The 121896-nt window shown below is 41.4% G+C and overlaps 9 protein-coding genes across 9 annotated transcripts; 5 read left to right on the forward strand and 4 right to left on the reverse strand.

Moving 5' to 3' along the window:
* Positions 1-5229: 5229 nt before the first annotated feature.
* LOC132709325 (olfactory receptor 6X1-like) lies at positions 5230-6348 on the reverse strand. The gene has a single exon (XM_087894428.1). It carries the CDS (start codon positions 6172-6174, stop codon positions 5230-5232), a length of 945 nt encoding a protein of 314 aa, XP_087750554.1. The 5' UTR covers positions 6175-6348.
* Positions 6349-20702: 14354 nt separating this feature from the next.
* LOC117657003 (olfactory receptor 6X1-like) lies at positions 20703-22017 on the forward strand. Its single transcript, XM_034405175.3, has one exon. The coding sequence runs from the start codon at positions 20711-20713 to the stop codon at positions 21653-21655; it is 945 nt and encodes a 314-aa protein (XP_034261066.3). The 5' UTR covers positions 20703-20710; the 3' UTR covers positions 21656-22017.
* Positions 22018-58708: 36691 nt separating this feature from the next.
* LOC117657764 (olfactory receptor 6C65-like) lies at positions 58709-60788 on the forward strand. Its single transcript, XM_034405882.2, has 2 exons — positions 58709-58820; positions 59599-60788. The coding sequence occupies exon 2, from the start codon at positions 59620-59622 to the stop codon at positions 60556-60558; it is 939 nt and encodes a 312-aa protein (XP_034261773.2). The 5' UTR covers positions 58709-58820; positions 59599-59619; the 3' UTR covers positions 60559-60788.
* Positions 60789-69202: 8414 nt separating this feature from the next.
* On the reverse strand, positions 69203-70156 carry LOC117657766 (olfactory receptor 6C4-like). The gene has a single exon (XM_034405884.3). The coding sequence runs from the start codon at positions 70154-70156 to the stop codon at positions 69203-69205; it is 954 nt and encodes a 317-aa protein (XP_034261775.3).
* Positions 70157-78159: 8003 nt separating this feature from the next.
* Positions 78160-79113, forward strand: LOC148113733 (olfactory receptor 6C1-like). The gene has a single exon (XM_087893334.1). It carries the CDS (start codon positions 78160-78162, stop codon positions 79111-79113), a length of 954 nt encoding a protein of 317 aa, XP_087749460.1.
* A 7498-nt stretch (positions 79114-86611) lies between these two features.
* LOC148113734 (olfactory receptor 6C1-like) lies at positions 86612-87565 on the forward strand. Its single transcript, XM_087893335.1, has one exon. The coding sequence runs from the start codon at positions 86612-86614 to the stop codon at positions 87563-87565; it is 954 nt and encodes a 317-aa protein (XP_087749461.1).
* Positions 87566-95072: 7507 nt separating this feature from the next.
* Positions 95073-96026, forward strand: LOC117660231 (olfactory receptor 6C1-like). The gene has a single exon (XM_034408294.3). It carries the CDS (start codon positions 95073-95075, stop codon positions 96024-96026), a length of 954 nt encoding a protein of 317 aa, XP_034264185.3.
* Positions 96027-102627: 6601 nt separating this feature from the next.
* On the reverse strand, positions 102628-103578 carry LOC148113735 (olfactory receptor 6C1-like). The gene has a single exon (XM_087893336.1). The coding sequence runs from the start codon at positions 103576-103578 to the stop codon at positions 102628-102630; it is 951 nt and encodes a 316-aa protein (XP_087749462.1).
* Positions 103579-120498: 16920 nt separating this feature from the next.
* On the reverse strand, positions 120499-121449 carry LOC148113736 (olfactory receptor 6C1-like). Its single transcript, XM_087891553.1, has one exon. It carries the CDS (start codon positions 121447-121449, stop codon positions 120499-120501), a length of 951 nt encoding a protein of 316 aa, XP_087747679.1.
* Positions 121450-121896: the final 447 nt, after the last annotated feature.

Here is a 121896-nt window from a genome sequence, read left to right on the forward strand (position 1 = left end):
AATTCACACATGCATAAAAATGATACCTAAGGAGAGATTTGAAAACAAAATGGCTCTTAGGTGAGTTTGCAACCCAAAATGCATTTGTTTAAAAAAGCTAATTTAAAAGGTTATTTTAAAAATTATGCTTTCTCCAAGTGTCAAAAACTAAACTTAAGCACTAGCAAACAAACAAACAAACAAACCAGGAAACCAAAAAATAGACAGCACAAGCTCTTTTCTAATATTATCTAATGAATATAATACACAGTAGTGGCTGAAATAGTGGAAACCTTTTAGGAAAAGTATATTTTTGAGGCTTGATGGCTAATAACACCACTTTTTGGGGGGAAATTTCAAGTTAATCCTATTCCATTGCTGGAATGGCCTGGGAATAATTGCCCAGACCTTAACCCAATGGAAAATCTATGGAGCCGACTCAACAAACTTGTTAGTCAGAAGGGACCCAACAATAAAACCCAGTTAATAGAAGCCATCATTCAATCTTGGTTTCACATAATAACAGCTGCAGAACTAAAAGACTTGGTTCACTCCATGGGAAGATGTTGTAAGGCCATCATTCATTCTGAAGGTTACCCAAGTAAGGATTAACTGGCATGGTGATCATTTCTGTATCTTTTCTTTTCACTTTTGATCACTTTTCTGATCATTTTATTTCTGGAGTTTTGGGATACGGCTCTGTTTTTCATCCTGCTCGCTGGCTGTACGGAAAACAAGGCAGTTACGGGAGGACTGATGGAGACGCTTCTATACTACGTTCGCCACTGATGGGATGTCTCATCTTCTCAGGACTAATATGGCCAAACCACCGTGAGAGGGTGGTTTTGGACTTTCCAACTTGCCTGACCAGTATGGCTGACCACTGTGAGAGGGTGGTCTGGATATTCCCCCAGATGGACAGAACGTGAGGACTCCTACCCACTACCGTGAGAGGGTAGTGGTGATTCTTCCAGTTTAACCTAGCCTTGTTTCCTGGACATTTAAGACTATCATTATGGACCCCTAGGCCATGTCTAGGCCATATCTGTACTACCACTCCAGTGTTTTCGGATGTATTCTAGGTCTAAGCTTCTTGCGATGCAAGATTTCCCCGTCTCACAGGCTTGGCCCTCTCTGTTATCGAGGGCCCACCTTAATGACGGGTTTTGGGACCCCGAGAGGTGGCATGTTGCAAAAAGGGGATTGAGGAGTTTTTAAATAGACTTTTAAGGGGTTCTGGGGGGTGGGAAGGCTATGTGGGTTTGGGGGATAACCCACGGGGGCAATGAACTGGCCCGGTAGTAAATGATGCCACAGGGGGGAATGGACTCTGGAGGTAAGAGGGCTATTATAATGCCCTCTGTTGAGGGTGTCAGGTTTCGATGTCATCTCAAATAAATTGCACTCCCAAACAATTAAACTTTGCTGAAATATTCCATTTATTGAGTATGACAGATCTGGCCCCGACTTCGTCATAGCCGATACTAACCCTCTGACCCCCAAACCCTTCCCTTTCCGTTCTCCAATTCTCATCTTCTCATTGGCCATCTTCCAAGTCAGTCTCCCCAGCTTCTGACCTCACCCAACAGGAATGTCCCCACTCCCATCCCATCTTCTAGGGGATATTATCTACAGAGAAAATAAGTAGGTGAAAAGTCAAGCCTCGTCTCCTCCTTTTTATGGCAGCATCAGAATGCTGACAGAGGGCTTTTCTATTAATACGCTGAGTGGGAGGGGCAGATATGGTGGGAGCAGGAGGCCGCATCATGTGGTGGGGGCACACACTTGCTATCTTCGAGCGATTGCATGCCCCGGTCCCCTTAGCTCTTCCTGTTCCCCAGGTGGCTTAGAATCTCAGGGCCCAAGTCTCTGGCTGCTGTTATACAATGCCAGGTCCATAGTAAATAAGGCCCCCCTCATTTGTGACCTTCTTCAGGAGGGGGGAGCAGACCTGGCAGGCATTACGGAGACCTGGTTGGGCTTTGCTGGCTGAGGAATTCTGGGAGTTGAAGTCCACAACTCCCTGCCTGCTTGATTGCAGACAGGGAGATTCAGTTGCTTGCTGATGCAATGGATTGCAGGGATTACAGCAAGGCGTTGTGACCAGCAGCTAAGGTAAGCAAACTGAGGGGGGGAGGGGGAGGGATTTTTGCTACTGGTTAGCAGGCAACTCAGCTGGGGTCGTCAGAGCCATTTCAAGTTTTTTTCTTTTAAATGGTTCTGTTGATCCAAGCTGAGTTTCCTGATTAGCAGGCAACTCAGCTGGGATCGTCAGAGCTTGGATTGTCAGAGCCATTTGAAAGGAAAAAAAGGCTCTGATGATCATGGCTCAGCTGGGCATGGGGGGCGGGGCCAGGGATTTTTCCTACCGGTTCTCCGACCTGCCCGCCGCCATCGCTACCTACTCGCCCGAGCCGGTCCGAACCGGGAGCATTTCACCCCTGCTATAGCCATTGCAGCATCCTCATGGTCGCATGATCAAAATTTACAGAATACAGAATAACAAATGTTATGGAATGTTATGTTATGGAAATGTGCACTTCTACCAATTTTGTATGGAACTTTATTACTTTTTAAAATAATCATAACCATAATCATAAGTTTATTTGTCAAGCATATATAAGATAACAGGTAAAAGTATAAACATAATCCCACAACATTGTCTACGCCCAAGGATGTTAAACCACCTAGTAGGTCTGTATTACCAACTAACCTTCTCATAGTTTCATCTTTCCTATTATATATTTCCTTAGCTTCTTATGACTATAACTTTGTTGTTTGTACCTCATGATTTATAATGATTGGCTTTATTGAATATTCTATCATGTTTATGTTGTTTGCTTATTTATTTATTTATTATTAATTAATTTATTTATTTATTTTATTAGATTTTTATACCGCCCTTCTCCCACAGGACTCAGGGTGGTGAACAGCCAAGACTAAAAACATCGCATACAAAATTTAATTTTTTTAAAAAAAGAATTACATTTTGTCCCAATAAATTTAAAACACCCCAACTAAAATCAATTAACAATTAAAACTATCTAAGGGGGGGGGGGTTAAGCCAGCCCGGCTTGATGAAATAAAAAAGTTTTAAGGGCATGGCGAAAAGCACAGAGATCTGGGATCCTTCATATCTCTGGGGGTAGGTCGTTCCAGAGGACAGGTGCTGCCACAGAGAAGGCCCTGCCCCCGGGGGTCGCCAGCCAACATTGCCTGGCCGACAGCACCCTGAGGAGTCCCTCTCTGTGGGAGCATACTGGCCGGTGGGAGGCTATTTGTGGCAGAAGGCAGTCCCGTAAATACCCAGGCCCTAAGCCCTGGAGCGCTTTAAAGGTGGTAACCAACACCTTGAAGCGCACCCAGACGATCACCAGGACCCAATGCAGCTCGAACAGGAGATGTGTCACATGGGAGCACCCTGTCGCTCCCATAATCCACTGCGCGGCCGCATTCTGCACCAGTTGGAACCTCCGGGTGCTCCTCAAGGGGAACCTCATGTAGAGAGCATTACAATAGTCCAGGCGGGAGTGACGAGTGCCTGAGTGACTGTGCGTAAGGAGTCCCAATCCAGAAAGGGACACAACTGGTGAATCAGGCGATCCTGATAAAAAGCCCCCCTGGCCACGGCCGTCATATGCTCTTCTAAAGACAGCCGTGCATCCAGGAGGATGCCCAAGTTGCGAGCCCTCTCCGTGGGGGCCAATAACTCACCCCCAATAGCCAGCGATGGCACCAGCTGGCTATATCGGGACGCCGGAAGCCACAGCCACTCGGTCTTGGAAGGGTTGAGTCGGAGCCTGTTTCTCTCCATCCAGACCCGCACGGCCTCTAGGCACCGGGACATCACTTCAAGGGCATCGTTGGGGTGGCCTGGGGTGGAGATGTACAGCTGAGTATCATCAGCGTATTGATGGAACTCCACCCCAAAACCACGGATGATCTCACCCAGTGGCTTCACATAAATGTTGAAAAGGAGGGCTGAGAGGACCAACCCCTGTGGCACCCCACAAACAAGGCACCTCGGGGTCGACCTATGCCCCCCCCACCAACACCGACTGTGACCGATCAGAGAGATAGGAGGAGAACCACTGTAAAGCGGTGCTCCCCACCCCCAACCCTTCCAACCGGTGCAGCATGATACTATGGTCGATGGTATGAAAAGCCGCTGAGAGGACAACCCCTATCCCGAGCCCTCCAGAGATCATCCACCAATGCGACCAATGCATTTCCGTGCTGTGCCCAGGCCTGAAGCCGGACTGGAGCGGATCTAGATAGACAGCTTCATCCAGGTACTGTGGAAGCTGTCGCACCACCACACTCTCAACAACCTTTAGTATCCTATGACCATTACTGAGTTTGCATCTTATGACTTATGATAATTGTACTTTATGATTATGAGCATGATTTATTACTTGTTGCTTGTATGTATGCAAGGGAGACAAATTCCTTGTGTGTCCAATAAAGAATTCTACTGTTAATTCCAATAGTCTTTTTTCAATTAACTGCACCAGGAAATCCAAAGGATGCAAACTGATCCCCAAGTCAAAGTTAAAAGCAAAGAAACCCAGAGAGCAGATCACTACTGCCGCTGGTACAGATCCATAAGAAAATTGTCATCTTTTTTGTCATGATTGAAGAACATTCAAAAGCTATCCTTCCATGATATTCTGACCTATTCATAGTACACAAAATTATCTGCTACTACTTCAGCTTCAACCACAATAATACACGAGCCCACAATAGATACAAACTCAAGGTAAACTGATCCAAACTCGATTGCAGAAAATACGACTTCAGTAACAGAGTGGTCAATGCCTGGAATGGACTACCTGACTCTGTGGTTACCCCCATCACTTTAACCTTAGAATGTCTACTGTTGACCTCACCCCGTTCCTAAGAGGTCTGTAAGGGGCATGCATAAGCGCACCAGCATGTCTACTGTCCCTGTCCTACTGTCCCCATTTACTCATACCCATTTACTGTGTTCATATTTATATTTATACCTGTTTGACAAACTAAATAAATAAATGATAAATTCTTCCTGGGATTCAGCCTAGATTGAAGTTATGGATGCTCCGATCACCAGAGTTTCCAAATACTGGATGATGGATGTTGTCCTTCTGCTACTTCCATCTTACCTTGAATTAGGCAATGTACAGTTATGGTAAAATATTGCTGATGGATAGTTGACCCACTCGTCATCTTCAAGAATAGGATTGCTCTTTGAAACAGGTCTAGGTTTAGATTTTAGGGAAAACTGGAGGCTTTTTTTCTTAATGCTTTCCAAATCACTTCTTTCACTTCATTGTTCCTAATAGTATAAACAAAAGGATTGAGCACTGGAGCGACCATAGTATGGACCACAGAAACAGACCGGATTACACCAAAGGAAGAGTTCTTGATAGTAGGTCTTAAATAGACAAAAAAGACTGACCCATACAAAATGCAGACCACCACCAAATGGGAAGCACACGTCGAAAAGGCCCTCTGCTGTCTGGTTGATGAAGACATTCGGAGAATGGTGAAGATGATGAAGAGGTAAGAAATGAGGGTGAACAGCAGAGAGGACATCACTACAACTATAGTACTAAGGAAGCTCAGGGCTTCAATGAGATGTGAATCTCCTCCTGCAATCTTTAAAACAGGCCCACCGTCGCAAAAGAAATGATTGATAATGTTGGAGCTGCAGTAGGGTAGGTTAGCGATCAGGATGATCTGACAAATCATGTAGAAAAAACCCACCAGCCAGGCTGCCACGGATACCTTCAAGCAAACCACAGAAGTCATGATTGTGGCATATCTCAAAGGATAGCAAATGGCTAAGAATCTGTCCAAGGATATCAACGTGATGATGAAAAATTCTGTAATGCCAAAGAAGAAGTAAAAGAACAGTTGTATTATGCAGCAATAGAAACAGATGGAATTGTTTGCAGAGAGATAGTTGACTAGCAGTTTAGGAATAAAAGCAGTGGTGTGTCCAATGTCAATGCAAGAAAGGTTGCTAAGGAAGAAATACATGGGCTTCTGGAGATGGCGGTCCAAAATTACCATCACAATGATGAGTCCATTGCCCATCAGACACAGGAGGTAGAGCAGAAAGATGCCTGCATGCATCACACCTTCCATTCGTCCTACTCTTGGCAATCCGACCAGGATAAACTCTACCGCTCTCGTACAGTTGGTCAAATTCATGTTCTCCTATAAGATCGGAAAATACGGCATCTTCAATGAGTCACTTTTTAAACACATTTCTAAATGCGGTTTTCATGAATTACTGTTGTGTTTGGAACACATAAAACATACTAGTGCATTTACAGAAATGCTATCAGATCAGGTACTATCCTATGTGGTGGACATGCCTAAAAGCAAAAAAAGAAAAAAAAACTTGTCAAAAATACATACATGGTTGGGAAAAAATGATAAAGCAACATATTGATTTGAAGCCAGAAATATTTTTGTTGGGTATTCTACCGGATAAATATAATAAGGGGAATACATATTTGATCTTACATGTATTAAGCACATACAGAATTGTATTTGCACAACAATGTAAAAGTGAAGAGATTCCTACAGATGAAAATGTGATTAAAAATATTAGAATGTGCAGAAATTAATTCGATTAACACTTACAATTAAGGGAGAAACAGAATACTTTTTGACATGGGGTTTATTTTATCAATGGTTAGCTCACAAAAGCAGAAGTTAGAAACATGGAAATATAAGAAAAAATATACCAAAAAAAAAAAAAATCACCCCATATTAGTACATTTAGTATGATAAGTGCCCCAGGACTTTATTTGTTTTTCCTTAAAGACGTTTCACTTCTCATCCAAGAATCTTCTTCAGCTCTGACAGGAGCTTCCATTCCCCACTATCCTGTCAGAGCTGAAGAAAGTCCAGTAGCTTCCTGAAAAAGCACCTTTGGGATATTATTACTATAATACATATATCAGTATTCAACTAGTGAGGGACGATACATGTATATATATATATTTTAATTTGATTTATATGCCGCCCTTCTCCGGAGACTCAGGGCGGCTTACAATTTGTTAAGCAATAGCCTTCATACTTTTGTATATTTATACAACGTCAGCTTATTGCCCCCACAAACTGGCTCCTCATTTTACCTACTTTAGAAATTATGGAAGGCTGATTCAACCTTGAGCCTGGTGAGATTCGAACTTACAGTAATTGCAGACAGCTGGTGTTAATCACAATGCTATCAGTCTGCTGAGCCACCAGGCCCATATGTGTTCTTGTCTTTCGTTTTTCAGTTTTAATGCACTTTTTTTAAAAAAAAAAATAATAATGCCTAGTTTTATTTTGTCTTTGTAAATTTTTCTTCTTTTTTGAAAGTGTGCATTTTAATTTTCTGAATAGAATAAAAAACTTGTATATAAAGTATTCTCATCCCCAGCTGAGCACGACCGAATAAACCTGTTGATACTATGAAAGTTCATCATAATATTTGGTGCATATTTATTAAAATTATTTGCCATCTATCTAGCCATGGGGTCACTCTAGGCATCTCAGAAGCATAAAAAGAGAGAAATGAAAAGTATGTGGGGAAAAAAAGAAAAAAAATCAGAAGCAAGAATACAGAGCAATAGGAAGCTTGGGTGCTCTCTGAGCTTGCTTGTTATACATAAGTACACAATCTCTGAAGAAATTTCTTGGATGAGAAGCAAAACATCTTCAAGGAAAAACAAAGTCCAGTTGCTTCTTCAAAAAGCAGCTTGGGATAGTTTATAGACATCAACACATAAGCTTCTACTGTATATGAATATTTGCTAAATTTCTCTCTCTCTCTCTCTGGATAATCTTGGATGACCATGACAGAAAGAACGCAAATAACGTATTTCTACATGCACATACCCAACATTCTTACGAATAAGAAGTGAAGATCTTCAACAGTGAGGGAGACTGAGATTGTTCTCCATTTCAATCTGAGACAAGAAAAAAAGCTATGCTCCCCAAATCATACCAGTAATAACAGAATAATAATAACACTTTTTACAACTTCTCAGTGGAGATTTTACATCCTCAAACAGGATCCTCAGGTTTCAATGGCTTGCCAAGAAATGTTTTATCTACTCTGGTAAAACCCAAAAAACAAATGTTTTACCTAGTTTTTTAAAGCTTTTTCTGGAAATTAGTTCATAGAAATGAGAAGTTATGGGGTGATGTTTCATAGACACCCGAGATAACCTCTCCAGAGGAAGTCTGTTTCTAATTTCCTATGGGAATCCAGACATGATGCTAAGAAAATAATATTTTGAATCACTATGGCATGAACCTCATATAATATTTGGATTAAATCAGTAGTGGCTTCCATTGCTACCGGTTCCCTCGTGGGTGAGCTCGCAGGTGCGTGTAATACTTCTGCGCATGTGTACGACGCTTCTGCTTATGCGTGTGATGCTTCTGTGATGCGCAGAAGCATCTGCACATGCGCAGAGACATCCGGGCTGGTGGACGGAGTCTTCCGCTGCGGCCGCTACCAGTTCACCAAACCAGGGTGAACTGGTAGCAACCCACCACTGGATCAAATAATAACTTTTGCTCCAAGATTGTTCATCTTCTGTGCATGATTACTTTAGCAGAGTCTTGCAATAATAATTGGGGGGGGGTACTTTTCTTCCTATACTATTTTCGTCCTGTATGGAATTTTCTCTGTTTCCATGGAAGCGAAAAGGAGGAAAATTAACCCAATGGAAAATCTACGGAGCCGACTCAAGAAACTTGTTAGTCAGAAGTGACCCAACAATAAAACCCAGTTAATAGAAGCCATCATTCAATCTTGGTTTCACATAATAACAGCTGCAGAACTAAAAGATTTGGTTTATTCCATGGGAAGATGTTGTAAGGCCATCATTCATTCTAAAGGTTACCCAACTATGGATTAACTGGCATGGTGATCATTTTTGTATCTTTTCTTTTCACTTTTGATCACTTTTCTGATCATTTTTTCACTTTTCTTCTTTATACTGTAACTGCTATTCTAATAGCAAATCCTTCCTAAAAGTTCTTGGGTTACATTCCTGATTAAATTATCTTGCTATTGAGATGTAATTTTATGGTACTACTCCCCAAAAATAGTGGTGTTAGTAGCTAGTTTTAGAAAATGCACTTTTCCCCGAAAGGTTTCCACAATTTTGGCCACTACCGTATGATATAATATGCATCATGTAAAATGCATAATAACACATACGTCGATGTAAAAAGCCTTTAGCTTTTTCCAAAAATAACACGATGGCAGGATAGAATTAAAGAAATAAAACAATTCACTTTAGCCAATGGGCTAAACTGAAAAGCGTTATGGTTCCTGTATATCCACACCTGTCTCTGTGTGAAAAGTTTCAGGAATTGATCCTTGGTCCATATTCTCACTTTCAAATCTCGGCACTTGAACTGAAACTCCTCATTTCAACTGAACCTGAAAATACCATCTGGATCTTTTCAAATCCCATAGTTTCAATGGCTGTGTGGCTTTCTGATTAACTCTACTTAGTTTTATCAACTCTCTACACCCAATGAAAGTGCAGTTAATCCTCGATTTACAACCATGGGTTTAGTGACTGTTCCAAGTTACAATGGCAGTGAAAAAAAACCTGATTTATGACGAGTCCTCACACCTATGGCCGTTGCAGCATCCTCGTGATCGCATGATCAAAATTTACAGAATACAGAATAACAATTTTTATTTATTTATTTATTTATTTATATTTATTTATTTTTATTTATTTTTATTTATTTATTTATTTATTTATTTATTTATTTATTTATTTTTATTTATTTATTTATTGGTTCGATTTATATGCCGCCCTTCTCCGGAGACCCAGGGCAGCCTACAATTTTTTTTTATTTATTTATTTATTTTAATTTGATTTATATGCCACCCTTCTCCGGAGACTCAGGGCGGCTTACAATGCATTAAGCAATAGCCTTCATACTTTTGTATATTTATACAAAGTCAGTTTATTGCCCCCACAAACTGGGTCCTCGTTTAACCTACCTTAGAAAGGATGGAAGGCTGAGTCAACCTTGAGCCTGGTGAGAGCCTACAATGCGTTAAGCAATAGCCTTCATACTTTTGTATATACCTGCTTAGTAGGGCTTTTGGCCCCCCCTAAGCGGTGTTCTTTTTTATACAAAGTCAGCTTATTGCCCCCCACAATCCGGGTCCTCATTTTACCTACCTCAGAAAGATGGATGGCTGAGTCAACCTTGAGCCTGGTGAGATTTGAACTTGCAGTAATTGCAGGCAACTGGTGCTACTTAACAGCACTTTAGTCTGCTGCACCACCAAGCCTCTTCATGGAATGTTATATTACGGAAATGTGCACTTCTACCAATTTTGTATGGAACTTAATTACTTTTTAAAATAATCATAATCATAAGTTTATTTGTCAAGCATTTATAAGATAACAGGTAAAAGTACAAACATAATTTGAATACCTGAAAAGAGTAAGTAAAAAGGAATATTAGGACAGGGACGGTAGGCACGCTGGTGTACTTATGCACCTCCCTTAGGAATGGGGTGAGGTCAACAGTAGACAGTTTAAGGTTAAAGTTTTGGGGGTTTGGGGAAGAAACTACAGAGCCAGGTAGTGCATTCCAGGCATTGACCACTCTGTTACTGAAGTCGTATTTTCTGCAATCGAGTTGGAACAGTTTACCTTGAGTTTGTATCTATCATTTGCTCGTGTATTGTTGTGGTTGAAGCTGAAGAAGTCATTGACAGGAAGGACATTGTGGCAGATAATTTTATGTACTAGGCTTAGACTGAAGTCGGGGTAGTTCTAAATTGTCTAAGCCCAAAACTTTGAGTCTGGTGGCATAAGGTATTTTTATTGCGGTTAGAGGAATGGAGGACTCTTCTCGTAAAATATCTCTGGACTCCGATATACAGTGTGAGTTCCAGACAGATGAGCTGTATTCAAGAATTGGTCTAGCAAATGTTTCGTATGCTCTCCTTAATAGTACAACATTACCAGAGAAGAAGCTACGCAAGATTAAGTTAACAACTCTTAATGCCTTTTTTGGCAATGTTGTTATAGTCAGCTTACAATCTGCTTACATTTACAATCTGCGAAATAATACATGTATGAATTAAAATAACACAGAGAGATGCTTTATATTAGAGAAAATTGCAAGACTGCTATTCAGGAAAAATTGCTAGACAAATGCGTAAGGTTGGATGGGTTGCATAAAAATACATACGTATCTCAAATTCAATGGTTCACAATATTCCTGGTGAACCTCTATTTTGAAGATAAGCTAGAAATTTTTCAACAGAATAAAATAAACAAGTAAATGGGAAGGAGAAAAATTGATAAGGAGGAAAATAAGTAAAGGAGAAGGAGAAGGAGAAAAATTGATAGACTAGCTTATGTCTTGCAACCCTCTCTCAGCCCTCTCTTTTATATAATAAGGTGTATATTTTCTATAAGATTATCTCAGTTTAACTGCTAAGACTGAGTGGCTGTGGGTACCGGCATCTTGTCTCGAACAAGATATTCCATCTTTGGTTTTAGGGGGTGAGGTGTTGCCCCCTGTAGATAGGGTACGCAACCTGGGCGTCCTCCTGGATTCACGGTTAAATCTGGAAGATCATGTAATGACCGTGACCAGGGGGGCATTTGCCCAGGTTCACCTGGTGCGCCAGTTGCGCCCCTACTTGGACCGAGATGCCCTACGCACAGTCACTCATGTGCTTGTCATCTCCTGTATTGACTACTGCAATGCTCTCTACATGGGGCTGCCCTTGAAGACCACTCGGAGGCTTCAGCTGCTGCAGAATGCAGCCGCGCGGGTAGTGATGGGAGAGTCCTGACACTCCCACATTACACCTCTCCTGATTTCCTTCTCTCCTCATTTTCTCTATTGTTTGTTTGTATCCAATTGGTAATGCTACTTCCCAAATCTGTTGAGTTGTTTGCATCTTATCAGAGACTAAATTATCGTATTGATAACATGATAAACTACATGACTTCTTGATGTGACTAATTTTATTATGAATTTTAGTATAATCTTGGGAACCATGAATATTGCTGACAGGCATGTGTTATTAATCAATCAGGATAGCACTGGAAGGGACCTTGGAGGTCTTCTAGTCTAACTCCCTGCTCAAGCAGGAGACCCTATACCAGTGATCGTTTTGCCATCACGTGCCAAAAGTGGGAGGAGCATGGGGGGGTCGCGCGCTTGTGCCCACACCCATAATTCAATGCAGCCTGCCCCCACGCATGTGCACATGACTCCCCACCCCGCTCCCCCTGCTGGTGGGCCCAGTAGGACCATTTTTTTTGCCCTCCCCAGGCTCCAGAGGCTTTCTAGGAGCCTGGGAAGGACGAAAATGGCCTTCCTCACCAACCTGGAGACCCTCCAGAGCCTGGAAACAGCCCATTTGCTGACTTCCGGTGGGCCCGAAAGGCCTGAAAATTAGCTGGCTGGTGTGCGCATGGGCACTGCAGCTGAGCTAGGGCAATGCTCGTATGCCCACCGATATGGCTCCAATAGGTTCGCCATCACGGCCCTATACCATTTCAGATAGGTGGCTGTCCAGACTCTTCTTAAAAACCTCCGGTTTTGGAGAACCCACAACTCCTGGAGGCAAGTTGTTGCACGGATTAATTTTTCTCACAGTCAGGAAATTCCTTCTTCGTTCCAGGTTGCTTTTCTCCTTAATTTAGTCTCCATCTATGGCTTCTTGTCCTGCCTTCAGGTACTTTGGAAAATAGATTGATCCCCTTTTCTTTGTGGCAGCCCCTCAAAGAGAGGGGAGGGGCCAGCCAGCAATTTAACTATCGGTTCGCCTGAACCAACCCGAACCGGCTGAATCCACCCCGATGACCATGTGACTCATTTAACAACCAAGTTAAAAATAGTCATAAAATTGGGTCTGGTCACATGATGATTTATTTATTTATTTATTTATTTATTTATTTATTTATTTATTTATTTAAATTTTTATACCGCCCTTTTCCCGAAGGACTCAGGGTGGTGTACAGCCATACTAAAACAACATATACCCATAAAATTTAAAAACAGTTTAAAATATATTAAAAGTTTGGCCCTTATATTAAAAAATTTACAAACACCCAAATTAAAATTCATTTTCTAAGTCAGCCCAGCCTGTTGAAAACAATAAAGTCTTAAGGGCATGGCGAAAGGTACGTAGGTCGGGGATCATGACCATAGAACTTAACGAACAAAATTCCCGTTTCAGTTGTGGTCAAATGCTTGTATAATGGAATAATTATCTATATACCTTTCTGATGATGAAGGGCATCTACTTTTTCTATGATCTAGTACACTTCACATGTCAGGGATATCCAGATTTTTGGACCTGATGTACATTTAAAGTTTTAAATACAATTAATTTATCAATAGATATATAAATATATGGAATTACAGAGAATGGGAGAGGATGTACTTTAAACCTTGATGCAGTCCCGCTGAGAAATAAGTATCTTCCGATTTCTCAAAAATTATAACTTCTTCCATTACAAAATAATATGTTCTACTATATGACTACATTTCATTTTTCATTTTTTCATTTTATTAAATTTGTATACCGCCCTACTCCCAAAGGACTCAGGGCGGTGAACAGGCACAAAATAAAACACATAAATACAAAAGTTAAAAAATATAATTAAAACCAAATTAAATAATTTTGCCCGAGACAATTAAAATTCCCAATAATTTAAAACAAATTAAAATTTCACTTTAAAATTTAAAAGAAGGGGAGAAAATTAGGCCAGGCCGACCTGCTGGAATAGGAGTGTCTTCAAAGCACAGCGGAAGGTGCGCAGATCCGGGGGGAGCTCATTCCAGACAGTAGGTGCCCCCACAGAGAAGGTCCTCCCCCTAGGGGCCGCCAGTCGACATTGTTTGACTGATGGCACCTGGAGGAGCCCCTCTCTATGAGAGCGTACCGGCCGGTGGGAGGCTGTTTGTGGTAGTAGGCGGTCCCGTAAGTAGCCAGGTCCTAAGCCATGGAGCACTCTAAAGGTGGTAACCAAAACCTTGAAGCACACCCGGAAGACCACCGGGAGCCAGTGCAGCTCGTGCAGGAGAGGTGTCACATGGGAGCGCCATGTTACATGAATTTGTCCTAGAATCCAATATTTAGGATAAGTAAATAGAATACCCACCCCTCTCTCTGTGTCTCTCTTTCTCTCTCTGTCCGTCTCTCTGTCTCCCTCTCTCTGTGTCTCTCTTTCTCTCTCTTTCTCTCTCTCTCTCTCTGTGTAAATTTATTGTATATGGATCGCTTTGAAAAAGGAAGCAGTAATCAGAAAATATAGATAACTTGTCTTTGAATCTTCTCCATAAACTCATTCTCCTTGCATCAAATTTGCAGATGACACTAAGCTGGCAGGAATAGTCAACACCCCAGAAGACAAGCTCAGCATCAAAAAATAAACTTGACAGACTTGAACAATGGGCCTTATCCGACAACATGAAATTTAATGTGAAGAAAAGCAAGGTTTTACACTTAGGCAGGAGAAACCAAAGTTACAAGTACAGATTAGGTGAAAACCCAGCTCAAAAACAGTAACTGTGAGATGGACCTTGGAGTGGATGAACACTTAAATATGAGCCAGCAGTGTGCAGTTGCAGCCAAAACAGCTAATACAATCCTTGGTTGTATAAACAGAAGCATAGAATCAAAATAATGTGAAGCATTAGTACCTCTTTATAAAACTTTTAGTAAGACCACATCTGGAATACTGCATCCAGTTTTGGTCACCACATTACAAAAAAATATATATGTTGAGACTTTGGAAAAAGTACAGAGAAGAACAACTAAAATGATTAAAAACCTGGAGACTAAAACATATGAAGAATGGTTGCAGGATTTGGGTCTTACTTTGACCACCTAATGAGAAGGAAGGACTCACTGGAGAAGAACCTAATTCTGGGAACGACTGAGGGCAAAAGAAAAAGGGGATGATAGAGAATGAGGTGGCTGGATGGAGTCACTGAAGCAGTCAGCATGAGCCTAAATGGACTCTAGAGGATGGTAGCGGTCAGGAACAGAGGTGGGTTTCAGCAGGTTTTGACCATTTCTGAAGAACTGGTAGCGAAAATTTTGAGTAGTTCGGAGAACTGGTAGTAAAAATTCTGACTGGCCCCGCTCCCATCTATTCTCTGCCTCCCAAGTCCCAGCTGATCAGGAGGAAATGGGGATTTTGCAGTATCCTTCCCCTGGAGTGGGGAGGAAATGGAGATTTTACAGCATCCTTCCCCTGCCACGCCCACCAAGCCATGCTCACCAAGCCACGTCCACCAAGCCATGCCACACCCACCAAGCCACACCCACAGAACCGGTAGTAAAAAATTTTGAAACCCACCACTGGACAGGAAGGCCTGGAGGAATGTTGTCCATGGGGTCGCGAAGGATCGGACACGACTTTGCAACTAACAAGAACAAAAATTATATAGACTGAAAAAAGCAAGGCAACCTATTGAAAAAAAAATTCAACATTATTATGCTTTCATCTCTCAGATTCTTTTGCTTCTTTTTTAAAATATGTAGTGTTGTGTATGTGTGCTTATGTTGTATGTGTGTCTATTCCCAATTGTGTATATGAATATATTCACATATACATTCACAAACATATAAAACACACAGGTAGGATCCTTTAGTTTGTTGTAAATTATGCCATAACATATTAGAGATCACAGCTTAAAAATTATGAACAAAGAGTTAAAGATCTGGAGTAATGAACAAAATATCACATATTCCTGAAGGTCTGAACTCAAAACATTACTGTTCCTGTAAAACACATCTGGCCCCACGGGAACAGTTTCAACAAGAATTCTCATTTTTAGATATCTGTACTTCAACTGAAACTTGAAATCTAAAATTTTACTTCTTTCCCTGAAACTGAGAAGACCATCTGGTTCTTCCTTGTGATGGGACTTAACGGACAGATGTTTCTTTCACTTTACTTTTAGAGAACAAATATCTTTCCCTATTAAAAACTTTTATCCAGAGAAATAAGTTCTTCGAATTCCCACAAAGTGGAAAACTATTGTATTAACTGCTGAGTTCTTATCTTACTTTCCGCCCCCCCCCCCAAACATAAAAAAGCTAAAAATTATCTAAGGTCATCTTCTGGAACTTGGTGGCCCCCACAAAATATTAATTTTGAATGCCCAACAACTCTAGATGGAATGGGTTGGAATGAATGATGCTGTATGATATCCCTGTATGATAGATAGATAGATAGATAGATAGATAGATAGATAGATAGATAGATAGATAATTGATAGACAGAAGTCAGACAGACAGACAGATAGATAGATAGATAGATAGATAGATAGATAGATAATTGATAGACAGAAGACAGACAGATAGATAGATAGATAGATAGATAGATAGATAGATAGATATTGATAGACAGATTATAGATAGATAGATAGATAGATAGATAGATAGATAGATAGATAGATAGATAGATAGATAATTGATAGACAGAAGACAGACAGATAGATAGATAGATAGATAGATAGATAGATAGATAGATAGATAGATAATAGATGGATGGATGATAGATGATTGATAGATGATTGATAGACAGATGATAGATAGATAGATAGATAGATAGATAGATAGATAGATAATTGATAGACAGAAGACAGACAGATAGATAGATAGATAGATAGATAGATAGATAAATAGATAGATAGATAATTGATAGACAGAAGTCAGACAGACAGACAGATAGATAGATAGATAGATAGATAGATAGATAGATAGATAATTGATAGACAGAAGACAGACAGATAGATAGATAGATGATTGATAGATGATTGATAGACAGATGATAGATAGATAGATAGATAGATAGATAGATAGATAGATAGATAGATAGATAGATAGATAGATAGAGTGGATGGATAGATGAATAACAGAAAAACAGATTTGGAAGAGACTTGGAGGTATTCTTGTTCAATTCCCTGGTCAAGCAGGAAACCCTACACTATATTCCTCAAATAGATGGATAGATGGATAGTTTATTTTGGTCACCGACCAGCTTGAAACATGATATAAGAAGATCCAGCCATAGAGAAGCCACAAACTTAAGTGTTTGGGGACCTGGTTTATTGTACCAAACATTTCTTCAGGATCTGGTGGCATACATGGACCATTACCTTTATCTGCTTTCCCCAAGACAAAAAAAGGAAGCTAACTTCTAAGATCTGTACATCCCAGCATCCCAATGCCAATATATTATCAAATGTTCTCAGCAATGTAGCTAACATTGAATATCATCTAATTCACATTCCCCTCCTCTCCCCTCCCCTCCCCTTCCCTTCCCTTCCCTTCCCTTCCCTTTCCTTTCCTTTCCTCCCCTTCCCTTCCCTTCCCTCCTCTACCTTCTTCTCATTCCCATCTTTTCCTTTCCTTCCTTCCTTCCTTCCTTCCTTCCTTCCTTCCTTCCTTCCTTCCTTCCTTCCTTCTTTCTTCCCTCCCTCCCTCCCCTCTCCTTCCCTTCTCTTCCCTACCCTCTTCTTATTCCCATCTTTTCCTTTCCTTTCCTTTCCTTTCCTTTCCTTTCCTTTCCCTTCCCTTCCCTTCCCTTCCTTTCCTTTCCTTTCCTTTCCTTTCCTTTCCCTTCCCTTCCCTTCCCTTCCTTTCCCTTCCTTTCCTTCCCTTCCCTTTTCTTCTCTTCTCTTCGCTTCCCTACCCTACCCTCTTCTCATTCCCATCTTTTCCCTTCCTTCCTTCCTTCCTTCCTTCCTTCCTTCCTTCCTTCCTTCCTTCCTTCCTTCCTTCCTTCCTTCCTCCCTCCCTCCCTCCCTCCCCTCCCCTCCCCTTCCCTTCTCTTCTCTTCTCTTCCCTTCCCTTCCCTTCCCTTGAATTCTTAACTGAACGAAAACACATCTAGTTCTCTAAAATCCCATCCTCCACACAAAACATTGCCTCAGTGATGTGAGCTCTTGAGTTAATTTTCCTCCCTTTCACTTCCATGGAAAGAGAAAAAATTCCATTGCAGGAGGAAAATAGTGTGGGAAGGAAAGTGCCCGCAATTATTACATTTAGTGAGCTTGTCAGACTCTGCTAAAGTAATCATACACAGAAGATGAACAATCTTGGAGCAAAAGTTAATATTTGATCCAAATATTACATCAGGTTCATTGTGATTCAAGATATTATTATTTTTTTTTACATCATGTCTGGATTCCCATGGGAAATTAGAAACAGACTTCCTCTGGAGAGGTTATCTCAGGTGTCTACGAAACATCACTCCATAACTTCTCATTTCTATGAACTAATTTCCAGAAAAGGCTTTAAAAAACTAGGTAAAACGGGGTTTTTTTTGGCTTTACCAGAGTAGATAAAATATTTCTTTGCAAGCTATTGAAACCTGAGGATCCTGTTTGAGGATGTAAAATCTCCACGGAGAAGTTGTAAAAAGTGTTATTATTATTTTGTTATTACTGCTATGATTTGGGGATCTATTTAGCAGGTGTCCATAGCTGCTTTTCTTGTCTCAGATTGAAATGGAGAACAATCTCAGTCTCCCTCACTGTTGAGGATCTTCACTTCTTATTCGTAAGAATGTTGGGTATGTGCATGTAGAAATATGTTATTTGCGTTCTTTCTGTCGTGGTCATCCAAGATTATCCAGAGAGAGAGAAATTTAGCAAGTATTCATATACAGTAGAAGCATATGGGTTGATGTCTATAAACTATCCCAAGTTTTTCAAGAAGCAACTGGACTTTGTTTTTCCTTGAAGATGTTTTGCTTCTCATCCAAGAAGTTTCTTCAGAGATTGTGTACTTATGTATAACAAGCAAGCTCAGAGAGCACCCAAGCTTCCTATTGCTCTGTATTCTTCCTTCTGGTTTTTTTTTCTTTTTTTTCCCCCACATACTTTTCATTTCTCTCTTTTTATGCTTCTAAGTTGCCTAGAGTGGCCCCATGGCTAGATAGATGGCAAATAATTTTAATTAATATGCACCAAATGTTATGATGAACTTTCATAGTATCAACAGGTTTACTCGGTCGTGCTCAGCTGGGGATGAGAATACTTTATATACAAGTTTTTTATTCTATTCAGAAAATTAAAATGCGCACTTTCAAAAAAGAAGAAAAAATTACAAAGACAAAACAACACTAGGCATTATTTTTTTTAAAAAAAAAGTGCCTTAAAACTGAAAAATGAAAGACAAGAACACATATGGGCCTGGTGGCTCAGCAGACTGATAGCATTGTGATTAACACCAGCTGTCTGCAATTACTGTAAGTTCGAATCTCACCAGGCTCAAGGTTGAATCAGCCTTCCATCCTTTCTAAAGTAGGTTAAATGAGGTCCCAGTTTGTGGGGGCAATAAGCTGACTTTGTATAAATATACAAAAGTATGAAGGCTATTGCTTAACACATTGTAAGCCGCCCTGAGTCTCCGGAGAAGGGCGGCATATAAATCAAATTAAAATATATATATACATGTATCGTCCCTCACTAGTTGAATACTGATATATGTATTATAGTAATAATATCCCAAAGGTGCTTTTTCAGGAAGCTACTGGACTTCCTTTGTTTTTCCTTGAAGACATTTCACTTCTCATCCAAGAAGCTTCTTCAGCTCTGACAGGATAGTGGGGAATGGAAGCTCCTGTCAGAGCTGAAGGAGCTTCTTGGATGAGAAGTGAAACGTCTTCAAGGAAAAACAAATAAAGTCCAGTAGCTTCTTGAAAAAAGCCGCTTTGGGACAGCCGTGACATGCGTCCGTGTTGCATATCCAGATGAGTTTCCACCTCCGAATGTTGTCCTACTGCTCTCAACATCCCTCCATCAAATTCTGAATTTGGTTCTGCAATATTTTCTATCCACAGAAGATACAAAAGCTGGAAGGATGAAGAAGGCTTTAAATGAAAGGCCTGGAAATCCAATAAATGAAGTCTTGGCGATAGTCCTGGGGCACTTATACTAAATGTACTAATATGGGGTGATTTTTTTTTTTGGTATATTTTTTTTTATTTTTTAGCAAATAAAAATTCCACTTTCAATTAAAGAGTGTATTGTCTGGGTACAAACAGTTTTGAAAAATAATAATCATGGTGTTTACAATGATGTTCATTACATTAATATTAATTCTATAATAATAGAAATAATAATCATAATATTTACTTTTCTATCTTAACAAACCTCCCTTCTTTCATTGATCCTTTTCTTATATTTCCATGTTTCTAACTCCTGTTTTTGTTAGCTAACCATTGATAAAATAAACCCCATGTCAAAAAGTATTCCGTTTCTCCCTTAATTGTAAGTGTTAATCTATTCATTTCTGCACATTTTAATATTTTTAATCACATTTTCATCTGTAGGAATCTCTTCACTTTTACATCGTTGTGCAAATACAATTCTGGATGCAGTTAATACATGTAAGATCAAATATGTATTCCCCTTATTATATTTATCTGGTAGAATACCCAACAAAAATATTTCTGGCTTCAAATCAATATGTTGCTTTATCATTTTTCCCCAACCATGTATGTATTTTTGACAAGTTATTATTATTATTTTTTTGCATTGGGGCATGTCCACCACATAGGATAGTACCTGATCTGATAGCATTTCTGTAAATGCACTAGTATGTTTTATGTGTTCCAAACACAACAGTAATTCATGAAAACCGCATTTAGAAATGTGTTTAAAAAATGACTCATTGAAGATGCTGTATTTTCCGATCTTATAGGAGAACATGAATTTGACCAACTGTACGAGAGCGATAGAGTTTATCCTGGTCGGATTGCCACCGGTAGGACGAATGGAAGGTGTGATGCATGCAGGCATCTTTCTGCTCTACCTCCTGTGTCTGATGGGCAACGGGCTCATCATTGTGATGGTAATTTTGGACCGCCATCTCCAGAAGCCCATGTATTTCTTCCTTAGCAACCTTTCTTGCATTGACATTGGACACACCACCGCTTTTATTCCTAAACTGCTAGTCAACTATCTCTCTGCAAACAATTCCATCTGTTTCTACTGCTGCATAACACAACTGTTCTTTTACTTCTTCTTTGGCATTACAGAATTTTTCATCATCACGTTGATATCCTTGGACAGATTCTTAGCCATTTGCTATCCTTTGAGATATGCCACAATCATGACTTCTGCGGTTTGCTTGAAGCTATCTGTGGCAGCCTGGGTTGTGGTTTTTTCCTACGTGATTGGTCAGGTCATCCTGGTCGCTAACCTACCCTACTGCAGCTCCAACGTTATCAATCATTTCTTTTGCGACGCTGGGCCTGTTTTAAAGATTGCAGGAGGAGATTCACATCTCATTGAAGCCCTGAGCTTCCTTAGTACTATAGTCGTAGTGATGTCCTCTCTGCTTTTCACCCTCATTTCTTACCTCTTCATCATCTTCACCATTCTCCGAATGTCTTCATCAACCAGACAGCAGAGGGCCTTTTCGACGTGTGCTTCCCATTTGGTGGTGGTCTGCATTTTGTATGGGTCAGTCTTTTTTGTCTATTTAAGACCTACTATGAAGAATTCTTCCTTCGGTGTAATCCGGTCCGTTTCTGTGGTCCATACTACGGTCGCTCCAGTGCTCAATCCTTTTGTTTATACTATTAGGAACAATGAAGTGAAAGAAGCGATTTGGAAAGCATTAAGAAAAAAACCCTCCAGTTTTCCCTAAAATCTTGTTTGAAAGAGCAAGATGACGAGTGGGCAAACTATCCATCAGCAATATTTACCATCATTTTAACAGATTAACAGAGTTGAAAGGGACGTTGTAGATCATCTAGTCCAATGCAGGAGACCGTATGTCATTTCTGACAAATGGAAGTCCAATCTCTTCTTGAAAGCCTCCAGTGATGAAGCTCTCAGAACTTCCAAAGGCAAATCCCTAGTGCGGCATAACAGGGTGAGCTCCCGTTACTTGTCCCAGCTTCTGCCAACCTAGCAGTTTGAAAGCACGTAAAAAATGCAAGTAGAAAAATAGGGACCACCTTTGGTGGGAAGATAACAGCGTTCTGGGCGCCTTTGGCATTTAGTCATGCCGGCCTCATGACCACGGAGACATCTTCGGACAGCGCTGGCTCTTCGGCTTTGAAACGGAGATGAGCACCGCCCCCTAGAGTCAGGATGGACTAGCACATATATGCAAGGGGAACCTTTACCTTTAATCTTTTTGTTTCTGACTTCCTTAAAGGAATGTATCCATACATATGATACTTATAAGTACAGGTAGTCCTCAACTTACGACCAAAATTGATCCCAAAATTCTTGTTGCTAAGTTGAAACATTTTACAACCTTTCTTGCCACACTTGTTAAGTGAATCACTGCAATTGTTAAGTTAGTAACACGGTTGTTAAGTGAATCTGGCTTCCCCATTGGCTTCCCAAAAGCTGATCACATGATCCCAGGACACTGCAACTGTCATAAATATGAATCAGTTGCCAAACATCTTAATTTTGATGCTGGGATGTTGCGATGGTTGTAACTGTGACAAATGGTCATAAGTCATTTTTTCAGTGCTGTTGTAACTTTGAACAGTCACTAAATGAACTGTTGTAAGTCAAGGACCCTCTGCATCCTTAATGGAGCCCGCCTATCATAGTCACAACTCTTGACAGTCATTACGTGAGGCAGTCATGTGATCACCTTGCTTAACCACCTCCATTCTTGTTCTTCCCAATGTGGTTGTTAAACAGAGCGTGGGTTGCCTAACGATTGGGGGGGAATGCCTTGAGAGGCTGAGAAGAAGCCCCAGGCCCACCATACCTCTCAAGGCTCTTCCCACCCCCTGAAGCACCCCTTGTTCCACTTGTCTTCCCTCAGGAACCCCACAGGCCTTGTGGAAATAAATATGTTGAAACTTTTAGAAATGGTTGACATGATTTTAATATATGGCTTAATATTCCTTTCAGTCTATGGGCTAAAATTAGTATTGCAGGATCCAATCTGGATCAGTTACCAGGACCAGAGGTTTTGTCTTTCAAGCATTGGGACTCATGTTGGACCCCATCTTCAGGGAATTTCTCTCTGGATAACTCTTTCTCTCTCTCCCTTCAATTAGCTTTAAATATTCAATTTAAACAACCTTTTGGTCACTAACATTCCAAAATCATGGTTAATATTGACATGAATGGACAAATACATTCAAACCAATCGATTGTACAAATTGTACAAATAAAATCAAACTGATATCTTCAAGGCAAATATATATGTCAGGGTTCCAACGGATGCCTTAATTAAATCATGAGCCTCAAGCCAAGCTTCAAAACAAATTCATTTATTTATTAGGAGCTTCATGGCGGCAGGTTCCAAGTGAAACCATATCTGACCCCATGTAATTTACAGCCCAGGCTTGACTCTACCCCCCCCCCCAGGATGTGTCATCAGTCACATTCGCCAACAAAGCAATTTCACAGGTTGCAGAGATCACTCCCCTCTAGCCACTGTGGGTAACCCCGGGAGACAGTCTTGATAGAGATCTGTCTGGAATGTGCTTTTGTTTTTAGCTGCCATGCTGCTTCACTCTAGTTGCAAGTTTGTTTTCCATCCCCCTTGCCTATGGCAACTCGAGAGCAGGCCAGGGATGCTTTCCAAGTTGACAATATAATTACAGATCTCTCTCTCTCTCTCTCTCTCTCCCTCTCCCTCCCTCTCTCTCTCCCTCCCTCTCTCTCTCTCTCTCTCTCTCTCCCTCCCTCCCTCCCTCCCTCTCTCTCTCTCTCTCTCTCTCTCTCTCTCTCACCTTTGGTCCACCACATAACTGTCCCATCCACTCTCACCACCACCAAAATGAAGATGTATGTCCATCACTACACAAAATGGTGTGCACATCTATCATGAGTTGTTTCCATTAAGAGATACACACATAGTGTGGATCACCTCAGAAATCCCTAATAATAATAATTATAGCAACAACAAGAGCAAGAATGATGGGAACAGTGAATCCATGACTTCCTTCATGTATTCAATAACTGTACCAAAGAGAAATTATTGCTATGCCCTGTGCAGTTCTGTGGTATATCTGAAACCATCTGAAATCTGTCATCTGCACCTCCATAACTGTCTGCTTTGGCTCTGCAACCCAACAAGACAGACACAGATTTCAGAGGATAATTAGAACTGCAGAAAAAACAATGGCTACCAACCTGCCTTCCATTGAGGACCTGTGTACTGCATGAGTCAAAAAGAGGACTGTGAAAATATTTACAGACTCCTCGCATCCAGGACATATATTGTTTCAACTTCTACCTTCAAAATGATGCTACAGGGCACTGCACACCAGCACAACTAGATACAAGGACAGGTTTTTTTTTTCCCCAAATGCCATCACACCGCTTAACAAATAATTTCCACAACACTGTCAAATAATTTACTAAGACTGTATTACTATTATTCTTCTCTTCCTTACTAGTATCTATCTCTTCCCACTTATTATTATAACCATGTTGCGTGTATCTTTCAATTATATTGTTTTTATTTGTTATCCTAGTATGATTTCATAGTTTATTAGTAACCTTGACTATCACTAAGTGTTGTATCTTTTTATTCTTGATGAATGTATTTTACTTTCCTTATGTACACCGAGAGCATAAGAACCAAAGACAAATTCCTTGTGTGTCCAATCACACTTGGCCAATAAAGAATTCAATTCTATTCTATTCTATTCTATTCTATTCTATTCTATTCTATTCTATTCTATTCTATTCTATTCTATTCTATTCTATTCTATTCTATTCTATATGCCTTACCCAACTCCACAATATCTTCCACAAAACATACCTCATTTCTTCCCTTTCGTTTAATTTTTAACATTTGTGTTGCTATCAAGAGGATTAATTGGTTTTCTGATCCAATCCCCTGCTTAAGCAGGAAACCCTATTCTATTCCAGACAAATATTTGTCCAATCTCTTCTTAAAAACCACCAGTATTGGAGCATTCACAACTACTGAATGCAAGTTGTTCCACTGATTAATTGTTGTCACTGTTTGGAAATTTCTCCTGAGTTCTAGATTGCTTCTCTGATTGATTAGTTTCCATCCATTGCTTCTTGTCTTGCCTTCAGGTGCTTTGGAGATCCCTTCAAGCTGTGTTCTGATTGATTGATTTGTTTCATGTGTACTGCTCAAGCCACATCTGTTAAAAATGTGCAAAGTTTCTACCACATGGTTGTAGCTTCCATCTTGACTGTTTTTAACCACCACAAATTTCGTCCCTCTGCACCCCCATCCCATTCTCCCTGAGTTATAATCAAGGGAACGTAAATCATTAAGGTTTTTTTTTTAATCCTCAAGAAAAAGCATTTGTGCCTTAAAAGAACATTCGTCCCAAGAGTTTTGCTCTTTCTTTCTTTCTTTTCTTAGTTTAACATTTTTATTGAGTTATAAAATAAAAGAAGATACAAAATACAAAATTACAGTAGTGGCCAAAATTGTGGAAACCTTTTGGGAAAAGTGTATTTTCTAAAACGAGCTAATAACCCCACTTCTTTTTGGACTAATACCATAGAATTATATAACAATGGAAAGATAATTTAATCAAGAATGTGATTGCATTACATTCTTGATTAAATTATCTTTCCGTTGTTATATGAAGGATTTGCTATTAGAATACAGTTACAGTACACAGAAGAAAAGTGAAATATGTAGAAAAAACGAGATATACAAAAATGATCACCATAGAAAAAACGAGATAGACAAAAATTATCACTATGTCAGTTAATACTTAGTTGGGTGACCTTTAGCATGAATTACGGGCCTTACAACATCTTCCCATGGAGTGAACCAAATCTTTGAGTTCTGCAGCTTTTATAATGTAAAACCAAGATTGAATGATGGCTTCCATTAACTGGGTTTTATTGCTGGGTTGCTTCTGACTAACAAATTTCTTGAGTCGGCTACATAGATTTTCCATTGGGTTAAGGTCTGGGCTGTTCCCAGGCCATTCCAGCAGTGGAATAGGATTATCTTGGAAGTCCAAAAAAAGTGATGTTAGTAGCCATCAAACCTCAAAAATACACTTTTCCGAAATATACTTTTCCACAATTTTGGCCACTAGTGTAAAAGAAGATACAAAATTAAAAAGTAAATAGGAAAACAGTGTGGAGGAAGAGGGGGAAGAGAAGTGAGGAAGGATAAAAAAAGAAAAGAAAATATAAACATTGACTTCTGACTCTCTCTGTTGTAATAAAATGAGGCAAAATGAGGCATTAACATCAAATAAATAGAGCCTTGGTAGTACAGTGGTCTAAGGCACCCTGTTATTAAGCTGGTTATTAAGACCAGCTGCCTGCAATTACTGCAGGTTCGAATCTCGCCAAGGCTCAAGGTTGACTCAGCCTTCCATCCTTTCTAAGGTAGGTAAATTGAGGACCCAGTTTGTGGGGGCAATAAGCTGACTTTGTATAAATATATAAAAAGGATGAAGGCTATTGCTGAGCACATTGTAAGCTGCCCTGAGTCTCCGGAGAAGGGCAGCATATAAATCAAATAAAAAAAAAAAAATCACAACTTTTTTCATTTTTTCATAATAATACGAATAAGCCATTTCTATAAAGATCTATCATTCTAATCAGTAAAACCCAAAATCAAAAGTTTCATTTTTTTTCCACTTCAAGCACAAAACTCAAAAGTGGAAACAAACGTACTTATGTTCTTTACTTTAATCAAACTAGTCAATTTTTGCCATTTCAGCCAACTCCATCAATTTTGGCAACCAATCATCCGTAGTAGGAATTGAAATGTCCTTTTTGTGCATACAATAGTTTTGTTCTTTCGGAGTTACACTCGAGGTTCAAAGCTTTCGGTTTCAATGTTCTCCTCATTTCCTCATCTCCGCAATTCCTCGTGCTTCTGCTTTCTCGCAACTTCAAAAAAGCATCTCTTTGGAGTGCGTATAGCATCTCGAAAGTCCCAGATGTTGACTTCTGAGATCTATCCAGACTCATCAAGTATAAAGATGGTGGTTTAGCCCAACCGCAACCTACTATAATTGTGGATTTTTTTTTAGTGTTGCTTTCTATTGTTACAAAGTGGTGACTCAACTTCTACAGAACTTCAACAGTTCAAGTTTCATTCCTTACCCTACGGGGATTTATTTGGTTTCGTTTTGTTTTCTTGTTTTAAATCTAGGCTACACATAGTGAAACTATTGAATAATAATGTGGCTTTTCCCCATTAGACCTTCCAGACTTTGTTTAAAAAAAAAATAATATTCCTCTCCAGCATGGTCAATAGCTGGGAACTGGGATCTCTACCCACCTAGAAGTCAAGAGGTTGTGAAATATTAACTTGTGATTTCTTTTGTCTCCATCTGAGTCCATAATTTGGACTTTTCCCTCTTTCTGAATGAAGAAATCCTGAAACAATCACATGCATAAAGAATAATGTATTTAGGCCTCAAATATTAATGATATCTGTATAATATCTGAGGGAGATGAAATAAGAAGTATTATATATATTATTATACAACTATACTATATATAGGTATACTATACTATACTATACTATACTATACTATACTATACTATACTATACTATACTATACTATACTATACTATACTATACATACCATACCATACCATACCATACCATACCACTCTACAATATAGTATTACTCCACTGATTTTTCAGCATTAAATGTACCGCATGATGCTGAAATGATAATAGCAGTAAAATAGTAGGCAGATAGTACCACATATGTTTGTGCTGTTGGAATTCAATTGTTGGTTTTGTTTCTTTTAGTTTTGCTTGTTGTCCTAGAAAAAAAGGATATGCTAGGGTAGGATACGGTATGGTAGGATTGGGTAGGGTAGGGTAGGGTAGGGTAGGGTAGGGTAGAATAGAATAGAATAGAATAGAATAGAATAGAATAGAATAGAATAGAATAGAATAGAATAGAATAGAATAGAATAGAATAGAATAGACCAGGGAAAGGGAAAGGGAAAGGGAAAGGGAAAGGGAAAGGGAAAGAATAGGATAGGATAGGATAGGATAGGATAGGATAGGATAGGATAGGATAGGATACGAGAATAGAATAGAGTAGAGTAGAGTAGAAGTACAGTGCAGTGCAGTGCAGTACAATAGAATACAATAGAATGCAATGCAATACAATGCAATACAATACAATACAATACAATACAATACAATACAATACAATACAATACAATACAATACAGTACAGTACAGTACAGTACAATACAATACAATAAAATAAAATACAATAAAATACAATACAATCATTGATCATGACTGTGGGATCCTTGGTTCTTTCTGAACTTGGTTGTTTTCTTGCAGACTTTTTGTTACCAAACTAGGTAACATCATCAGTGCACCAAATTATGATCATGATTGGAGCATAGTCCTCTGGTGCTGTTTTTTTGGGTTTTTTATGAAAAGGAGAAGGGTTCTTTAAGCTGCCTTCAGGTCTGGTTGATTTCATGGATACATCCGAGCAATGTTAGGGTGCTGGTTTGTTCTTGCCTTTTTCCAGAACTGCCACTTTATGTGTGTGTAGGAGGATTCTTCTCAGTGTAGCATATAGATTTCTTAATGCTCATCCCTGCATTGTTTAGGTCCAATGATTCCTTCTAATGGTACTAAAAAGATACAGGTAGTCTTTGGCTTATGACCACAGTGGAGCCCACAATTTCTGTTGCTAAATGAGACCTTTGTTAAGTGAGCTTTGCCCCATTTTATGACCTTCCGGCCATAACTGTTAAGTGAATCACTGCAGTTGTTGTATCCTTAGTAAGACCACACCTGAAATACTGCATCCAGTTTTGGTCACCACATTACAACTAAGATGATTAAGGGCCTGGTGACAAAAAGATATGAACAACAGTTGCAAGAATTGTGTTTGGCCAGTCTAGAGAAAAGAAGGCCTAGGGGGGACATGATAGCAGTATTCAAGTATTTGAGGAGCTGCCACAAAGAAGAGGGGATCAAATTATTCTCCAAAGCACCTGAAGGCAGGACATGAAACAATGGATGGAAAATAATCAAAGAGAGAAGCAACCTGGTATTAAGGAGAAACTTCCTAACAGTGAGGACAATTAACCAGTTGAACAGCTTGCCTTCAGAAGTTGTAGGTGCTCCATCACTGGAGCTTTTTAGGAAGAGATTGGACAAATATTTGTCTGGAATAGAATAGGGTTTCCTGCTTAAGCAGGGGATTGGATCAGAAAACCAATTAATCCTCTTGATATCAACACAAATGTTAAAAATTAAATGAAAGGGAAGAAATGAGGTATGTTTTGTGGAAGATATTGTGGAGTTGGGTAAGGCATATAGGATAGGATAGAATAGAATAGAATAGAATAGAATAGAATAGAATAGAATAGAGTAGAGTAGAGTAGAGTAGAGTAGAGTAGAGTAGAGTAGAGTAGAGTAGAATAGAATAGAATAGAATAGAATAGAATAGAATAGAATAGAATAGAATAGAATTCTTTATTGGCCAAGTGTGATTGGACACACAAGGAATTTGTCTTTGGTTCATATGCTCTCAGTGTACATAAGGAAAATAAAATACATTCATCAAGAATAAAAAGATACAACACTTAGTGATAGTCAAGGTTACTAATAAACTATAAAATCATACTAGGATAAAAAGAAGCAACCTAGAATTAAGGAGAAACTTCCTAACAGTGAGGACAATTAACCAGTTGAACAGCTTGCCTTCAGAAGCTGTGGGTGCTCCATCACTGGAGCTTTTTAGGAAGAGACTAGACAGACACTTATCTGAAATGGTATACGGTCTCCTGCTTGAGGGGACGAGAAGACCTCCAAGATCCCTTCCAGCTCTGTTCTGTTCTATTCCCATGATGACGAACCTATGGCACGCATGCCGGAAGTGGCACGCAGACTTACCTGAAGCTGCGCATGTGCGCGCCCCCCAGCTGGTTTTCAGTCCTCTCATGTGCATGCGCACAATTCAGGGGAAGACCCAGCTGGTCTTCGGAGCTCTCCTGCGCACGCGTGCGTGTTTGCTCATGCGTGCAAGACGACTGGTGCGCAGAGCGCATGCACAGCCAGCGTTCTTGGGTGTGCATTGCGTGTGCAAAAATCACGTGCATGTGCAGATGGTGAGACTGCGTGTGGCGCGCGCTCGGGCACATGCGTGAAAGCTGTGCACATGTGCAGATGGTATGGTTGTGCGTGCAGCGCACAGGGGGGCCGCGCGAGAAAGCTGTGTGCATGTGCAAATGGTGCAGTTGCGCACGCAGCACATGGGGAGTAGCCGTGCGTTAGTGCAGATGGTATGCAAGTGCGCGCAACGTGCGCAGCGCATTCCTCTTCAGCATTCGGTAAGTAAAAGGTTCGCCACCACTCTTCTCTTCTCTTCTCTTCTCTTCTCTTCTCTTCTCTTCTCTTCTCTTCTCTTCTCTTCTCTTCTCTTCTATTCTATTCTATTCTATTCTATTCTATTCTATTCTATTCTATACTGAATTCTGAAGAATGGAAGGCTGAGTCAACCTTGAGCCATTCGGGATAGAACTGCAAAACTGCTGGCAACCGGCAATCAGCAGAAGTAGCCTGCAGTATTGCATTCTAACCACTGCGCCACCACTGTTTTTATGGTGGGTCACACAGTCAGACAAATGTTTAGACTGGATTTGGCAATTTTATCCATCTTCTGAGTCCATCCCAAGGATCTGGGATAGACAGATGTTGTTGTTTAATAATATTAAATGTCTTGTTGCAGGATCTCAGCTCTTCAGGGTAAAACTGCCTTTTGTAATTGACCAATGGGGATTTTGTCAATGTCCACAGTGTTCAAAGGCATCTATCCTTAATGGCCTTATTTTTGCTTTCTTTTGCCACTGTTGTTCTACTTCTACTTGCAGGTCTTTGGATTTTGTGATTTGCTCAGCTCTTTCTCTTCTCTTCTGCTCCAAGTAGTACAACGCCCCTTTTGTCTTATTAAAAATTAATTATTATCATTCCTTTGATTAAACACAACAGAAAAGGCAAAAATAGAGAAATGGCAGGGGAAAATATAAAGAGAATACGTTAAAGGAACAACAATCCCAACAATATATAGGTTTTTCATGTATATCTATCTTTATGTAACATTTATATGAATATAAATGATATATAAAGATAGATATACATGAAAAACCTATATATTGTTGGGATAGATAGATAGATAGATAGATAGATAGATAGATAGATAGATAGATAGATAGATGATAGATAGATAGATGATAGATAGATGATAGATAGATAGATAGATAGATAGATAGATAGATAGATAGATAGACAGAGATAGATAGATAGATAGATAGATAGATAGATAGATAGATAGACAGACAGACAGACAGACAGACAGATAGATGATAGACAAACAGACAGACAGATGATAGATAGATAGATAGATAGATAGATAGATTAGATAGATAGATAGATGATAGATAGATGATAGACAGACAGACAGACAGACAGACAGACGATGATAGATAGATAGATAAATGACAGACAGACAAACAGATAGATAGATAGATGATAGATAGATAGATTGATACAGACAGACAGACAGATTAGATAGATAGATAGATAGATAGATAGATAGATAGATGATAGATAGATAGATAGATAGATAGATAGATAGATAGATAGATGATAGATAGACAGATAGACAGATGATAGATAGATAGAGATAATTAAATAGGTAGATAGATAGATGAGAGAGAGAGAGAGAGAGAGAGAGAGAGAGAGAGAGAGAGAGAGAGAGAGAGAGAGAGAGAGAGAGAGAGAGAGAGAGAGAGATGGATGATAGAGTTAGGGTTAGGGTTTTTAAGAAGATGTTGGATAGCCATTTGTCTGAATTGGTGTAGGGTTTCCTGCCTAAGCAGGGGATTGGACTAGAGGACCTCCAAGGTCCCTTCCAACTTTGTTATTCTATTCTATTCTATTCTATTCTATTCTATTCTATTCTATTCTATTCTATTCTATTCTATTCTATTCTATTCTATTGTTAGGATTGTTGTTCCATATAAATGTTCAATAATTCACGCATAAGGTTTAAACCATCAGTTTCAAGAATGTGAAGGATGAGCATATATTATTGCAATTTTCTCTAACCTAGTCTATTTTTCCAAAGTATTCAGTAACATCAATTTTTTTTTTGTTTAAATTTGGCTATTATTGTGTATGCATATGGCATTGTTTAAACTTTGCTCTTTCCTTTTATCACAATTTCTGTGGAATTTTTATGCGGAAAAGGGAAATGATAGGATGAGAATGACACATTTATTCGGGAGAACTTTCTAGAAAATTCTCTCTATCCCAAATTCTGCATACTTTTTTGGACTTATGTTTTTTTTTCCTTATCTTAATTCTCTTTTCTTAATTCACTACTTAACTTTAACTAGTAATGTCTTTTGTGTACTTGGGATTGCTCGGTTACAGTTGAAACAGGAAATGAATACCTAGAGAGTTGATTCATTTTTGCCTTCCTTTAAACTGAAGGCACCTGCCATTTGGGGAAATGTTTGAGAGCAATAATTGAGTCACAAAAGGCTGTTTTTAGAAGGTGCTTTCAAATGAACAAAATGAGTGGGGGAATATGGAGAACTGATAGAGCATAGAATAACAGAGTTGGAGGGGACCTTGGAGGTCTTCTAGTCCAACCCCCTGCTCGAACAGAAGACCCTATACCATTTCAGACAAATGACTTTCTAGTCTCTTCTTTAAAGCCTCCAGTGATGGAGCACCCATAACTTCTGAAGATAAACCATTGATTAATTGTTCTCACTGTTATGAAAATATCTCCTTAATTCTTGGTTGCTTCTCTCCTTGATTAATTTCCATCCATTGTTTCTTGTCTTGGTGCTTGGGGAATAGGTTGACCCCCTCTTCTTTGTGGTAGCCCCTCAAATATTGGAACACTGCTATCATGTCACCCCAGTCCCTCTTTTCATTAAACTAGACATACCCAATTCCTGCAACAGTTTTTCATAGGTTTTAACCTCCAGTCCCCTAATCATCTTTGTTGCTCTTCTCTGCACTCTTTCTAGAGTCTCAACATCTCTTTTTTACATCGTGGAGACCAAAACTGGATGCAGTATTCCATGTGTGGCCTTACCCACAGAGAGGGACTCCTCAGGGTGCCGTCGGCCAGACAATGTCAGCTGGTGACCCCCAGGGGGAGGGCCTTCTCTGTGGCAGCACCTGTCCTCTGGAACGACCTACCCCCGGAGATATGTAGGATCCCAGATCTCCATGCTTTTCGCCGTGCCCTTAAAACTTTTTTATTTCATCAAGCCGGGCTGGCTTAACCACCCCCCACCCCTTAGATATTTTTAATTGTTAATTGATTTTAGTTGGGATGTTTTAAATTTATTGGGCCAAAATTTGTTTAATTCTTTTTTTTTTAAAATAAATTTTGTATGTGATGTTTTTATTCTTGGCTGTTCACCACCCTGAGTCCTGTGGGAGAAGGGAGGTATAAAAATATAAATAAATAAATAAAAAAATAAAAAAATAAATGAATAAATAAATAAATAAATAAATAAATAAATAAATAAATAAATAAATAATAAAGTGGCATTAACACTTATTTATTTATTTATTTATTTATTTATTTATTTATTTATTTATTTATTTATTTATTTATTTATTTATTTATTGCGATTTATATGCCGCCTTTCTCCCTAGGGACTCAAGGCGGCTTACAAAATGACAACTTCAATACAAATCACAATACAATACCAAATTAAAATCAGTAACCCAATTAAAAAATGATTTAAAATTATACCAGTGTACCCCCAAACGGAGGTCCACTTCACGTGGTCTTGATTCTATCCCTCTGTTAATGCAGCCTAGAACTGTGCTGGCTTTTTTGGCAGCTGCAGCACACTGCTGGCTCGTATTTAAGTGATTGCACACTAGGACTCCAAGATCCCTCTCACAGTTACTACTATTGAACAAGGTACCACATATACTGTACCTGTGCATTTTGTTTGTCTTGCCTACATGTAGAATCTCACTTTTTTCCATCACTGAATTGTATTTTGTTAGATAGCGCCCAATGTTCAAGTCTGTCAAGATCCTTCTGTATCTTAAGCCTATCTTACGGAGTGTTGACTATTCTTGTTAGCTTGGTGTTGTCTGCAAATTTGATGAGTTTCCCCCTCTATCCCCCCATCCAAGTCATTGATGAATATGGTAGGCCTATTGATCTAATGCCATCTAATTATACAAATACATCAGCATATCTTCTTCCATGAGTTTCTAGGCCACCATTCCAATTGAGTTGTTGGATTCCAAGGAAAAGGTTATTTGGGTGTAGATGGCCTACATTGAATCTTGTTTATAGACCTACAACATACTTTACCTGTGGCAAAACAATAACAGGTCTGAAAAGCATTTTCATGTACATCCGTACAGTGTTATGGTTCAAAAAAACCTCAAGATGGAAATTTTGGTTTGGCTCTTGACTGACCACATTTGAGCCCAAAATTTCTTTTGTGAAGTGAAACATTGGTGAAGTGGGTTTGCCTTATTTTGCAAACTTTTCTTGCTATGTTATTATTTATTTATTTATTTATTTATTTATTTATTTATTTATTCGATTTATATGCCACCCTTCTCCGGAGACTCAGGGCGGCTTACAATGCATTAAGCAATAGCCTTCATACTTTTGTATATACCTGCTTAGTAGGGCTTTTTTGCCCCCCCCCAAGTGGTGTTCTATTTTATACAAAGTCAGCTTATTGCCCCCACAAACCGGGTCCTCATTTTACCTACCTCGGAAGGATGGAAGGCTGAGTCAACCTTGAGCCTGGTGAGAATTGAACTCGCAGTAATTGCAGGCAGCTGGCAGCTAAGTGCTACTTTAACAGCAGTTTAGTCCGCTATGCCACCAAGGCTCTCTTATGTTAAGTGAATCACTGTACTTGTTAAATTAGTCCAAATGTTGTTAAGTAAAGTTGGCCTCCTCATTGACTTTGCTTGTCGGAAGGTCGCAAAAGGGAAATGCGTGACCTCAGGACTCTGCAAGGGTCATAAATAGGAGTCAGTTGCCCAATATGAGTCTTGTTGTCCTAGAAGACAGACTAGACTAGACTAGACTACACTAGACTAGACTAGACTAGACTAGGACTAGAGTAGAATAGAATAGAATAGAATAGAATAGAATAGAATAGAATAGAATAGAATAGAATAGAATAGAATAGAATAGAATAGAATAGAATAGAATAGGACAACAGAAGATAGGATAGGATAGGATAGGATAGGATAGGATAGGATAGGATAGGATAGGATAGGATTAAACCAGATAGTTGGTTCATTTTCTAAACCCTTCTAAGAATGTGATTTCACGCTTGGACTACTGCAACGCTCTCTACATGGGGCTCCCCTTGAGGAGCATCCGGAGGCTCCAACTGGTCCAGAATGCGGCCGCGCGGGTAATTACAGGAGCTGCCTGGCGCTCCCACATAACACTGCTCCTGTGTGAGCTGCACTGGCTCCCAGTGGTCTTCCGGGTGCGCTTCAAGGTGTTGGTCACCACCTTTAAAGTGCTCCATGGCATAGGACCTAGTTATCTTCGAGACCGCCTGCTGCTACCGATGACCTCCCACCGACCTGTGCGCTCCCACAGAGAGGGCCTCCTCGGGATGCCATCAGCCAAACAATGTAGGCTGGTGACCCCAGGGGGAGGGCCTTCTCTGTGGGGGCACCTACCCTCTGGAATCAGCTGCCCCCAGAGATAAGGAGAATCCAAGACCTCGGTGCCTTCCGCCGTGCCCTTAAAACTTTCTTTTTCCAGCTTTATGTTAAGCTGGGCTGGCTTAACATAACATTTTTAAAAAAACATTTTTAACTGGTTTGTCATTTTAAATTGGGGCCAAATTAATATATATCCTTTTAATTGTTTTTAATGTTTGTATTGTATGTTTTTAGCTGGCTGTACACTGCCCTGAGTCCCTCGGGTGAAGGTGCGGTATATAAATTCGAAATAAAATAAATAAAATAAATTTGGTGGACTTAGCCTCATCTATAGAGCAGGTCTCTGAAGTTCTGGCAGTGCAGGCACACAAAATCAATGGATTGGGGTATTTAAACTGTCCCCTAAATTGTGGTGGTGATAGTGGAGATATTTAACGTTCCTTAGTGGTCATGGTTTCCCTTGGGATTTGGGATTGTTATATTATTTCAGTATTTTAATATTTTTATGAAAGAAGATGAATCTAGGTTGCCCAGAGTGCTCCTGGTTTGAAATAATTTGTCCATCACAACGATCAAGACAATAAATTGATAAAGAAAGCAATTCTACATGTAAAGGAGACTTTACAACATGCTTCTTTGTTATTATTTGTAAGTTCTTATTTTAAACAACTTTTCCAAAAAGCTGGATGAGATAGAAAGTGGTGGCCAAGGAAGAATGACTTCCATTGACATTCAGTTATGGCTTCATTGGCTTAATTTTTGCGCAGATGGATTCTCCACCAGGAATGGTTAAACCTCACTGCTAAATTAAGACACCACCAGCTCAAAAATCCCCAAACCCTTAACTATTTTTTTTATTAGAAACATGCTTGACATTCATGGGTGACCACACATCAGAGAGTTGTCATTTCTGGTGTTCCAGAATAGCAAATGAGACACAGCAACTATGCTGAAGAATCCCAGGTGGCAGTTTCAAAGCTGTAATCAACCGTCCCCTTTGGAAGGAAGCCCAAAGGCCTCCAAAACTCTATCTTCTAAAGTATCTTGCCAATAATCCGTTGTTACTCAGGTTAGATTTTGAACCAAATGAACCCCGAAGGCTCATGGAAGTCATGCAAAAAGGAAGAACAGCTAGACTGATCGATGAAGGAACTGATTGGCATTGGATTACTCTGCTGATTTTCAGCATTCAATGCATGGCATGATGCTGAAATGACAATGAATAGTAGACATGTAATAAACATATGTATGGCTGGTGAAAGTTGGACCATAAGAAAGGCTGAGTGCCAAAGAATTGAGACCTTTGAACTATGGTGCTGGAGAAGACTCCTGCGAGTCCCTTGGACTGCAAGGCAATCAAACCGGTCAGTCCTAGAGGAGATCAACCCTGACTGCTCTTTAGAAAGCCAGGTCCTGAAGATGAAACGCAAATACTTTGGCCACCTAATGAGAAGGAAGGACTCACTGGAGAAGAGCCTAATGCTGGGAAAGGTTGAGGGCAAAAGAAGAAGGGGATGGCAGAGAACGAGGTGACTGGATGGAGTCACTGAAGCAGTCGGTGTGAGTTTAAATGGACTCCGGGGGATGGTAGAGGACAGGAAGGCCTGGAGAAATGTTGTCCATGGGATCAAGATGGGTTGGACATGACTTCACAACTAACAACAACAACAATAACAAAACAATGTTTGTGCTGTTGAATTCAATTGTTGGTTTTGTTCTTTTAGCTTTGCTTGTCATTTTTGCTTGTTATTCTAGATAATAGAATAGAATAGAATAGAATAGAATAGAATAGAATAGAATAGAATAGAATAGAATAGAATGGAATGGAATGGAATGGAATGGAATGGAATGGAGTGGAGTGGAGTGGAGTGGAGTGGAGTGGAGTGGAGTGGAGTGGAGTGGAGTGGAGTGGAGTGGAGTGGAGTGGAGTGGCGTGGAGTGGAACGGAATGGAACGGAACGGAACGGAACGGAATGGAATGGAAGCAGAGTGGAATGGAATGGAGCAGAGCGGAACAGAACGGAACGGAACAGAACGGAACGGAACAGAACAGAACAGAACAGAACAGAACAGAACAGAACAGAATAGAATAGAAGGAGAGCAGAGCAGAGCAGAGCAGAACAGAACAGAACAGAATAGAATAGAATGGGAATAGAACATTCTTTATTGGCCAAGTGTAATTGGACACACAAGGAATTTGTCTCTGGTGCATAAGCTCTTAGTATAGATATAAGCAACAAAGTAATAAATCATAAAATACAATCATAAATCATAAGATACAACCAATGAAGTGATAGTCATAAGAGGAGTAGGTAATAGGAAAGGTGAGAAGGATAATAGTAATGGCAAACCAGTTCTACTTGCAACTAGAAATTCTCACTCAAATTTTGTTACAGAAATATATCATGAATATATCCAAATCAGTTCTATGCTCATAAATCATTCATCTGACTATGCCCAACAATGAATAAGCTCTTCTTCAACTTAAGGAGTATTAATATGTCTACGAAAGTTCTCCCACTTGGCTCTGGGTTGGACAAGATAATTCCCTTGCGTTAGAATGGGAAAGAAATTACATTTAGTCCAGCCAAAGGATTTGTGGTCTTATAGCCTTAAGAACAGTGGTGGGATTCAGCCAGTTCGCACCTATTCGGGAGAACCGGTTATTAACTTTCTAAGCAGTTTGGAGAACCGCTTGTTGGAAGAAATCTTATTTTGTTTTTTTCCACTTTACAAGGCTAATCCTGTAAGGAAGGCAAAAAGGAAACATTCTGGTGTTGTTTCTAGCCTAATCTTTATTGCCCTGCTTACAGAAACTGCCTCTCTGGTTAAGCCTTATTACATTGTAACAGCTAAGGTGAAGCACCCATCAACCTGAGTGACATTGAGTTGGTCACGCCCACATGGTCACATGACCACCAAGCCACATGGTCACATGACCACTGAGCCATGCCTATCCAGATGTTCATTAGGGCAGAGAACCGGTTGTTAAGTTATTTGAATCCCACCACTGCTTAAGAAGTATATCTAGATCTCATGAACATTCACTTAGAGGTCATTTTGTTGGCCCTGGGACCAAGTAATATCTTCACAAACATCAATGGTTTGGTTTAGACCAAGTCTTGCTTCTGGAGGACATTCTTACAAGTTCATTGCTTATAAAAAAATAAGAGCTTCTGTCTTACAATAGTTTCATGGTCTTTGGCCTTCCTGGAGAGACCATACCAGTGGTGGGATTCAGCCAGTTCGGGCTGGTTTGGGCAAACCAGTTGTTAAATTGTTGGCTGGCCCCTCCCCTCCCCACCCCACCCCTTCTAGGAGTCCCCACGTGGCCCGTTTTTGCTCCCAGGAGGCTGCAGGGAGACCTACTAGGCCCAAAACAGGGCACGAGGTGCGGGGTGGCCTCCCTGCGGCCTGTGTTTGCTCCCAGGGGGGTTCAGGAGGCTGACTGCTGCCTGTCACACCCCATGGCCATGCCCACCATGGCCACGCCCACCCAGCCGGTCATTAGGTTAGAGAACCAGTTGTTAAATTATTTGAATCCGACCACTGGACTATACCATAATATCCAGCAACATCTACAACAAAGTGAAGACAGTGGTTGCAATTTACAGGAATAAAACACCCATCCCTTTGCATGGACATGTAATGGACTACCTGTTGGGTTGATTTTTTTCATTGTTGTTTTTAATGTTTGGATGGGGCACAAAGTTAGGGTTATAAAACGAGCAGCCGTATAAGTTCACGTGGACTTTGGCAGCAATATTTTGGTAAACCATGGCTGCAATCTTCCTCTTATCAGATGGGGATTAAGCAGTGGTGGGTTGCTACAGGTTCGCCCCAGTTCGGGCAAACTGGTAGCGGCGGCGGTGGGAGGCTCTGCCCACCCGCCCAGATGTCATCAAATACGCTCTGTGCATGCGAAGAACCTGTAGCAAAGGTAAGTGAAACCCACCACTGGTAATGTAAATGAAGTGGGCTCTGATAGATGACCACTGGATAACTTTCTATTCACTCTATTCTAAAAAGCAATGCATCCGGTTGGAAAAAGTACAAACTCAGCCAAAATCCTTTTGGTATCTCTAGGAGGCCTCTAAGTTGTCAGAAGAAAGGAACATTCTAATGACATACAGCTTAAGGGTTGGTTAGGTCAAGGGGATCCACATGAATTAAAAGTTGTCTATCATCAGAAGATGATTTGAGTCTATGCTTCAGTAATCTACAAAAAGAATTATGAATGTTGGCAGAGAATAAAATGAAACAGTAATTAGGAAATGTCAATTAAAAATGACAAATGTATATGACCATATGAATTGCTGAGTTAACAGAATCCTTTGTTTGAAAATGTATAAAGACTGAGGTCTCCATTTTATACTTTGCTCAGATCTTGTGGTCACAATACCAATCTGATCCTTATTGCAATAATAAATAACTGATTCTTGTCTGCTCTGAAGGGATGTCTCTTTAATTCCTTCTTCCATAACACTGGGATTAAGATTCCTTCAAAAGAAATGAGGGACAGTTTTTCATGGCGGTTATTCCAGCATGTCAACTCCCGAATAAACCAAAATAATTTTGTGACTGTTTTGAATTTGTCCCAAAGGTGCTTTTCAAACGGCATTTGGACTTCGTTTTCCCTTGAAGACATTTCGTTTCTCATCCAAGAAGCTTCTTCAGTTCTGAAGCTTCAATGTCAACCGTGAACTGAAGAAGCTTCTTAGATGAGAAGTGAAACATCTTCAAGGAAAGCCAAGGTCCAGTTGCTGTTTAAAAAAGCACCTTTGGGGCAACCATGACCTGGATGAGTGAGAATCTCCACAGATGTTATGAATTTGGGTTTTAAGTGTCATTTGAGGGAGTTGCTGTTTTATGGCTGCCTGTGTCCAGAATAATCCACCATCTTTCTCTCTTATTCCATCCTGTGACCAAAAAACCTGCATGAATAGGTTCAAAAAAAAAAAAAAATTCAATATAGTAGCCACAACCATGTCCATTGTATTTTTAACCTGCCTTTTTTATATCATTTCATAAACTCAAGGTATCAATCACACTTAATGCTATTTTTTCCTCCTAGTTTCCTCCTAACAATCCTATGAAAAGGATTCAGCTGAGAGAAAATGACTGATCCATGGATTTCATATCTAAGGCAGGACTAGAATTCACCATCTCCCGGGGATTGGCCCAAAGTTCTCCAACCAGCTTTCATCTTACATCTAGCTTTTGATCTCTCTCTCTCTCTCTCTCTCTCTCTCTCTCTCTCTCTCTCTCTCTCTCTCTCTCTCTCTCTCTCTCTCTCCCTCTTTGCCTCTCTCCCTCTCCCTCCCTCCCTCCCTCCATTTCTCCCCCTCTCTCTTCCCCTCTCCCTCTGTCTCTCCGTCTCTCCCCCTCTCTCTTTCTCCCTCCCTCCCTCCCTCCCTCTCTCTCTCTCTCTCTCTCTCTCTCTCTCTCACACACACACACACACACACAGAGAGAGAGAGAGAGAGAGAGAGAGAGAGAGAGAGAGAGAGAGAGAGAGAGAGAGAGAGAGGCCCCTGGATTGGTCTATTTTGTCAATTGATATGGAACTCAGTTTAAGACAGTTCTAGCTTTAATAATCATAAAACGCTCCAGGAGATTTTTTTGTTGCTGAGATTTATTGTTTTTATTGTCAACAAATATTAAGAAAACCAGTGCAGGAAAGCCAAGCATTTCCTCTTCTGTATTTGACATGTTTAAATTCCCTACCATTTGGAGAGAAGGGGGGGGGTTACAAATACTTCATTATTATGGGTATTTGCGGGACCGCCTTCTGCCGCCGATAGTCTCCCACCGACCAGTGCGCTCCCACAGAGAGGGACTCCTCAGGGTGCCGTCAGCCAGGCAATGTCGGCTGGCGACCCCCAGGGGGAGGGCCTTCTCTGTGGCAGCTCCTGCCCTCTGGAACGATTTGCCCCCGGAGGATATCGGATCTCCGGGTTTTTCGCCGTGCCCTAAAAACTTTTCTTTTCCATCAAGCAGGGCTGGCGTGAAACCCCCTCCCCTTTTTAGTTTTTAGCTTTTTAAATTGTCAAAGGGGTTTTAGTTTCAATGTTTTAAATTTTTGGGCCACAGTTATTTAATTCTTTTAGTAATTTTAAATTTTGTATTGATATGTGTTTTAGTTCTGGCTGTGCACCGCCCTGAGTCCACTTGGAGAAGGGTGGGATATAAATTGAATAAAATAAATAAAAAATAAATATCAAGAGAGTATATCAAATCGATTAAATGAAAAGATGTGGAGACTCTAGAAAGAGAGCAGAGAACAGAAACAAAGATGATTGGGGGCTGGAGGCTAAAACATATGAAGAATGGTTGCAGGAACTGGGTATGTCTAGTTTGATGAAGAGAAGGACTAGGGGAGACATGACAGCAGTGTTCCAATATCTCAGGGGTTGCCACAAAGATGGAGAACAAGCTATTCTCCAAAACACCTGAGGATAGGACAAGAAGAGCCTTGGTAGTACAGGGGTTTAAGGCACCCTGTTATTAAACTGGTTATTAAGACCAGCTGCCTGCAATTACTGCAGGGTTCGAATCTCGCCAAGGCTCAAGGTTGACTCAGCCTTCCATCCTTTCTAAGGTAGGTGAAATGAGGACCCAGTTGTGGGGGCAATAAGCTGACTTTGTATAAATATACAAAAGGATGAAGGCTATTGCTGAGCACATTGTAAGCCGCCCTGAGTCTTCGGAGAAGGGCGGCATATAAATCAAATTAAAAAAAAAAGAAGAAGAAGAAGCAATGGGTGGAAACTAATCAAGGAGAGAAGCAACTTAGAACTAAGGAGAAATTTCCTGACAGTTAGAACAATTAAATCAGTAGAATGGCTTGTGTTCAGAAGTTGTGGGTGCTCCATCACTGGAAGTTTTTAAGAAGAGATTGGACAACCATTTGTCTGAAATGGCATAGGCTCTCCTGCTTCAGAAGGGGGCTGAACTAGAAGACCTCCAAGGTCCCTTCCAAACTCTATTATCCTGTTGTTATTATTAATATTAATGTGATGCCTTCTTTGCTAGTTTCATCCCTAACCATTTGCCCTCTGGTGGTCAAAATGGGACGTGTCTGCTTTACTTCCGAACAAACTGGCTCTTGTTCAAATCCAAATTGATTTAACCAAACAAAAACACTCATTATCTTTGTTCCCCATTCACTGAAGTCTCATTATCGGCTTCTACCAATACATCAAGAGAGGGGGGGAGAAAAAAGTTTGTTTCCTTCTCTTAAAACTTTACAGCTAACTCCCAGGGTTATCAATTAACTTTGGTTCTTCTGGATTCTTTTGAGCTTCACGTCTCCAAAGGCAGCAAAAGTTCTCGGGGTTAATTAAAGTGTAGTTTCTCAGTCGGTGTCCAGGGAGATGATTAAGGAGAAATGAACATGGCCAATTTGTATTCTGCTATAAGGAACTGGAAGTTTTATCATTTCCTTAGTGAATAACTGGACATCAGTAGGGTACAAATGTTTATGTTAGTAGTGGGGCAGGCTAGTGGTCGGATTCAAATAATTTAACAACCGGTTCGCCCAGGGTCAGGTTGGCTGTCATAGGAGACGTGGTCCAACCTGACCCTGGGCAAAAGATAAAGCTTCCCCTCGCACATATATGCTAGTCGTTCCTGACTCTAGGGGGCAGTGCTGATCTCAGTTTCAAAGCCGAAGAACCAGTGCTGTCCGAAGACATCTCCGTGGTCATGTGGCCAGCATGACTAAACGCCAAAGGTGCACGGAACGCTGTTACCTTCCCACCAAAGGTGGTCCCTATTTTTTCTACTTGCATTTTTTACGTGCTTTCGAACTGCTAGGTTGGCAGAAGCTGGGACAAGTAACGGGAGCTCACCCCGTTACGCGGCACTAGGGATTCGAACCGTTGAACTGCTGACCTTTCGGTTGACAAGCTCAGCGTCTTAGCCACTGGGCGAACCAATTGTTAAATTACAACCACCCCTGCTATCAAAGTGGATCCTGGACACCACGTTGCAATGGAGAAATGGGCAATGGAGTGGCTGGCACGAGGGGAGGAGGAGGAGGAGCAGGGAAAAGAAAGTGGGAAAGCAGACTTCTCCTTTCCTCATGCCGGCTGCTCCGTTGTCTGTTTCTCCATTGGAGTACAGCGCAGCGCCCAGGATCCACTTTTGATCACGGGGGTGTCAGCGTTCCAGAAAAAACCCCAACTCCAAGTAAAGACTTTGAAGCCAGCATTTTTCAAAGTTCTATTTACTAGACTGTAAACTGGCACATTTGGGAAAACCCGAATCTGAGAGGTCCGGGTTTTCCCTCAGTAAATCAAAACCCCCAAAACCATCCCCTCACTCCTCAGTCGATCACATGCTCCAATCACCATTCATCCCATCTCGAGACATTACTCCAACTACTCCTTCTCCAGATACAGGATTGGCCTGATCTTGACCGACAGGAAGAATGCTATTATGTGTAAAGACAACTCCTCTACTAAATCCTCCCTCCTACTTTCCCACACATGAGAAGGTGGCAGCATGGAAGCTTCCGGACAAATATGGCTTCCAAAGCTGACAGGGGGTGAGTAATTTAACAACCAGTTCACCCAAACCAGTGTGAACTGGCTGAGTCCCACCACTGGGGCAGGCCCTCATAAAGGGTTCAAATGGAAGAAGATTTTGGCATTAGCTCCAGTGGCCAGCAAGCTCAGGTAGATTTTGGAACTCCAAAGCCCATGGAGAAACTCATGATGATACCCCGTCTGGGCCTTCTACTTTGGCTTGATTAAATCATTGAGGGTCCAGATGTGGAACTATGAGTCTGTTTAGTTCTGTAATATTCCACATGGTCCTCAATTTATGACCACAATTTTAAGCAAGGAGGTATTTAAGTGAATCACACCCAATTCTGTGATCCTTTTGGCCACGGTTGCTAAGTGAATCACTGCTGCCATCACACGGTTATTAAGCGAATCTGGCTTCCCCCATTAAATAAGTCAAGTCCTTGTCTTCTGCACTTGTTACAGTTCTGCCCTTCTCATTCAGATTAAGAGGGTCTCCACAAGGCCTTCTCTGACTTCAGTTCCCAAAACACCAACCCTGTAAGGTGGACTCAATTGCGAAAGATTGACATCCCCCAAATCATTCAGCAAGAATGGGATTTTCCCAGCCCACCATTTTAACTGCTACAGCTGACAGCTCAAATGGGAGAAAGTATGTTCTTTATTTTTCAAAGTCATGCAAAAATTTGTCCCTCGCTCTAGATCAGGGGGGTCAAACTCAAGGCCTGTGGGCCGGATTTAGCCCACGGGGTGCTTAGATCTGGCCTGCAGGACTGCCCTGGAAGCAGCAAAGGACCAGCCCACAGTGCTTCTGCCATGTGCTGCCCCCCTCCCCAAATCCGTTTTTGCTGGCAGAGGGCTGTAGGAGGCCGCCACGACTGAAAACAGTACCCAAGCTCTGTTTTCACTGGCAGAGAGCTAAGCAAACTAAAAACAAAACAAAAGGAGAAATATTTCCCCTTTTGCATTTGAGCATGCAAGAAGGGACAGGAAAGGAGAAAGGGAAACAGGAAAGAAAAAGAAAAAGAAGGAAAGAGGGGAAGAGAGCAAGGAAAGAAAAAGAAGGAAAGAGGGGAAGGAAGAAAAAAGAGAAAGAAGGAAGGAAAGAAGGAAGGAAGGAAGGAAGGAAGGAAGGAAGGAAGGAAGGAAGGAAGGAAGATGATAATGAGAGTGAGGGAGGGTCTGAGCCAGGGGTCAGCAACCTGTAGCTCTGGAGCCTCATGTGGCTCTTTCACCCCTCTGCTGCGGCTCCCTGTCACTTAAAATATGTGTCACAACCGCCAATGTGCGACACCCGCCAGCACGCGATTTATTGAGCTTTTCAACCCCTGGTAGGCCAACCATGGATAAATCCAAGAAAAGAAAAGTTTCAGAAGAAAACAGAATGTTTAATTCAATACATATGCTAGTTTTGTGGCCGCTCAAGAAATAGTCAGGCACGGGAAGGGTTTTGTGGCTCCCGGTGTTTTCTTTTCTGTGGGAAACGGGTCCAGATGGCTCTTTGAGTGTTTAAGGTTACAGACCCCTGGTCTGAGGGATGTCCTGCCTTAGCACTTGGCCACCACAGGTGCCCCGGACACGAGTGACATCAAGCTGGCCACGCCTACCATGGCCATGTCCCCCCTGCCCAACCCCCAAGGTAAAAAAGAACCGTAATGCGGCCCTCAATGAAATCGAGTTTGACAACCCTGCTCTAGATTAATATTCTCTGGATAACTCTTGGCAAATGTAATTAATGTTATGTTGGTGTCACATGTTTCAAGATTTTATTTATTGATTGATTGATTGATTGATTGATTGATTGATTGATTGATTGATTGAATTTATATACCGCCCTTCTCCCCGAAGGGACTCAGGGCGGTGAACAGCCGAAAATTAAAATAACATACAATATAAAAGTTAAGATAACTAAAAATAAATTAAATTAATCGGCCTCCCAATTTAAAAGATCTTTTAAAGAGTCTAACGGGACAGAATCTTCATTTCCCACACAGATACATTACATTATAAAATGTAATAATCCTTTCCCCTCTCTCTCTCACAGTTCATGGAAAAGGGATTGTGAGAGGAATGCAAACCACTGGTATAAGTCTTCTTATTCTGACTTTTTCTGGATGTTCAGTGGTTTTGTAAATTTTGTATGTTCCATGGCCTGAAAAATCAAGAACAAAACACCCTAGAATGAAATATTTAGAAACATCTCACAAGGAAATCATTGGTCTGCCTAGACAGATTTCCTAATAATGATCTGGGAAAAAAACAAATTCAGAAATGTTTTCTACCTTCTCAATCTATTTTCTTGGTAGCTTTCCTACCAAAGGTTAAAGAGACTGGGCCCACCTTATCTTCCAAGGTGGAGCAGAGTTGTGCAGATGCTGCCACCTGGTGGGGGAAAAGATAACATACTTGGGAGATAGAGCAGATAGAGCAGTGGAGATGATGGAGATAGATAGATGATAGATAGATAGATAGATAGATAGATAGATAGATAGATAGATAGATAGATAGATAGATGATAGAGGGGTGGGTAGATGGATGGATGGATGGATGGATGATAGATAGATGATAGATAGATAGATAGATAGATAGATAGATAGATAGATGATAGATAGATAGATAGATAGATAGATAGATAGATAGATGATAGAGGGGTGGGTAAATGGATGGATGGATGGATGGATGATAGATAGATGATAGATAGATAGATGATAGATAGATAGATAGATAGATAGATAGATAGATAGATAGATAGATAGATAGATAGATAGATGGATGGATGGATAGAAAGATGGATGGATGGATAGATAGATGATAGAGGGGTGGGTAGATATTTTCATTTCATTTTATTTTCATTTTATTTAATTTGTATACCGCCCTACTCCCAAAGGACTCAGGGCGGTGAACAGGCACAGAATAAAACACATAGAATACAAAAATTAAGAGCAGAAGTAAAATCGAATTAAATCAATTTAGCCCAAGACAAATTTAAAACCCCAGGTTAAGAACAAATTAAAATTTACATTAAAAAAGAATGGGAAAGGTTAGGCCAGACCAGCCTGGTGAAATAAAAAGGTCTTAAGAGTGCGGCGGAAGATGCATAGATCCGTGATCCTCCGTATCTCTGGGGGGAGCTCGTTCCAGATAGTAGGTGCCCCCACAGAGAAGGCTCTCCCCCTGGGGGCCACCAGCCAACATTGTTTGGCCAACGGCACCCGGAGGAGTCCCTCTCTGTGAGAGCATACCGGCGGTTGGGAGGCCGTTTGCAGCAGCAGGCGGTCCCGTAAATAACCAGGCCCTAAGTCATGGAGCGCTCTAAAGGTGATAACCAAAACCTTGAAGCACACCCGGAAGGCCACCGGGAGCCAGTGCAGCTCGCGCAGGAGAGGTGTTACATGGCAGCACCACGTCGCTCCCATAACCACCCGTGCGGCCGCACTCTGCGCCAATTGGAGCCTCCGGGTGCTCCTCAAGGGGAGCCCCATGTAGAGAGCATTACAGTAGTCCAGATAGATAGATGGATGGATGGATGGATGGATGGGTGGATGGATGATAGATAGATAGATAGATAGATAGATAGATAGATAGATAGATAGAGATGATAGTGGCCAAAATTGTGGAAACCTTTTGGGAAAAGTGTATTTTCTAAAGCTAGCTAATAACACCACTTTTTTTTTTTGGAGTAGTACCATAACATTATATATCAATGGAAAGATAATTTAATCAAGAATGCAATAACTTTTATGAAGGATTTGCTATTAGAATAGCAGTTACAGTATAAAGATGAAAAGTGAAACACATAGAAAAAAACGAGATATACAAAAATTATCACCATGTCAGTTAATACTGAGTTGGGTAACTGACTGACAAACCATACTCAATGAGTAATCTTTAATGGTGGTGGTGCACTGTTTAGAATGCAATACTGTAGGCCAGGGGTGGGCAACTGTGGCCCTTTTACAACCTGTGGCCTTCAATTCCCAGAATTCCTGAGACAGCTTGGCTGTCTTAGGAATTCTGGGAGTTGAAGGCCACAGGTTGCAAAAGGGCCACAGTTGCCCACCCCTGCTGTAGGCAACTTCTGCTGACTGCCGGCTGCCAGCAGTTTGGCAGTTTGATTTTTACCAGCTCAAGGTTGACTCAGCCTTCCATCCTTTTGAGGTCAGTAAAATGAGTGCCCAGATTGTTGGGGGCAATATGCTGACTCTGTAAACCACTTACAAAGGGCTGAAGAGCACTGTGAAGTAAGTCTAAGTGCTATTACTATCTACAAGTAGGGAGGTAAGCAATGAAGTACCACAAGGTTCTGTCTTAGGCCCTATATTCTTCAATATCTTCATAAATGACTGAGATGAGGTAATAGAAGGGGAACTCATCAAATGTGCAGATGATAGTAAGCTGGAAGGAATAGTCAACATCCCAGAAGACAAGCTCAGGATCCAAAAGGATCTTGACAGATTTGAACAATGTGCCGTACCCAACAACATAAAGTTTAATGTGGAGAAAAGCAAGGTTTACACTTTAAACCAGAGGTACAAGTACAGATTAAGTGACACCTGGCTCAAAAACAGTAACGGTGAGAGTCCCAGTGGACAATCGCTTAAATATGAGCCAGCAGTGTGCAGCAGTAGCCAAAAAAGCTAATACAATCCTTGGTTGTATAAACATAGAGGCACAGAATCAAAATCACATGAAGCATTAGTACCGCTTTATAAAACCGTAGTAAGACCACATCTGGAATACTGCATCCAGTATTTGTCACCACATTACAAAAAGACGTTGAGACTCTGGAAAAAGTGCAAAGAAGAGCAACGAAGATTAAAGGTCTGGAGATTAACCATATGAAGAACGGTTGCAGGATTTGGGTTTGGCTACTCTAGAGAAAATAATGTGATGTGACATCCAGAAAAATACACCACACATTAGTTCTGGCCACGAATGCTTTTGAACATGACCAAATCGGGTTCCAACCAAAAAATTCACATTTTTTTCCCCTCTTCCATGCCATTTTTTTTTTTTTTTTTTTTGTAAGAACCAAATTTCCAAAATTAGGTTCGGGTCATGACCAAATCAGGTTGCGACCAAAGTTATGGAACGAATTATGGTCGTGACCAGAGGTTCTACTGTACTACACTTAATCCTCCAGGGAAAGATTGAAGGCAAATGAGGTCCAGGCAGAAGAAGAACATCATGGCTTCAAAATCTAAGGGACTGGTTTAACTCAGCAGTGGCTTTTCATGAGGCTGTTGATAAAAATAGGATTGCCACCATGATCGCCAACGTCCAATGATGGCTATGGCAGAAGAAGAAGGAGAAGGAGAAGGAGAAGGAGAAGGAGAAGGAGAAAGAGAAGGAGAAGAAGAAGAAGAAGAAGAAGAAGAAGAAGAAGAAGAAGAAGAAGAAGAAGAAGAAGAAGAAGAAGAAGAAGAAGAAGAAGAAGAGGAGGAGGAGGAGGAGGAGGAGGAGGAGGAGGAGGAGGAGGAGGAGGAGGAGGAGGAGGAGGAGGAGGAGGAGGAGGAGGAGGAGAAGGAAGAGGAGGAGGAGGAGGAGGAGGAGGAGGAGGAGGAGGAGGAGGAGGAGGAGGAGGAGGAGGAGGAGGAGGAGGAAGAAGAAGTGGTGGTGGTGGTGGTGGAGGAGGAGGAGGAGGAGGAGGAGGAGGAGGAGGAGGAGGAGGAGCCTGGATAGCTCAACAGACAGAAGCACTGTAATTTAACACCAGCTGTCTGCAATTAAAGTAAGATCGAATCTCGCCAGGCTCAAGGTTGACTCAGCCTTCCACCCTTTCTAAGGTAGGTAAATTGAGGACCCAGTTTGTGGGGGCAATAAGCTGACTTTGTATAAATATACAAAAGTGTGAAGGCTATTGCTTAATGCACTGTAAGCCACCCTGAGTCTCCGGAGAAGGGTGGCATATAAATCAAATTAAAAAGAAGAAGAAGAAGAAGAAGAAGAAGAAGAAGAAGAAGAAGAAGAAGAAGAAGAAGAAGAAGAAGAAGAAGAAGAAGAAGAAGAAGAAGAAGAAGAAGAAGAAGAAGAAGAAAGAAAGAAAGAAAGAAAGAAAGAAAGAAAGAAAGAAAGAAAGAAAGAAAGAAAGAAAGAAAGAAAGGGAGGAGAAGGAGAAAAGAAGGACTGGGGGACATGATAGCAATATTTCAGTAAAACAGTCATAAGTCACTTTTTTTCAGTGCCGTTGTATCTTCAAACGGTCTCTAAAAGAACTGACGTAAGTCAAGGATCACCTGTACATAATAGCATAAAGTAGCATAGTGCACAATAAATCCAGAGGTGAGATTGGATTAGTTTGTGTGTGGACAAATTTGCATTGGGATTGCAGCATCTGAGATGAAGAAGTTACATCCTTCCCTCTGTGTCTGCAAACCTCCATAACAAGGGATAACTTTTGCTCTCTCTCTCTCTCTTTTTTTTTTAAAAAAGTTGCAGCTGGTGTTATACCTATTAGGTCAATGCAGAGTTTGCAAGCAGAGCTTCAGGTTAGCTGATCTTTTCATTCTGTTTTATGAGTGAGAGGAGGGAGCTGAAGAGCCAAGATGATGGTGCCTTGGTGGCGCAGCAGACTAAAGCACTGTTAAGTAACACCAGCTGCCTGCAATTACTGCAAGTTCAAATCTCACCAGGTTCAAGGTTGACTCAGCCTTCCATCCTTTCGAGGTAGGTAAAATGAGGACCCGGTTTGTGGGGGCAATAAGATGACTTTGTATAAAAAAAAGAACACCGCTTGGGGAGGGGGGGCGAAAGCCCTATTAAGCAGGTATATACAAAAGTATGAAGGCTATTGCTTAACGCATTGTAAGCCGCCCTGAGTCTCCGGAAAAGGGCGGCATATAAATTGAACCAATAAATAAAAAAATAAATAAATGGTGGCTCAGGGGTTAGAATCAGTGGTGGGACTTGAATAACTTAACAAGAAGTTCTCTGGCTGGGTAGGCATGGCGGGTTGGTCATGTGACTGGGTGGGTGACATCATTCATCACAGCTAGCCCCGCCTCTTGGCCACTCGCCTCAAAGGCAGAGATAGGAGTCATCCGGTTGGGGCCAATCCCACCACTGACTGACCCTGCCCCCACCTGTTTTTCAGCCTATTTTGGGGGCATTTTGGGGGGCGTTTTTGGCTGTTCTTCGGGCCATTATCTTAACCAGTAGTTAATATTCTACGCAGTTTGGCGAACCGGCAAAGCCCCTCTCCCGCTCATTTTTCAGCTTGTTTTTTGGGGCTGTTTTCAGGTGATTTTTGGCCATTTGGGGGCCATTTTTCTGTCAAAAAACAGCCTGAAAATGGCCTGAAAATCAGCCTGAAAACAGCCCCCAAAACAGCCCAAAAAACTAGCGTGGGTGGGGCCAGTGGTGGGATTTGCCAGTTTGCCGAACTGTGCAGAATCTTAACCAGGGGTGGGTTCTAAATTTTTTTACTACCGGTTCTGTGGGCATGGCTTATTTTGTGGGTGTGGCTTGGCAGTCATGTGACTAGGTAGGTGTGGCTAGCTGGTCAGAGTCATTTCCGGAAGGTCCTCACACTTACGACCAGTCCTTGCACTTACGACCCGACTCATTTGTTTGCTTTTAACACTGATCAGCTGTAGGATGGCCCTTTGAAGCCCCGTGGCAAGAGTTTAAACAGTTTTTTTCCCTCTAGTCATCAGCTGGGACTCAGGAGGCAGCAATAGATTGGGGGTGGGACCAAATAAAAGGTAAGAATAATGTGGGGGGGTGGGGGGGGAGGGTGGGGGGGGGTAGAACCGGTTCAGTGACGTCATATCATCACTGCTACTAGCTCGGCCGAACCGGACTGAATCGGGAGGAACCCACCACTGATCTTAACTACCGGTTCCCCCGAACTGATGCAAACTAGCAGAAGCCCACTTCTGGTTAGAATGCAGCATTGCAGGTTAATTCACCGCTCACTGCCAGCAGTTCGATCCTGACCAGGTCAAGGTTGACTCAGCCTTCCATTTTTTCGAGGTAGGTAAAATGATGACCTGGTTTGTGGGGGCAATATCCTGACTCTGTAAATCACTTAGAGAGGGCTGTGAAGCACTATAAAAGTGATACTGTATATACTGTAAGTCTATGTTCTATTGCTATTTCTTGCCTCTAAATGTGAAGCACAGGCATTTCTCTGCATGCACAATTCACACACAGCAGTATCTTCCAGCTCCTGCAAGTGCTACAAGTGGAGCTTCAAAGGATGCAAGGCAAAAGAAAGTCACACAAGAAAACAATGGCATGCCTCCAGATCTCATTGAGGAAATTGTTTCACCATCCCTTTGATAATTACATTAGAGTACTAGAAAAATCCCAGACATATTTTGAGATAGTTGGATTCTCTGGGGCTTGGTCTGGTCTTTGTCGCCCTCTCCTGGTTATTCTAAAACTATTCAGAATAACAGAGTTGGAAGGGACCTTGGAGGTTTTCTAGTCTTCTTAGGAAACTTTATAACTTTTTCAGACAAAATGGATGTCCAATCTCTCCTTAAAAACTTCCAATGTTGGAGCATTCAAAACTTCTGAGGGCAGGTTGTTCCACTGAATTGTCAGGAAATTTCTCCTTAATTCTAGGTTGCTTCTCTCCTTGATTAGTTTCCATACATTGCTTCATGCACCACCACCCATGCTCCATTTTTGGCCTAGTAGGCCCCTTGCAGCCTCCTGAGAGGCCGCCCTTTCCCAGGCATCCACCAGGGCCTCGACCGGGGCATGGGAAAGAGAGATAGGTATCGGCCCAAGCTCCATCTGGAACCTCTCAGGGTCCATCAAGCACCTGGGGTGGAACCAGGTGGTCGGTCCCGCATCTCAGCAGCAGGGGGTGGCATAATGGAAGCCCAGCCGGAGGAGATAGTGATCGGTCCATGACAGAGGGTCCATGACTGGCATTCCCCCACCGAGCTCCGCACGCCACTGTTCCGAGATAAAAACAAGATCGGGTGTGTGTCCCCCACATGGGTCGGGCCCTGAATTATCTGAGTCAGGTCCATGGCTGCCATGGAGGCCATGAACTCCCGAGCCATCCCTGACACTCCACCCAGGGAAGGCAGATTAAAGTCCCCCAGCACAATAAATCTGGGAAACTCAACCACCAGCCCCAATAGAGCGTCGAGCAGCCCGGGCAGGGCCGATGATACGCAGCTGGACAATAGGTACGTAATCAGCAGGCCCAACTGACCTTGCGGACCCCATCTCATGAGGAGGGACTCACACCCATCTATCTGTGGAACAGGGACCTCCCGCGGACCCTGGGCCTCCTTAATCACAACTGCCACTCCCCCTACCCTACCCTGGGCTCTCGGCTGGTGTAGCACCCAAAAACCTGGCGGGCAAAGTTCGGTCAGAGGGACACCTCCCTCCAAGCCCAGCCAGGTTTCAGTAATGCAAGAGTTCCCCCATGTTTCTGACTTTACGGGCCAATGGGTGGGGAGAAGGGCTGATTCCATGTGAGGAGTCAGCAAGCTCATGCACACACCCACAGCTTCATTTGTATGAGCAGCGTGCACTCACACCTGCCATACATGCAAATGAACTCATGCGCAGCTGCGCTCACACTCGCCCACTGCTCATGCAAATATTTATGCGCGCATTCACTGGCCATTTCTGTGGCCTGATTGCAATCCCCTCATGGCCCACTAGTGTCCCAAAGGTGGGGACCCCTGCTCTATTATACTCTACTGCATTTTGGCTTTGTTTCATTGTTTGGGTATAAAATATTTTGGAAATAAAGAAAACGCGGCTGAATGAACAGTGCTTAGTCACATCGTATGGAGATTCAGACAACCTCTAATGAGTAGCTAATATCATCCAATAGGATAAATTGTTTGGTATAGATAGATACTAAGTAAATAAGGAGTCCCTGCGGATTTTACTCTGCTACTCATTGCCGACTATAGGGGCCGGTGCTCATCTTCATTTCAAGGCCATTGAGCTAGTGCTATCCAAAGACATTTCCGTGGTCATGTGGCCAGCATGACATCACAAAGCGCTGCAACCTTCCCACCAAAGTGGTACCCATTTATCTATTTGCATTTGCATGTTTTCGAATTGCTTGGTTGGCCGGAGCTGAGGTGAGGATGGGAGCTCATCCCATCGTATGGTGCTTGGATCTCAAAACTGGGCTGCCCAGCTTTCCAGCCCAAAAGCCCAGCGTCTTAACCGCTCAGCCACCACACCACCCCTTATAGATAGAAGTTGTCCCGAGGTATAATCTAAACAAGCATGTTCACAACTATATCTTTGAAATTGTTCGCTCTGGAATGACACGCCCATGTGTCACACCAAAGTCAATAACTTTTAAGGTAAGCTCTGGAAGGGTAAGATTGTTAGGGGAATGTATCTTGGTCCATCAAAATATATTCTGGTTTAGGTGAAAGGCATTTTAGTAGAAATAAGTCTATATTGTTTGAGATTGGGAAGAGCTATTCCCCAATTGTGAAATTGTTAAAGGAACAGGAAGGATTTACACTCAACAAGGGATATTTGGATTAGCTTAGTATCTATGAGAGGATGTCCTCAAAAGCTTCTATCTACCAGACTTTTGGTGGCGCAATATTGGAAGAAGGAAGAACTACCTACTATTGAAGAATGGACATTAAAAGTAGCTAATTTGGCGGAGATGGCTAAAATCTCTGCATATTTGAAGGATCGTTTGAATGAAAGATATGTACTGGAATAGAGAAGATGGACTGACTATATACAAAACAAATATGGGACTAAAAGGTTGCAAATAGCTTATGAATGAAATATTTAGATGATTTTTCTTTTTACTCTGACATTTTGGTACCTATGCGGGAGATAAAGAGTAAGGGGGAGTTAAGAGCTTATAGTTAGTTTGTATATGTTAGATTATGTTTGCTAAATGCAATACCCTGTATTTTGCTCTGGGAAGTCGGGGGGGGGGGAGAGGGAGAAGGGAATTTGTGGGGGAAGGAGGGGGTGGAATTTGTTTGTAAAACATTTTAAAACTTTTCAATTGAAAAAAAAAGCTTCTATCTAGATTCTACATCCTTTAACTGATTGTAGAGGTGGAGAAGTAACTTGAAGGACCTTCAATTTTTCTGTAGCTAAGAACTTCAAATAGTATCCCTTAGGGACATCCGTGTTGTATCTCTTGGCTGCTTATAGCAAATGAACTTTTGTCATCTTCTCCTGGATGTCTTCTCCTGGAGGTCCTAGAGAAAGAAGCATTTCTTTGAAGGACTCAGAAAGGGCTGCTATCTTCTTATCTCCACATGCTTACACTCACTGTTTAGTCTTTGAATCACAGCACAATCGGGGCCTAGTGGCTCAGCAGACTGATAGCATTGTGATTAACACCAGCTGTCTGCAATTACTGTAAATTCGAATCTCGCCAGGCTCAAGGTTGACTCAGCCTTCCATCCTTTCTAAGGTAGGTAAATTGAGGCCCCAGTTTGTGGGGGCAATAAGCTGACTTTGTATAAATATACAAAAGTATGAAGGCTATTGCTTAACTCATTGTAAGCCGCCCTGAGTCTCCGGAGAAGGGCGGCATATAAATCAAATTAAAAAAAATAGCAAAAGAGCCTTCAGCTGAGGTTTGGTCAAGAAAAATAAATGGACACATGGATTCTGATGAGGTGCCTAGCTTATTCATTCCATACCAAGATCATTCCTTTTTTTTTTAGTACTGTTATTAATTCTTAGAAGGGCTAAAATTTGTTTGCTCAGTCTGTATTGCCCAGTTTGTATTGTTCAGTCAATAAATTGAATGAACTTTTTTTTTTTAAAAAAAAAAAGACAAATGTATAATCTATTATTATTTATTTATTTATTTGATTTTTTTTCCACCCGTCTTTATTACTTTATAAATAACTCACAGCGAAAGGGGTAGAGCCTTCTTTAAATGTATACAGTACTTTCTAATATTTTTTTTTCTATAATATTTGAAATGTATCCATGTCCTTTCAGTGGCTGTAAGATTCCGATTTCCTTTTGAAGGTTTTGGAAGCTGAGGGAGAAATCCCTCTGATTCACATTTTCTAGGTGGATGTATTGAATTTAATCTAACGGAAAATATGTAGGAGAAGGAGTAGCAGAACCTGTGTGTGGAGTTAAAAGAGGGATCATCCTAGAATCCCTACATAGCCACAAGTGAGTTAAATCCTTCTTCTTCCTCTTCCTCTTCTTCTTCTTCTTCTTCTTCTTCTTCTTCTTCTTCTTCTTCTTCTTCTTCTTCTTCTTCTTCTTCTTCTTCTTCTTCTTTTGATTTTTTTTAAACAAAACTTAAAACAACCATCATCCATTACAATTACAGAAAGTGGGTTGATCGGTTACAAATCTTTTGTACTTAATCCCATATCCAAAATTCTCTTATTTGACAATTTATTATATCCCTTTGTATTATTATTCTCATTATTCTTATTTAACAGTGGCTTCTCTCCCATAAAAAACCACTTCATATTTATTATTACATTCATTTCATGTTTCATGTTTCATTTCCATGCTTTATTATCTAGCCATTGATAAAATAAATCCCATATCAAGTAATATTGTTTGTCTTCCTGTTCTCTAATTTCAAATGTCAATTTGCTCATTTCAGCACATTCCAAAATTTTCTTGATAACTTCTTCATCAGTAGGTAAAGTCCAATTCTTCTTGAGTCTTGTTGACCCTTCTCTAACCCTAAACAGATTCTGACCATTAATTGAGAAGATTCCTGTGCATAGGTTTTTAGCAAAAATCAGTTTATTTATTTATTATTTTATTAATCGAACTTCAGTTTACAAGGAGCTTCAAATGAGGACCTGTATTTCTTTTCTGGATTTTATAAAACTGTTTTTCAGTTTACAAGGAATGCTTACAATTCTATAGCAGTTTGGGAAAATTGCTACAGTTGGTGTAAAAGGAAGCATTGCCTGCCTTCCAATAATTGAGCAAATGCTAATAGATCCAAAACTCTCACTTGAAAATTGCATCATAGAAGACAATGTGATTAGAAAAATTATGGAGTGTGCGGAAATGGATAAGGAGATACAAGAAAAAGATGAAATAGAATATTACTTAGTTTGGGGAAAATGGTATAAATGGTTGGAGGAGAAGGGGGGAACAAAGGAAAACTAAACAATAGTTAAATTAGGTGGAGGAATATGGAAACAAATGGGAAGATATAAAAACTGTGGAAATTAAATTAGGTACCTGTTTATGTTAAATGTAAATAAAAAAAATTTAGATTAATAGAATATATTATAACAGTATATATATGATATACTAGAAATATATGTATAAAAGATATATTAAGATAAGAAAGAGAAAATGTATAAATATGGATTACTGATGCGAAGATGTTGAAAAGAAGAAGATGTAAATATCTGTTTTTGTTTGTTTTTTAAAAAACTAATAAAATTAGTTTTATTATATATATAGAATATATTATTATTATTAATATATATTAATATATTATTATATATATAGAAAATTGCATCATAGGAAGTGAAATGAAAAGATGTTATGAAGCAGATTGTATTTTTATAGTACAGTACAGCCAACATCAAATGATAATCTGTTTCTTTTTTCCTGCCCTTTGCTTTACTCTCATCATAATCCAATATTTCAGATATAGATTTGAGTTGGAAGTCTGATCTGTCATTCTTCCATACCCAAGAAAATAATTTGTTGGAATTATTGTCTAAGTATTGCTATACTTTACTTTTTTAAAAAAGTCACATTTATGTCTGTAAAAGGCAAAAATGTTGGAGGACTTAATTTAGAAAAAGGACACATATGAGCATAGGAGGATAGCATATACAAATGTCGAACTGAGAAAGATTCCTGCACCCAACCCTTATAATACCAAAAAAACAGCCAAAGAATGAGGAGGGAAAATATCACATAAATGAATTTATATTCATCATTTTCTGTGATGAGACATTAGGCTGAAGAGGAATCACATGAATTAAAAAACAAGAGTCAATATCTACACTCAAGAACCAATAGTTGGGCAGAAGTCAATCAATTAATAGCAAGAGTCAATGTCTACAGTACCAGTAGTTGGGCAGAAGTCAATCAATTAATAGCAAGAGTCAATATCTACACTCATGAACCAGTAGTTGGGCAGAAGTCAATCAATAATAGCAAGAGTCAATATCTACACTCAAGAACCAATAGTTGGGCAGAAGTCAATCAATTAATAGCAAGACTCAATATCTACACTCAAGAACCAATAGTTGGGCAGAAGTCAATCAATTAATAGCAAGAGTCAATGTCTACAGTACCAGTAGTTGGGCAAAAGTCAATCAATAATAGCAAGAGTCAATATCTACACTCAAGAACCAATAGTTGGGCAGAAGTCAATCAATTAATAGCAAGACTCAATATCTACACTCAAGAACCAATAGTTGGGCAGAAGTCAATCAATTAATAGCAAGAGTCAATGTCTACAGTACCAGTAGTTGTGCAGAAGTCAATCAATTAATAGCAAGAGTCAATATCTACACTCATGAACCAGTAGTTGGGCAGAAGACAACCAATTAACGGGGAATAAACCCAAGCTTATAACTTCTTCCTCCGCAGGTCAGTGTTAGAAGAATAATTCTGGGCCAATCCGAGCTGGGTTTGCATAAGGATGACACTTATGCTGCTTAAAGAGGAAGATGCTTATTCGAGAACATAAAAGACAGCATTCAAAGGTAGGCTACAATCTGAAGTCCTAAGATTGGGGTTATTTATAGTCAAAATAGCTCTTTGTGTTTTGAAGTGTTTATCTTTGGCAAATTCCTTCAATGTATTCTTTACCTGTCAACTTTGGGGTGTCCTCTTTGTGTCTGGTTACCTATTCTCTGACATGAATGTTTTAGTTTAGTTTAGTTTAGTTTAGTTTAGTTTAGTTTAGTTTAGTTTAGTTTAGTTTAGTTTAGTTTAGTTTAGTTTAGTTTAGTTTAGTTTAGTAGTGTCATTGCACCTCACACAACGAAACTAAATGCCATCTTCAGTGTACATTATAACTATAAAAATAAAACACAAACACCTTCACATTCTATACAATTGGATTGAAAACCCGATATTGCATTGATATTGCACTAATTAATATTGCCTATGGAGCTTCTCAGTCATCCAGGTCATGGTTGTCTCAAAGATGCTTTTTCAGGAGGCAACTGGATTTTCTTTGGGACGTTGAAATGAATGCAATTTCAGCCTGATAATGCGACTGATGGATGGTTAAGCAATCTTTGCTCTATTGTTCTTTATCTGTGTCCTTTTAGCTGTTGACAGCTTCTGTTGTTGATTCGAGGAGTTCACGGGGAATGCACGAATAAACTGATTTCTAAATTGATTTTCTTCCCACCTCAGCTTCCCAATAAATATCCTGAATGGCTGGTCATACCAACAATTTGGGTTATTTGCCTAGTTTCAGATTCTTAAACAATGAAAGTTCACTTAATTCACCAAAGGGTTTTATGTCCGCAGATTGCTCACAACTAAGATAAGATGGAGAACCAAACCAAGACTGACGAGATCTTACTGCTAGGATTTACTGAAAGTCATCAGCCTGAGATGTTTCTATTTGTCCTTTGCTTGGTCATGTACCTGATGGCCATATCTGGAAACATTCTGATTGTTATTATCACCCTTGTGGATCTCCACCTCAGGACCCCAATGTATTATTTCCTCAGGAATTACGCCATCTTGGAAATTGGATACACTTCAGCGGTCATTCCCAAAGCTTTGATCAATTTGGCATCGGGGAAGAAAACCATCTCTTACGCAGGGTGTATCAGCCAACTGTTTTTTTATTTCTTTTTGGGCACTACAGATTTTTTCCTTCTGACGGTGATGTCCTTCGACCGCTATGTGGCCATCTGCAATCCTTTAAGATATGCCACCATCATGAACCAATGGGTTTGCACTTGGATGGTGCTGATCTCTTGGATTGCAGGATTCATCTTGATTTTTGGCCAAACCATATGTTTTGCACAATTCCCCATCTGTGGCTCAAACATCATTGATCACTTTTTCTGTGACAGTAAACCACTGATGAAACTTCTCTGTGGGGATACGCGTCTCCTGAAGCTCGTTGGCTTCATCCTTTCTATTTTTTCACTTCTAGGGACTTTAGCGATCACCACAATATCCTACATGATAATCATTTCCACCATCCTTCGCATCCCAACGGCTGCAGGGAGGAAAAAGGCCTTCTCCACCTGCGCCTCCCACATCATTGTGGTCTCCATCACATATGGAAGCTGCATCTCTATGTACCTCATCCCTGAGGAAAGTGAAGGGAAAAATTTCAATAATGCAGTGGCTGTTCTCAACAATGTGGTTTGTCCCCTCATGACCCCGTTTGTCTACACTCTGAGGAACAAGCAGGTCAAAGATGCTTTGAAAGATGCCTTGGGATGCAAGAGGATAACTCATAAAATATGAGGAATGTCAACATATTTGAAAGAGGAAGACAAAAAAAGGAAAGAATGAATGTGGTCAGAGTAAAAATAGATTGGTGATATCTGTTGAACCTGTGATTGATTGATTGATCAGGTGCCTATGTAACTGGTGGTGAGGGTAAGGGGGATTAAATGTTTTATATTGGAAGTTTTGGAACTAGTTCATTGCAAAATGTTTCTTAATTCATCCTTGCAATAAAACAGACCAAGCTTATCCAATGGTGTTTCCTGTCTTGTCTACCTCACAAGGTTGAAACCTATCTTGCAAATCTGAAATTACATGTTTCCTCCCCCCCACTTTCCGTTTACAGGTTAAGAAACTAGGGAGGGTCTCTTCTGAGCCTCTTGGCCCACCCACATTCCTGCTGAGCTAAATTTTACCCAATTGTTCGCTTGACCATGCCCTGTCTCCCAGGGTTTCCCATTTACTATTACACTTAGATAAACTTTAAAGGGGAAGGGGAAGGTTAAACAGAATTAATATTATTTTCCTTGAAGAGAGTGCTCATTACACGAATATTCTGACTTGAACATTGGGCCCTATCTCACAAAATGAAATTCAGTAGTGAAAAAAGTAAGGTTCTACATTTAGGCAGGTATAGTATAGATCAGGAGTCCCCAACCTTTCAGACCTCAGGGACCACTAAATTCATAATTTTAAATCTTGTGGACCACGAATATGATCAGCTTAATGATTGGCTGGTGGGTGTGGCTAGGTGGGCATGTGACTGGGTGGGCATGGCCAACTTGATGTCACTCACGTTGAGGGGCACCTCGCCGGCCTCTACTCGCCTCTCCCCTCCTAACCACTCCTCTCCTGCCTGCCCGGGCTCCTTAGGGCCCCAACAGGAAGCAGTTGTTGGAGCTAAGCAGCCACCACGAGAAAGAGTTGGCAAAACTGCTGGCTCAGTTCAAATTGGATCTGACCGAGATGGAGGCTCAGCAGAAGCACCTCACTGAGGACTATGAGCATAGGCTTTCCAAGCAGAGGAAACACCTGTTGGAGTGCAAGGCCAGATACTGGTGTCTGGAGGCTCAGCGGGCTGAGATGATCAGCCCATTCCAGGCCATGATACAGTCCCACTGGGACAAAGCCCTCCAGATCTTCGCCACCAGTGGTGCTTCCCTCCAGCCTTTGTCCAAAGCCCCGCACCAGGAGGCTGAAACAGATCCCAAGTTGGAATTTCTACCCCCCTCCAATCTGCACAAAAAGACCCAGAAGGAGAAGACTCTCTGCAGTAACACAAGTGTTCATTGCACGTATCCGGCCCAGGGGGCATAGTTTGAGGACCCCTGATTTAGTGCAATATAAAAAATGCGAATAATTTTTCTGCGGACCACCAAAATTTTCTCGCAGACCACCAGTGGTCCAAGTACCACCAGTTGGTGACCACTGGTATAGATGGTACCCAGCTCAATAGCAGTAACTGTGAGAGGGATCTTGGAGTCCTTAGTGGACAATCACTTAAATATGAGCCAGCAGTGTGCTTGCAGCTGTCAAAAAAGTCAACACAGTTCTAGGTTGCGTTAACAGAGGGATAGAATCAAGATCGCGTGAAGTGTTAGTACCACTTTATGATGCCTTTCTAAGACCACACTTGGAATACTGCATCCAGTTTTGGTAGTCCCAATGTAAAAAAGATATGGAGACTCTAGAAAGAGTGCAAAGAAAGTAACAAAGATGATTAGGGGACTGGAGGCTAAAACATATGAAGAACAGTTGCTGGAATTGGGCATGTCTAGTTTAATGAAAAGAAGGAAGGGGAGACATGATAGCAGTCTTCCAATATCTCAGGGGCTGCCACAAAGAAGACTGCTATCAGGGGATGCCCGTTTTTGTTCTGAGGGGATGCAGGAGGTCAACTGATGCCTGTCACACCCCCAGGCCACACCCACCAAGCCAGTCATTAGGGCAGTGAACTGGTTCTTAAATTATTTGAATCCCACCACTGTGTATGCAGTGTCCTGGATTCATGGCATCACCATTTATGATTTTCCTAGCTGGCTTTCAACAAGCATAGTCAACGAGGAACATCAGATTAGTTTATCAGCCATGTGATGCATTTAACAATCGTGGTGAGTCACACAATGACTGCAGGAAAAATTTTGTAAAAATTGGTGCAACTGTGGTTGACTGTGGTTTGGATTCCCAGGAGGGAGGGGCTTATTTCAAGAGGGCAAAGAGGCAGCAGGGTTTGAAAAGTTTGGCCAGCAGGAAGAGGGTTAAAACAGCTCCTCCGTAGCAGAGTATATCTGAAAAGTCATGGTGGCACAGTGGTTAGAATGCAGTACTGCAGGCTACTTCTGCTGACTGACTGCTGGCTGCCAGCAGATCCAGCAGTTCGATTCTCACCTGAAGGTTGACTCAGCCTTCCATCCTTCTGAAGTCAGTAAAATGAGGACCCAGGTTGTTGGGGTCAATATGCTGACATTGTAAACCACTTAAAGAGGGCTGTAAACCACTGTGAATTGGTTTCTAAGTCTAAGTGCTATTGCTATTGCTATATCTATAGTTATGAGGCTAGTTCAGTGATGGTGAAACTTTTTGCCATCACGTGCCAAAAGTGGCCACACCCATAATTCTATGTGCCCCGCCCCCCTGTGCATGCGCATGTGACCCCCTCCCGCTCCCTCTGCTTTTGGCACGTGATGGTATAGTGGGCACGGTAGGCCTGTTTTTTACTCTCCCCAGACTCCAGAGCCTCTCTAGGAGCCTAGGGAGGGTGAAAACAGCCTCCCCTCTGGACGCCCTCCAAAGGCCAGAAATGGCCTGTTTGCCAACTTCCGGTGGGACCGGAAGGCCCGTTTTTTGCTCTCCCCAAGCTCCAGAGCCTCTCTAAGAGCCTGTGGAGAGCAAAAACAGCCTCCTCCCCCTGGAGGCCCTCCGGAGGCCGGAAATGGCCTGTTTGCTGACTTCCAGGTGGGCCCAAAAGGCCCAAAATTCAGCTGGGTTGGGCTGAGCTGAGCTGAGCTTGCGTGCCCACCAATATGGCTCCATGTGCCACCTGTGGCACACGTGCCGTAGGTTCGCCATCACGGGACTAGTTGCTTTAGTCTGACAAGATTCTGTCTATAGTTAAAGAACAATAACAGAAAGGACTCAAGAGTAACTCTATGGGTTGTTCTTGGATTGGGGCCTGACAGTGACTCATTTACCAGCTGCTTCACTTAGCAATGGATGTTCTAATCCCAGTTGTGGTCATTAGTTGAGAATGCAACATGCAAATTCCAAAGCAGTGAGAATAAAACAAACCCATCGAGTTAAAAGTCAATTTAACCCCTTTAAGATGATAATTTTAATTTTAACCTTTAATACAGATTAACAGAGTTGGAAGGGACCTTGTAGGTCATCTAGTCCAACCCACCAGCCAAGCAGGAGACCCTGCACCATTTCTGACAGATGGCAATCCAATCTCTTCTTGAAAGCCTCCCACAGCTTCCGAAGGCAACTTCTGTTCCACTGGTTGTTTGTTCTCACTGTCAGAAAATTTATCCTAATTTCCAGGTTGAATCTCTCCTTGGTCAGTTTCCATCCATTATTCCTTGTCTGGCCTTCAGGTGCTTTGGGAAATAGTTTGACCCCCTCCTCTCTGTGGCAGCCCCTCAAGTATTGGAAGATGGCTATCATGTCTCCCCTGGTCCTTCTCTTCACTAGACTAGCCATGCCCAGTTCCTGCAACCATTCATCGTATGTTTTAGCGTCCAGTCCCCTAATCATCCTGGTTGCTCTCCTCTGCACTTTTTCTACAGTCTCAACATCTTTTTTATAGCGTGGTGACCAAAACTGAATGCAGTACTCTAGGTGTGGTCTTACTAAGGCTTTATAGAGTGGTATTAGTACCTCCTTTGATCTTGATTTTATCCCTCTGTTAATGCAGTTTAGGATTGTGTTGGCTTTTTTGGCTGCCACTGCACACTGCTGGCTCATATTTAGCTGGTTGTCCACTAAGACTCCAAGATACCTCTCACAGTTACTGTTATTAAGCTTGGTGTCACCCTGTCTATCTGTATACTTTTGGTTTTTCTTACCTAAGTGTAAGACTTTACTTTTCTCTACATTGAATTTCATTTTGTTAGATAGGGCCCAGTGTTCAAGTCTGTCAAGATCCATTTGGATCCATCTTACCTTAAGGCTCGGGTAAAAGGAAAATTCCATTTGATGTGGTGGGGGAAATCTTATCACTAACTTTCATGAAGAGTTTGTGCAATACGAAAGCCAAGTCAAGACAGCAATTAGCTACAGCACTTAAACTTATATACCACTTCATATACCACTTCAAATTTCTAGGTTCTACCATATTGCAAGATCTCAAATGGACAGCTAACATCAAAAACGTCATCAAAAAAGCTCAACAAAGAATGTTCTTTCTGCGCCAACTCAGAAAGCTCAAACTGCCCAAGGAGCTGCTGATCCAGTTCTGCAGAGGAATTATTGAGTTTGTCATCTGCACCTCCATAACTGTCTGGTTTGGTTCTGCAACCCAACAAGACAGACACAGACTTCAGAGGATTATTAGAACTGCAGAAAAAACAATTACTACCAACATGCCTTCCTTTGAGGACCTGTATGTTGCACGAGTCAAAAAGAGGGCTGTGAAAATATTTACAGATCCCCTCGCATCCTGGACATAAACTGTTTCAACTTCTACCCTCAAAACGATGCTATAGAGCACTGCACACCAGAACAACTAGACACAAGGACAGTTTTTTCCCGAATGCCATCACTCTGCTTAACAATTAATTCTCACAACACCGTCAAACTATTTACTAAGTCTGCACTACTATTAATCTTCTCATCGTTCCCACCACCCATCTCCTTCCACTTATGACTGTGTGACTGTAATTTTGTTGCTTGTATCCTTATGATTTATATTGATATTGTTTCCTGATTGCTTATTTGTACCCTATATCATTAAGTTTTGTACCTTATGATTCTTGATGAACGTATTTTTTCTTTTATGTACACTGAGAGCATATGCACCAAGACAAATTCTTTGTGTGTCCAATCACACTTGGCCAATAAAAATTCTATTCTATTCTATTCTATTCTATTCTATTCTATTCTATTCTATTCTATTCTATTCTATTCTATTCTAGTGCTTTATAATCCTTTGTAAACGGTTTACAGAGTCAACATATTGCCCCCAACAATCTGGGTCCTTGTTTTCCTGACCTCGGAAGGATGGAAGGCTGAGTCAATCTTGAGCTGGTCAGAACTAAACTCAATAGGGCATTCTAATCACTGTGTCACCACAACTCAGAAATTAAACAGAAATTGTCATCAAATGATTGATTTCAAATTTAAGGGTTGTAACTTGGAGAAGGTAAGCGAAAAATTAAATTTGATTAAGATTAGAGATTAGGGTGAATGGTAATATTGGTTATTAGAAGAAACAAGGAAAAGAAAAGAAAAATTAGAGAGAAAAATTATTATGGCAAAAAGTGAAATATATAAATTATGTTGGAGATAACTAAAACTTGTATAAATCGGCCAATACTCTGTTCAGAAAAAAATGCATTGTTTGTTTGTTTGTTTGTGTAAAAAAAAAAACTTTTACAAAAAAAAAAAAGAAATTGTCATCAAAGCCTCTATTTTTATTGTAAATAATTAAGCAAATAATTATTTTTTTTCAACTCTTGTCTCCCAATCTTTCAATCACCTCTCTGCCCTACATAGAATGAAAGAGGTGTGTTTATATATGCGTGCATACACCTACCCATACTCACTCATGCATGCGAATCTGGGATTGAAGTCTCCAGTTTTACTTATTCCATCTCAAATCTGCCCAACAAGTTTACATAAATGGAATTTATAATGGTGTGTCTTTGTTTGTGCATGTACATACAGCTACCGAAACAAGGAATGACAACTGTTTATTTAGGGTATTTGCATGATTGTTGAACATTTGTGGAATTACATAACCGATCTTACTTAATAACAGAATAACAACAATAGGCAATAGCACATAGACGTATAGTATATACCACTTCACAGTGCATTACAGCCCTTTCTTAGGTGGTTTACAGAATCAGTCTATTGCCTCCAACAATATGGGTCCTCCTTTTTCCAACCACAGAAGGATAGAAGTGTCAAGTTTCCAAAAGATGCCCTAATTAATTCATGAGCCATGATCCAAACTTCAAAGGAAATATATTCATTTATTGGGAGCACCATTCCGGCAATACTCGGATGTAGTTAGGACTGACCCTACGTAGATTTACGTTCCCCTATGACCCTGTCTCTCCCCTCCTCTCTGGCATGTCATAAATCACATTCTCCAATTAACCACTTTGGCTGGCTGTGAAACCTAACACCCTCCTTCTGATTGCGGTGAGAAAGAATGTATGGAATTCACTTCAGTTCTCCCTCCCTCCTGCTCATGGCAACTTGAAAGCTTTGCAAGTTGACAAGAAGGCTGAGTCAACCTTGAGCAGGTCAGGATGAAACTGCTGGCAGTTGGCACAATTAGCCTGCAATACTGCATTCTAACTATTGCAGTATAATAGCTATATAGCTCTAAAATAGCCATAATAGCTCTAGAATAACACAATAAAAGAATTACAGGATGACAGGTTGACACAGTTGGAAGGGACTTGGAGATCTTCTCGTCCAACCCAGTGGTGAAATTCAATTTTTTTTACTGCTGGTTCGGTGGGTGTGGCTTGGTGGGTGTGGCTTGGTGGGCATGGCAGGGGAAGGATACATCAAAATCTCCATTCCCACCTCACTCCTGGGGGAAGGATATTGCAAAATCTCCATTCCCACCCCACTCTGGGGCCAGCCAGAGGTGGTATTTGCTGGTTCTCCGAAAAATTCCGCTACCAGTTCTCCAGAACCTGTCAGAACCTGCTGGATTTCACCCCTGGTCCAACCCCTTGCTCCGGCAGGAAACCCTGTACCATTTCAAATGAATTGTCCTACCTCTACTCGTATGAGTTGGGGCAGTAAATTACCGTATTTTTCGGAGTATAAGGTGCACCGGAGTATAAGACGCACCTTAGTTTTTGGAGAGGAAAATAAAAAAAAAGCTGATTGGTGGGTGGATCGGCCTCCTGGAATACCTCCAATTAGCTGTTTTCAGAGGTGAATTTTAGCAACAGGTTCATTGGTTGTGAGCTCTGTGCCTTGCTTTTTTTTCCCTGCCTCTGAAACTTCTGAAACTCTGTTTCAGAAACTTTTTTTCTGCCTCTGAAAGCCTCCGAAAGAGAGCTTCAGAAAAAAAAAAAAGGCTTTTTTTCTGAGCTTCTTTCAGAGGCTATTTTTCTGAAGGACTCTCTGTACTCTGTTCAATCTCCTTTCCTTGGTATTGGTATGTAGATTAATCTCTTCTGATCTGTTGGTTATTGTGTCATTCTCCAGATTTGTTAACATAGTTTGGTTAGAACCTTTACTGATTCTTCTTTTGTTGCTTGCCATATTATTTTAGATAAAAGCCTTTCAGAGGCTTTTTTTTTCTGAAGCTTCATTTCTGAGTCTTTTTTTCTGAAGCTTCTTTCAGAGGCTTCTTTCAGCCTCTGAAATCTCTGTTTGTAAGGCTGGGTGGGGCTACATTCAGCATATAAGACGCACCCAGATTTTTATCCTCTTTTTTTGGGGAAAAAGGTGCATCTTATACTCCGAAAAATACAGTCGGTCCATTTAATATATTAGGATTTAATGGGTGCCCAGATGCAATGGCTATATCTCCTCCCCTCTTGACTTATTATTTTTTTTAATTTTGATCGACAAGCTCAACATCTTAGCCACTGAGCCACCGCATCCCCTGCGAGAGTCTACTACACAGTTATCTATTACATACAAGTTTCTGTGTTTGTCAGTGTATGAATTCAAACATAGAGGTTAATATGAATTTTCTGAAAGACAAGGTGAATTGCTGGGTAACATATCTCAGTAATGTTTGCCTTCTTCAGAAGGGATATTGGGGAAATCTTTTGGATGTGCAGCTAGTTCATCTTCAGAACGATTCCAACTCTTTCCAATTCCAACATGCTCTTATCCATTAAAAAAACTCAGGGGTTTCAAGGAAATTCTCTTTCCTCAACTCCAACTTTTGAAAAATCTCTCTCGACTCTTAAAATTTATGGGGGAAAGAAACAGATCAAGAAACACTATGACACTTAATATGTAACTTAACATGAAGACCAGAGATGGATTTCAGCAGGTTCTGACCAGTTCTGGAGAACCGGTAGCGGAAATTTTGAGTAGTTTGGAGAACCGGTAGTAAAAATTCTGACTGGCCTCATCCCCATCTATTCTCTGCCTCCCAAGTCCCAGTTGATCAGGAGGAGATGGGAATTTTGCAGAAACCTTCCCCTGGATTGGGGAAGGAATGGGGATTTTACAGTATCCTTCCCCTCGAGTGGGGTGGGAATGGATATTTTACAGTAATGCCCACAGAATCAGTAGTAAAATTATTTGAAACCCACCACTGATGAAGACCCTGTTTTTTAGACCCTATTTTGTAGACCCTTCAGTGCCTGAGAACATCAATGGATATTCCCTGAAATTAACAGTTTCAACTACAGGGCTTTGGCAACAAGGAAATGCTACTTCAAACTACCAAATAACTTTGTCAGACTTCGAAATGAGAGACCAGATTCTACCAAGTCTACGAGGAACTGTATTGTCAGGTTTTCCTTGGACCGTTAATGATGCCTGCAACCTGTTTCAACAAACCTTTAAAGGCTTCCTGAATTTGTTGGTTTCTCAAGCTGAAGATGAAAGGAGTCAGTAAAGGAGAAACGATTGTGTTGAGAATGGCCAGTCTCTTGGCAAACTCCATTTGGCTCGTGTGGGTTGGGCTGATATAGAGGAAGAGGGAGCTCCCGTAGGCGATGGACACAACCATGAAATGAGAAGCACAAGTGGAAAACGCCTTCTTTCTCCCTGTAGCAGTTGGGATCTTCAAGATAGTTCTGATTATGTTGATGTAGGAAACCATGGAAATGAACAAAGTCCCGAACAGTAAAACAACAGCAAGCAAGGATACAAAAAATTCAAGAAGTCTGGTGTCCCCACACAGGAGATGCAACAATGGGGCACTGTCGCAGAAGAAATGGTCCAGGATGTTTGAGTCGCACATTGGAAACTGTAGGAAGACCGTAAATGGACCGATGTGAATGAGGAAGCTTCCAATCCAGCAACAGAAAACAAGCAAGGTACATAAATGCTTGTGCATGATGGATGGATAGCGCAAAGGGTTACAGATGGCCAGGTATCTATCATAGGACATGACCACAAAGAAGAAGACTTCGGTAGTGCCCAGATAGAAATACAGGAAGCACTGTACGATGCAACCAACATAGGAAATATTTTTATTGCCCGTCAGCAAATGTGACAAGGTTTGAGGGGTAATAATAGTAGTGTAACCAATTTCCATAATGGAGAAATTCCAGAGGAAGAAATACATTGGGGTGTGTAGCCTGCGGTCTACGTTAGCCAGGAGGATAATCATAAAATTTCCCATAATTGTCAGCAAGTAGGAAAAGAAAAGGATGACAAAGAACAGGAGCTGCAGTTTTCGAACATCCGTCAAACCAAGCAGTACGAACTCTCTGATTCTCGTTTCATTACTTTTCATGGTTGCCATAGAACTGAGATCGGGAAACTGATGAAGAAAAAAAAATTATTTTTCTTAACGTGAATACTGAGCGGAGTACGTCTGCTTTGAAAATGTCGCTGGAACCAGAATTTTGCTGTCATTCAAACTCCTTAAAATCACCCCCACATCTCTGTTTTTTAAAAGGATGATTTTTCCCTATTTATACCACGAGAAGAATTCTACTTTCAAAGGGAAAACATTTTCTGCCTGCACTTTTCCCAAATTGTTACAGACTTTTAAACCTTCCTTAGTCAACACATAGTCTTAATTTTAAGAAGAAGAAAAATCACAACATTGCATAACGAAGGATAACATTATCCTTACATGAAATTTTATGTAAATCCATAATAAAATGTGAACTAGAACTTTTTCTGACCGAGCCCCGAAATACTTTCTAAAAAAACCTCCTATTTTTTCATTCTTCTAAATCAGGGGTCCTCAAACTTGGCAGCTTTAAGACTGCAGGACTTCAACTCCCAGAATTCTCCAGCCAGCATAGCTTTAAGTCCATAAGTCTTAAAGCTGCCAAGTTTGAAGACCTCTCTTCTAAATGAACATGGGCATTTTCAAAAATTATAGACACAACTTTTTTAAAAAAAATCCCTGTTTATTTTCAAACAATTAAAGGGGATCAGGTCTGTAATATATTATTTTTCTCTCTTTTTTTATTGATTTTCTATTAAATACATTTCTTAGTGCTTAATAAACATTGTGTTGTCTGAGTATTTGATTTGCTTAACAACACAAACTTACATTCTTAATCTCCACCCCTTTTTTTTGCAACCATTGGTAAAATAAGAATAAGAATAAGAATAATTTTATTTCTATACCGCTCTTCTCCTGAAGGACTCAGGTCGGTGTACAGCCTATTAAAAGCACAAGACAAACATCAATTAAAATAATTTAAAATTATTAAATAATTCGGCTCAATTTAAAACCCCAGAAATTTAAAACACCCAATTTAAAATTATTATGTTGATAGCCCGGCCTGGCGGAACAACAGGGTCTTGAGTGCACAGCGAAATGCCCGGAGGTCGGAGATCTTACACACTTCCAGGGGCAGTTCATTCCACAGGGCTTGGGCTCCCACAGAGAAGCCCCCCCCCAACATAACTTGGCCGATGGCACCCTGAGGAGACCCTCTCTGTGGGAGCGAACTGGCCGGTGGGAGGCTATTGATGGCAGAAGTCGGTCTCGAAGGTACCCGGTCCTATGCCATGGAGCGCTTTAAAGGTGGTAACCAACACCTTGAATCGCACCCGGAAGATCACTGGGAGCCAGTGCAGCTCGCGCAGGAGGGGTGTCACGTGGGCACAACGAGTTGCACCCATAACCAATAAAATAGATTCCATGTTTGATAATATTCTATGTCTTCTTTCGGTTTGATTTTCAATGTTGATCTATCCATTTCTGCACAATCTTCCTGTGGTCTGTATTATATTATTCTGTTTTAGTTACGTTACTTCATCGGCCCTTGTAAGTGAAGAAATCTTTACTTTCTGGGAATTTTTTACCATACACTCACCTTATCTATTGATTCTGGCTTGAAGCAGTAAAACGGGGAAAGATCTTCAGTAGGTTTGCACATGAAGCCCTCAGAAGCCATAAGTTCAGATGTTTCTCCCATCCAAACCTTAGCTGAAGCATCCTTAAAAGTTGGCATTAAATTGTAGTGTTGTGTATCCTGAAAAGTTTAAAGGCAAAGGCAAAAAAGGCTGTTGAAAGCATGGGAGGTCATCAAGATTGCATTTCTTTCTGACTCCTTAACAGAGTCAGCATCATGCATTCTCGAGCATCATGAAGGAGGAGCTGGAGAAGACAACCAAGAGAAGCTTCAGAAGGACATATTTGCTTTAGGCAGTTGCCTGATGACAGAATTGCTATGTTAATGGCCTCAAGAGATCCTATTTGTGATTCTTAGCTGGCAAATGTGCAGGTCCTTTGGGATATATTTCTATCTTCAGAATCACTAAAAGTTGTAGAACCCAATAAGAATTTTTGAAAACTCATTCCATCAATGAGCTCTTACGAAAGCTCTTAAGGTGAAGGTAAAGGTTTCCCTCACACATATGTGCTAGTCATTCCCGACTCTAGGGGGCGGTGCTCATCTCAATTTCAAAGCTGAAGAGCCAGCGCTGTCTGAAGACATCTCCGTGGTCATGTGGCCAGCATGACTAAATGCTGAAGGTGCACGGAATGCTGTTACCTTCCCACCAAAGGTGGTCCCTATTTTTCTACTTGCATTTTTTATGTGCTTTCGAATTGCTAGGTTGGCAGAAGCTGGGTCAAGTAACGGGAGATCACTCCGTTACGCGCCACTAGGGATTCGAACCGCTGAACTGCCAACCTTCTGATCATCAAGCTCAGCGTCTTAGCCACTGAGCCACCACATCCCTTACTAAAGTGTAAATCTTCCTCTTCCTTGTTTTAAAAAGTCCTAGACGGGGAAGTAGCCTCCCCTGACCTCAAAATATTGTGAATATGGTTTTCTCATTGGCCCAATGTTCTTTTCATTACTGAACTTGGTGTCATCTTGCCTTTCAAAAACATATCCTGAAAATGATTTAGTTCTTTCGGTAGGATAGATATATCAACTCAGGGCAAATGATTTCAGATATACCTTGTATACCTTGATTTCAGATATACCTTGTATGTGGGAATATTTTTCATAGTAATGTATATTTTATGGGGCAAGATGGAGATAGATGGCTAGCTAGATAGCTAATTAGCTAGATAGCCAGGTAGCTCTCTAGATAGCTAGATAGACAGACAGACAGACAGACAGACAGACAGACAGACAGACAGACAGACAGACAGACAGAGATAACAGAGTAGCAGAGTAACAGAGTAACAAAGTTGGAGGGGACATTGGAGGTCTTCTAGTCCAACCCCCTGCGGAGGCAGGATATCCTAACAATAGAAAGAGAGACAGACAGACACAGACAGATGATAGATAATTAGATGATAGATAGATAGATAGATAGATAGATAGATAGATAGATAGATAGATGATCAATATTATTATATGCTTATAGTGATTGCTCAGTATAGATCCCCTTAACTGACATGATATACTAACAATTGCTAATTTAATAATGTTTGCTTGCTTGCTTTTCCCCAGATATCTGGAAGCCACTGGATAGTCATCTGATAGTCAATAGATGTGGGGGAAATTGCCAGCTGCACTAGATGAAAGGGTAAAGAGAGGGCTGAGCTTGGAATCATTAAGCCACCATAAGCAGCATAGGATTGACCTTCCTATGAATCTATGAAGCCTTATCTGGCCACTCCCAGGGGAATGCAAGCAGTCTCTAGATATTCTTGTAACATAAGCAACCAATAATAAAATTTCAGTCTGAAGCTATTCTTAAGTGGTTCTGATTGCTTGAGCCTGGTATAAAGCATAGGGGCAGTGTAGTGTCATAGTTAGGGGAATGGATACAATTCAGAAAGCGGGCTGCCCCACTCACTCACTCACTCTCTCACACACGCACACATAAGCATGGTTTAGAGAGATTATTAATGTTCCCCAGCAATTCCCTTCACCCAGAAGAGCTCACTTGGCAAAAGACCTTCAGAGTCTCCAAAGTTCAGCAGGAACCACGAGAAACAAACACATACAGTCAGAAACCAAACATTTTGTTCCCAGCAACACCTCCCTCTGCCTGACATGACAAATAGCTTTCCAGGGCACCCAACAAGATGGATGGGGCCTTCTCCTGAATAATTTGGCAGATCTCCATTGCTCTTGTCTTTTCTCTACCATGGTTGCTCTCGGATCCACCATGGAAAGCAGCTCCTCCTCTTCACTGACCATCCACCCCTTCAAGCTGTCCCCTCTGTAATTCTCTTTTAGCCAGCTATTCAGAGTCATTAATTAGCCCAGTTCCTGACGTGCCAGGAATGAGCTCTTCCTCCTTTGAGACGATCTCCAAGGAAGAATCTGAGGAGTCATCCAAGAGAGACATCACAGGAAGCTTTGAGTTCAAAATATCATTCATAGTTCAAATACACTAGGAGATTTAGGGGTAGGTGCTCTTTCTCTCTCTCCATGTATAACCACCCCCAGATTTTTTTTAAAATAAGTTGGAAGATCGTCTTGAACTTCATGGCAACATTTGGTGTTGATGGGAGGAGAGACCCAGCCTACAATTCTTACTTTGTAAGGTGCCACAAGGTTCTGTTCTGACCTAGGCTTCACCCAATCACGAAATAGATTCATTGTCCCGAAAAAAACCATTTTTATTTGGCTAATGTAAATTCCTAGCATTCACATCCAGTAAAGTCCCAGTAAACAGTCTTTCAAGGATGAATTGCAGCCACAGACCTTATCAGTCCTTGGATAGTTGCCAGGCTGATAGCTTCCATACACAACGCTGTACAAGGAAATACGTGGCAAGGAGTCTTTCAGATAAGCAAATCTTCCCACTAATAATATGAACTAATTGTCTCCTGCAAACACCACTCCCCTTCTGCTCCTATTTATTCCCTGTGGGAGGGACCATTCAGCGTCCCCTTGTGACTTTACTACCAAGTTGACCCCTGTTCCTTAATTGTTCCCTTCTCCTGACAGCTGTGTGCATGCACACATTGGGAACAGGCTCCAGCTTTTCTTCAAGCTCACTTATCTCCGACTCGGAAGGTAGCTGATAACTGTCGGATGGCCCTGGCCCCATCTCTGCCTCCAATGCAGAGCACTCATCAGAGCCTTCCCCAGACTCCAGGACTGGCCCATGTTCCTCCCCAACTTCCTCACTGTCCGAGTCTGATACCAGCCCTGCTGGCCGCTGGTGGGCCACAACAGGTTCAGTCCTTTCTCCCCTCTTGTTTAACTTCTTTAAGAGCCCACTGGATCAAGCAATCTGATAGTTTGGTGTGATGCTGATGTTATCCAGCTTTGTATCTTTATCCCAGATGACCTGAGTAATACCATATACAGTATGTCCCATCCCAGTATCCAGAGGTCCTGGATAAGGTGCAATGGGCTTTGGCTCATCCAAGCAAGACTGGGTGGCTCTGGGCACTTGGGACTTCCAGTGTCAAGGTTTTTCCATCTTGGTCTTCAATAGGGTGACAAAGCCCCAGAAGGACCCCAAGCGCAAGCCAAAATAAAGACAAGTTAAGCAGAAATTATCGACAATGCTTGAGATGGTCTATTGTTCTTTCTAACTTCATCACACAGGGCTTCAATATCAGATCAATGTTTTAATTTGTGAAGAGCTTTTGACTAGGCATGTGTATAAGCAGATCTGACATCATTTATGTCTTTTGCATGAAATGACATCATTTGTGGAATAACATTGAGTTATATCTGGGTGACAATGAATAATATCAATATCAGATATTCCAATTCAATTGACATCCGGATATTGTCACATGTGCCACAACTTAGATTCTTAGAAAAGAAAGACCCTCCACTCCATTTGCGTGAAAGGTATACTTTTACTAAAGTCGTTACAGTACAGCAAAGGCAGAACTAAAATATGCATACTAAGGTTCCCTATTTAACGTTCCCTTTCCTGTTTGTCCCCCCTGTTATCTCCCTATTGTCCAATTACATTCAAAACATTTGTTTTGGTTGTCAGCACTTCAACCTGCATTTACTCTAGTGCTGACATAAGAAGGAGAAGAGGGGGCAGCTGGCAAGAGGACGCTTGACTCTTCACCTACTTATTTTCCCTGAAGATAATATCCCCTAGGAGATGAGATGGGAGGGGGGGCATTCCTGGGAGCTGAAGTAGTAGATATGGGGAGAGTGATTTGGAAGATGGCCAATGAGACGCAGAGAATTGGGGAACGGAAAGGGAAGGTTTGGGGTCAGGAAGTAAGTGTTGGCTATGACATGATCGGGGACAGATTGTCGTGCTAAATAAATGAAAGATTTCATCAAAGACTATTTGTTTGGAAATGCAATTTATTTTATTTGAGACGACATCAAAAGCTGACATTGGTAAGGTCCCTGCATTGGTGGGTTAGGTGGTGAGACATTGCACTTTCCTTTCCAGGTGTCTGGCCTTAGAGTGATGAACTGATGTCTCGGGATGGCACAATGAATCAGTTTCCCTCTTCCCAGCAGTTCCCTCCCCCCATAGTTTAAGGGCAGGCTGGCATCTAACTGGCATCCTGGAGCTCAGGATTGGTGGAGCACAAACCGTGCTCTCCACCTGCTCCATAGGTACAAGGTGAGCTGCCGAACAGAGGGGCCCTCAGCTGCAAGGTTGCCTGGCACTGTGGGCAGGGCTGGGGCTAGGAAGAGTGCACTGGAAATATCTCCTTGCAGCCGGAGAGACAGAACTCCCAGCCCTCGCTGGATCAGCTGATCCACGGGCTGTGGTTAAGGGACCCAGCAGCCATGATGTGACTGGAGAAAGGAAGGGCTGTCTCCTGTGCTGGTCACACCCACCCCCTTCACTAGGGCTTATTTTTGGGGTAGGGCGTGTATCAGGCCCACCCCAAAAATCAGGCTAGGACTTATTTTCAGAGTAGGTCGTATTTTCAGGGAAACACGGTATCTATGGTAGGAAGTTCTCAAAAGTTTCTCTCTGGATTCTATAGCCTTGAGGTGATTATAGTATTGGAGAAGTAACTCAAGAGACTGCATTTCTTTCCTAAGAATGCCAAACAGAATCCATTAGGGACATCAATGTAGCATCTCTCCATTGCTTAAAGCAAATGCATCCTTTTTTCAGCTTTTCCTGGATGTCTTCTGCAGCTCTCAGGGAAGAAAAGCATTTCTTTGATGGCATCAAACCTGCTACCTGCATATCACACTCATATTCACCTTTTCATTTGTACATGGGAACTGCAGTACACTCTAGCATTTAACACTCTTGTTGATAGAGGTTTCAACTGATGTTTGGTGAAGAAAAACACATGGACACATGGATTCTGAGAACCCTATTGTTCCATATTTCTCTATTTTAGTAGTCCAAGACTGAAGAGAGATAAAATGTGAGTATATGTTATAATTTCCCAGAAGGGCAAAGATTTCTTAGCTTAGGAGGCCAATGAATTGCATGAACTTTTTTAAGAAATAGGAATAGGAATATTGTTTATTGGCCAGGTGTAATGGGACACACAAGGAATTTGTCTCTGATGCGTAAGCTCTCGGTGTACCTGCAAGCAACGAAGTGATAAGTCATAGATCATAAATTATAAGATATAAACAAGAAGTGATAAATGATGGGATACCAATACTAGAAGGTAGTGAGAAAGATGAGAAGATGAGAAAAAGGAGAAGATGAAAAGACAGTTGTCTGAAATGGTATAGGGTCTCCTGCTTGAGCAGAGAGTTGACTGGAGGACCCTGAAGGTCCCTTCCAGCTCAATTCTGATTGATTGATTGATTGATTGATTGATTGATTGGATAAAAGCAATACAGCCCTACTACATGAGTAATAAAAATACTATTACATGGGTACATTAAAAAAACATCTGGTGTAGTCTAGAATTAAAAGTGCTAGATTCTTCATTAATTATATGTAGTCTTTTATAAGATTTTACTATAAGATTTGAAACATAACCATGTCCTTTTAATGGTGCAAGATACAAATCCCATTTTGAAGGTGTTGGAAGCTGAAGTAGAAATAATTCCGATTAACATTTCCTGGTGGATTTATTTAATTTAGTTCATAACTGAATGGGAAATATTGCATTTCATTATTGGCATTTCTTTTCTGAATTTTGTAAAGCTGTTAGGTGCCTTTTATGCCTTCTAAGATCATTAAGTGGTTTATTTTCACTTTGTTTCTATACCATGTTATAGATTATCAGCCCATCGGATAGGGAAAATTATCTTGTGTAACCAGAGATGGAAGAGTCATTTTCAGGACACTATTAATTTAAAGAAATTGCATCACATCCAACTTCTGTTCTAAGAGCAGCGTTCTCAAGGCAGGTGTGCAGTTTTCAGCGGAATATTCATATTAAGTGGAATAATTATTTTCTTCTATTAAATTCCTGATCAGAGTTGTATCATAACCATGAAAAGGAATGAATCAAGAATCAGTGAGTTCATACTTCTTGGTTTCACGGACATTCGGAAACTGCAGCTCCTGCTCTTCGTCATCCTTCTCTTTTCCTACTTATTGACCATTACAGGAAATTCTGTGATTATTATCCTGACTAACCTGGACCATCGTCTACAGACTCCGATGTATTTTTTCCTTTGGAATTTCTCCATTGTGGAAATTGGTTTCACCATGGCTGTTACCCCTCAAACCTTGTCCCATTTGCTGACGGGCCATAAAAACGTTCCCTACATTGGTTGCCTGATACAATCTTTCATGTATTTTCATCTGGGTACCACAGAGTTCTTCCTCTTAGCTGTCATGTCCTATGATAGATACCTGGCCATCTGTAATCCCTTACGCTACCCATCCATCATGCACAAGAGTTTATGCACCTTGCTGGTTTTCTGTTGCTGGATCGGAAGCTTCCTCCTCATCATCGGTCCCTCTGTGATATTCCTACAGCTTCCAATGTGCGACTCAAACATCCTGGACCATTTCTTCTGTGACAACACACCCTTGAACCAACTCTTATGTGGGGACACGAGAGTTCTTGAACTTTTTGGGTTTGTCACTGCTGCGTTTTCTTTGCTGGGGACTTTGAGCATTTCAGTGGCTTCCTATATCAACATACTTAAAACCATCTTGACTATCCCATCTGGTACAGGGAGAAAGAAAGCTTTTTCCACCTGTGCCTCTCACTTCATTGTTGTGTCCATCACCTACGGGAGCTGCATCTTCCTTTATATCAGCCCATCCCAGGCAAGCAAAGTGGAGTTTGGCAAAATAGTGGCCATTCTCAACACGATTGTTTCTCCTTTGCTCAATCCTTTCATCTACAGCTTGAGAAACCAACAAGTTCAGGAAGCCTTGAAAGATCTGTTGAGAGAGGTTGTCGTTTTTATTAAAGATCCAAGGAAAACCTGAACACACAGTTCCTTCTGAACTTGGTATAGCACTAGCACTAGCATTAGCACTAGCACTTAGACTTACATACCGCTTCACAGTGCTTTACAGCCCTCTCTAAGTGCTTTACAGAGTCAGCCTCTTGCCTCCAACAATCTGGGTCCTCATTTTACCGATCTCGGAAGGATGGAAAGCTGAGTTGAGCCAGTGAGATTTGAACTGCCGAACTGCAGCTAGCAGTCAGCTGAAGTATATCTGATCTTTTGTTCAAAGTGCTGAAAAATATACAGTTATTTGGTACTTTGGAATAGCATTTCCTATTGCCAAAAGCTCTATGGTCGAACCTGCTAATTTTGTGGAATATCCATTGAAGGGCTCCGAAAAATGGGGTTTTCATGTTAAATTACACATAAATGTCATATGGGTTTTTTTATCTCTTTCTTTTCCCCCAAATTTTAAGAGTAGAGAGAGATTTTTCAAAGTTGAAAGTTAAGGAAAGAGAATTTATTTAAAACACCTGAATGTTTTAGACCAAAGAATTGTAGAGATAGAAGGAACTTAGGAGATCTTTGAGTCCAACCCTCTGCTCAAGGCAAGAGATCTTATCCCTTTCCAGTCAAAAGGCTGTCCAGTCTATTTTTGAAAACTTCTAGTGTTGGAGCACCCACAACTATGAGAGGCATGTTATTCCACTGCTTAATAGTTTTTAGTATCAGAAAACCTCTCCTTACTTTTAGGTTGGCTCTTTATTTAACAAGCTTTCTCCTTTCCTAGAGGCTGATCATAGCCTGAAATCCAGGCACCTCAAGATCTGTGTGCCCATGTGTTTCCCTTAATAAAAATTCCAATTGAAGCATCTTTAAAAATTGCTATTAAATGGTAGGCTGTACTGGGGTTCAGAAGCAAAGTTTAAATAATGAATGCGAGGATGTGGTGATAGGAAGATAGATGTTCTCTCTGACTCCTTCACAGAAATGTATTGTAGCAGGGGGGAGGAGGGAATAAAAAGAGGGTTTGGGAGGAAGGGGGGGAGACAGAGGGAGTGCAAGGGAAGGAAGGAAGGGCTTGTTTGGGGAATGGAAAAAAGGGGGGAAAGGGGGAGGAAGAAGTGGAGAGTTTGGATGAGCCAAGCCAGAGGGATGATAAGTGGATAGGATAGCAGAGGCTTTTGCAGGCCAAGCTTGAGAGAAATAAAGGGGATAGGAGAGCAGAGGCTTTTTGTGGGCCAAGCCTGAGACAAATAAAGGGAATAGGGTCAGACAGGAGAGCTGCAACTCTTCGCAACCTCATAGGGCACCCCTCTTTGCTTCACTGCCCCTACAAGGCAGCCTTGGCTCCTCTCGGAGCCCACAAACAGGGAGAATTCAGCACAGGGAATGCGGAGACCCGTTCCCTGTGTCTGATATCGCAGCGATGTCAACCAGAAGTCCACCCATTGCTTCTTGTCCTACCCTCAGGTGCTTTGAAGAATAGCTTGACTCCCTCTTCTTTGTGGCAGCCCCTGAGATATTGGAACACTGTCATGTCTCCCCTAGTCTTTCTTTTCATTAAACTACACATACCCAGTTCCTGCAACCATTCTTCATATGTTTTGGCCTCCAGTCCCCTAATCATCTTTGTGTTAATGGTTTCTTAATGCACCCTATTAATGTCTTGTTTGTTTTGTGGGTTTTTTTGTTTGTTTGCTTCTGTTAAATTTTTTGGAGTTTTGTATTTTAACTTTTTTTTTTAAATAAAATAAAAATAGAAAAAACTGTGTGTATTTTATAACAGAGGGATTTTTTAAAAAAAGAAATTGGTTTATTCCACACTGTATGAGAATTAAACCTGGGTTTCTGACCTTTTGCTCTCAATTAAGGTTACTGAAAGTCAAGCAAGAAGTTTAATAACTTTGTTTCTTTCTCTTATTCCCCAGAAAATTAATTAACAAGTTAAGAATTTATAATAGGAAACTTTTGGTCCACAGAGGCCCTTCAGTTTACTTTGTTTTACTATAGTTAATAAAGAAAGTAAGAATTAGATAGAAGGGCTTGCAATGGCTTAATAAGCTGCATTTCATATATCATTACAAGTCAAAATCTTACTGCAATCCTTTTATATAGTCTTTACTATGAAATCAATGGGAAGTGTCTGTATAGTAAATATCAGTATGTGGAATCACTCCAGACAAAAATCAATAAAAATAGTTAACCACAACTTAATGCATCATTAATGTCAATGTGCTTATTTTAAATAGAACTGGATCTCCATACACCACAAATTAAGTTAACTTATATTCTCATTACGGCCTCTTTTCCTGCAGTTTCTTCCTCCACTTATTTTAATGGAGCATGCAAAGAATTTAAATAGAAAAAAAAATACTTTAGATTAACAGAAGCCATAAATACAAGCCAGATCGTATTACTCTGATAAGAGTAACTGGGAAACAGTTATCACACTTTCAAATTATTAAGATATTATCTATATGCATAGATGTCTTTTTATTGTTTGTAATGGAATCAATCACCCCAAAGAAAATAAGGGAAAATATTAACAGATTAACAGAGTTGGAAGGGACCTTATAGATCATCTAGTCCAGGGGTCAGCAACCTGTGGCTCCGGAGCCGCATGCAGCTCTTTGGGCCCTCTGCTATGGCTCCCTGTCAGGTGATCCCACCATTGGCTGGCCCCGCCCCTCACCCTCCCCTCCAGTGACTCCTCGCCTGGCCTGAGAAGGTAAGGGCGACAGTGGGGGATGGAGAAGTGGCCAGGGCAAAGAAAGAGAGATACAGAGAGAGGGGGAGAGAAAGAGAGAGACGTAGAGAGATACAGAGAGGTGGGAGAGAGGGAGGGAGGAGAGAGAGAGATGTCAAAAGGATTTTGTGGTTCCTGGTGTTTTTTAACAACTGGTTCTCTGCCCTAATGACTGGCTGGGTAGAGATTGGCTCTCTCCCCCCACTCTCTGAATCTCTCTATGTCTCTCTCTCTCTCTCTCTTTCTCTCTCTCTGTATCTGTATCTGTATCAGCTAATCACCTGAGCATGCAGTAGCAATAAGAGGAGGAGGAGTTGCCATCACTACCACTGGTAGTGGTGATCCTGGTCCAGGAGGGTATCCCGCTTCTGTGTGTGTGTGTGTGTGTGTGTGTGTGTGTGTGTGTGTGTGTGTGTGAGAGAGAGAGAGAGAGAGAGAGGGAGAGAGGGAGGGAGAGAGAGGGGGGGGGGAAGGAGGGAGGGAGGGAGGGAGGGAGGCTGTTTTCACCCTTCCCAGATCCGTAGAGAGGATCTGGAGCCAGGTAAGAAAGAAAACGGGCCTTCCCCACCCCCCACTAGGCCCTCCAGAGGCAGGAAACAGCCTGTTTCCCTACTTCTGGTGGGCCCAGAAGGCCCGAAAATCAGCTGCCTGGTGCACACATGTGCCCCAGAGCTGAGCTGGCGTGCCCACTAATATGGCTCCGTGTGCCACCTGTGGCACGCGTGCCATAGGTTCGCCATCACGGCACTAGGAGATTTAGGGGTAGGTGCTCTTTCTCTCTCTCCATGTATAACCACCTCCAGCTTTTTTTAAAAATAAGTTGGAAGGTCGCCTTGAACTTCATGGCAACATTTGGTGTTGATGGGAGGAGAGACCCAGCCTACAATTCTTACTTTGTAAGGTTCCACAAGGTTCTGTTCTGACCTAGGCTTCACCCAATCATGAAATAGATTCATTGTCCCCCCCCAAAAAAACCCGTTTTTATTTGGCTAATGTAAATTCCTAGCATTCACATCCAGCAAAGTCCCAGCAAACTTTGCTTAACGCACTGTAAGCCGCCCTGAGTCTCCAGAGAAGGGTGGCATATAAATCAAATTAAAAAAAAAAAAAAACAGTCTTTCAAGGGTGAATTGCAACCACAGACCTTATCAGTCCTTGGATGGTTGCCAGGCTGATAGCTTCCATACACAACACTGTACAAGGAAATACTTGGCAAGGAGTCTTTCAGATAAGCAAATATTCCCACTAATAATACGAACTAATTGTCTCCTGCAATCACCACTCCCCTTCTGCTCCTATTTATTCCCTGTGGGAGGGACCATTCAGTGTCCCCTTGTGACTTTACTACCAAGTTGACCCCTGTTCCTTAATTGTTCCCTTCTCCTGACAGCTGTGTGCATGCACACATTGGGAACAGGCTCCAGCTTTTCTTCAAGCTCACTTATCTCCGACTCCGAAGGTAGCTGATAACTGTCGGATGGCCCTGGCCCCATCTCTGCCTCCAATGCAGAGCACTCATCAGAGCCTTCCCCAGACTCTAGGACTGGCCCATATTCCTCCCCAACTTCCTCACTGTCCGAGTCTGATACCAGCCCTGCTGGCCGCTGGTGGGCCACAACAGGTTCAGTCCTTTCTCCCCTCTTGCTTAACTTCTTTAAGAGCCCACTGGATCAAGCAATCTGATAGTTTGGTGTGATGCTGATATTATCCAGCTTTGTATCTTTATCCCAGATGACCTGAGTAATACCATATACAGTATGTCCCATCCCAGTATCCAGAGGTCTGGATAAGGTGCAATGGGCTTTGGCTCATCCAAGCAAGACTGGGTGGCTCTGGGCACTTGGGACTTCCAGTGTCAAGGTTTTTCCATCTTGGTTTTCAATAGGGTGACAAAGCCCCAGAAGGACCCCAAGCGCAAGCCAAAATAAAGACAAGTTAAACAGAAATTATCGACAATGCTTGAGATGGTCTATTGTTCTTTCTAACTTCATCACACAGGGCTTCAATATCAGATCAATGTTTTAATTTGTGAAGAGCTTTTGACTAGGCATGTGTATAAGCAGATCTGACATCATTTATGTTTTTTGCATGAAATGACATCATTTGTGGAATAACATTGAGTTATATCTGGGTGACAATGAATAATATCAATATCAGATATTCCAATTCAATTGACATCCGGATATTGTCACATGTGCCACAACTTAGATTCTTAGAAAAGAAAGACCCTCCACTCCATTTGCGTGAAAGGTATACTTTTACTAAAGTCGTTACAGTACAGCAAAGGCAGAACTAAAATATGCATACTAAGGTTCCCTATTTAACATTCCCTTTCCTGTTTGTCCCCCCTGTTATCTCCCTATTGTCCAATTACATTCAAAACATTTGTTTTGGTTGACAGCACTTCAACCTGCATTTACTCTAGTGCTGACATAAGAAGGAGAAGAGGGGGCAGCTGGCAAGAGGACGCTTGACTCTTCACCTACTTATTTTCCCTGAAGATAATATCCCCTAGGAGATGAGATGGGAGGGGGGGGCATTCCTGGGAGCTGAAGTAGTAGATATGGGGAGAGTGATTTGGAAGATGGCCAATGAGACGCAGAGAATTGGGGAACGGAAAGGGAAGGTTTGGGGTCAGGAAGTCAGTGTTGGCTATGACATGATCGGGGACAGATTGTCGTGCTAAATAAATGAAAGATTTCATCAAAGACTATTTGTTTGGAAATGCAATTTATTTTATTTGAGACGACATCAAAAGCTGACATTGGTAAGGTCCTTGCATTGGTGGGTTAGGTGGTGAGACATTGCACTTTCCTTTCCAGGTGTCTGGCCTTAGAGTGATGAACTGATGTCCCGGGATGGCACAATGAATCAGTTTCCCTCTTCCCAGCAGTTCCCTCCCCCCATAGTTTAAGGGCAGGCTTGCATCTAACTGGCATCCTGGAGCTCAGGATTGGTGGAGCACAAACCGTGCTCTCCACCTGCTCCATAGGTACAAGGTGAGCTGCCGAACAGAGGGGCCCTCAGCTGCAAGGTTGCCTGGCACTGTGGGCAGGGCTGGGGCTAGGAAGAGTGCACTGGAAATATCTCCTTGCAGCCGGAGAGACAGAACTCCCAGCCCTCGCTGGATCAGCTGATCCACGGGCTGTGGTTAAGGGGCCCAGCAGCCGTGATGTGACTGGGGAAAGGAAGGGCTGTCTCCTGTGCTGGTCACACCCACCCCCTTCACTAGGGCTTATTTTTGGGGTAGGGCGTATATCAGGCCCACCCCAAAAATCAGGCTAGGACTTATTTTCAGAGTAGGTCGTATTTTCAGGGAAACACGGTATCTATGGTAGGAAGTTCTCAAAAGTTTCTCTCTGGATTCTATAGCCTTGAGGTGATTATAGTAGTGGAGAAGTAACTCAAGAGACTGCATTTCTTTCCTAAGAATGCCAAACAGAATCCATTAGGGACATCAATGTAGCATCTCTCCATTGCTTAAAGCAAATGCATCTTTTTTTCAGCTTCTCCTGGATGCCTTCTGCAGCTCTCAGGGAAGAAAAGCATTTCTTTGATGGCATCAAACCTGCTACCTGCATATCACACTCATATTCACCTTTTCATTTGTACATGTGAACTGCAGTACACTCTAGCATTTAACAATCTTGTTGATAGAGGTTTTAACTGATGTTTGGTGAAGAAAAACACATGGACACATGGATTCTGAGAACCCTATCGTTCCATATTTCTCTATTTTAGTACTCCAAGACTGAAGAGAGATAAAATGTGAGTATATGTTATAATTTCCCAGAAGGGCAAAGATTTCTTAGCTTAGGAGGCCAATGAATTGCGTGAACTTTTTTTAGAAATAGGAATAGGAATATTGTTTATTGGCCAGGTGTAATGGGACACACAAGGAATTTGTCTCTGATGCGTAAGCGCTTGGTGTACATGCAAGCAACGAAGTGATAAGTCATAGATCATAAATTATAAGATATAAACAAGAAGTGATAAATGATCGGATACCAATACTAGAAGGTAGTGAGAAAGATGAGAAGATGAGAAAAAGGAGAAGATGAAAAGACAGTTGTCTGAAATGGTATAGGGTCTCCTGCTTGAGCAGAGAGTTGACTGGAGGACCCTGAAGGTCCCTTCCAGCTCAATTCTGATTGATTGATTGATTGATTGATTGATTGGATAAAAGCAATACAGCCCTACTACATGAGTAATAAAAATACTATTACATGGGTACATTAAAAAAAACATCTGGTGTAGTCTAGAATTAAAAGTGCTAGATTCTTCATTAATTATATGTAGTCTTTTATAAGATTTTACTATAAGATTTGAAACATAACCATGTCCTTTTAATGGTGCAAGATAAAAATCCCATTTTGAAGGTGTTGGAAGCTGAAGTAGAAATAATTCTGATTAACATTTCTTGGTGGATTTATTTAATTTAGTTCATAACTGAATGGGAAATATTGCATTTCATTATTGGCATTTCTTTTCTGAATTTTGTAAAGCTGTTAGATGCCTTTTATGCCTTCTAAGATCATTAAGTGGTTTATTTTCACTTTGTTTCTATACCATGTTATAGATTATCAGCCCATTGGATAGGGAAAATTATCTTGTGTAACCAGAGATGGAGGAGTCATTTTCAGGACACTATTAATTTAAAGAAATTGCATCACATCCAACTTCTGTTCTAAGAGCAGCGTTCTCAAGGCAGGTGTGCAGTTATTCAGTGGAATATTCATATTAAGTGGAATAATTATTTTCTTCTATTAAATTCCTGATCGTAACCATGAAAAGGAATGAATCGCAAATCAGTGAGTTCATACTTCTTGGTTTCACGGACATTCGGAAACTGCAGCTCCTGCTCTTCATCATCCTTCTCTTTTCCTACTTATTGACCATTACAGGAAATTCTGTGATTATTATCCTGACTAACCTGGACCATCGTCTACAGACTCCGATGTATTTTTTCCTTTGGAATTTCTCCATTGTGGAAATTGGTTTCACCATGGCTGTCACCCCTCAAACCTTGTCCCATTTGCTGACGGGCCATAAAAATGTTCCCTACGTTGGTTGCCTGATACAATCTTTCATGTATTTTCATCTGGGTACCACAGAGTTCTTCCTCTTAGCTGTCATGTCCTATGATAGATACCTGGCCATCTGTAATCCCTTACGCTACCCATCCATCATGCACAAGAGTTTATGCACCTTGCTGGTTTTCTGTTGCTGGATCGGAAGCTTCCTCCTCATCATCGGTCCCTTTGTGATATTCCTACAGCTTCCAATGTGCGACTCAAACATCCTGGACCATTTCTTCTGTGACAACACACCCTTGATCCAACTCTTATGTGGGGACACGAGATTTCTTGAACTTTTTGGGTTTGTCACTGCTGTGTTTTCTTTGCTGGGGACTTTGAGCATTTCAGTGGCTTCCTATATCAACATACTTAAAACCATCTTGACTATCCCATCTGGTACAGGGAGAAAGAAAGCTTTTTCCACCTGTGCCTCTCACTTCATTGTTGTGTCCATCACCTACGGGAGCTGCATCTTCCTTTATATCAGCCCATCCCAGGCAAGCAAAGTGGAGTTTGGCAAAATAGTGGCCATTCTCAACACGATTGTTTCTCCTTTGCTCAATCCTTTCATCTACAGCTTGAGAAACCAACAAGTTCAGGAAGCCTTGAAAGAACTGTTGAGAGAGGTTGTCGTTTTTATTAAAGATCCAAGGAAAACCTGAACACAAAGTTCCTTCTGAACTTGGTATAGCACTAGCATTAGCACTAGCACTTAGACTTACATACCGCTTCACGGTGCTTTACAGCCCTCTCTAAGTGGTTTACAGAGTCAGCCTCTTGCCTCCAACAATCTGGGTCCTCATTTTACCGACCTCGGAAGGATGGAAAGCTGAGTTGAGCCAGTGAGATTTGAACTGCTGAACTGCAGCTAGCAGTCAGCTGAAGTATATCTGATCTTTTGTTCAAAGTGCTGAAAAATATACAGTTATTTGGTACTTTGGAGTAGCATTTCCTATTGCCAAAAGCTCTATGGCCGAACCTGCTAATTTTGTGGAATATCCATTGAAGGGCTCCGAAAAATGGGGTTTTCATGTTAAATTACACATAAATGTCATATGGGTTTTTTTATCTCTTTCTTTTCCCCCAAATTTTAAGAGTAGAGAGAGATTTTTCAAAGTTGAAAGTTAAGGAAAGAGAATTTATTTAAAACACCTGAATGTTTTAGACCAAAGAATTGTAGAGATAGAAGGAACTTAGGAGATCTTTGAGTCCAACCCTCTGCTCAAGGCAAGAGATGTTATCCTTTCCAGTCAAAAGGCTGTCCAGTCTATTTTTGAAAACTTCTAGTGTTGGAGCACCCACAACTATGAGAGGCATGTTATTCCACTGCTTAATAGTTTTTAGTATCAGAAAACCTCTCCTTACTTTTAGGTTGGCTCTTTATTTAACAAGCTTTCTCCTTTCCTAGAGGCTGATCATAGCCTGAAATCCAGGCACCTCAAGATCTGTGTGCCCATGTGTTTCCCTTAATAAAAATTCCAATTGAAGCATCTTTAAAAATTGCTATTAAATGGTAGGCTGTACTGGGGTTCAGAAGCAAAGTTTAAATAATGAATGCGAGGATGTGGTGATAGGAAGATAGATGTTCTCTCTGACTCCTTCACAGAAATGTATTGTAGCAGGGGGGAGGAGGGAATAAAAAGAGGGTTTGGGAGGAAGGGGGGGAGACAGAGGGAGTGCAAGGGAAGGAAGGAAGGGCTTGTTTGGGGAATGGAAAAAAGGGGGGAAAGGGGGAGGAAGAAGTGGAGAGTTTGGATGAGCCAAGCCAGAGGGATGATAAGTGGATAGGATAGCAGAGGCTTTTGCAGGCCAAGCTTGAGAGAAATAAAGGGGATAGGAGAGCAGAGGCTTTTTGTGGGCCAAGCCTGAGACAAATAAAGGGAATAGGGTCAGACAGGAGAGCTGCAACTCTTCGCAACCTCATAGGGCACCCCTCTTTGCTTCACTGCCCCTACAAGGCAGCCTTGGCTCCTCTCGGAGCCCACAAACAGGGAGAATTCAGCACAGGGAATGCGGAGACCCGTTCCCTGTGTCTGATATCGCAGCGATGTCAACCAGAAGTCCACCCATTGCTTCTTGTCCTACCCTCAGGTGCTTTGAAGAATAGCTTGACTCCCTCTTCTTTGTGGCAGCCCCTGAGATATTGGAACACTGTCATGTCTCCCCTAGTCTTTCTTTTCATTAAACTACACATACCCAGTTCCTGCAACCATTCTTCATATGTTTTGGCCTCCAGTCCCCTAATCATCTTTGTGTTAATGGTTTCTTAATGCACCCTATTAATGTCTTGTTTGTTTTGTGGGTTTTTTTGTTTGTTTGCTTCTGTTAAATTTTTTGGAGTTTTGTATTTTAACTTTTTTTTTTAAATAAAATAAAAATAGAAAAAACTGTGTGTATTTTATAACAGAGGGATTTTTTAAAAAAAGAAATTGGTTTATTCCACACTGTATGAGAATTAAACCTGGGTTTCTGACCTTTTGCTCTCAATTAAGGTTACTGAAAGTCAAGCAAGAAGTTTAATAACTTTGTTTCTTTCTCTTATTCCCCAGAAAATTAATTAACAAGTTAAGAATTTATAATAGGAAACTTTTGGTCCACAGAGGCCCTTCAGTTTACTTTGTTTTACTATAGTTAATAAAGAAAGTAAGAATTAGATAGAAGGGCTTGCAATGGCTTAATAAGCTGCATTTCATATATCATTACAAGTCAAAATCTTACTGCAATCCTTTTATATAGTCTTTACTATGAAATCAATGGGAAGTGTCTGTATAGTAAATATCAGTATGTGGAATCACTCCAGACAAAAATCAATAAAAATAGTTAACCACAACTTAATGCATCATTAATGTCAATGTGCTTATTTTAAATAGAACTGGATCTCCATACACCACAAATTAAGTTAACTTATATTCTCATTACGGCCTCTTTTCCTGCAGTTTCTTCCTCCACTCATTTTAATGGAGCATGCAAAGAATTTAAATAGAAAAAAAAATACTTTAGATTAACAGAAGCCATAAATACAAGCCAGATCGTATTACTCTGATAAGAGTAACTGGGAAACAGTTATCACACTTTCAAATTATTAAGATATTATCTATATGCATAGATGTCTTTTTATTGTTTGTAATGGAATCAATCACCCCAAAGAAAATAAGGGAAAATATTAACAGATTAACAGAGTTGGAAGGGACCTTATAGATCATCTAGTCCAGGGGTCAGCAACCTGTGGCTCCGGAGCCGCATGCAGCTCTTTGGGCCCTCTGCTATGGCTCCCTGTCAGGTGATCCCACCATTGGCTGGCCCCGCCCCTCACCCTCCCCTCCAGTGACTCCTCGCCTGGCCTGAGAAGGTAAGGGCGACAGTGGGGGATGGAGAAGTGGCCAGGGCAAAGAAAGAGAGATACAGAGAGAGGGGGAGAGAAAGAGAGAGACGTAGAGAGATACAGAGAGGTGGGAGAGAGGGAGGGAGGAGAGAGAGAGATGTCAAAAGGATTTTGTGGTTCCTGGTGTTTTTTAACAACTGGTTCTCTGCCCTAATGACTGGCTGGGTAGAGATTGGCTCTCTCCCCCCACTCTCTGAATCTCTCTATGTCTCTCTCTCTCTCTCTCTTTCTCTCTCTCTGTATCTGTATCTGTATCAGCTAATCACCTGAGCATGCAGTAGCAATAAGAGGAGGAGGAGTTGCCATCACTACCACTGGTAGTGGTGATCCTGGTCCAGGAGGGTATCCCGCTTCTGTGTGTGTGTGTGTGTGTGTGTGTGTGTGTGTGTGTGTGTGAGAGAGAGAGAGAGAGAGAGAGAGAGAGAGAGAGAGAGAGAGAGAGGGAGAGAGGGAGGGAGAGAGAGGGGGGGGAAGGAGGGAGGGAGGGAGGGAGGGAGGCTGTTTTCACCCTTCCCAGATCCGTAGAGAGGATCTGGAGCCAGGTAAGAAAGAAAACGGGCCTTCCCCACCCCCCACTAGGCCCTCCAGAGGCAGGAAACAGCCTGTTTCCCTACTTCTGGTGGGCCCAGAAGGCCCGAAAATCAGCTGCCTGGTGCACACATGTGCCCCAGAGCTGAGCTGGCGTGCCCACTAATATGGCTCCGTGTGCCACCTGTGGCACGCGTGCCATAGGTTCGCCATCACGGCACTAGGAGATTTAGGGGTAGGTGCTCTTTCTCTCTCTCCATGTATAACCACCTCCAGCTTTTTTTAAAAATAAGTTGGAAGGTCGCCTTGAACTTCATGGCAACATTTGGTGTTGATGGGAGGAGAGACCCAGCCTACAATTCTTACTTTGTAAGGTTCCACAAGGTTCTGTTCTGACCTAGGCTTCACCCAATCATGAAATAGATTCATTGTCCCCCCCAAAAAAAACCCGTTTTTATTTGGCTAATGTAAATTCCTAGCATTCACATCCAGCAAAGTCCCAGCAAACTTTGCTTAACGCACTGTAAGCCGCCCTGAGTCTCCAGAGAAGGGTGGCATATAAATCAAATTAAAAAAAAAAAAAAACAGTCTTTCAAGGGTGAATTGCAACCACAGACCTTATCAGTCCTTGGATGGTTGCCAGGCTGATAGCTTCCATACACAACACTGTACAAGGAAATACTTGGCAAGGAGTCTTTCAGATAAGCAAATATTCCCACTAATAATACGAACTAATTGTCTCCTGCAATCACCACTCCCCTTCTGCTCCTATTTATTCCCTGTGGGAGGGACCATTCAGTGTCCCCTTGTGACTTTACTACCAAGTTGACCCCTGTTCCTTAATTGTTCCCTTCTCCTGACAGCTGTGTGCATGCACACATTGGGAACAGGCTCCAGCTTTTCTTCAAGCTCACTTATCTCCGACTCCGAAGGTAGCTGATAACTGTCGGATGGCCCTGGCCCCATCTCTGCCTCCAATGCAGAGCACTCATCAGAGCCTTCCCCAGACTCTAGGACTGGCCCATATTCCTCCCCAACTTCCTCACTGTCCGAGTCTGATACCAGCCCTGCTGGCCGCTGGTGGGCCACAACAGGTTCAGTCCTTTCTCCCCTCTTGCTTAACTTCTTTAAGAGCCCACTGGATCAAGCAATCTGATAGTTTGGTGTGATGCTGATATTATCCAGCTTTGTATCTTTATCCCAGATGACCTGAGTAATACCATATACAGTATGTCCCATCCCAGTATCCAGAGGTCTGGATAAGGTGCAATGGGCTTTGGCTCATCCAAGCAAGACTGGGTGGCTCTGGGCACTTGGGACTTCCAGTGTCAAGGTTTTTCCATCTTGGTTTTCAATAGGGTGACAAAGCCCCAGAAGGACCCCAAGCGCAAGCCAAAATAAAGACAAGTTAAACAGAAATTATCGACAATGCTTGAGATGGTCTATTGTTCTTTCTAACTTCATCACACAGGGCTTCAATATCAGATCAATGTTTTAATTTGTGAAGAGCTTTTGACTAGGCATGTGTATAAGCAGATCTGACATCATTTATGTTTTTTGCATGAAATGACATCATTTGTGGAATAACATTGAGTTATATCTGGGTGACAATGAATAATATCAATATCAGATATTCCAATTCAATTGACATCCGGATATTGTCACATGTGCCACAACTTAGATTCTTAGAAAAGAAAGACCCTCCACTCCATTTGCGTGAAAGGTATACTTTTACTAAAGTCGTTACAGTACAGCAAAGGCAGAACTAAAATATGCATACTAAGGTTCCCTATTTAACATTCCCTTTCCTGTTTGTCCCCCCTGTTATCTCCCTATTGTCCAATTACATTCAAAACATTTGTTTTGGTTGACAGCACTTCAACCTGCATTTACTCTAGTGCTGACATAAGAAGGAGAAGAGGGGGCAGCTGGCAAGAGGACGCTTGACTCTTCACCTACTTATTTTCCCTGAAGATAATATCCCCTAGGAGATGAGATGGGAGGGGGGGGCATTCCTGGGAGCTGAAGTAGTAGATATGGGGAGAGTGATTTGGAAGATGGCCAATGAGACGCAGAGAATTGGGGAACGGAAAGGGAAGGTTTGGGGTCAGGAAGTCAGTGTTGGCTATGACATGATCGGGGACAGATTGTCGTGCTAAATAAATGAAAGATTTCATCAAAGACTATTTGTTTGGAAATGCAATTTATTTTATTTGAGACGACATCAAAAGCTGACATTGGTAAGGTCCTTGCATTGGTGGGTTAGGTGGTGAGACATTGCACTTTCCTTTCCAGGTGTCTGGCCTTAGAGTGATGAACTGATGTCCCGGGATGGCACAATGAATCAGTTTCCCTCTTCCCAGCAGTTCCCTCCCCCCATAGTTTAAGGGCAGGCTTGCATCTAACTGGCATCCTGGAGCTCAGGATTGGTGGAGCACAAACCGTGCTCTCCACCTGCTCCATAGGTACAAGGTGAGCTGCGGAACAGAGGGGCCCTCAGCTGCAAGGTTGCCTGGCACTGTGGGCAGGGCTGGGGCTAGGAAGAGTGCACTGGAAATATCTCCTTGCAGCCGGAGAGACAGAACTCCCAGCCCTCGCTGGATCAGCTGATCCACGGGCTGTGGTTAAGGGGCCCAGCAGCCGTGATGTGACTGGGGAAAGGAAGGGCTGTCTCCTGTGCTGGTCACACCCACCCCCTTCACTAGGGCTTATTTTTGGGGTAGGGCGTATATCAGGCCCACCCCAAAAATCAGGCTAGGACTTATTTTCAGAGTAGGTCGTATTTTCAGGGAAACACGGTATCTATGGTAGGAAGTTCTCAAAAGTTTCTCTCTGGATTCTATAGCCTTGAGGTGATTATAGTAATGGAGAAGTAACTCAAGAGACTGCATTTCTTTCCTAAGAATGCCAAACAGAATCCATTAGGGACATCAATGTAGCATCTCTCCATTGCTTAAAGCAAATGCATCTTTTTTTCAGCTTCTCCTGGATGCCTTCTGCAGCTCTCAGGGAAGAAAAGCATTTCTTTGATGGCATCAAACCTGCTACCTGCATATCACACTCATATTCACCTTTTCATTTGTACATGTGAACTGCAGTACACTCTAGCATTTAACAATCTTGTTGATAGAGGTTTCAACTGATGTTTGGTGAAGAAAAACACATGGACACATGGATTCTGAGAACCCTATCGTTCCATATTTCTCTATTTTAGTACTCCAAGACTGAAGAGAGATAAAATGTGAGTATATGTTATAATTTCCCAGAAGGGCAAAGATTTCTTAGCTTAGGAGGCCAATGAATTGCGTGAACTTTTTTTAGAAATAGGAATAGGAATATTGTTTATTGGCCAGGTGTAATGGGACACACAAGGAATTTGTCTCTGATGCGTAAGCGCTTGGTGTACATGCAAGCAACGAAGTGATAAGTCATAGATCATAAATTATAAGATATAAACAAGAAGTGATAAATGATCGGATACCAATACTAGAAGGTAGTGAGAAAGATGAGAAGATGAGAAAAAGGAGAAGATGAAAAGACAGTTGTCTGAAATGGTATAGGGTCTCCTGCTTGAGCAGAGAGTTGACTGGAGGACCCTGAAGGTCCCTTCCAGCTCAATTCTGATTGATTGATTGATTGATTGATTGATTGGATAAAAGCAATACAGCCCTACTACATGAGTAATAAAAATACTATTACATGGGTACATTAAAAAAAACATCTGGTGTAGTCTAGAATTAAAAGTGCTAGATTCTTCATTAATTATATGTAGTCTTTTATAAGATTTTACTATAAGATTTGAAACATAACCATGTCCTTTTAATGGTGCAAGATAAAAATCCCATTTTGAAGGTGTTGGAAGCTGAAGTAGAAATAATTCTGATTAACATTTCTTGGTGGATTTATTTAATTTAGTTCATAACTGAATGGGAAATATTGCATTTCATTATTGGCATTTCTTTTCTGAATTTTGTAAAGCTGTTAGATGCCTTTTATGCCTTCTAAGATCATTAAGTGGTTTATTTTCACTTTGTTTCTATACCATGTTATAGATTATCAGCCCATTGGATAGGGAAAATTATCTTGTGTAACCAGAGATGGAGGAGTCATTTTCAGGACACTATTAATTTAAAGAAATTGCATCACATCCAACTTCTGTTCTAAGAGCAGCGTTCTCAAGGCAGGTGTGCAGTTATTCAGTGGAATATTCATATTAAGTGGAATAATTATTTTCTTCTATTAAATTCCTGATCGTAACCATGAAAAGGAATGAATCGCAAATCAGTGAGTTCATACTTCTTGGTTTCACGGACATTCGGAAACTGCAGCTCCTGCTCTTCATCATCCTTCTCTTTTCCTACTTATTGACCATTACAGGAAATTCTGTGATTATTATCCTGACTAACCTGGACCATCGTCTACAGACTCCGATGTATTTTTTCCTTTGGAATTTCTCCATTGTGGAAATTGGTTTCACCATGGCTGTCACCCCTCAAACCTTGTCCCATTTGCTGACGGGCCATAAAAATGTTCCCTACGTTGGTTGCCTGATACAATCTTTCATGTATTTTCATCTGGGTACCACAGAGTTCTTCCTCTTAGCTGTCATGTCCTATGATAGATACCTGGCCATCTGTAATCCCTTACGCTACCCATCCATCATGCACAAGAGTTTATGCACCTTGCTGGTTTTCTGTTGCTGGATCGGAAGCTTCCTCCTCATCATCGGTCCCTTTGTGATATTCCTACAGCTTCCAATGTGCGACTCAAACATCCTGGACCATTTCTTCTGTGACAACACACCCTTGATCCAACTCTTATGTGGGGACACGAGATTTCTTGAACTTTTTGGGTTTGTCACTGCTGTGTTTTCTTTGCTGGGGACTTTGAGCATTTCAGTGGCTTCCTATATCAACATACTTAAAACCATCTTGACTATCCCATCTGGTACAGGGAGAAAGAAAGCTTTTTCCACCTGTGCCTCTCACTTCATTGTTGTGTCCATCACCTACGGGAGCTGCATCTTCCTTTATATCAGCCCATCCCAGGCAAGCAAAGTGGAGTTTGGCAAAATAGTGGCCATTCTCAACACGATTGTTTCTCCTTTGCTCAATCCTTTCATCTACAGCTTGAGAAACCAACAAGTTCAGGAAGCCTTGAAAGATCTGTTGAGAGAGGTTGTCGTTTTTATTAAAGATCCAAGGAAAACCTGAACACAAAGTTCCTTCTGAACTTGGTATAGCACTAGCATTAGCACTAGCACTTAGACTTACATACCGCTTCACGGTGCTTTACAGCCCTCTCTAAGTGGTTTACAGAGTCAGCCTCTTGCCTCCAACAATCTGGGTCCTCATTTTACCAACCTCGGAAGGATGGAAAGCTGAGTTGAGCCAGTGAGATTTGAACTGCTGAACTGCAGCTAGCAGTCAGCTGAAGTATATCTGATCTTTTGTTCAAAGTGCTGAAAAATATACAGTTATTTGGTACTTTGGAATAGCATTTCCTATTGCCAAAAGCTCTATGGCCGAACCTGCTAATTTTGTGGAATATCCATTGAAGGGCTCCGAAAAATGGGGTTTTCATGTTAAATTACACATAAATGTCATATGGGTTTTTTTATCTCTTTCTTTTCCCCCAAATTTTAAGAGTAGAGAGAGATTTTTCAAAGTTGAAAGTTAAGGAAAGAGAATTTATTTAAAACACCTGAATGTTTTAGACCAAAGAATTGTAGAGATAGAAGGAACTTAGGAGATCTTTGAGTCCAACCCTCTGCTCAAGGCAAGAGATGTTATCCTTTCCAGTCAAAAGGCTGTCCAGTCTATTTTTGAAAACTTCTAGTGTTGGAGCACCCACAACTATGAGAGGCATGTTATTCCACTGCTTAATAGTTTTTAGTATCAGAAAACCTCTCCTTACTTTTAGGTTGGCTCTTTATTTAACAAGCTTTCTCCTTTCCTAGAGGCTGATCATAGCCTGAAATCCAGGCACCTCAAGATCTGTGTGCCCATGTGTTTCCCTTAATAAAAATTCCAATTGAAGCATCTTTAAAAATTGCTATTAAATGGTAGGCTGTACTGGGGTTCAGAAGCAAAGTTTAAATAATGAATGCGAGGATGTGGTGATAGGAAGATAGACGTTCTCTCTGACTCCTTCACAGAAATGTATTGTAGCAGGGGGGAGGAGGGAATAAAAAGAGGGTTTGGGAGGAAGGGGGGGAGACAGAGGGAGTGCAAGGGAAGGAAGGAAGGGCTTGTTTGGGGAATGGAAAAAAGGGGGAAAAGGGGGAGGAAGAAGTGGAGAGTTTGGATGAGCCAAGCCAGAGGGATGATAAGTGGATAGGATAGCAGAGGCTTTTGCAGGCCAAGCTTGAGAGAAATAAAGGGGATAGGAGAGCAGAGGCTTTTTGTGGGCCAAGCCTGAGACAAATAAAGGGAATAGGGTCAGACAGGAGAGCTGCAACTCTTCGCAACCTCATAGGGCACCCCTCTTTGCTTCACTGCCCCTACAAGGCAGCCTTGGCTCCTCTCGGAGCCCACAAACAGGGAGAATTCAGCACAGGGAATGCGGAGACCCGTTCCCTGTGTCTGATATCGCAGCGATGTCAACCAGAAGTCCACCCATTGCTTCTTGTCCTACCCTCAGGTGCTTTGAAGAATAGCTTGACTCCCTCTTCTTTGTGGCAGCCCCTGAGATATTGGAACACTGTCATGTCTCCCCTAGTTCATTAAACTAGACTTACCCAGTTCCTGCAACCATTCTTCATATGTTTTAGCCTCCAGTCCCCTTATCATCTTTGTGTTAATGGTTTCTTAATGAACCCTATTAATGTCTTGTTTGTTTTGTGTGTGTGTGTGGGGGTGTTTGTTTGCTTCTGTTACATTTTTTGGAGTTTTGTATTTTAACTTTTTTTTTTAATAAAATAAAAATAGAAAAAACTGTGTGTATTTTATAACAGAGGAATTTTTTAAAAAAGAAATTGGTTTATTCCACACTGTATGAGAATTAAACCTGGGTTTCTGACCTCTTGCTCTCAATTAAGGTTAATAAAGAAAGTAAGAATTAGATAGAAGGGCTTGCAATGGCTTAATAAGCTGCATTTCATATATCGTTACAAGTCAAAATCTTACTGCAATCCTTTTATATAGTTTTTACTATGAAATCAATGGGAAGCATCTGTATAGTAAATATCAGTATGTGGAATCACTCCAGACAAAAATCAATAAAAATAGTTAACCACAACTTAATGCATCATTAATGTCAATGTGCTTATTTTAAATAGAACTGGATTTCCATATACCACAAATTAAGTTAACTTATGTTCTCATTACGGCCTCTTTTCCTGCAGTTTCCTTCCTCCACTTATTTTAATGGAGCATGAAAAGAATTTAAATAGAAAAAAAAATTACTTTAGATTAACAGAAGCCATAAATACAAGCCAGATCGTATTACTCTGATAAGAGTAACTGGGAAACAGTTATCACACTTTCAAATTATTAAGATATTATCTATAGGCATAGATGTCTTTTTATTGTTTGTAATGGAATCAATCACCCAAAAGAAAATTAGGGAAAATATTAACAGATTAACAGAGTTGGAAGGGACCTTGTAGATCATCTAGTCCAGGGGTCAGCAACCTGTGGCTCCAGAGCCGCATGCAGCTCTTTGGGCCCTCTGCTATGGTTCCCTGTCAGGTGATCCCACCATTGGCTGGCCCCACCCCTCGCCCTCCCCTCCAGTGACTCCTCGCCTGCCCTGAGAAGGTAAGGGCGACGGTGGGGGATGGAGAAGTGGCCAGGGCAAAGACAGAGAGATACAGAGAGAGGGGGAGAGAAAGAGAGAGACATAGAGAGATACAGAGAGGTGGGAGAGAGGGAGGGAGGAGAGAGAGAGAGAGTTGTCAAAAGGATTTTGTGGTTCCTGGTGTTTTTTAACAACTGGTTCTCTGCCCTAATGACTGGCTGGGTAGAGACTGGCTCTCTTTCCCCACTCTCTGTATCTCTCTATGTCTCTCTCTCTCTCTCCCTCTCTCTGTATCTGTATCTGTATCAGCTAATCACCTGAGCATGCAGTAGCAATAAGAGGAGGAGGAGTTGCCATCACTACCACTGGTAGTGGTGATCTTGGTCCAGGAGGGTATCCCGCTTCTGTGTGTGTGTGTGTGTGTGTGTGTGTGTGTGAGAGAGAGAGAGAGAGAGAGAGAGAGAGAGAGGGAGGGAGGGAGGGAGGGAGGGAGGGAGGGAGAACTTCAGTAGGCAACTTCTGTTCCATTGGTTGATTGTTCTCACTGTCAGAAAGTTCTTCCTCATTTCTAAGCTTGAATCTCTCCTTGGTCAGTTTCCATCCATTATTCCTTGTCTGATCTTCAGGTGCTTTGGAAAATAGCTTGACCCCCTCCTTTTTGTGGCAGCCCCTCAAAGATTGGAACACTGCTATCATGTCTCCCCTGGTCCTTCTCTTCACTAGACTAGCCATGCCCAGTTCCTGCAACCGTTCTTCATATGTTTTAGCCTCCAGTCCACTCATCATCCTGGTTGCTCTCATCTGCACTTTTTCTAGAGTCTCAACATCTTTTTTATAGTGTGATGACCAAAACTGGATGCAGTATCCTAGGTGTGGTCTTACTAAGGCTTTATAGAGTGGTATTAGTACCTCCCTTGATCTTGATTGTATCTGTCTGTTAATGCAATTTAGGATTGCATTGTTTTTTTTGGCTGCCTATCTCTCTCTCATCTATCTATCTATCTATCTATCTATCTATCTATCTATCTATCTATCTATCTATCATCTATCTATTTCCTATCTCTGCCTGATTGCCTGCCTGTCATCTATCATGTATCTATTTTCTATCATTTATCTATCATCTATCCATCCATCTATCTATCTATCATCCTCTATTATCTATCATTTATATATTTTCTGTTTTCTGTCATCTATTATCTATCACTTATCTATTTTCTATCATCCATCTTTCTATCTATCTATCTATCTATCTATCTATCTATCTATCTATCTATCTATCATCTAATCTATCATCTATCTATTATCTATCCTACGTAGAATAAGAGGTTTATATAAACCCACATCTGTTTATAGGACTGAAGTCTGGGCTCCATTTTTACCCACTGCATCATAAACTGACTTAAGACAACTACATAAAAGCATTATTTTATTGTCTGTCTCTCTGTGTGTATGTGTATGTACATACAGTTACAGAAACAAGGCACAAGAATTGTTTATCTGTTTGCATTAATGTACATCATTTGTGGAATTAAATATTTATTTGTTGCCTGTGTTGCCATGGGGCTACTCTGAGTGGCTTATATCAGTAAATGTAACTATAAGTATAACAATAGCAACGTGATAAAACAATAACAATAAAAATATAAGAACAGTAATATGAATGAAAAAGATGGGCAGAGGGGGAGCAGGAAGCATAGGGGGAGATTGGGTCAAATAATTAGTCCAATAGCCACATCAAGTAACTTTGGCCAGTTTCATACATTTGTATTTAATGGACAGCTAGATGCAATGGACAGGTCTCCTCCCCCCCTCCTAAGTAATTAAACCGAGGTTTTACTACACAGATATGTTTGTGTTTCTTCTGTATGAAGTTATATATAGAATATGTGATTTCTTAAACAGAGAACTTCCAAAGATGAATTCTTGGGAGAGAACCCATCTCCTCATATCCCAGAATAACAGAGTTGGAAGGGACCTTGATGGTCTTCTAGGCAAACTCCCTGCTCAGGCAGGAAACCTTATACCATTTCAGACAAATGGTTGTCCAATCTCTTCTTAAAAACTTCCAGTGTTGGAGCATCCACAATTTCTGGAGGCAAGTCATTCCACCGATTGTTCTGTCAGGAAATTTCTCCTTAGTTCTAAGTTGCTTCTTTCCTTGATTAGTTTCCATCCATTGCTTCTTGTCCTGCCCTCAGGTGCTTTTGAGAATAAGTCAACCCATCTCTTCTTTGTAGGAGCCCCTGAGATATTGGAAAAGGGCTATCATGTCACTCCTGGTCCTTCTTTTCATTAAACTAGACATGCCCAATTGCAACAACCATTCTTGACCTCCGATTCCCAAATCATCTTTGTTGCTCTTCTCTGTAATCTTTCTAGAGTCTCAACTCCTTTTTGTGACTCAGTAATGTTAGCCTTCTTCAGAATGGCTATTGAGGGGTTCTGATTTGTCCAACCATGTTCTCTTCAATCACTTTTCGTTCCACCTCTTTCCAAGACAAACATGTCCATGGCCATCCTAGTCTTGATTCCACACAATCACCAATTCCTTTTTACACACTCACCCTTAGGAGGCAGGGCTCAGCCCAACAGTGGTTTGGAATGGTGGCCAATCTCAACCTTCCATAGTAAAACCAAAGATCTCTGGGAAGGTGTTATCTGTGTGAATGTAATAGTGGGGCGATTAAATGTCACGGAGCATTGATTCTGTGACAGCTGCATGGGACCCCTGTGGGATGGCCACTTAGATAGAACCAACATGAGTGGAAACATTCTTGGAAAATAAATTTGGACATATCAATGTGAAGTTTATGGGATGGACCACAGAAAGGAGGAAGCTTGTTAAATAAAGAGCCAACCTGGAAGTAAGGAGATGTTTTCTCATAATAAAAACTATTAGGCAGTGGAATAACTTGCCTCTTATGGTTGTGGGTGCTCCATCACTGGAGGTTTTCAAAAGTAGACTGGACAACCTTTTGATTGGAAGGGGATAAGATCTCTTGCCTTGAGCAGAGGACCTCCAAAGTCCCTTCTATCTCTACAATTCTATGGTCTAAAAACAGTGATTCTCAACCGTCCTAATGCCGCGACCCTTTAATACAGTTCCTCATGTTGTGGTGACCCCCAAACATAAAATTATTTCTAAGACCATTGAAAATATGTGTTTTCTGATGGTCTTAGGCGACCCCTGTGAAAGGGTCATTCCACCCCCAAAGGGGTCGTGACCCACAGGTTGAGAACCACTGGTCTAAAACATTCAGGTGTTCCAGGTAAATTCTCTTTCCTCAACTCCCAACTTTGAAAAATCCCTCTCTAGTCTTAAGATTTAGGGGAAAAGAAAGAAATTAAAAAAACCCAATGACACTTATGTGTAATAGTGTATGAAGACCCCATTTTTCAGAGTGCTGGACAACTTCAATGGATTAGCAGTTTCAACCATTGAGCTTTGGCAATAGGAAATGCTACTCCAAAGTCCCAAATCTATATACATATACATATACATATACATATACATATACATATACATATACATATACATATACATATACATATACATACATACATACATACATATAAATATAGATATAGATATATAGATATAGATATATAGATATAAGACAAGTACCATTCACTCATCATGAAATCTCCAGAACTGTAAAGCCTACAAACTTGAAACTTGGCACTCTTGGCTTCTAGGTGCTCGCTAAGAAAGGATTTTTTGAAATGACCATCAGATCATTAGTATTTATTATACAGTATTATATTAACATGCTCTGATGCTAAGGAGTTAGACATTCTACTCCCCCTCCCCACCTGAAAAGAACTCTGTTCCAACTGCCAGTTGCCTTACATTAACATGCTCTGATGCTAAGGAGTTACACATTCTATATAAATTTTCAAGCTTTAAATGTCAATCGTAACTACTCATTAATTTTCAAGCTTTAACTGTCAATTTATCAAGCCCGATCACCTAGTTTCGTAGCGAAGCACAGGTATCCAGCTACTAGTAAATCGATATTTTTCAGCACTTTGAACAAAAGATCAGATATACCAAGTTCAGAAGGAATGGTGTGTTCAGATTTTCCTTGAACCTTTACTAAAAATGACAACCTGTCTCAGGTCTTTCAAAGCCTCCTGAACTTGTTGGTTTCTCAAGCTGTAGATGAAAGGATTGAGCAAAGGGGAAACAATTGTGTTGAGAATGGCCACTATTTTGCCAAACTCCACTTTGCTTGCTTGGGATGGGCTGATATAAAGGAAGATGCAGCTCCCGTAGGTGATGGACACAACAATGAAGTGAGAAGCGCAAGTGGAAAACGCCTTCTTTCTCCCTGTAGCAGATGGGATAGACAAGATGGTTTTAATTATCTTGATATAGGAAGCCATTGAAATGCTCAAAGTCCCGAGCAAGGAAAGTGCAGCAGTGATAAACCAAAAAAGTTCAAGAACTCTCGTGTCCCCAAATAAGAGTTGGAACAATGGTGTCTTGTCACAGAAGAAATGGTCCAGGATGTTTGAGTCGCACATTGGAAGCTGGAGGAAGATCAGATAGGGACCAATGAGGAGGAGGAAGCTTCCCATCCAGCAACTGAAAACCAGCAAGGTGCATAAACTCTTGTGCATGATGGATGGGTAGTGTAAGGGGTTACAGATGGCCAGGTATCGATCATAGGACATGACAGCTAAGAGCAAGAACTCTGTGGTACCCAGATAAAGATACACGAAAAACTGTATCATGCAACCAACGTAGGGAATGTTTTTATGGCCAGTCAGCAAATGTGACAAGGTTTGAGGGGTGACAGCCGTGGTAAATCCAATTTCCAAAATAGAAAAATTCCAGAGGAAGAAATACATTGGAGTCTGTAGCCGGTAGTCTATATTAGCCAGGGTGATAATCACAGCATTTGCAGTAATTGTGGAAAAGTAGGAAAAGAGAAGGATGACGAAGAACAGGAGTTGTAGTATCCGAATGTCGGTGAAACCAAGAAGCATGAACTCGCTGGTTCTCGTTTCATTACTTTTCATTATTACTAAAGAACTGGATCAGAAATTGATAGAAGATTTTTTCATGTAATATTGATATTCCTCTGAGTTACGTTGCCTTTAAATCTCTGTTGTGATCAGAATTTCATTATGCCTCAATTCCTTCAAGTTCTTTTTGTCTCCTACTGATTCTCAGATCTCTATCTCGTTAGAATGATTGTCTCCTGTAGAAATATAAAGCATGGGATGAATCCATACACCGTAGGTTGCTTAATTTTAGGAAAATGTGAAATGATTTTCTGTTATTTTCAACTACCAGGAATCTGCCTTTTCTTTTTTCTAACTATCACATTCTTTTACATTTTCATTTTTCTAAACATGGAAGTACAAAATTGAAAAATGAAAATACTGAAGATTAGAAAGCATTATACCAAAATTCCACGATGGTTATCGACAATGGAAGCACTAATATATCCCAACGCCATGGATATAGAGAAAATGAGGAGTTATAAAGAATTACTGAACAGTGAAGGAGAATTACAAACAAGACAAGAATTACAAAATCAGGGTATAGACATTGATTGGTGGCCATACATGCAAATAGAATCAAGATACAAAACTGATCGGGCACAATTCGGATTCCAAAATGAACCAAATGAACTGGATAAAATATTACAAAGTACAGATGAGAAAATGATTACCAAAATTTATAAGTACCTACTAAAATACAAATTAGAAGAGGAGGTCGTCAAAGAGAATATGATAACATGGGCCAAAAATATAGGATATACTATTGAACTGGATAAGTGGGAAAATTTGTGGAAGATAAATTATAAGATGACATTGTCTATACCCTATAAGGAAAACCTTTTCAAAATGTTCTACCGATGGCAACTCCCACCGGCGCGCCTGGCCAAGATGTTCCCAAACATGTCTCCACTGTGCTGGAAATGTAAATCAGAGAAAGGGACATATTATCATCTCTGGTGGTCATGCCGAAGGGCAAAACAATACTGGCAACAAATTAAAATAATGATTGAAGAAATCACAAAACAAAAACTGGAAATGAGGCCGGAAATCTTTTTATTGGGAATAATCACAGCACAATACACCAAAGAAATAAAATATCTGATCATCCATATCCTCACAGCAGCATGTATAGTCTTTGCCCAACATTGGAAATCTGAACAGTTACCCACAGAGGACAAAATAATAGCTAAAATTACAGAATGTGCAGAATTGGATAAACTCACAAAAGAAACACAAGAGAAAGACAATACTGATTACTATTTAGTATGGCAAAGATGGTACAGCTGGCTGGAGGCAAAAATAGGAATATAAAGATAATTTTTGACTATTCAATAGAAATGCATAGAAGTAAACAAGGAGTCAATTATATATATACATATATAACCATGTAAATATGTGAATGTAGATATAGATACAAATAGAAATATGAAAATAACCCACCGTTGTAGTAACATTAGTAGTTGAAATAATGAATATGAGGATGTGGTGATAGGAAGGTAGAAGTTCTCTCTGACTCCTTCACAGAAATGTATTGTAGCAGGGGGGAGGGGGAATAAAAGGAGGGTTTGGGAGGAGGGGGAGGAAGGAAGGGAAGGAAGGAGAGGCTTGTTGGGGAAAGGAAAAGAAGGGGGGAAGCAGGAAAAAGAGGAGAGGTTTGGGTGAGCCAAGCTTGAGGGAAATAAGGGAATGGGATAGCAGAGGCTTTTGTGGGTGAAGCCTGAGGAAAATAAGGGGAAAGGATAGCAGAGGCTTCTGTGGACCAAGCCTGAGGGAAATAAGTGGATAGGACAGCAGAGTCTTCTGTGGGCCAAGCCTGAGGGAGAGAGGAGTCAGGCCAATCCTGAGGAATAAGGAGAAAGGATAGCAGATGCTTCTGTTAACGAAGCCTGAGGGAAATAAGCGGATAGGATAGCAGAGGTTTTTGTGGGGAGAGCCTGAGGGAAATAAGGGAATAGGACAGCAGAGGTTTCTGTGGACCACACCTGGGGAAAATGAGGGGATAGGATAGCAGAGGCTTTTGTGGGCCAAGCCTGAGGGAAATAAGGGAATAGGATAGCAGAGGCTTTTGTGGACGAAGCCTGAGGGAAATAAGCAGATAGGATAGAAGAGGCTTTTGTGGGGAGAGCCTGAGGGAAATAAGCAGATAGGATAGAAGAGGCTTTTGTGGGGAGAGCCTGAGGGAAATATGGGAATAGGATAGCAGAGGTTTCTGTGGACCAAGCCTGAGATAAATAAGCAGATAGGATAGCTGAGGCTTTTGTGGGCCAAGCTTGAGGGAAATAAGCGGATAGGATAGCAGAGGATTTTGTGGGCCAAACCTGAGGGAAATAAGCGGATAGGATAGCAGAGGCTTTTGTGGGCCAAGCCTGAGGGAAATAAGGGAATAGGATAGCAGAGGTTTCTGTGGACTAAGCCTGAGAGAAATAAGCAGATAGGATAGAAGAGGTTTTTTTGGCCAAGCCTGAGAGAAATATGGAGAAAGGATAGCAGAAGCTTCTGTTAACCAAACCTGAGGGAAATAAGCAGATTGGATAGAAGAGGCTTTTGTGGGCCAAACCTGAGGGAAATAAGCAGATAGGATAGCAGAGGCTTTTGTGGGGAGAGCCTGAGGGAAATAAGGGAATAGGATAGCAGAGGTTTCTGTGGATCAAGCCTGAGAGAAATAAACTGATAGGATAGCAGAGGCTTTTGTGGGCCAAGCCTGAGGGAAATAAGCGGATAGGATAGCAGAGGCTTTTGTGGGCCAAGCCTGAGGGAAATAAGGAGAAAGGATATCAGAGGATTCTGTGGGCCAAGCCTGAGGGAAATAAGTGGATAGGATAGCAGAGGCTTTTGTGGGGAGAGCCTGAGGGAAATAAGGGAATAGGACAGCAGAGGTTTCTGTGGAACACACCTGAGGGAAATAAGGAGATAGGATAGCAGTGGCTTTTGTGGGGAGAGCCTGAGGGAAATAAGGGAATAGGACAGCAGAGGTTTCTGTGGACCACACCTGACGAAATAAGGGGATAGGATAGAAGAGGTTTCTGTGGACCAAACTTGAGAGAAATAAGCAGATAGGATACAAGAGGTTTTTGTGGGCCAAGCCTGAGGGAAATAAGGGAATAGGACAGCAGAGGTTTCTGTGGACCACACCTGAGGGAAATAAGGGGATAGGATAGCAGTGGCTTTTGTGGGGAGAGCTTGAGGGAAATAAGGGAATAGGACAGCAGAGTTTTCTGTGGACCACACCTGAGGAAATAAGGGGATAGGATAGAAGAGCTTTCTGTGGACCAAGCTTGAGAGAAATAAGCAGATAGGATAGAAGAGGGTTTTGTGGACCAAGCCTGAGGGAAATAAGCGGATAGGATAGCAGAGGCTTTTGTGGGGAGAGACTGAGAAAAATAAGGGAATAGGACAGCAGAGGTTTCTGCGGACCAAGCCTGAGAGAAATAAGCAGATAGGATAGCAGAGGCTTTTGTGGGCCAAGCCTGAGGGAAATAAAGAGAAAGGATAGCAGAGGCTTCTGTGGACCAAGCCTGAGGGAAATAAAGAGAAAGGATAGCAGAGGCTTCTGTGGACCAAGCCTGAGGGAAATAAGAAGATAGGATAGCAGAGGTTTCTGTGGGCCACATCTGAGGGAAATAAGCGGATAGGATAGCAGTGGCTTTTGTGGGGAGAGCCTGAGGGAAATAAGGGAATAGGACAGCAGAGGTTTCTGTGGACCACACCTGAGGGAAATAAGGGGATAGGATAGCACAGGCTTTTGTGGGCCAAGCATGAGGGAAATAAGGAGAAAGGATATCAGAGGCTTCTGTGGACCAAGCCTGAGGGAAATAAGGGAATAGGGCAGCAGAAGTTTCTGTGGACCACATCTGAGGGAAATAAGGGGATAGGATAGCAGTGGCTTTTGTGGGGAGAGCCTGAGGGAAATAAGGGAATAGGACAGCAGAGGTTTCTGTGGACCACATCTGAGGAAATAAGGGGATAGGATAGAAGAGGTTTCTGTGGACCAAGCTTGAGAGAAATAAGTAGATAGGATACAAGAGGTTTTTGTGGGCAAAGCCTGAGGGAAATAAGGAGAAAGGATAGCAGAAGCTTCTGTTAACCAAGCCTGAGGGAAATAAGCAGATAGGACAGAAGAGGCTTTTGTGGGCCAAGCCTGAGGGAAATAAGCGGATAGGATAGCAGAGGCTTTTGTGGGGAGAGCCTGAGAGAAATAAGGGAATAGGACAGCAGAGATTTCTGTGGGCTACACCTGAGGGAAATAAGGGAATAGGACAGCAGAGGTTTCTGTGGACCACACCTGAGGAAATAAGGGGATAGGATAGCAGAGGCTTTTGTGGGCCAAGCCTGAGGGAAATAAGGAGAAAGGATAGCAGAGGCTTCTGTGGACCAAGCCTGAGGGAAATAAGCGGATAGGATAGCAGAGGCTTTTGTGGGAAGAGCCTGAGGGAAATAAGGGAATAGGACAGCAGAGGTTTCTGTGGACCACACCTGAGGAAATAAGGGGATAGGATAGAAGAGGTTTCTGTGGACCAAGCTTGAGAGAAATAAGGAGAAAGGATATCAGAGGCTTCTGTGGACCAAGCCTGAGTGACATAAGCGGATAGGATAGCAGAGGCTTTTGTGGGGAGAGCCTGAGGGAAATAAGGGAATAGGACAGCAGAGGTTTCTGTGGACCACACCTGAGGGAAATAAGGGGATAGGATAGCAGTGGCTTTTGTGGGGAGAGCCTGAGGGAAATAAGGGGATAGGACAGCAGTGGCTTTTGTGGGGAGAGCCTGAGGGAAATAAGGGAATAGGACAGCAGAGGTTTCTGTGGACCACACCTGAGGGAAATAAGGGTTTAGAATAGCAGAGGCTTTTGTGGGCCAAGCCTGAGGGAAATAAGGAGAAAGGATATCAGAGGCTTCTGTGGACCAAGCCTGAGTGACATAAGCGGATAGGATAGCAGAGGCTTTTGTGGGGAGAGCCTGAGGGAAATAAGGGAATAGGACAGCAGAGGTTTCTGTGGACCACACCTGAGGGAAATAAGGGGATAGGATAGCAGTGGCTTTTGTGGGGAGAGCTTGAGGGAAATAAGGGAATAGGACAGCAGAGTTTTCTGTGGACCACACCTGAGGAAATAAGGGGATAGGATAGAAGAGCTTTCTGTGGACCAAGCTTGAGAGAAATAAGCAGATAGGATAGAAGAGGGTTTTGTGGACCAAGCCTGAGGGAAATAAGCGGATAGGATAGCAGAGGCTTTTGTGGGGAGAGACTGAGAAAAATAAGGGAATAGGACAGCAGAGGTTTCTGCGGACCAAGCCTGAGAGAAATAAGCAGATAGGATAGCAGAGGCTTTTGTGGGCCAAGCCTGAGGGAAATAAAGAGAAAGGATAGCAGAGGCTTCTGTGGACCAAGCCTGAGGGAAATAAAGAGAAAGGATAGCAGAGGCTTCTGTGGACCAAGCCTGAGGGAAATAAGAAGATAGGATAGCAGAGGTTTCTGTGGGCCACATCTGAGGGAAATAAGCGGATAGGATAGCAGTGGCTTTTGTGGGGAGAGCCTGAGGGAAATAAGGGAATAGGACAGCAGAGGTTTCTGTGGACCACACCTGAGGGAAATAAGGGGATAGGATAGCACAGGCTTTTGTGGGCCAAGCATGAGGGAAATAAGGAGAAAGGATATCAGAGGCTTCTGTGGACCAAGCCTGAGGGAAATAAGGGAATAGGACAGCAGAAGTTTCTGTGGACCACATCTGAGGGAAATAAGGGGATAGGATAGCAGTGGCTTTTGTGGGGAGAGCCTGAGGGAAATAAGGGAATAGGACAGCAGAGGTTTCTGTGGACCACATCTGAGGAAATAAGGGGATAGGATAGAAGAGGTTTCTGTGGACCAAGCTTGAGAGAAATAAGTAGATAGGATACAAGAGGTTTTTGTGGGCAAAGCCTGAGGGAAATAAGGAGAAAGGATAGCAGAAGCTTCTGTTAACCAAGCCTGAGGGAAATAAGCAGATAGGACAGAAGAGGCTTTTGTGGGCCAAGCCTGAGGGAAATAAGCGGATAGGATAGCAGAGGCTTTTGTGGGGAGAGCCTGAGAGAAATAAGGGAATAGGACAGCAGAGATTTCTGTGGGCTACACCTGAGGGAAATAAGGGAATAGGACAGCAGAGGTTTCTGTGGACCACACCTGAGGAAATAAGGGGATAGGATAGCAGAGGCTTTTGTGGGCCAAGCCTGAGGGAAATAAGGAGAAAGGATAGCAGAGGCTTCTGTGGACCAAGCCTGAGGGAAATAAGCGGATAGGATAGCAGAGGCTTTTGTGGGAAGAGCCTGAGGGAAATAAGGGAATAGGACAGCAGAGGTTTCTGTGGACCACACCTGAGGAAATAAGGGGATAGGATAGAAGAGGTTTCTGTGGACCAAGCTTGAGAGAAATAAGGAGAAAGGATATCAGAGGCTTCTGTGGACCAAGCCTGAGTGACATAAGCGGATAGGATAGCAGAGGCTTTTGTGGGGAGAGCCTGAGGGAAATAAGGGAATAGGACAGCAGAGGTTTCTGTGGACCACACCTGAGGGAAATAAGGGGATAGGATAGCAGTGGCTTTTGTGGGGAGAGCCTGAGGGAAATAAGGGGATAGGACAGCAGTGGCTTTTGTGGGGAGAGCCTGAGGGAAATAAGGGAATAGGACAGCAGAGGTTTCTGTGGACCACACCTGAGGGAAATAAGGGTTTAGAATAGCAGAGGCTTTTGTGGGCCAAGCCTGAGGGAAATAAGGAGAAAGGATATCAGAGGCTTCTGTGGACCAAGCCTGAGTGACATAAGCGGATAGGATAGCAGAGGCTTTTGTGGGGAGAGCCTGAGGGAAATAAGGGAATAGGACAGCAGAGGTTTCTGTGGACCACACCTGAGGGAAATAAGGGGATAGGATAGCAGTGGCTTTTGTGGGGAGAGCCTGAGGGAAATAAGGGAATAGGACAGCAGAGGTTTCTGTGGACCACACCTGAGGAAATAACGGGATAGGATAGAAGAGGTTTCTGTGGACCAAGCTTGAGAGAAATAAGCAGATAGGATAGCAGAGGCTTTTGTGGGGAGAGCCTGAGGGAAATAAGGGAATAGGACAGCAGAGGTTTCTGTGGACCACACCTGAGGGAAATAAGGGGATAGGATAGCAGTGGCTTTTGTGGGGAGAGCCTGAGGGAAATAAGGGAATAGGACAGTAGAGGTTTCTGTGGACCACACCTGAGGAAATAAGGGGATAGGATAGAAGAGGTTTCTGTGGACCAAGCTTGAGAGAAATAAGCAGATAGGATAGCAGAGGCTTTTGTGGGCCAAGCCTGAGGGAAATAAGGAGAAAGAATAGCAGAAGCTTCTGTTAACCAAGCCTTAGGGAAATAAGCAGATAGGATAGCAGAGGCTTTTGTGGGGAGAGCCTGAGGGAAATAAGGGAATAGGACAGCAGAGGTTTCTGCGGACCAAGCCTGAGAGAAATAAGCAGATAGGATAGAAGAGGCTTTTGTGGGCCAAGCCTGAGGGAAATAAGCGGATAGGATAGCAGAGGCTTTTGTGGGGAGAGCCTGAGGGAAATAAGCAGATAGGATAGCAGAGGCTTCTGTGGACCATGCCTGAGGGAAATAAATGGATAGAATAGAAGAGGCTTTTGTGGGCCAGGTGAGGGAAAGCGTCCCTTAACATGAGTGATATCGAGTTGGCCACACCCACCCAGTCACATTACCACCAAGCTACGACCACCAAGCCATGGCACAGAACCAGTAATAAAATAATTTGAATCCAACACTGATAATATGTATCGAATAGAATATCAGAGTTGGAAGGGACCTTGGAGGTCTTCTAGTCCAACCCCCTGCTTAGGCAGGAAACCCTACACCACTTCAGACAAATGGTTATCCAACATCTTCTTAAAAAGTTCCAGTGTTGGAGCATTCACAAGTTCTGGAGGCAAGTTGCTATACTGATTAATTGTTCTAACTGTCAGGAAATTTCTTTTTTTACAAACATATCAATGTGTGAACGGTGTGGCACTTCAGTGTCATACATTCTAACATGAATTAAACTAGTAGAATTAATCATAGTTATTACATTCAATCAACTTATATATTTCTATTAATAATACACATTTATATTAAGTTGCAGTCTGTCATTATCCAATTATTCCTTGTTTTCTTGTTATTGCTTTTATTTTATTATATAAAAGTGTATACACTAATATTCCCCTTTCTCTTATTTCTATCTCTTATTCTAACTTTTAATCATGTCACCTTTTATTAAAAAACGTTTTCTTTCTATCCTACCTAACTTCTAGTCATGCCACCTACCTAAAAAAAGAAAAGAAAGCAAGAGAAAAAGAAAAACAAATCAGAATAACAACAAAAAGGAAAAATCATCTATCCATCATCTCTTGCCCGCTTCAATACTTTAATTGCTATGCTTTTTTTGACTTGCTTCCCATATTCCTCTTTTGGATCTTTATCTCTGTCTGCATCTACTTCTTGGCTGTTCAATCTAGATATTTCTCCCACCTCTACCCTCTTCCACTGCCTAGCTTCCAAAATTTCTACCCAGGCCCCTATCTCCCTTTCAAGAGTATCTTCCTGTATCTCCAATTCTCTTTTCAACTCTCTTAATATGTTTTCCCCCTCATTTAATTCATCAGTCACTATTATTTTCATTGTTATCTCCTCCTTGTCGTCTTCTTTTATTCTCTGGTTCTTTGGCCTCTGGTTCTTCAATCCTTTCCTCCATTTCTTCTGTTGGCTCCTCCTTTTCCTGGGTGTCTTGATCTTTATCATCATCCCTTGTATAGTATTTTCCATTTTTTCCATAATCTCCTTAAATCCTTTCTCCATGATATCCTTTGTGTTTTGAAAGAGTAACACCATCTCCTTCAAAGTTCCACTCATTTCTTCCTTATAAAGCATCTTATTTTGTTTTAAACAATTCCACTTTTGTCCAGCAGTCCAAGAACTATTTATTCAGTCCTTAAGTTGCCCTTCAAGGAGTGCACTAATCACAGCTCTTTATATCCCATAGGTATACAATCAGTTCCATTTAAATAGTTCCAGAGTTTATCAAAAGCCCCTCTGCATCCCCTTTACAGGTTCAATCTTCTAGCATAACACTCAGGGGTCCCTTCAATTAAACAGCATCCTTATTTTTGAATTTAAGTCTCCAGTAGTCATGGGATAGTTAGGGATAATCCAGTAAACATTTTCACATTTTCATAGTCCTTCATATAGGTATTCCCAGATTTGTAATTTTTCCTTTTGTCAGCAGGTGGCACTCTCAACTTAAATTTCAATATTACCAATAGTCCATCATTTTAGTTATAAATCCATTATAAAAGCAGAATAAGTTTTGTAGGTATATGATTCCAGCATTTTAAAATGCCTTCCCAGTACCACATCTTCCCAGTTTAAGAGTCCAATTTTCTCAAAATTCATTATTTTTCTCTCTTGCACCTTTCACTTCCAGTCTGGTATTTTCTCAGAATGCTTAGATGCTGTTTTAACAAATAATTCTGAGCACATCGTTCTAAATTATTCCTTGGGGTTAAGTTTAAGGCAAAAAGGAATCCTCTCCCTCAGTTCCAGTCACTGTTCACCTACTTCGCTCCAGCACCAGTCTTAGTTGTTCCTCGGTTGTCCCACCTTTTGGCAGCCATCTTTAGGCTGTCTCTTCTCCTTGCCGTGGCTGAGAGGGAAAAAGAATCCCGGGTCAGACAGGAGAGCTGCGACTCTTCACAATGTCAGCTCCAGTGTGCTGTCGGCATGGAGCTGCCATTCTTGGGGGAAGGAACGCACAAACCTCATTTCAACCCAGCATCTGCTTCGTCGAGCCTCCCAGGAAGTGATAGGATTGACGGGACGGAATAGTTGGGGGATGACATCATCATGGCCAGTTGGAAATAACAAGTGGATTAACTGTTTAGATGCTGGTTGTAAATACTCAAGTGAATTAACTGTTTAGATGCTGGTTGTAAATACTCAAGTGAGCATATATTTGGATATATATTGGGCCCTTCCCAGTAGGGCGGGTGATCAACCCCATAACTGTACAACTCCAATTGCCCAGGCTGTTGGGAAAAATGCACCCGGTGTTCCAGTGAAGTCTGCTGCACCCAGCCCACTTATCTACACTCAGGGAGACCCCGTTGCAACCACCTCCACCACTGATGGTGGATGGGGAACAGCAGTATGAAGTAAAGAAGGTGCTAGATAACCGATGGCATAGGGGTAAGCTCCAATACCTTCTCTTATGGAAAGGATATCCTCTGTCAGAGGCCTCCTCGGTACCCAAACACGATATACAAGCTCCCTAATTGAGTGATAGGTTCACAGTAAATTCCCAGGTGGACCCGGGAATCCACAACATATTACTTAATGTGTATTTCCATTTCAGAAGCCGTCTCCATGGTAGAGGGGCTGCATGTCAGCTCCAGTGTGCTGTTGGCATGGATCTGCCATTCTTGGGGAGAGGAACGCACAAACCTCGTTTCAGCCCAGCATCTGCTTCGTCAAGCCTCCCAGGAACTGATAGGATTGACGGGAGGGAATAGCTGGGGGATGACATCATCATGGCCAGTTGGAAATAACAAGTGGATTAACTGTTTAGATGCTGGTTGTAAATACTCAAGTGAATTAACTGTTTAGATGCTGGTTGTAAATACAAAAATAAATTAACTGTTTAGATGCTGGTTGTAAATACTCAAGAATTAAACATAAGACAACTTCCGGGTCACATGGGAGGGAACAGCACATGTGATTGGTTGGGTGGTGATAACAAATGGATAAATGTTGGTGGGAAGCACAGGGCAGTAGCCCTAACAAGATTTTCATCTGTGATTGTCAGCGAGTGCCAAGAAGTGATTAAACTAAGGTAGCAGCCATCCAGGTTTGTCTCCTTTTATTTCCTTCTGTTTGGAACCTGACATGCAACCTCATAGGACAGCCCTCTTTGCTTCACTGCCCCTACAAGGCAGCTTTGGCTCTTCTTAGAGCCCACAAACAGGGGGAATTCAGCACAGGGAACGCAGAGACCCATTCCCTGTGTCTGATATCGCCGTGACGTCAACCGGAAGTCCACCCATTGCTTCTTGTCCTACCCTCAGGTGCTTTGAAGAATAGCTTGACTCCCTCTTCTTTGTGGCAGCCCCTGAGATATTGGAACACTGCTATCATGTCTCCCCTAGTCTTTCTTTTCATTAAACTAGACTTACCCAGTTCCTGCAATTGTTCTTCTTATGTTTTAGCCTCCAGTCCCCTAATCATCTTTGTATTAATGGTTTTTAATGCACCCTATTAATGTCTTGTTTGTTTTGTGGGTTTTTTTGTTTGTTTGCTTCTGTTACATTTTTTGGAGTTTTGTATTTTAACTTTTTTTTTTTAATAAAATAAAAATAGAAAAAACTGTGTGTATTTTATAACAGAGGAAATTTTTTAAAAAGAAATTGGTTTATTCCACAGTGTATGAGAATTAAACCTAGGTTTCTAACCTCTTGCTCTCAATTAAGGTTACTGAAAGTCAAGCAAGAAGTTTAATAACTTTGTTTCTTTCTCTTATTCCCCAGAAAATTAATCAACAGGTTAAGAATTTATAATAGGAAACTTTTGGTCCACAGAGGCCCTTCAGTTTACTTTGTTTTACTATAGTTAATTAAGAAAGGAAGAATTAGATAGAAGGGCTTGCAATGGCTTAATAAGCTGCATTTCATATATCGTTACAAGTCAAAATCTTATTGCAATCCTTTTATATAGTCTTTACTATGAAATCAATGGGAAACGTCTGTATAGTAAATATCAGTATGTGGAATCACTCCAGACAAAAATCAATAAAAATAGTTAACCACAACTTAATGCATCATTAATGTCAATGTGCTTATTTTAAATAGAACTGGATCTCCATACACCACAAATTAAGTTAACTTATATTCTCATTACGGCCTCTTTTCCTGCAGTTTCTTCCTCCACTTATTTTAATGGAGCATGCAAAGAATTTAAATAAAAAAAAAATTACTTTAGATTAACAGAAGCCATAAATACAAGCCAGATCGTATTACTCTGATAAGAGTAACTGGGAAACAGTTATCACACTTTCAAATTATTAAGAGATTATCTATATGCATAGATGTCTTTTTATTGTTTGTAATGGAATCAATCACCCCAAAGAAAATAAGGGAAAATATTAACAGATTAACAGAGTTGGAAGGGACCTTATAGATCATCTAGTCCAGGGGTCAGCAACCTGTGGCTCCGGAGCCGCATGCAGCTCTTTGGGCCCTCTGCTATGGCTCCCTGTCAGGTGATCCCACCATTGGCTGGCCCCGCCCCTCGCCCTCCCCTCCAGTGACTCCTCGCCTGGCCTGAGAAGGTAAGGGTGATGGTGGGGGATGGAGAAGTGGCCAGGGCAAAGACAGAGAGATACAGAGAGAGGGGGAGAGAAAGAGAGAGACATAGAGAGATACAGAGAGGTGGGAGAGAGGGAGGGAGGAGAGAGAGAGAGAGAGATGTCAAAAGGATTTTGTGGTTCCTGGTGTTTTTTAACAACTGGTTCTCTGCCCTAATGACTGGCTGGGTAGAGACTGGCTCTCTCCCCCCACTCTCTGTATCTCTCTGTGTCTTTCTCTCTCTCTCTTTCTCTCTCTCTGTATCTGTATCTGTATCTGTATCTGTATCTGTATCTGTATCTGTATCAGCTAATCACCTGAGCACGCAGTAGCAATAAGAGGAGGAGGAGTTGCCATCACTACCACTGGTAGTGGTGATCCTGGTCCAGGAGGGTATCCCGCTTCTGTGTGTGTGTGTGTGTGTGTGTGTGTGTATGTGTGTGTGTGTGAGAGAGAGAGAGAGGGAGGGAGAGAGAGAGAGAGAGAGAGGGAGGGAAGGAGGGAGGGAGGGAGGGAGGGAGAGAGAACTTCAGTAGGCAACTTCTGTTCCATTGGTTGATTGTTCTCACTGTCAGAAAGTTCCTCCTCATTTCTAAGCTTGAATCTCTCCTTGGTCAGTTTCCATCCATTATTCCTTGTCTGATCTTCAGGTGCTTTGGAAAATAGCTCGACCCCCTCCTTTTTGTGGCAGCTGCTCAAATATTGGAACACTGCTATCATGTCTCCCCTGGTCCTTCTCTTCACTAGACTAGCCATGCCCAGTTCTTGTAACTGTTTTTCATATGTTTTAGTCTCCAGTCCCCTAATCATCCTGGTTGCTCTCCTCTGCACTTTTTCTAGGGTCTCAACATCTTTTTTATAGTGTGGTGACCAAAACTGGATGCAGTATCCTAGGTGTGGTCTTACTAAGGCTTTATAGAGTGGTATTAGTACCTCCTTTGATCTTGATTGTATCTGTCTGTTAATGCAATTTAGGATTGCATTGTCTTTTTTGGCTGCCTATCTCTCTCTCATCTCTCATCTATCTATCTATCTATCTATCTATCTATCTATCTATCTATCTATCTATCTCCTATCTATCTATCTATCTATCTATCTATCTATCTATCTATCTATTTCCTATCTCTGCGTGCCTGCCTGTCATCTATCATGTATCTATTTTCTGTCATTTATCTATCATCTATCCATCCATCTATCTATCTATCATCCTCTATTATCTATCATTTATCTATTTTCTGTTTTCTGTCAGTTCTATCTATCAGTTATCTATTTTCTATCATCCATCTTTCTTTCTATCTATCTATCTATCTATCTATCTATCTATCTATCTATCTATCATCTAATCTATCATCTATCTATTATCTATCCTACGTAGAATAAGAGGTTTATATAAACCCACACCTATCTGTTTATAGGACTGAATTCTGGGCTCCATTTTTACCCACTGCATCATAAACTGACTTAAGACAACTACATAAAAGCATTATTTTATTGTCTGTGTCTGTGTGTGTATGTGTATGTACATACAGTTACAGAAACAAGGCACAAGAATTGTTTATCTGTTTGCATTAATGTACATCATTTGTGGAATTAAATATTTATTTGTTGCCTATGTTGCCATGGGGCTACTCTGAGTGGCTTATATCAGTAAATGTAACTATAAGTATAACAATAGCAACGTGATAAAACAATAAAAATAAAAATATAAGAACAGTAATATGAATGAAAAAGATGGGCAGAGGGGGAGCAGGAAGCATAGGGGGAGATTGGGTCAAATAATTAGTCCAATAGCCACATCAAGTAACTTTGGCCAGTTTCATACATTTGTATTTAATGGACAGCTAGATGCAATGGACAGGTCTCCTCCCCCCCTCCTAAGTAATTAAACCAAGGTTTTACTACACAGATATGTTTGTGTTTCTTCTGTATGAAGTTATACATAGAATATGTGATTTCTTAAACAGAGAACTTCCAAAGATGAATTCTTGGGAGAGAACCCATCTCCTCATATCCCAGAATAACAGAGTTGGAAGGGACCTTGATGGTCTTCTAGGCAAACCCTCTGCTCAGGCAGGAAACCTTATACCATTTCAGACAAATGGTTGTCCAATCTCTTCTTAAAAACTTCCAGTGTTGGAGCATCCACAATTTCTGGAGGCAAGTTATTCCACCGATTGTTCTGTCAGGAAATTTCTCCTTAGTTCTAAGTTGCTTCTCTCCTTGATTAGTTTCCATCCATTGCTTCTTGTCCTGCCCTCAGGTGCTTTTGAGAATAAGTCAACCCATCTCTTCTTTGTAGGAGCCCCTGAGATATTGGAAAAGGGCTATCATGTCACTCCTGGTCCTTCTTTTCATTAAACTAGACATGCCCAATTGCAACAACCATTCTTGATCTCTGATTCCCAAATCATCTTTGTTGCTCTTCTCTGTAATCTTTCTAGAGACTCAACTCATTTTCTTTTTTACAGCTCAGTAATGTTAGCTTTCTTCAGAATGGCTATTGAGGGGTTCTGATTTGTCCAACCATGTTCTCTTCAATCACTTTTCATTCCACCTCTTTCCAACACAAATATGTCCATGGCCATCCTAGTCTTGATTCCACACAATCACCAATTCCTTTTTACACACTCACCCTTAGGAGGCAGGGCTCAGCCCAACAGTGGTTTGGAATGGTGGCCAATCTCAACCTTCCATAGTAAAACCAAAGATCTCTGGGAAGGTGTTATCTGTGTGAATGTAATAGTGGGGCGATTAAATGTCACGGAGCATTGATTCTGTGACAGCTGCATGGGACCCCTGTGGGATGGCCACTTAGATAGAACCAACATGAGTGGAAACATTCTTGGAAAATAAATTTGGACATATCAATGTGAAGTTTATGGGATGGACCACAGAAAGGAGGAAGCTTGTTAAATAAAGAGCCAACCTGGAAGTAAGGAGATGTTTTCTCATATTAAAACTATTAGGCAGTGGAATAACTTGCCTCTTATGGTTGTGGGTGCTCCATCACTGGAGGTTTTCAAAAGTAGACTGGACAACCTTTTGACTGGAAGGGGATAAGATCTCTTGCCTTGAGCAGAGGGTTAGACTAAAAGACCTCCAAAGTCCTTTCTATCTCTACAATTCTATGGTCTAAAACAGTGGTTCTCAACCGTCCTAATGCCGCGACCCTTTAATACAGTTCCTCATGTTGTGGTGACCCCAACCATAAAATTATTTCTAAGACCATTGAAAATATGTGTTTTCTGATGGTCTTAGGCGACCCCTGTGAAAGGGTCATTCCACCCCCAAAGGGGTCGCGACCCACAGGTTGAGAACCACTGGTCTAAAACATTCAGGTGTTCCAGGTAAATTCTCTTTCCTCAACTCCCAACTTTGAAAAATCCCTCTCTAGTCTTAAGATTTAGGGGAAAAGAAAGAAATTAAAAAAACCCAATGACACTTATGTGTAATAGTGTATGAAGACCCCATTTTTCAGAGTGCTGGACAACTTCAATGGATTAGCAGTTTCAACCATAGAGCTTTGGCAATAGGAAATGCTACTCCAAAGTCCCAAATCTATATACATATACATATACATATACATATACATATACATATACATATACATATACATATACATATACATATACATATACACGAAGCCAAACAACAACAACGCAGCTCACCAGCTCAAACCCCCCTGCAACTCAGACTAAGCTGAGCACAACCAAGCCCCCACCCAAACAGAACACACCCCCAGCCAATCAGAGCACAGCCAAGCCCCTAACCAATCAGAACACACCTCCACCCAATCAGAACACAGCCAAGTTCCCACCCAATCAGCTCACACCCCCACTAGCAGTTAAAAGGAAGAGACAGCTGCGATCTCACATTGCTCCTGGAAACACGAAGCCGAGAACACCAGCCTGAAGATGACGAATGAGACTTCATCGAAACGTCGCCAAGACACTTCCAATTTTACGTGGGAGAAGACCCGAATAACCAAAGACCTACATAAAAACACCCGCGAAAACCTGAGAAAACATATACATATACATATATATACATACATACATACATATAGATATAGATATATAGATATAGATATATAGATATATAGATATAAGCCAAGTACCATTCACTCATCATGAAATCTCCAGAACTGTAAAGCCTACAAACTTGAAACTTGGCACTCTTGGCTTCTAGGTGCTCGCTAAGAAAGGATTTTTTTCAAAATGACCATCAGATCATTAGTATTTATTATACAGTATTATATTAACATGCTCTGATGCTAAGGAGTTAGACATTCTACTCCCCCTCCCCACCTGAAAAGAACTCTGTTCCAACTGCCAGTTGCCTTACATTAACATGCTCCGATGCTAAGGAGTTACACATTCTATATAAATTTTCAAGCTTTAAGTGTCAATCGTAACTACTCATTAATTTTCAAGCTTTAACTGTCAATTTATCAAGCCCGATCACCTAGTTTCGTAGCGAAGCACAGGTATCCAGCTACTAGTAAATCGATATTTTTCAGCACTTTGAACAAAAGATCAGATATACCAAGTTCAGAAGGAATGGTGTGTTCAGATTTTCCTTGAACCTTTACTAAAAATGACAACCTGTCTCAGGTCTTTCAAAGCCTCCTGAACTTGTTGGTTTCTCAAGCTGTAGATGAAAGAATTGAGCAAAGGGGAAACAATTGTGTTGAGAATGGCCACTATTTTGCCAAACTCCACTTTGCTTGCTTGGGATGGGCTGATATAAAGGAAGATGCAGCTCCCGTAGGTGATGGACACAACAATGAAGTGAGAAGCGCAAGTGGAAAACGCCTTCTTTCTCCCTGTAGCAGATGGGATAGACAAGATGGTTTTAATTATCTTGATATAGGAAGCCATTGAAATGCTCAAAGTCCCGAGCAAGGAAAGTGCAGCAGTGATAAACCAAAAAAGTTCAAGAACTCTCGTGTCCCCACATAAGAGTTGGAACAATGGTGTCTTGTCACAGAAGAAATGGTCCAGGATGTTTGAGTCGCACATTGGAAGCTGGAGGAAGATCAGATAGGGACCAATGAGGAGGAGGAAGCTTCCCATCCAGCAACTGAAAACCAGCAAGGTGCATAAACTCTTGTGCATGATGGATGGGTAGTGTAAGGGGTTACAGATGGCCAGGTATCGATCATAGGACATGACAGCTAAGAGCAAGAACTCTGTGGTACCCAGATAAAGATACACGAAAAACTGTATCATGCAACCAACGTAGGGAATGTTTTTATGGCCAGTCAGCAAATGTGACAAGGTTTGAGGGGTGACAGCCGTGGTAAATCCAATTTCCAAAATAGAAAAATTCCAGAGGAAGAAATACATTGGAGTCTGTAGCCGGTAGTCTATATTAGCCAGGGTGATAATCACAGCATTTGCAGTAATTGTGGAAAAGTAAGAAAAGAGAAGGATGACGAAGAACAGGAGTTGTAGTATCCGAATGTCGGTGAAACCAAGAAGCATGAACTCGCTGGTTCTCGTTTCATTACTTTTCATTATTACTAAAGAACTGGATCAGAAATTGATAGAAGATTTTTTCATGTAATATTGATATTCCTCTGAGTTACGTTGCCTTTAAATTTCTGTTGTGATCAGAATTTCATTATGCCTCAATTCCTTCAAGTTCTTTTTGTCTCCTACTGATGCTCAGATCTCTATCTCGTTAGAATGATTGTCTCCTGTAGAAATATAAAGCATGGGATGAATCCATACACCGTAGGTTGCTTAATTTTAGGAAAATGTGAAATGATTTTCTGTTATTTTCAACTACCAGGAATCTGCCTTTTCTTTTTTCTAACTATCACATTCTTTTACATTTTCATTTTTCTAAACATGGAAGTACAAAATTGAAAAATGAAAATACTGAAGATTAGAAAGCATTATACCAAAATTCCACGATGGTTATCGACAATGGAAGCACTAATATATCCCAACGCCATGGAT

Source organism: Pantherophis guttatus, chromosome 4, assembly GCF_059756535.1.
Source record: "Pantherophis guttatus breed Tessera chromosome 4, ASM5975653v1, whole genome shotgun sequence".
Taxonomy (NCBI): Eukaryota; Metazoa; Chordata; class Lepidosauria; order Squamata; family Colubridae; genus Pantherophis; species Pantherophis guttatus.

What these genes read in the sequence shown, in the direction of transcription:
- LOC148113733 (XM_087893334.1), top strand. Translation starts at nt 78,160, where the DNA reads ATGAAAAGGAATGAATCAAGAATCAGTGAGTTCATACTTCTTGGTTTC.
- LOC117657764 (XM_034405882.2), top strand. Translation starts at nt 59,620, where the DNA reads ATGGAGAACCAAACCAAGACTGACGAGATCTTACTGCTAGGATTTACT.
- LOC148113735 (XM_087893336.1), bottom strand. Translation starts at nt 103,578, where the DNA reads ATGAAAAGTAATGAAACGAGAACCAGCGAGTTCATGCTTCTTGGTTTC.
- LOC132709325 (XM_087894428.1), bottom strand. Translation starts at nt 6,174, where the DNA reads ATGAATTTGACCAACTGTACGAGAGCGGTAGAGTTTATCCTGGTCGGA.
- LOC117657003 (XM_034405175.3), top strand. Translation starts at nt 20,711, where the DNA reads ATGAATTTGACCAACTGTACGAGAGCGATAGAGTTTATCCTGGTCGGA.
- LOC117660231 (XM_034408294.3), top strand. Translation starts at nt 95,073, where the DNA reads ATGAAAAGGAATGAATCGCAAATCAGTGAGTTCATACTTCTTGGTTTC.
- LOC117657766 (XM_034405884.3), bottom strand. Translation starts at nt 70,156, where the DNA reads ATGAAAAGTAATGAAACGAGAATCAGAGAGTTCGTACTGCTTGGTTTG.
- LOC148113736 (XM_087891553.1), bottom strand. Translation starts at nt 121,449, where the DNA reads ATGAAAAGTAATGAAACGAGAACCAGCGAGTTCATGCTTCTTGGTTTC.
- LOC148113734 (XM_087893335.1), top strand. Translation starts at nt 86,612, where the DNA reads ATGAAAAGGAATGAATCGCAAATCAGTGAGTTCATACTTCTTGGTTTC.